The sequence below is a fragment of the Camelus dromedarius genome, chromosome 9, assembly GCF_036321535.1.
Source record: "Camelus dromedarius isolate mCamDro1 chromosome 9, mCamDro1.pat, whole genome shotgun sequence".
Lineage (NCBI taxonomy): Eukaryota > Metazoa > Chordata > Mammalia > Artiodactyla > Camelidae > Camelus > Camelus dromedarius.
Genome location: NC_087444.1, coordinates 3,081,653 through 3,191,063, shown reverse-complemented (window position 1 = coordinate 3,191,063; position 109,411 = coordinate 3,081,653). Strand labels below are relative to the sequence as shown.

Below are 109,411 nucleotides of genomic sequence, written 5' to 3'. Positions count from 1 at the left end.
TGAACTGACAAAAATTGAGAAGTCTTACTCTTAAGTTGTTGGCCGGGATATGAAGCATAAAATAACCTTTATACATAACTTGTAGGTGGGTAAAAATGGGACAATCACTTTTAAGGAGAAAATGTGGCATTACCTTTTTAAACTGAAGATAAATATAACCCACAACTTAGCAATTCCACTCTGAAATAGAGACCTTACAGAAACTCTTCTATCAGTAAATACGCACACGGATGTGCATAAGAGCACAGTTTATACTAGCAAAATTCAGGAAATAACCCAAATGTCCATCAACAGGAGAATGGATAAATTCTGTATATTTATATAATGGAATACTATACATAGTAAAATGAACTATGCATAAACATGAATAAATCTCAGAATACTGTTGAGTTAAAAAAGCAAGTCTCAGAAGATAGCATGCAATATTCAAAGTACTTAACAAGTGGGATGTTAATAATACAGTTGCACATGAACCAGTAAATTAATACACAAATCAATGCACAAACAAGTAAAAATAATCCATGTTATTCTTTAAATAAACTATGTAATAAAACTTTTAACAGGTAATTAAAGTAGATCATTCATGAGTCATTAAAATTTCCAAATAATTTGAACAGTTGGGTTGGTATAATGTTTTGTTTGACACGGCTGTCACCAGGTACTATATATACAAACTACTATACATAAAATAAACAAGAACCCACTGTATAGCACAAGGATTGCCCCTATGCTTTACAATAGGGCTGCAAACTCTTCCAATGACTCCCCCCCATTCAGTCGCTAGTCACTAATTTACTAATGTGCTGTCTGGCACCTAAAGAGAAAGGACATGCCACTGATCCCCGTCTCACCTCACGGAACAAAACAGTACCATCTGGAGGCAGGCTACATGCCAAGAGCCAGCGGTAAGAGCTCCCAGCTAGAGGAAAGAGAGTGGAGAAGGTGGGGAAGAGGAAGCAAGCTGGGCGGGGACTGGCGACTTGGCTGCCAGAACTGGGAGCTTGTGTTTTAAGTCTGTCTCATTCCACACCCGAGACTGCCCCCTACACTGGCCAGCCAGGAAACGAACAATGACTGGTTGGTGACAATTACGATCCAGGACAAAGACAGAAAGAGAAAGTGGGGAGAATAAAAAACTGAGCGAGTCTACCAGGGTTTGTGCGGGCCCTGGGCCAAGCAGCCTGGTCTGCCCAGGCAAGGGAGAGAGAAAGTGGGTCGGAAGAGGTGAGAGGGCGGAGGGAGCAATACTCCTGAAACCAGCCAAAGAAAGAGAGGGTAACAGAACAGGAGTTGTGCTGCCCTCGCCACACTCTCCCGGGTACTAGCCAGTTTGCCAGCGTCCCTCTCCTCACACCTCTTCAATACACAAGGCACGTTACCTTCCACCGCGGAGGAAGTGGCCAAATAAAACCAAACTGAAAAAGCCATCTAAAGGGCCATTACTGCACCACAGGGCTACGTCCTCCAACGCCTGTGTCTACTCACACTCCCCTCCAGTCTCCCCAGCTACTGCAGAGCTTCGATGCACCTCCTCCCCTTGAGCAGGATGAGGCAACGTCTTCAGAAGATGAACAGAGGGGGTCTTTCTCAGCTTAGCTGCCCCAGTCCCTCTCCAGTCAAGAAGGGGCTTACCAGACCAAGTAGGTTCCCCAACACCTGGAACAACAGTCTGTCGAGAGTAAGCCCGTCAGCTCTGTCCCCAGTGTTCAAGCCAGGAGTGGTTCCCAGAGCGCCACGTGCGGTTCCTGAGACAAACCACATGCACTGAGACTCTCATGACTAATGAGTTCTACCACTTTTCAGAATCATTCTTTACCAACCAGTACGGACACATACAGCAGTAACTGTGGCCGTACTGGTGCACACGGGCTGAAAGCCAGCCCTTCTCGGAGCGGAGAATGACACCATCTTTACAGAGCTCAAAAACACAGAAAGCTACTAAGATCTAGAAAAAAATACCCATGTGAGAAAATGAAGAAAAACAAAATAATAAACATAAAACTCAGGATAATGATTATCTTTGATGGACATGGCAATTTTCTATTTCTTAAAGAGAGTGACAGATTTACATTCATTTTATTACGGTTCATGACATACATATGTTTTCCATGAGAAATTCTCCTCGAGGTTGACATTCTGGGTTACCAAATCAGCTCGTTCCAAGCTCACATTCTCTACAACAACGCTATCACAATGCTATCTCACACAAAAATGAGCAAGAAATTTTATCAATTACTGAAATTGAGCTGAAACCAGCACAATTATGTCTGCAAAGTTCCCCATCTGTATCTAAAGGAAGGAATGACACTAATTTGAATTATTCTTTGGACCTGGGTCAGTTGCCCATTACATTTTCTCCTAAATGCTGACAAAATTATCTAGTACTTTTAAAAGCTGTCAAAGTTCCTAGAATTTACTCTTCAAAATTTGTATTTTCCCATCCCACAATCTTTTGGCATCTCTTATACCTTCTACTGTTTCTTAGGTTATAGGCAATGACTATGGTCAGGAATATACCTGATCCCAGCTATTGAGCTCCCTGAAGTAGGTTTGGTGTTTTTTTTAGTATTTTTTCGCCTAAATAATACTTTCTGCACAAAGAAAACCTACCCTTCCCAGCAAGTCTGAGGATCCTTTCTCCTTTTGTTAATGCTGTCACAAGGGAGCTACTGCTCCCCACCAACCAAGTCGGATCTGACTTCCCTGACAGTTCAGCTAGTAAGGCCTTTTCACTGTTGAGTTTTTGGTTGACACTGTTTTCTTGCTATTTTGCTTTGTATGTGCCCCTGCTTTCAAGCTTGGCACAGATTTCTAAACTTTCATCTCATCAACTGCAACCCCTCATTGTTGAGGATCAGCCCTGAGTTTCACTTCCTTTTAGGGTTTCTAGAAGTTACCAGTCAGAGTTTCATATCTGCCCTTTTAACAAGGTGAATATTCTGAAATTAAGACTTCCTAAAATCACAGATGTGACGCTAATTGCGGCAAACATTCTATTTCCATGTTTTGAAATACCAGGAAGACACGAGCACTCTCCCTGACTGACCAGGACCTCAAGCAGAAGCACAGGAAACGCTGACCAGCCTGCAGCAAGAGCAAGCCCAGCAGTGCAGGGACAGTTCTTACGGATGCAGAGAACAAGCTGGTATAAAAGGAAAGTCCCTGTAACACAACTACTGTATAACAAAGACAAAAAAATCCGAATTATTATCTCAACTTAAATTTAAAGAAACAGCTAAATTTTTTCCCTTTAGGAAAGCTTGAAAGAAACTAAAAACAGAATAAAATTTTCAAAACTGCTTTGCAAAGAAGGTTGCCCAACATAGATGCCTCCACTTACGGAACTTGGTCCTCTGCTTTGTATTACCTGGAATTGAGCACATTCAAGAACAAAATCATTACATCTCTTTTAGTTCACAAAGCAATAAGAGATAACACTATACAGCTTAACTGACCATGAAAAGATTGTTTTATTCCATGAAAATATTCTCAACAGAGAACACTATCTTAAACAAAGCATTTACCATTAAGAAATCAACATGTGCACAAAAAGAGTAAAAATCACTGAAAAATTAAAGATTTCTTTTGGACAATTCACATGTTCAAACTTTAAGAATGATTTAGATTGTGCAAGTACAAATGTCTTTCCTATTGTAGTAACCCACATACAGGCTGCACCATTCCACGTGAAGGAACTTGCCTCCCACGAAAACAAATCCTGCTTTTAGAAAAACAAACAGTAGCTTGAAAAGAACAGTTAGTCCTTATAAGAAAGCCTTAAACTTTGCCCTCTGTGGCTGTTGGCCAAAAAAACACAAGCACTTCAGGCTTTGTACAGAAGACAAACACAGCCAGATCACATTTCCTCTTCGTTGCTAACCTTTAAAACAAAAATAGCACTGGATTTTAAAACTACCTTATGTAATCTGTCAGTATTGAATAATGTCACATTATATAAATAACCCTGTAACGAGATTCAAAATCTAAACTTCATAGTTTACTAGCCTTAAAGGTAATACACTATATGTCAGCTGTGTAACGGGGGTACTTGGTCTTACGAAGGCGTTAACTTTCACACAACTGTCATTCAGCTTTAGTATAACCGGTAGTACGATTCAAATAACACTGGGAAAAATTATTAAAGCAGTCACACAGCTTCTAAAATATTGCTTAAAATCCAATAATACACAGACCATTTCACATTCTCTTTCTTCCCTCAAAACAGTAAAGAACCAAATTAATGAAGCTTCCATGTTACAAACATCCCCGCCCCACCCCTACCCCCTCCCTATTAACCACCACTAAGAAATTAGTCACGATCCAAGTCATTAACAGGATCACAAATGCGAGGCGGGACAACATGAGCATTAGGGGCGCTGATGACAATTATATTTACAAGTATAAACATACAGAAATTCCCATTTTACAAGTAAAAGTGCACACAGATCATTACAAAGGTTCACTAAATTTTATCCGGATCAAACAAAACCATCACTTGGAAGCAGTCACATAATAATTGAGAACATGGTAACTCAAACTAAAAGACAATGGAGAAAGGTCCACAGAACTTCTCATAAGAACACTAAGTAAAGTAAAATGGACTCGGATGTGTCTGTAGTTTGAGGCATAAATCTGAAGACGCACCATCGAACATGGCAGAGCTCTCAAAGCCGCCTACCAAGGTTGTGCTGGCAGCTGCGGCAGCTCCACCAAGTTAAAGGAGGTCACACTGAGCTGACACGAAGCCCTTTGTGGGACGCTGCAGCGGTAGTGTTGGCAATCAGCAGATTCAGGCACTCTAGTTTAAGGCAGCGTTTGAATGGAAGCAGCTGACTTCTGACAACAGTCCTTTGTCTTGAGGTGGTGAGCGTCTTCTGTGTTTGTTACGCCAGGATTTCAGTGCTGACCAGAGATTCTTCCCAGACTGAGGTGCTGAAGATGTATCACGTTTCAGGGTTCTTTCAACAGGGCCATAGGCTAGAGCAGAGATGTTTCCTTTTTCTGGTCATAAATTCTTCGGGTTCACAAACTACTTCTTCATAATGCCAAAACTGGAGTGTTTTGCAGGGGGAAGTTACAGCAGCACACACAAGTACTAGGATGAAACATTAGTGCTGGAGATGTCTGACAAAGTGATTTGCACTACAAACGTAAAACAAAACGAAGGCTTTGACAAGAACAAGGGATTATAAAGACATGCCTGAAAAATCTACACCCGGTCACTCTAGACATGCAACAGGATGTTAAGCAAGCACAGAGGTGGCGCAGGCAGACACTGACAAATGGCAAGGATTCTAACAGACAATGGGTCTAAAAGCCAATTAAAGCAGAGCTGGGAGAGAGGCAGTCCTGCTGGGACAGCCAAATGTAAGACAAATTTAATGACAGCTCTGCATTCTTTCTGATTTGGATATCAGTAAAATAAATGGAAAAAAGGCTGGCCACTGTTGGCTTGTTTCCCTTTATATGAATAACTGTGAACAACGAATTTAAGGGTTGGTATTACAATGATTTTTTAAAACAATGTACGGAAATGCTAATGAAGTTAGTAAAAAATAATCATGTCTGCATGCACTCATGCAACTTGCTTCTCTCACTCTCTCTTTGAGCCTGACAACTCTAATACCCTCCCCACAAAAGCAGCTGCATGTAACCTCCTTCAACATCTTGCCCATTTCCTCAGAAACCCTCTTCAGGAACCTGCAGTCCAGGAGGAAAAAGAAAAGAACAATTACTGAAGACCTTTGGTAAGACCAAAGTGGGTGTTCAGTTTAAAGTGTCCGTCTCAAATGTCTCTAAAAATCATTTTATAGTCAGCTATTAAAAACACCAGAAATTTTTGGAATATGAACAAAATTAAGGACCAGTCTCATCTCTTAACTGCTTCCTCACTTTATCTCCCCACACAACTAGCACTGTGCAAGTCTTGACTGTACAGTGTTTCCAACAAATGCCTATTTAAATTAATTGGAAAAAATATCCTAATAATTGATGATTTGGCTAAAATGAGGAAATACCCTCCATGATAGTACAGATATATTCCTAAAACCCAGTAAGTCAAAAAAAGCTGTTTTTCTTTCAAAGTAAAATTTGCCAGTCCTTCCCCTCCAGGCAAGGTTTCCTCTATCTCAGTTTTTGACGAATCTATTTTCCTATGTATAATTGCTAAATGCTAATGTCACTCAAGTGATACTTCCCAAGACGTTTCAAGATGAAAAGTACAAGCATAAATTTGGAAGTAAGGCTGTACATTACTGAAAATTACTAGAAAACCTGAAAACATCTTAGGGTCTCAAAAGAAAGTCATCTTATTTGCTTAAGTGGTTTATTCTGCAGGTCTCCAGATTACCCTACTACTAAAACAGGCTGTGTGCTACACGCCTGTTTTCTTCCTTTAGGAAACCAAAGTTAATAATAGGGAGAAAAATGAAAATCATTATTTTACTCAGATAGCCAACTATTTTCACTTTCTTCCTAGAAACTGTAGCTAAAAATTCAAACTCCTAGAGCAAACCACTCTTTTGGGTATCAGCTTACACAGCATTTCAGAGCAGTTGTACTTATTTGAATTCACTACAGTCACTGTTATTTCCTGAAGCAACGTGCAGGGGGCTGGGGAGCTTTCTATCTACGGATTCCTGCCCAATAGATCAAATTCTATGATTTATAAGGCAGAAAAACACAAATCCTCCACACAGACTTAAGCAGGACATAAAGCAAAAGGCATCAATTAAGCTTCACACCAACATCACGCAAATGGTAAAGCGTCACGCGAACAGTTTCTTGTGGTAATACTCACACCTCTAAGACTGAGCCTACACTCAGCTCACGTAGTGAACAGTAAATCTTGGATGCCTTAAAACGTCTGTTTTCCCACCCGTTGAACATGTTTTCATTTTATGTTATCATTCCTATGTCACACATGTTACAAAGCTGCCTGGTTAGTTTAGATGTAAGTTACTGCACCTTTACTGTTTTTCTCTAGAGTTACATCTATGTACGATGTGGGAACGTAGCCTTCTTCACCGTTCTGTCTCCGAGCTCTTGTCCATCCATCACCTTTGTCCTCCTCAATGATGTATAGAACTTCACCTTCCTTCATTGCCAGAGTACCTTCATTATGTCCTGAATGAGAGTTTTCACAGCACAAGCATAATTTAAGCATAGCAATAATTTCGAATAGAAGTTACAAATGCAACACAAACAACACGAAACCCTACTAGACTTCAGTGTATGTAGAACCATGAGCCCACCGACTCTCCTCAGCTGAACAGAAGTCTATGGCGCTCTGCAGTCTGCCAAACACCTTCGCACGCTGAAGCTGCACAGTACCGCCTCGTGGCGGCATGACTGGCAGCGCCACGTGGCAGATGAAGTGTCTGAGCCACAGCAACGCGGTATGATTTGACAGGGCACTCTCCTACCTCACTCCACCAACTCCTTCCCCGAATTTGAGAGGCACTGCTATACAGAAAATTTATGAGGTTTAGATCAGGAAAATAGTAACAAGACATCGAGAGGGTTGGAAGGAAGAAGGAAAGAAAATAATCTGAAGAGAGAGCAGAGAGAAAAATAAGATTCAACTCTGCTAATGGTAGAAGCAGAGAGCTTCTCACCACAAAGCACAAGCTTCCTTCAAAACGCCGTCAGCCTCAGGGCTCTCTTCCCCATCCCCAACAATTAGCAGTGACAATTATCACAAATGAATCTTCATTTAACGTATACTAAATTCCTTCCTCACTCTACATTACATTATAGCAAGACCTTATTTAATATTATTTTCTCTGAATGAGGAATAACTAAAAACTACTCAATTTAAAAAAACAACACAATGGACTAATGGGGAAAGACCTTACATCGTACACCATTTTAGAACAACTTCTTTGTGAAGATGTTACTCTGCTCCTCTGTAAAATGAAAGAAGGGATTTTTCAAAGTCTAAGCGAGGGAAGGGTAACTAAAAGCCTGCAGCGGAGGGCCACAACGCCTTCCTCCTCTCCAGCTATCCCTGGGGAAGGGACGGCAGAGTCAGAAGCTACCACGTTCTCTTCTTCCCTCACCTGGAAATACGGCCTCCACAGTCAGGATGTGGTGGTGGCACTCAGCTGTGCCATCTGCCTCGCGCCTGTCACTCAGTGTTAACAAGCTACAAGCAAGAGTATGAAGCGACTGCTATCTACCAGCCTTCCACTTTCTGGGTTGAGCTACATGCCCAAGAGGCTTCAACTCTGATGAGTACATCCGTAAGACTCTTGTGGGAAATTCTGTTATCAGCCAAAGTTCATAATTAAATAATTATCTTTATCAGGATGCTGATAACACAGGTAATTTTCTTTCAGTGCCACATATGTAAGAAAAATCTCTATATATGTTATACCAGTTAAAACAAACTCACACTAATGAACTGGGATTATAATTTTCTGGCAATTATATTTTTTATTTAGCTAAGAACACTAAAGTGCATGACTCAGTGTGTGGAGATTTTAAGGAACCAATTTTATCAAATATGGTGTAATAAGAAAATCATACCATCGAAAGGGTAGATAGCTTTGCAGTGTCCAATAGCAGGCAAGGGATCATCGTCTTCAAATTCATCATCAAACTCACTATGGTGACCATGCTGCTGGGGTGGCCCACGGACTTCTTGGTTTGCATCATCAGTGTAACTTCCCTCAGGACTGTAAAACAAAATTATCTCTGGTCAAGTATCACAAACATGAAAATTTTTTATATTATCCACAAGTTGATCTCCTCAGGATCAATTCAGAGAATCAGGTATCAATGACACAGTTCTAAATTAAGCCTTTATTTTCTTAGATGTTTAAATATGTGTGTGTGTGTGTGTGTGTGTGTGTGTGTGTGTGTGTGTGTGTTGCTTCTAATACAAAATGCTTCTTTATTGAATTTCCTGAAATTAAAAAATTAAAAGATTACAATGTTTTAGGTATATAACATCTATTCAGTATGTATGTCCATCACTGGGTCCAGAGGTAAAATGAAAAAATGTCATAGACACTTGTCTTTTATCATCCCAGATTCATCATCCCATCTTTTTCCAAGAGAACCCTAAAATTTCTTAGGGGACCCACCAAGTCCATGTTCAATTCACGGGCTCAGGTGGAGTTGCTCTCTCTTGGCTCCAGAGGGCCCATCCTAGCAAAGTGAACAGCTCACTAGTATGCCTACAATCCAGTAAGATGTGAGAGATGCCAAGTCTTTCACTTGGGATGGCTGAAAGAGAAGCTCCCTTCCTTTTCCACTGGATTTGAACCTGGAGAAATAGGAGCCTAGAGCTTTGGGACGATCACCACATAGAGCCTTAAAATGAAGCCAACACAGTGGAAGGTAGAACTGTGAGGCAGAGAGAGACTGAGTCCTGAGGGCATCATCTGAGTTCCTAGATCAAGCTCTCCCTGATCAGCCAATAAAATCCCTTTTTAGTTTAAGCCAATATGGGTAGAGCATTCATTCTGTCACTGAAAAGCAAAAGACTCCTAGTAAAATTATTTCCCAGTTCATCATGTTAACAGGGAAGTCAGTAACTAAGAAAATCCAAAAGAGCAGGTAAATCAAAGACATTTTCTTCTTAAAAAATGTGTAATTCAAAAAAGAGGGAAATGTTAATAATTTTGCTAAAGAATCAAATAACTGAGTAAGATTTTAGTGACGGGAAAACCTACACGGTGAGATTTAGCAGCACTTGCAGTCCGCCTGGAAGCCACCTTCCTAATAACACACCAGAGAGATTAGATTATTTTATCTAGGTTTTACCTAATAACAAAAACCAGGGTATGTGAGTATCTCTTGATATACTAAGGATATGTATTCTTTCAAAAAGTAGTAATGGAGAGGAAGAGGAGGAGGAACCAACGCCTGCCAAGCACATGACATTACCAGATATTTTACTACTAGGTGCTTTCTGTACATTATTTCATTTATTACTAATAAGCCTGTATGACGGGCATTTTAACCTATTTTATACTTTAGGAAACTGAGACTCAGAGAGCATTAAAAATGAATCTGTTCAGATTACAATGTAACTGGGTAGTAAACCAAGATATGATATTAGATCTCTCAAAATCTTCTGTAAGGTAAATAGTAATTTGTTGGATTTTATTATGAAGGGGAAAAACATACTAAGAAGAGGGAGAAAATGTCACAAATGGTATGAAAACATGGGAACTTAGCAAAATGCCTTTTGGAAGTTCCAGACCAATCTAACAATATGCACTTTTTTTCCCTTCACAAAACTTTGAGCAATTTGACAGTTAAATTCTTCTTTGGCATTAACTACCCAACTCCATCTAAACCTTAAGGAAATCTTCCCACGCCTGAGGAGCCTCTGTCTCCAGACTGTTGCTCCAAGAATTTTCCAAGTTCCTACCTCTGTTTTTGGATGCATGACAAACTAGAACTGAGCAGCAATATCTACTATAAAGAAACAAAAATTATTAAGGTTCAAATATTGAGTTATTAAAAAGCAAACCTGTTAAATTTCATATAATTCTTTTTTCCTAATTTAAGAAAAAAGAGTGATAAAAGTCTAGGGGAAAAGAAGAAATACAAATAAAATGCAAAAAATAACCTTTCTCGTCCCTGTGTTACAAGATGATTTATGTCACTGCTATGTCTTCTGTCTCCTCTCCCACCTGTTTTGCCTTCGACTTCAGAGAGCCAAGCCTTAGGGAAAAAATAAGTAAAACCGAGCTCAAAAAATATTTTTAAAATCTTTTAAGATAGTTTACGTTTAACATGTGCTTTTAGTTTCTGTGATTATGTAATACTTAAGAGAAGAAAAACTTTATTCCAATCTGATCAATGATCAACTTTACAGCTGATTAAAAAAATAGTATGTTTAGTTTTACATAAAGTTTTAAATAAGGAAAAGATTTCAATGAGGAACTAATTCTAAAGATTATATACCATAATGATACCTTACTTTTAGATTATAAACTCTAAAATTAAATAAATATTTGAAGATAATTCTAGTAGAAACCAATCTATCAACCAATCTATCATGATGATGTTTATAAAAATGAATGTATCTCAGACAACTGCTACATAACAACCCTACCTCATTCTTGTGGATTTCCATTCTCAGGCGGTCAATGTTATTCATGGTCTCTGCTAACTTGGGCTGCAAGCTTCCTGGATCCCCCATTTGTGGATTTTTCTCATATACATCTTTCATTTTGTTGAGTGCATCTCTGAAAATGAGAAGGAAGCCACAAAATTAAATGATCACTTCATATGTTCTAAGTGAGTTTCATTTGATTATGGGACACACATGCAGCCTAATCTTACAAGAGTCTTATCTTTTCACATTCAAACACTACGTAGTTGACGGTAATCTGCACAAAGCAGATAATGTGTATATAGTTAATATTTTATGGAGACAGTCTTTTAAAAAAACAATTAGAATTTAAAAAAAGATTTCATTTTTCACTTCTTGCTTCCTAAATGAGATTATACACACACACACAACTTAATCAAGGACTGCAGGAGAATATTCCTCAATTTTCTTAAACTCATCATGTCCCAAATCAAACTCATCATATTTCAAACCAGACAACGGTGTTCCTTCTGTCAGTTCACAGCATCATCGTCTGCCCACTCGTCCATGCCGCCTTTAACTTGCTCTTCTCCCTCTAAACTCATTCCCTCTTCACTTCTCTAATCATATCACTCTAGGCTATGCCTCAATAAGCTCTCCTTGTCTCTGGCATCACTAACACTTAATATTCTTTTCTTTCTTGATCGCCTAGTGTTTACATTTTCTTTTCCCTTCCCCTAAACTCTACTGTCTCCTTATCTCCCTTGCTGGTTCCTTCTCTTCTTCTGTTTATCATTTAAGCGTGTTACATAAAATGACAGAGGCTTCTTCTCATCTTATCCTATAGTCTTCCTTCCTAAGGATGATTTTTCATTGTTTCATTTGTTTTTTTCCAGTTTATTGAGATATAATTGTTATGTTTCAATATCAATCTATCTTTAGATGATCCTCAAATATGAATCTCCAGTCCTCTTTCTTTCCTAAGTTCTAGACACTCTGCACAAGTGCCCTGTTTATGGTCTACGTTCAATATCCCGTTTTTTGTATTTCTGTGCTTTCTTGGTGATTTTTCTGTTTAAAATAGTCCCTAAGCACAGTACTAAAGTGCTGTCTAGAGTTCTTAAGTTCAAGAGGTGCCTTTTGGAGAAAATATATGTGTTAGGTAATCTTTGTTCAGGCATAAATTATAGTGCTATTGACCCTGAGTTCAAATGAATCAACAACATATATTAAGTCACGTGTCTTTAAATAGAAACACATTTAAAACAAGGTTACGTATAGATCAGTTGATGAAAATGCATCCAGAGGCTAACCAGAGCCAAAACCTGTTTTCCCCATTTCAGTATTTGCCAGAATTAAGTGTTCAAAGTGACTTTATGGAACATAATTACTGCAAATAATGAGAATCAGCTGCACTCAATACCATCACACCTGAGGTACAATTCTTAACATCAAAACCCAACCATTCATGCTAGAGTTTAAGCTCTAATTTTATCTTCAGTGTAAAAGCAAACAGTAAGTCACCAACGCACTGTAATAACCCTTTATTCATCACATCTGGATCTCTATCTTCATTAAAGCAAAACTGAACCAGTGGAAACTTTTTATAAAATTGGAAAAAAATTAAAGCTATGAGAGAATGAATCCGAGGCTCTAGGTATTCAAACACTGTTTCCCAACATTTCTGCTATAAACAAAATAATTACAGCCTCAGGTTTCCATTGAGCCCAACTTATATACCAAAGAAAGTAAAAATTTATCAAAGTATAAGGTGGTTAGTGTTGGTGAAACTACTCTTGATAAATCAAACTATTTTGCAAATTTATGGAAGGCATAAATATGTATATAGCATCCCATAAGTAATCGGCAACCTAAGAAATTCTCTAACATTTCATTTTAAAAGTGTGTCAAAGCAAACACAATTTTCTAAAGTTTAGGAGTGTATTTTTTCCTCAAAAGATATTTCAATGAGGATGTATAATTTTTAAGTGTTTTATACATCACATTTAAACACATCATTCAAAGCAGACTCTGAAAGGAATAGCAATGGTGGAGAGGATTTAATGAGAAAATACTTTTGGTCCGATTCTTTCTGTAGTTCTCTGTTAAGCTCATCGATGCGCTGCTGTAGTTTTTTACGTCTCTGTTCTGGTGGCAGATGACTGAAATCTTCTAGTGCTGGGCCCTGAAAAGAGAATCTAAATCATTATAAAAGACATTTTCATGAGATTTTATTTCTGAAGTATACCCACTATAAAATAAGAATATGTATCAACTCTAACTTCAAATTAGCCCCAAACAACCCCTTTTAAGAAAAAAAAAATCTACATAGACATGTATATGTCTAATTAATTAAAACAATCATATTGAAGAAAGAACTCAGATTCCAGTCAGTTTATACAATTATGAAACAGGATAGGTAAAAATATCACCAGATACATATAACTGGTAACTACCAGTATCATATTATTTTCAGGTCTTGGTAAAGTTAAAATAAATACAAATGAACCTTCTTACAGCAACAACAACAAAATGGAAACACGTAACATTTCTCACCTATACAAATTATTGTTTTATATATAACATATTACACCACATTCCCAAATCAAACCTATTACCATGACAGTCAGGATATAACAAATGTTTAGACTAAAAATATGACACGTTTTTATGATTAAGTAAGCAACTTACCTCATGAAGACAATCTAATTAATGAAATATATTTTGATATTACACAGTTTTGAATGATTATATTTATTAAGCCATTTGTTAAAAGCAAAACATACCTGATCATTAAAAAACAAAACGTAGAAAACTATCCACTGAGTGAAATGTAAGTGGAACTTACATTCCAATAAGGAATTTTCAATTATCCTTTTGTACAACCAAATAACACACTTCAGTTGTTCCTGAAATAAAGATGTAATCCAAAGAAAGATACAATCCTTCGTTAGGAAGGATGGTTGAAGTTTGAAAACTTCTAGTGTTTTGATATTCAAGAAACTGTATCATTTAAGAACAAGTCCTTGTATTTAGATGTAAACTTCTGATTCAAATGTCTTTCTCCTCTTAAATGTTAATCATGTCACTGTGACCTTAGCTATCTTACTACAAATTACACAATCGAACTAATACTGACAACTACTGATTATTCCATTTAATACAAGCCCCATATTTTTACAAGATTTTAAATACTCAAAATTGAGGACAACTATCAATCTTCATTCTTTTTAAAAGGGAAATGTTAAGAACATGCAAGTTCAATTTTTCAAGTGTTGCTGAAATGAACTCCTAAAACAAAAGCATCCTCGCTCCTTGAATCACTTATGCCTACGATATACGCTAAACAGCTTTATTTCACCATCTTTAAGAATGCTTCCCTTATGTTTAAAAAAGATAAAACTCAAGATAAGCCATGATCAAACGTAACATTTAATTTATAACAAAATTTTTCACAAGTGGCCTTTACAGAATATAAGAACTAAACTCACTATTTCCTATGGATGTAAGAAGACTCTGAAGCACTTAACAAACTCTCCCACTAAGTGGGAGTTCATAAAAAGGCCAAACTGCAAGAGTCCTGAAGAAGACTGGTTTATCTTCCAAAAATGAGAAACCATGCAAGCACCCAATAAATTGGGGGTTAGGTCTTTACAATGTAGTTCTAGTAATTTGCTTGAAATATAAAGGAATATCACACACATACTCGCGCACGCACGCGCACACACACGGTATTTAGGTATTTGTGCTTTTATTCCCGTTCAGTAGTACAGAAGAAAGCACCAACTCTCTAATGAAATCAGTAGCAAATTCTTCTTACTTTTTGGAAAATCTAATGATTCTTGTGATAAACTACGAGTCAAATTTACACAATCTTTTCAAAGAATGTTAAGAAAAATCGTTTTTCTTCAATTTTCCTTTTGTAAAAACATGAACTTTTGTTCTACCATGTAACTTTTAAAATGTTTTACTACAATTTTATTCTCTGTAACATGACAAAGATTCCGCCTAATAACATTTAAGAATTTAATGAGCTAATTACAGATAACCACATTTTAAAAATTTATGACATCAAGAGGTACTGGCATATGTTGGACTATGGATTAAATTATAAAAAGACACACACAAGGTGAACATGTGGGGATGTACCTTACCACTTGTTTTGAATTAAACAAAACAATGTTTTGTGATTATTTAATGTTGGCACAGTATATAGATCAGCACATAAGGCTTACCATCTTCACCGACCACTGAATAGTTCAATGGAAAACAGAAAGAAATGGTATATTATTCACATGAAATCATAATACAGAAGATGCAATAACTTATACTGTTTTTATAGTATTAAAATAAATCGTGTACAGTTCACAATCCAAACAATTATGCCAGAAAAACAATTTAACCACACTTTTTGGAAAGTAAATTACTTGCAAAAAAAAATAATAAAATACACTGATGATAATGGGCAGATATTTTCTAAGTGCAACTAAAACTCAAAAGTAAACCGTAATCATTCTACCAGTAATCACGTATTCTCTTGCTTTTTAAAAGAGAATTTTTACATAAGTGGATTTCACTTATATAGCTCTTCATTCTCAAAATACTAATTATTTGAAAAGCTGAATATAAAAGATCTAATATTGGCCATTTTTAAAGAAATATTACATAAAATATTAAAGAATGGAACACTTCCCAATGCATTATGCAAAAACACCATTATCTGAATTTTTATAGTTCAAAATAGTGCTTTGAATTTAAATATGTCATGGGTAGGTAAGGGTAACATTTCTACTGTTGTTTTCAGGTGCTATTTTGAATGTATAGATACATTTAAAAAACACACTATTATCAAAATAATCAATGAGTCACCCAGATTCAAGTTTCCCATACATATTTCCTAACAGACAAATATATGAATTTTGCTTTGAAGATATAGCTTCTGTTTTTTAGTTTTCATTCAAAATCCATGAGCTCAAAAAGCAACACTAAAAATATGTAACTTCAATTTTTAGAAAAATTGGTTAAAATTTATTATTTCTGAAAACATGAAATACATAGCCACCAAGTGCTCTCATACAGTGTGTATATATGTATATGTACATATAACCGACGTTCTGTGGGTTAGCAGTGTTCTGCAACTGGCACTGCATCTATCCAGTATCCCAGCTAAACACACGTGCATACACACACACAACCTGTGACCCACGGTACACAGCAGAGCTTTACAAAGTTAATCTTCACGTTCATTTCATGTGTTTAGCAGCCTCTAAAATTTTTATTTGTCCCTGTTTTCTAAATCATGATGTCTTAGAGAAGGTGGGGGGACATCAGGTAGAATTTCACATAAAAATATGGATTTTAAAAAAGAGCTGACAAAAATATCTACCCCTTATCTCTGATGAACTGGCCATATACATTAATGGTTATGATGATAAGAAAAGATGACATTTGCTATCCATTATCTTTCCAAATTAAGCTTAACATTCTTTAGACTGTCAGTAGTTTCAGGGAATAAAAACCACAACTTATTTTTCTATGACAAAATTCTTGATAAGATGATGAGAAGGCTTAAATTTTAAAGATATTACAGTCTTCTGTAAACATTATTAAAACAAAATCATATAGGTGACAAGAAACAAAATAGGTGAAGTATCTGAATTCATCTATTTTGATAATTTTCACCAGCTAAATTTCTAAGTGATACAAATTATTTTTTCAGTTTATTAATACATGTTAGAGAAAACATTAAGATATTTATAACAGAAATATCGAATGTTTCAGCTTTTATCTAATCTAGTTTTACTATCAGTTAGGAATTTACAGTTTATTAACTTTAGATTTGGGGATATGAAAACTCAAGTTCTTTGTAAAATATCAGAAATATATTTTCTTTTTTAAAGTAATTCATGTTCAGTAGGGAAACTTTACTCTCACATGCAATTTGCATTTATCTATAACTAGAAGATTTCACATACCTACTAGATCTTAAGAAATATACAAGGGAGCTAAAAAAGGACATCAAGCAATTAAAATCACTAGGCATATTTAATTTAAAGGTAGGAAAATCCTGAGAACTGTATTCTGGATAAATAAAAGCTTACAAAAATGACTCTATAGAAGTTCGTAAGATCATGAATAATTTAGACAGAAAATATGGACTTGTTACTGCTAGATAAATATACCTCTTAAAAAAAAACAGAGAATACCCAGAGTAAGTGCTAATGAAATAGCTATAGAATAAAAATTAAGAAAAGAATAATTTTGAGGTGTGCACCAAATATCTATTAATGGTTTGATCTTGATGACACATGACGAAATTATAGATCCTCATCCCTCAGAAAAGGTCTACCAGCAGCACCATCAAATTCAAAAACATTGGTCCACGGTAACATTTCTCATATCCTTAAAGATACTGGGAACTGCATATGCTAGGTTTTCTTAAGAAAGAAAGAAAAAGAAATTTGAGTTGTTTACAAAAGCCAAATGCAAGTATTTAGGAAAACTGACATTAACAAATATAGCTCAAAAACAAGAGTTTCTGATTTGAATTTAAATGGTACAGCTTTAAAAAAAACCTTAAGTGTTTGTAAGTTTAATGGACTTACATGTAAATCCATGTAAAAACTATATATAAACTAGCTTTCTAAAGCTTCTCTTCTTTTTTAATTATTCTATACTGAGAAAATTCTTAAGTGGAAAGAAAACATCTCTGTGCATTAATTTGGAAATAGTATCTAGTAAACTACCAAACACCAATCCAAACAGAAAGAAACTTCTCAATGCCAAGATAAAAACTACTTCCTGCTCTGCCCTCCAATCCCTAGCTGGTTTGCTTGCTGTATTTTCTACCTTGCACACTGCTTTTTTACTTCGGCATGATGACTAATGATAAAAGTGGGACTGTTATGGCCCTCTGGAAATAGGACTCCCCCCTAAAAATTACTAATATTTAAAATTAAAGCAGTATGTAGAAATATGATAAATAATGACCAAACTACAGTTATAAAGTTCTACCTGTGGATTTATTTCAATAAAAACGAAGGTATCACATATTTATAAGCTTCTCTCTCCGGGGTTCACAGTTCTGTCTAATCTGTTTTTCACAGAATTACATTTACTTCACATCTCTAAGACTATGCTGTGTCCATACACTATAAATGGGTCTGGTAGCCTCAATATGTAGGATATATAAATGATTTCAAAAATATTGCAATTTCTCATGAAATGCAACAGAATATTAATGAAGTCCAAATCATCATAGAGAAGACAGACGGTAGTTAAATTCTACCCTCATAACTCAGACAACAGAAATCACAGATATGATTTCTTTAAGTCTTTCCAACAACTGTTAAGAACTTTTAAAAGTGATTACAGGTACCTGTAGTGCCTGTAGGTATAATGCAGATTTATTCACAGGGACTTTTCAAAAATGTCATGAATTAACCTATAATATTATCCATATACAGAATTAGGTGAGGGAGATACAAAGAAGTTCACGTCATCACTAGAAAAAAGGAAGTCCCAAAAGGAACATAATACTCTAGGACATTTCTGCTGCATTACAGACATCATTTAAGCTTGCCATATTGTTTTAATGGAAAAGTAAATAATAATATAATCTTGCCCTAAATTAATACATCTTGTTCTACACGTGGCCAAAAGAGAAATCCAAAACTAAAGCAATTTAAAGACAGAAAGGGCTACAAAAAATAAGAAAAACAGGCTAGACAGAGAAGAAAAAAAGAGACAAGAGAAAGAAGGAAGAAAGGTGGAGAGGAGAGATGAGGAGAGGAGAGGGGGAGAAGCAGGAAGAGGGCGGGGAGAGAGGGAGAGCAAGCAAGAGCACGCCCAGTCACAGTGAACCGGTGTTAGTGTCGGGCTTCTCACGACACTCAGTCTGAGTTCTCATCTGTGGGTTATCACACCTAGTTTTTCATGTGTCCAAACACATGCTCATACAAATCTCGTAAATGTATAAATGTATCTAAATTATGAGCTATGAATGTCACAAACACACCCTTAAAATCAGATGAAAAATTAGCCTAATATAGTAATACCAGTTTATCAGTAGTATAACAGTTGTTGCTAAGAAGAATTTAATATTTGCTCTTTACTATTCTAAAATTTTTCATTTACAGAGTATCTTTAGTTATAAGCAAATGCCAAAGGCTAGCCTATTGGAGAAAAAGGGAAAAATATGATAATACTTTACTTTTTTTAGTTCAAGAAAACAAATTCCATGTAAAAATGACTCAATATCTACTATTTTTATAGGCTTTATAGCTTACAAAATATTTTCTAGTACATTGTCTTAATTTGATCTATAGTCTTGACATTTAACATGCCTACCTTTAATTTTTTTATTTATCTATTGGAAATTGTGTTTTATGCTTTTAAAAGTAGGGCAATTAAAATTGAACTTCATTATTTTGTCAACAAAGTAATGTTATAAATTCACAGAAGTCATCATTAGTGACAAATTATTACATGAGTAACTCCAGTGGCAAATTACTGAAAGTCTTAAAAATGTAAATACATTACAAGACAATGGTGGACATATGACTTCACATAAACAAAAAAAATAGCTAGTATGATTGTACCCAGCACCCTCTTTATAATACCATTCTTTCATGGTTGAGCATTTCAAATGTTATACAGAGGAGTTGTCTTTAACTTGAGGGCAGCTATACTGAATTCTGTGGTGTTTTAAACTACATATTTATAGGAGAGAGCCTTATAATGAGGGTGGAGAGTATTAGAAGCCACACTACACACACAATAGGCCATCATGCATTTTAACCCATTATTAAACTTACCCCTCTTTTGAGACTTCTGAAAGAAGGAATTCTGGGCTTCCCTGTTTTTATTTCATTCATACAATAATGCACGGGCTCAATGGAGAATGTGAGAAACTGGGACCCGTTAGGAGTACTGGATGTGAATAAACTAGCAGGGGTTAAGGGTGGGGACTGTGGCTAACATGGAAATAAAGAGAGGAATCAATAAGCCAAATGTGCATAGTTTTTTTCCTAAATGAAAATTCTATTTTTGGCAACACACTTTTCACAAATTATCTCAAATAAAGTTTTCTATGAAATACAAGAAAGTTAACATAATTTTGCCCAAAACTATCATTTTAAAAAGTCAAATTTACTTTAAAAACTGTACCATTTCACTTGATCATTTTTTACAAGTTTACAGATTAAAAATACAGAGTATACAAATTATAACGTTAGAGCAATATGACCTAGATAAAAAGAATTCCCTTCTGACTTTAAGAATATCAGCACTCCTAGTTAGACACACTAAACCTCTACTTGTCAGAGGTGAAGGCAGCAGCTACAGGCAAAGTTATCGAAACAGGCAATGTCTATCAAGAAAAAGTATTCACAGATTATCATCGCAAGTAGGCAAAAAAATGTCATTACATTTGTGGCTTTCCTCTCAGACTATTTCTATTTCATCTTTATTGCATCTCTTTTCTTAAAAGAATTTTCAGCATTTCTTGTTTTTCTAAGCTTTCCTAGCTATTCTGATCTGACTTTAAAAAGTCTCACCTCTGAACTGGACAATATTATGAAAAGCATGAATAAAGCTTCAGTTAACTATAATTGTGCTTCTAAAGATATCTATAGATATACTATAATTTGAGTTAAACTTTATCTACATTCATATGTCCAGACCAGAAAAATGAATTAAGATAATCATGTATACTTTAATAAATACAGCACATCAGATTAAAAGTGCAAATTCTCCTACTGATATGACACTATTATAATCACTAAATTGGTAAGAACATTAAGCACCCATCTATATCATTTGCTTATCTGCCGAGCTAAATTTATCTAGCACATCAAAAGATGGGTTTCAAGAAGTTAAGAGATTCTCCTAGTGAACTAGAGATTTTTTTAAAACTTCAAATAATCACACACATTGAGCCCTTCCCACTATATGTTCACACAGATGATAAAAATAACTTTATTAGTAAGATCTATAAGATCTAATTTGGCATTTATTATTGCTGTGGTCAATCATTCCAGCTGAGAACTGCAATTTTGGTGGCCTTACTGTCAGTCAGATCATAATGTTTCCTTAAAAATTTGATTGAAACTTCATGCAAATGGAATTTCAAAAGCATGTAATTTAAGAGACATTAACAACTTACTTAACATTTTTACTCATTATTAAGTGGTGGTCAAATGTTAAATCCAGACATAGTTTTTACTATTAAGGTACAAAATTCTATGTGTCTGCTAAGTGAAAAGTTAACTGAATCATTCAAATAAAAATATTTATTTTCTATTTAATAGACGACCATTATCCATTTAATACCTAAATCAATTTAAGCGACAAACTAAAACAAAATTATTAGCATAGAGGAATTCTATGACTTTTACCTTTGGCTTCTTTCCAAAGAGCCACAGCTTGCCCTTGGCCTTTCCTACTGTGGTTTTGGCATCCACCTTCCCAATTTCCTGTTTGGATGCACTGATAGTCCCATCAGAAATGGTTCTATAAATATGCTGACTGTAATCTTCAAATGGAAAGTCTCCTGGAGGTTCAAATCCAGACTTGAAGGAGTCTACTACCATCTGAGAGTCCTATACACAAGAGATATGCTTTTAAAACCATTTCATTTGCTTATAATACCGTATTAGCTTTCAAAACATTAATCTATGTAAGAGAACAACAAATAAAGATTTAAATAATTCTACGATAATCATTAAAGGTTTAAAGTGAGTAATTTCTTCATGTAAATATGTAATAAACTCTAAATATTTTAATTCCTATAAAAATACTAATTTACAAATTACCATTTTATTAATTTGTAATATTCATGAATGTTTTCACTACATAGCTTTAGCCCACTGAAATTCATCTTAACATATCAGCTAGCTGATATGTGAGATCTACCTGACAGAAAGAACATACGAAGAGGTTATTCTCAAGTAGAAATTCTAAGTTTTAAAGGAAAAAGGAGTTCTGCTTTACAGCATGTCTACAAAGAAGATGACCTTTGGAACAGAGGAAAGGGCATCTAATTGTAAAAGAGGGTGAGGGATGAGCAGAAATTCATTTATTCACCCAACAGGGGAAAGAGTAAATAAAATACATTAAAGACATATTTGAGAATGTTAACAGAAAGATCTCACAAACAGTAGAGAGTACAGAAAGCAACTTTGAAATTACAAAGTTCAATGCCATTTACCCAAAACTTTAAAACTCACATAAGTACTATATATTGGTTTTGGACATACATACCTCTATCTGAATGTTCTACTAACACCTTGAACTCATTATTTTGAAGAAAATAATTTATCTCTACAAACTCCTCCCCCAAACTGTAACCACCTCTCTTACTCCTATTTCTGTTAATAGTACTTTTTATCTATCATTTAGCCAAGAGTTATCCTCAAGTCATACCTCCTCTTTTTTTTTTTTTGTCACTAATACCACCCCCACTAATCATTTGCTAACAAGTAAGAAGAGTGAGAGAGGAGAGACCTAACTATTTTGTAATGTTGGATCCAACCATACCAAATACAAATGTATCTTTGAATTCCCAATTAAAGAACCCCAAATCCTCTTTTTAAAATTTAAGTCCGAGTTGTATTTGTTACAGGGAAGCTGCTCGCTAACATAAAACCAATTTGCTGTAAAGACTAAAATGCGCAGTATGTACCTGGCACTCCCCAAACGCTAATTCTCTTTTCTTGCTCTTCCCTCATATCCTCAGTTTCTGTTAACCAACCTTCTTGGCCACTAAATCAACATTTACTGAGAAATGACCAAGTACAAGACTCTGCTAGACCTTAATCAAGATACAATGTGATTAGATTTATTTCCTCAAGAGGAGCACCGCTGTTCCAGTTCCCTCCTTTTCTCACGAGTCATCATTCCATACACTACCTATGCTTTGGAATCCAGTGCAAGTGCCAACTCTCGTGTTACGAGCAACAACTGTAGACTTGACTATTTCCTTCTCTAAACTTTCACTAGACTAATACAGTTTGTAACATACAGTTCAGAGGTTAGTTATACTCTTGGAATAGAACTAGAAAATTAGAGGGGAAAGGAAAGAAAAGGCTTCGAACTCTTTTCTTTTAAACAATTATAGCCTTAGTGTTTAGTAGAATGGTCCTTACAGCCAAAGGAGTCCAATCTATTGCCAGACTTACTTCTACAGAATATAACTTGATGAATCAACTAGCACAATTACTTCCTCATTTTCCCAATTCACTAACTTAAAGCAAATACATCATTCAAATGTAATTATAAAGCACTTACTCGTCTTTCATCAACTGATTTTGCTGCAAGAATCATTCCTTCCAAACACTTTGAAATGATAGGAATAACTTTGCGTTCCGAGTCTGCAAATCCTCTGTAACACTCACTGAGTTTAATAGTCCTTCGTTCATCCATTTCTTGTAGTTGCTAATAATTAGGAATTAAAAAAAAAAAAGGAAAACAGTTTTCTTTTCATTCTGAAGCAACCTCCTTCAAAATTAAAAACAAAAATTTTAACAGGTGGCTACCAAATTAAAGTACTTAAAATTTGAAGGCTGTTAAATGGCAAAAGAAAAAATAATTCAGGGCTTTTAGTGCGTCCTAAAACCACATGACACCAGTTTCCAAGCCTCCTAAGGGACCCTCTACAGGCTACCAGCTCCCAGCCTCACACAACCTCAGCGTGTCACACTTCAGTCAGGGCAGTTACCACTGTTTATGCTTCCAGGAAAAGTTTCATTTGAAAGCAGAACTTTGACACTTTTTTCCTTTTTAGCAGTTGGCCTACAACATATACAAATCTGAGACTTGTAAATCCTTAAGTTAGTTCACAACACTTTGGTAAGATCCGACTAGTCCAAGAATCCCTGGTTGACCGCACACCGACAGGTACCCAGACCTACCACAATCTACAGCCCAGTGTGACTATCAAAAGGTTGGGGACACAAGAGGAAAAACAGGAAGCCACAAGGTCAAAGTGGTACATGTATGGAATCTTCACAATTCAAAAATTCCCTGACACATGCCACTAAGAATTGTATCAGGTCACATGAAGCCAAATAATGTAAAGGCATTTTTTGACACTTCCTATTTGTCAACAATGACCTTTTTTATATATATCTCAATAAAACTGGAAGGTGAAAGAAAAAAAAAAACCCCAAAAAATGAACTTTTTTCTCCTAGGAAGCAGATATACTGCTCAAGTCCCCTTACTCTCATAGCTTTCATACTACTTTTTCCTCTTTAATTACATCCCAAAGCCTCAGAATTTATTTTGACACCTGCATTTTCACAAAAGAACTGCTCCCAACATCGCAAAGTGGCAAGACTGCTCCATAGCAAAGTCCAAACAAAAGCATCAAAACCCTAAACGCAAAAAGCAGTGGGGTCTGCAAGTTAAGGTCTCCCCAGAATATGAAGGCTTTAATAAGCCCAGAAAAGCACCAAAGAGTAAGAACTGGTGGACTGGATTAAATGACTGAAACCTGATACCCTCCCTAGTCCACCGCCGCTCACTGTGCTTCCTTCGCACTTCCGACTGGCCTTAGGGGGGGAGCAAAGTGTATTTGGGCAGACACTCCGTTCACGTAAACTCCACTCTGGCAGGTACTACCTCTTTCGTAGCATTTCACTAAATCCCTTTTCTGTAATTTCTCTTCTTTCTAGAAATAAGCAGTAACATAATTTAACTCTCACATAAATTCCAGGGTCTTTATCTGAAGGCTGTTTGGCAACTGCTATCATCAAATAATGATGGATGGCATTTATCAACCTGAATTACATTTATGATCTGGCAGCTAGGAAGACAAGCAGGCAAATGCATTTCGTAAGATTTATTCCTGCCATCTGGACTAATGCCAATGATTCTGTTACGGTGTCAAAAAGCTTTATCCCAATTCTAGGTGAGAAGACTACAACATACAATTCCAATGAATTCCCCCATCTCATAATAATTATCTAGAAATTGTCATTGTTTTAGTGGACTGTTTAATATACTAATAATAAATCTGTAGAAAAATTTGTGATTTCAAAGTTAGTAAAAATTTATTTTCAAATCTACAATCATAAAGAAATTTTTATAACATTTTTTAGAGTTATAGTCATTTTACAATGTTGTATCAAATTCCAGTGTAGAGCACAATTTTTCAAGTTATACATGAACATACATATATTCATTGTCACATTTTTTTTTCACTGTGAGCTACCATAAGATCTTGTATGTATTTCCCTGTGCTATACAGTATAATCTTGTTTATCTATTCTACATTTTGAAATCCCAGTCTGTCCCTTCCCACTCCCGCCCCCTTGGCAACCACAAGTTTGTATTCTATGTCTATGAGCCTGTTTCTATTTTGTACTTATGTTTTGTTTTGTTTAGTTTTGTTTTGTTTTGTTTAGATTCCACATATAAGCGATCTCATATGGGTATTTTTCTTTCTCTTTCTGGCTTACTTCACTTAGAATGACGTTCTCCAGGAACATCCATGATAAAGAAATTTCTTATCACTAATCTTGATGACTAGTGAATCTAGAAACATTCTGATCAATGGCTGAATTTTAAAGTTTTACATTTAAAGACTAGCTCTTCCGTATCTAAAATTAGATTAATTTTGTATCTCTAAGTTTTACCTTGTAGATTTGAGGAATCACTACGTAGAAATGTTTGTGCTGTTCTCCATTAAAGTTTTGTAACTGTGCAGCATATTCATTCTTATTTTCGTCAGCCATATGTGTACGCAGGTTCAACTGCTGTTTAGCCTAGAAGTAAATTGGTCCACACCATTACCAATGAGAACAAGAGTAACAACATCACAGCTAATCACTTTTCTAGAAGTTATATCAAAACTAGACTTATTCTAACTACTGATATTGTGTCAAATTAAAGGAGATGCTTACAGATCCCATGGCCAGAGCAGGCTCCCTACTGCAAAATTCCCTTGCTCTCACTGCAATAGTGAGTTCTACCCTTTGTAATAATCCATTCAAAGCAAGTTCCTCCTTAACAAATCCAGATTTTTTTAATTAAATAAATGATAATATTATGGTTTGAAACAGTAAAGCTTTTCATCAGAAGAGAAAAAAGCATCAGCGATAATTTACGTAGTTACAAAGTTAACAGCAAAACATTTCTCTAAACACGATCCAGCTATATTCAACTCAACCACAGTGAATGTGATTTGGGGATAATGCAATGTTTAACAATCATTTCCACCTCCAGACAAAACCACAGATACTTCAAGGAATGTTTGTTTAAAATATAGTTCTGTTCATCCCAAGTTCTTGTAGAAATGCTTTTCGAATGAGTCATTAGTACCATCTACAATGATGAAAACATTAGAATACAAACGACACAAATCATTAATTCCAGATTTATTGGAAGAGAATCTAAACAATGTTCTCTCAACTGTTCTAAAGTAATAGGAAAAAACAAAAAATTGAACTCAATTTTTCAGTGTTCCAAGCTATAAGTCATGTTATATGAGAGTGCTCTGAAAACTGTAAAGCACACTGTGAATACACATCATTATTCTAATTCTAGTTTTTACAACTATTGTCTCTGACCTTCTAACAGCAGGTCCACAAGGTAGTTCTTCTGAATTCAAAAACTAACAGGACTACAGAAACAGGTGCTAAACAAATATCCATTTAACCCACAGTGTACTTGAAGATTGTAAGTACTACGGAAACTAAACACTATGGCCCAAAGTATTTCTACAGAAAAATACACTTCAAGTTCCAACCTGGGACTGTCAGTACACATTCATCCACTCCTTCCCCTTTTTCTCTCTCCTCCCACAAGTCATGATGGAAGAAAGGATTCCAAAGTATTCTCTACCCAAAATGGTTCTGTAGGGGAAGCTCCTCCTGTTCCATGTCACTGGCTGTGATTCCCAAGGCCTGGGACAAAGGCTCCAGCACAGTAATGTAAGAGTATAAGGTTAGCAGCTGAAATAGTTGATGCCTTCTCTGGCATATTTTGGGCTTTACACCTATTGTCTTTCTTTCTCTTTTCATAGTCCATTAATTTTTTAAACTGTGGTAGAATACACATAACAAAATGTACCATCTTCATCATTTTTAAGTGTACAGTTCAGTAGAGTTATGTATATTCACAAAGTTGCGCAGCTGCATTCCTTTTCTTTAGGAAAATACAGTAATCAGCCTACTCCCTCTACTTTTTTTTTTTTTTTTAAACTTTTATCAGTAGTTGCTTGAAACTATGTTCCCTTTTCTCCCTGGTCCCTTCAAACAGAATTCCTCTATTCTCTAGCTCCTAAAGCAAACCTTAAAAAAATCTCTTCCTAATACTCTAGTAATTAGAAGGATTTCAAACAAATAAGAATAAAAAAGGAAGATGTAAACATTAAAATTCTGAACTAGTTAGGCCAAACTAAGTAGTAGGTATATTATATCTAGATTTCAAGATAACTGACCAGTCTGTAATATACCTTTGTAGACAAAATAAAGAAATACTTTAAAAATGAGAGTCCAGTTAAAGAGTTTCCTTAACTTGCCTAGTAGTTAAACTATGTATTCAACTGATATCTGGTAAGTCAAGGGAATTCCTGAGCACTCAGTGTCAACCAGCAAGGAAGTCTCCCATACAGCAAACAGTGCTGTTGGCAAGTGCTGTGGTCCACGTTTTCATCGAGTAATGATAACACATTATGTGTACGACATGATACCCGAAGGGAACTACATTAACACAGTGGATGATCAAAATCAGTAGCCAGAAATCTTAAAGCAGGATCAGATCTAATAATTGATAAAGATGTACCATATGCATTTAAAATACCAACAGTACCAATTCCGTTCTGTCTGAGACACACAGTCTCATACCACACTACATATGAAAAGACATGGGGATTTCAATTAACCATAAACTCAAAGAGAGTCAATCCAAACAATGCGGGGGCCCAAAAAAAATGTCGATATACATTTAGACTATAATTAACATAAATTTAGTGATCAAAACTAGGGCATTAATCAAACTCAGAACTGATCAGATCATACCTGGACTATACCCAATTTGAGGTAATACGCTTTTAGTGGAATACTGATGAATTAAAAGATATGCAAAAGAAAGCAGTCATCATGAAAGGTAACTTGAAGCTATTTCATATGTGGAATAATTGATGAAACACAGTAGTTCACAACAGTTCAATCTGCTACAAATATATAAAAAACCTATTTTGAGAAAAAAATAGATTTGATATTTTTCTGGTACCTCAAAGAAACTAAAGCTGAACAGGGAGACAAGTGGGGTCTATATAAGGAAATGTTAAAGTTTTTTAAAAAAATGAACAGACTGCTTTAAGATTGTATATTTCCAATGACAGGGAACCTACTATCATTAAAGGTATACAAGTTATTAAAATTAGGGTAGACAAGATAAAAGCATCACAAGTCACACCAGAAGAACTTTAAGGTAACTGTAACCTGAAATTTATCTGATTTTAGGGTTTTTAAAAAACTGGTACAGAACATGGAAGGTAGAACATAAATTATTCCTCCCTTCTTATTTTTTTCATGTTCTAATCCTATAGGGAATTATAAAATTCTAAGGAGAAAATACACGAATAGTAGGCATTTGTATATACAAAAACATGGGGTCACATCCATCTATATTTCAAAATCCCAACATTTCAGCACTACATTGTGTCAAATGTTCTCAAAATAAAGAGCATAGAGCAGGGGAGAAGGAGAAGCTAAGCAGCAGCAGTTATGGGGCTGATTCTCCCAATAGTTATGCTACGGAACAGCTGGTCCAGAATCAGCCAGTAAACGAGGAGAGAGAGTTCAGTTTTCCAAAATGAATGAATGCTTGACTTAATTAATAAACAAACAAATGGTAAGTATCACACCGCTGGCAGTTTTATCACGTTTTCCCTTCCACAAAGCTGGGAAGCACGCTACCCCACCTCTATCTGCATACCCCGTCAACATAACTTAGACTTTCTACCTGATTTTGGAATATGATAGAAGTTCATTCCTAATAGCAACTGTGTCTTTCCTACACACTTTGAATGCAGGTAAGACATGAATACGTTAACTTACTTTGTTGTAATTACTTTCTCAGACTAATATGTGTAATTTAAAGTATGCAAATATTTGTGTATTTTAGATTTAGATGTAGTATGTCTCTTGGGGAAACTCTAATATCAACACAAATATTGTAACTACTCTCCAAATGCAAGTAATAATATTTTGATATCAAAGTCAGTCTGGATTATTTCTTACCTTTTCAACATCTGCCTTGGTTGCATTAGTATCATTATCCAATCTTTCATAACTCTGTTGTGCTTTTTCTGCCTCTCTACATTCTCTTTCAAATTTCTTTTTACTCTGTTAAAAAAATTAAAATACAATACTGAGAAATAAAATTAGATTTATCTCATTAAAAAGTAACAAATAATACTAAAATTTATATGGAACCACAAAAGACCCAGAATTGTTGAAGCAATCCTGAGAGGAAAAAACAAAGCTGGAGGCATAACCCTCCCAGACTTGAGATAATAATACAAAGCTACAGTAATCAAAGCAGCATTGTACTGGCACAAAAACAAGACATATAGATCAATGCAACAGAACAGAGAGCCCAGAAATAACTCACACACCTATGGTCAATTAATCTTCAAAAATGGACGAAAGAATATACCATGGAGAAAAGACAGTCTCTTCAGCAAGTGGTGCTGGGAAAGCTGGACAGTCACATGCAAATCAATGAAGTTAGAACACTCCCTCACACCATACACAAAAGTAAGTTCAAAATGGATTAAAGACCTAAATATAAGACATGACGCCATTAAACTCCTAGAAGAGAACATAAGTAAAACATTCTTGGACATAAATCATAACAATATTTTCTTAGATCAGTCTCTCAAGGCAAAAGAAATAAAAGCAAAAATAAACAAATGGGACCTAATCAAACTTAAAAAAAAGCTTTTGCACAGCAAAGGAAACCATCAACAAAATGAAAAGACAACCTAAGGACTGGGAGAAAATATTTGCAAATGATGCGACTGACAAGGGGTTAATATCCAAAACATACAACCAGTTCATACAACTGAATATCAAAAAAGAAAACCCAATAAAAAAATGGGCAGAAGACCTAAATAGACATTTTTCCAAAGAAGACATACAGACAGCCAATAGGCATATGACAAGATGTTCAACATCACTAATTATCAAAGAAAAGCAAGTTAAAACCACAATGAATTATCACCTTATGCTGGTCAGAATGATTATCATCAAAAAGTCTACAGATAATGCTGGAGAGGGTGTAGAAGAAAAGGAACCCTCATACACTGTTGGTGGGAATGAGAATTGGTGCAGCCACTGTGGAAAACAGCAGGTTTCTCAAAAAACTAAAATCAGAACTGTCATATGATCCAGCAATCTCACTCCTGAGCATAAATCCAAAAAAGATGAAAACTCTAATACACACACACACACACAATGAAATATTACTCAGACATAAAAAATGAAATATTACCATCTGCAGCAACGTGGATGGACCTAGTTTAGTATGAATGGATCATACTAAGCAAAGTTAAGTCAGACAGAGAAAGAGAAATATATGGTATCACTTACATGTGAAATCTAAAAAATAATATAAATGAATCTATATACAAAACAGAAACAGACTCACAGACACAGAAAACAAACTTACGGTTACCAAAAGGGAAAAGGGATAGGGGAGGGATAAATTAGGAATATAGGATTAATAGATACAAACTAGTATACACAAAATAGATAAGCAACAAGGATTTACTATACAGCACAAGAGCTATATTCAATATCTTATAACAACCTATAATGGAAAATAATCTGAAAAATTTATTTATGAATTGCTTTGCTGTACACCTAAAATACAATATTGTAAACCAACTACATTTCAGTTTTTTAAAAAGTAACTTTAAATGTTGCCACTGTGTATTGTATAAAATTGCACACTAAAATTTTTCCAAATTAGAAAAGAAATTTTACTATTACAATCAAACTATGTGCCTTAAATATCAGATGTTATAAGACTATGAAGGAAAAAAATAAGGATGACTAATATTTATTATATATCTCATCTCTTCCAGATAAAAACAGCCATATGTATTTTGTAATTTTTTATTTTATGCTCATCTTCATCTGGAGTTTTTTGGTTTGTTAGGTGTTTTTGTTTGATTTTTGTATATTTGTTTGGTTGATTGGTTTCATTGTTTGGTTTTTATTTGGGGGGGGGGGATCCCAGTGTAGCTTGGAATGTTGGAAACATCCCTCCCAAGTAGTTCTGTGTTGTTTCTTCCCAGTGTACCAGGAATACCATCAGCCCAGAACAGGCCTTTAAAATTTTTTTAATTTAATTCAAATTACTATTACTTTGCAAAAGCTATTCACAACTGAGTGTGTGATACACTTACTTTCCTTCAAAAACTTTTTTTTATTCTGGAGTTAATGCCTTTTCCTAAAAAAAAAATTCTGCTTAGTTGTCAATGTTCTTTTTTCTAACTCAATTCTAGTTTCCCCAGTTTTTTAAACCTCTCCTCAGTTAACTCGAACACATTCAGAAATTCTATCAATTTTATTTCCTTAATGAAATCAAGAGCCCAGAGGCTTCTGACCTGTCGAGATTTAGACTGGTCACCGAGCTAGGCCTACTGCATAGCTGCCACCTTGGGGTTCACCTCACCATCATGATGGGGGTTCCTTTCACCTCTCCCTTGATTTGAATCTCCGATTTCCTAGTTCCACACCTTCCCCCTTCTTGGTTCATTTCTCTATTTCGCTGGAACACATTCAGCAGTAGCTTCCTTAAAAAAAGGTTTGTGGAAGACAATGTTTTAAGTCTCCATGACTGAAAACGCCTTTCCATCTATTCCAATTGAAACAATCTGGCTGGATGTGAAACTCTGAGTAGAAAACTCTTCCTTAGGAAATGTAAAAGTACCACTCCACTGTCTCCTGTATTCCTGCTTCCATTCTGAGTCCTAATCCTTTGCATAAAACATGTTTATTTTCTATTTTGTTTCTCCTCTCTGGAGGTTGGTAGGACCTTCTCTCTCTCCTAACTGTTCTGAAAGCTATGTCTTGTTGTGAATCCACCGTGCTGGGTACCTATCTGGAAAATCCTTTCCCATCTGGAAACTCATTTCTTTCTGTCCTAGGGAAATTTTCCTGAATTAATCTTACCCAACCATCTTCTTTGTTTTCTCTTTTTTAAGATGCTTATTACCTTGAAAATGAACCTACAGGATGAGTCCTCTTATTCTCTTGTATTTTCTCTCATATTTTCAACCCCTGTAATTTTGCTCTACTTTGAGAGATTTCTTCAACTTCATTCTTTCCAGGGAGCTTTTCATTTCTGCTATTATCATGTTATTTTTTGCTCTTGTATGTTCCTTTCTTAACAGCATTTTCTTCCTATTTCATGGATGTAATAGCTTCTCTATTCCCTATGAGAATATTAATAATAATTCTGTGTTTTGCTTGTTTTGCTTTTTAATTTCCATTTCCTATCATAGTCACTGTTTCTTCAAAGTTGCTTTTTTTTTTTCTGCATAGTAGTTTTGATCTCACTGTTTACATTAGATGCTTTCTTTAAATGTCTGGGGATCCTTGACTATTTGCTCTTATTTAAAAAACTAATTGGATTATGACCTTTCCTGTATAGTGATATGGCCAGGCAGTTTCCTCAAAGAGATCTTGGTATCTTTAAGTCTTTCCTCTCAAGCTAGTTAGATTCTACAAACAAGATTCTTTCAGGGGCATGGGGAGGATATAGCTCAGCGGTAGAGTGCATGCTTAGCAAGCATGAGGCCCTGTGTTCAATTCCCAGTACTTCCATTAAAAATAAATAAAATATATGCCTTGCTACCTGTATTCTGAGAATTACTCAGAAGAAAGCAGAGGGTGTCAACATTTTGTATTAACCTAACCAGTTACCATGTCAATTTCTTATCTTGGGGTTGACAAAAATATACCGTTAGTGAAAATCTCCTAACTACAAGGCCAAAGGATTTAAACTTCTCAGAGGATACTTTCCACTCCTTGACCTTCAGATAGAGACAAGTTTCTTTGCTGTCTCCCTTGGCCAGTGGGCAAAGTTCTGTCACCTTTCACTAAAGGTTTAGACCTTCAAAGGAACAAACTTTGTAAGGGATTTCAGTTTCAACTCTCCAAATACACAGAGCTAAAACCTAAACTCTGTCTCTGTGAGTACTAAAAGCCAAGCCCTTAGCAAGGCCCAGTAAACTGCCCCTTAACAACTCTAGAACCACTTTTCAAATGCCACTGTATCAGCTCATACATGTATTGCTCTAGCTTTTAGTTTACCCTTAAGTTTCCAGCAGTTAGAAACTTCTCTTTCTTTCAGGTAGCTCTGCAAAGAGCTTAAAATACAATAAAAAATATTTTAGCTGTTATATCGAGGTATTTATAGCCAAGAAGTCTGAGTTAGGTCAGTTTGCCTTAAAGCTAGAACCAGACATACCCGTAACTTACATCAAATAAATGTGCTCAGAAATTTCTTATAAAAATTTTTAAATGTACTATTTTGATTAGTATGAGACAGCAAATGAGATACTTACAACTTATTCAAAGCATATAAATATATCCAAATATGCACAATATACAGAATGTCACTTTCCTGTGAAGATTAAAATTAAATTTCCATGTTTAATTTTCTGAAACTCAGTTCAGAGCTGTGTTTTCAAACTGAATAGCCATAGCTACTAATTCTGGTGTAATCTGAGGCAACTCACATACAAAAGTATTTTTATATTGGGTGTCTTACTGTTTGTGAAAAAAACCTACCTAATAATTTCCTTGCAACAGCAAAAGAATCATGAATACAATAATACTTAAAAATACTCCTTCCCTGAGAGGAATTCTATCATTGTACAACACAGGGATATACTCCACAGAAGACTCTCCTTCCACTCATCCTCTGAGCGGCAGACTAGTCAACAGCCACTTCCACACCCCTGCTCCCTTTAGAGGAGCCCATCTCCCCACATGGAGGCTGCAAGTAGCCAACACCTGCTTTGTCAACCTGCCCACAGCCGAGGCGTGATCAAATCATCTCATGCTGTCAGAGGTACCCATGAGGAAGCTGCTGGGGGTTTTCTGGGGAAGTTTTCCTTCCTTGACAAAAGAGAAAAAGTTACAAGAGAAGTGCTTCCCTTTTCCTGCTTCTGCGTGCGTCTGAATCAGGATGTGGTGGCTGGCTGCTTAAGCCAACTATTGACTATAAAGGGACAAGCCTGAAGAAAAAACCAACATGGTCAAGACAGCAAAGTAGACAGAAAGGAGAGGCAGCGTTGGTGACATCACTGAGCTACAGACCAGCTCTGGAACTGATCTGTTTCTAATCCCTGTTCTTATAAACTCATATGCTGCTCCTTGGAGCCACCTAATTGACAGACCTGGCATCTCTGATGCTTCTCTTATCTTCTCAATCTCTGACCATTCCTTCAAAGAATCTTCTTTGCAAGCTACTGTCTTCTGCCTTCATCTTAAATGTCAGTGGGGCCTATTTTGTTTATCTTGGGGTTAATAACTTTTAATTTTTTTTCCTCAATGTTCAAAACTCTGTCACTAACTCAATCTGTCTCTCCTAGCTCTTTAAATCTTCTCTCAATTATTTCAAACACATTAGGAATTTTACAATTTCATTTGCTTGATTAAACATGAAGACATGGAATGAGAAAAGGATCCTGCACATATTCCTACGTATTATACAGAAATTATATTTGTCTGTCTCCCTCACTAGACTCTAGGCTCTACAAAAACAAGAACCATATCATATTTGCTTTTGTACCAGATTCAGTACATGTTATGGATGCCTTCAATAAACATGAGTTGAGCTGAACTCACCTTTACTTCACGGTATTCTTAATGCTTTACAGAAATCTCTCCTGTATTTTTCGATGCTTCTTTCTTATGACCCTTATGACTTTTGCTTAGTAACTACCAACTGTTCTAAAGGTAAATCAGCACATGTCAACAGGAATGATTTGTGCCAACTCTAGTTTTTAAAGGGTCCAATGACTCATGAGTGTAGGAGTCTGTTATTTTGTGCAAATGAAAGACAGATACTAAGGATGCTAGTTAAGGCAATTTAAAATTTAATATATGTAAACACTCCCTAAAAGTCTTGCTGAAACCAGTTAGAAAGAAAATCAAAACAAAAATGAAAACAGACTAATATACCTAAGAATTCTCCATCAGTACTGGTGATTAGACTCTTACCTCAATGACAGTTATACAGCAGAAATTTAATCTAAGCTTTGAATATATGTTTGAATCCTTAAAAAGTAAAGAAAATGACTGAAAACCATACACATATATATGCATGAGGGTTTTTTTTATCTCAAACTTAACATTCCTTTTTCCAACAACCACAAGCTAAACTGATTAATTTAACGTGAAAAACTCCCTTTAGCATAATTTTCAAGGAATAATGTCTATCATAAAAATATGCAGGTAAAGAGTTAATGGCTTGCTAACATGACAGTTCAAAAGAAATATCAATCTTATACCACAGCACATCATTTAAGTAAAGAAGATGACAACGTTCATGTAGACATCTTAGTTTACAAATGACTATATGCCAGGATATTTAAGAGAAACCACGTTAGCAAGTACCTTTGGAAAGTTTTTAAAGTAAATAATTATTATGCTTTTATATTCTACCCTATAAAGTATTTTATTTTTTACAGTGGGATAGTCTATGACCAGCAGCCCAGTACCAGAAACATTTACATTATTATAGAATCATTGAACAGGAAAAAACATTTCATATAATCTAGTCCATTGTCTTCATTTTTCATACGCTAGAAATGAAGTCAAGAAAAAAGTCCAGGGCTAAGGAAAAGGCAGGACTAGAATCTAGGTTCTCTTAGTCTCGGTCAAAGGGTCTTCTAAGATACACCGTCACTTCCTCATCACTCCTATCCACTATCAGTGTCGATGTTGCTGCTTATCTATTTTATGTGTGTTAGTGTCTGCAAATCCTGAACTCCCAATTTAATTCTCTACCCTCCCCATTCCCCCCTGGTAACTGTAAGTTTGTTCTCTTTGACTGTGAGTCTGTCTGTTTTGTAAATAAGTTCATTTGTGTCTTTTTTTTTTTTAGATTCCACGTATAAGTGATATCATATGGTATTTTTCTTTCTCTTTCTGGCTTACTTCACTTGGTATGACAATCTCCAGGTCCATCCAATGCTGCTCCAACTATCATCATCTTATTCTTTTTTATGGCTCAGTAGTACTGCTCTATCAATATTCTACAGTAACAACCACAAAGTCAAAAAGAACCTTTTTAAATGTTTACAATCATCTGACGATTATACAGTTGGTACAAGTATAGAACCATATAGAAAAAAAAGGACACAGACAAGATGATCTCACACTCTCTATTTCACCAATGTCAAATTACGAATACTACACTGAGGAATATTAAACTCAAATAGATGTGAAGCATAAGAGAATTTAGGGCTAAACTGGTCTGCAAAATTTTATGTTAAACATGAGAACACTGTAACTCACATTATCCATCTGTTTCCAGCACATGTCAAGGTACTGTTGAGCTTTTCGCCCCTCTTGAAGATGCTGAAGATCATAACCAAAAAAGACAAATTTTTAAATTACATTCAAATACTAATTAAAACCTAAAGTCCCCAAAAGGCTTTTTACTTAATTTTTCCCCCCAAGGTACTAATTATGTAACTTTACCCTGACTTAGAGATTATTAGTAAAGCAAAAACCCTAAAATGCATCTTATAGAATGTTATTTAAATGCTTTAAATATAACATTTAAGACAGATACACTCTCTTGAAAAATTCAGAATTAGCTTGAATAGGGACTGACAAAGTTTTTTACAAAGGGTCAGATAAGTATTTTAGGCTTTGCAAAGCACATGGTCTCTGTTACAAATATTCAGCTCTGTTGATGTAATGCTAAAGCAGCTGCACACAATACGTGAGTGAATGAGTGTGTGTCTGTTCCAATAAAACTTTTATTTACAGTCATTGAAATTTGAATTTCATATAATTTTCACATGTTGTGAAATTATTCTTTTTTCACTTTCTTTTCAACTATCCAAAAATGTAAAAACTTTCTTAGCTCGTAGGAACTAAGAAACAAAAACAGGCAGTAAGCTAGTTTGGTCCACTGGTTGGAGTTTACCAAACCTTAGTCTTAAATCTAAAAGGATCACAAATTAGCAAGAATGTCTTGAGATAATTTTGGCTAGAAGAAATTTAGTGAAAAAGAAAGCCAGTTTATGCTGAATGAAAATAATTTTAAAAAGCAAAGTAATTATTTCTGTGAAAATATTTCATGCACTATTGTATAAAAACGATAAGAATTACCATTTTTCTTTCAGTTTTCAGATCATGAGCATATCTCATTAATTCACCATAAACTCTGTGCGCCATTTCTTCTGCTACCACTTCGCGCTGTCCTGCATAGTCATTTAACTCGTTAAGGATGTTAAAAAAGGCTATACACGAAGTAAACCTGACAAAAACATATTGAAAATGGTGAAATTTATTTTTATTTTCATAACAAATGTTTTTTGTGAGGTACAGATTTAGCCTGACACTTGCAAATCATAGCATACTCAACCTAAATCTCAGCTAGTAGCTCTAAATTAACTTTGTATGAAAAGAATCCTGCATTAAGCTCAAGTTGTACACATCTGTGTATCTTTGAGTAGTCTTAATTTATCAATAAAGGGGTCAAAAATAATAAGAATACTACCTGCAGGCTCGTTTGGCAAACTGGAATCTCTTAAGTTGCCAACTGACTGGCCTGAGCTTGGGAATGAACTTGGCTGGATTCCTAGGCTTGCCAGCTGAACCTGTTGCAGAGATGGTGTACTTGCTCTCGAGGACAGAACCTGCCAATCATACCACTCAAATGCATCTCGATGGGTGATCTACAGAACAATTTTTCTATCAGCTTTGGACACAGCTGCCTGTATGCCTGCCCACATCCTGAATGGAAGTGAACTGCCACAATGGTTGGCATCAAAGAGGGGTAAGAAGGGGCAAAAATAAGGGTAAAAAAATGTGTGTGAAGGGAAGGAGAGAAACAAAGAGAATCACTGTATTAAAATATACAGACCTACTTGAATACTCTTCCGGAACACTCTCACATAAGCTGAAGGCAGACAACTCAGACAGGACTCCATTAACACTAAACCTGAGAATCCTAACAACTGGCAATTACACACAAAATTGTTTATTTGAAATCTAGTCTCTTTTTGTTTCTGCATTTTACAACCAACCACATATCCCCCTTGTTTTAAGAATGCCAAAAAGCTTACAGGTAATTCTCAACCTTTTATTCAGAGGTTTTGTTTTATTCCAAAATTACCCTGAAAACCTCATCATTTTCATTACCCCTTTAAACCAACCAGCCAAACTGTTTTACTACTTGTAAAAGTAAAAAGCAAGAATCTAACAAGCTCACAACTACAAAATAAAGTACAGGGAAAAATACCCTTTTCTTCCAGAGACTACATCATTCAGGTGGAGTCTCAGTCCACATATTACTTAAAACCCACATTTCGACTATTACCAAGCCCACTAAAGTATGCATCTTCATAAGAATAAATAGTAGTTTCCTCTTTCATAAACATTGTGATTTTTTTTACAATAAACTTTTAAAAATCTTTATAAAAAATTAACAGCATATTTTACTAAATAATAAAAACAGGTACTTTTAAATTTAAATATGCAGTAATAAACAGGTATATAATTTACCTTGGCTCTTCATCTTTGGAGGAACGTTTGGGACAGTACTTCTTAACCAGATTTCTATAAGAAGATATTTAAAGTTTATTAAAAATACTGCTGTTGAAATTCAGATATCCTAAAAGTTTCTAATATCATTAAATCAAGAATTTAATGATATAAAATAATTAAGACAGTAACATGATCATCTATTATCATTAACATTGTAATAGATGATCATTACTTACATTTTTTCTGAAAATATTGATACCTGTAGAAAAAAATGTTATTTCTGTGCTTATGAGTGTAATCATAATTTGGTTGATTATGCTATCAAAGAAGAAAAGAAGTAAGAAGAAGAATACAAGAACGAAAGTATTCAGTATATGAAACTGAGTTATAGCAGAAAGACACGTATTTCAAAGAAACACGGTCATTATTTTGTTTTGCAAATCAGGGAATTTAATACTAACTAAGGTAACATTTAAACAGATGCGGACTCACAAATAGGGTAAAAGAACAGTTGGTCGGTATCCTCCATAACTACTTGTATATGAAAATCATGTGACTCTTAACCTTCTCTTTTTTAGGCAAATGAATTGCATTCCAACTTGTAACTTTCTTTGCCTACATCTCTGTCCATTCTTGACAGTCTGGGACTAGAATGTCACCTCATTTCACCTTTGCAAAACCAGAGGCAGACAAGCACTTGGACTCCGGAGTCAAACTGGACTACCTGGGTTTTATGTGGCATCTGTGTGACCTTGGGCAATTTACTCACCATCTCTGTGCCCAGTTTTTTTAAAAATGGTGATAACAGTACTTCTACCTCTACCTCTTAGGGTTATGAGAATTAAAGTGGATAATATTTGCAAAAGCATTTACCACAGTGCTTTTATATCATGCTACTCAAAGTATGATCCATGGACCAGTAAAAGTCCACGGACTCTGTTACCTACCCACGACAAGCCAAGTACAGAAGCTGAGAGTAATTTTATGTCTGTTGAATCAAAGTAAAAATACATTTTATATGTCTCTTTTTATGTCATTTTTTCTAGTATTAAATTTTTATTGTATTTTATAAACTCATAGGTAGAAATTTTAAAAGAAACTAGTACATCATCATAAATAGTCTGAGGTGTACTGGTTTAAACTTAAGCATCTTAAAAGTTAATGACCCTATGGTCTTTCAAATAAATATTATAAAAGAATCACGGTCTTAGTTATTCTCAGATTATTATCAATCCATTCCACCTACTCAGTTTAATTTATTCATTCTAAGAACAACTGTCTCCTACGTGCTAAGCGCCGTGCAAGCTCCTGGGAACATCCAAGATGAAAGAGTACCTGTGCTCAAAAGACAGCCTCCACCGAAAAGAGACAAGTATACACGAACACCTACCACAGACAGCAGGGATGGGCGCTGTGGTAAACGAGTGCAGAGGGCGCAGTGACAGGAAAGAGAAGGAGGCCCTAACACCCGAGGAGCCAGGGAAAGAACAGGCAAGACACTGACGAAAGAGCCTGCAGCAAAGTTTACTGAGTTTCTGCCATCAAAAACCTCACAGTCCTCACTGGTTGTAAAGGTACAGGATGAAAGCCTTAGACCACTTATGTGTTTGTTCATCAAAAGCTTTATTAATACTTAGCACATTACTGTATAAATACATGTACCTAATTCATAAATTAACTCTACAGGCACAAGCTCCAACAGTGTTAGCAGAGAGCCTCGGCCAGAGTAATATCAAATGTATGAAACACTTCCACATAACACAATGATATGAACAACAGAGCGCTCTGCAGGGGGCTTCCTCAGAGAAGGAAGGCCGAAATTTCTGATTCACCTAAAGAGGTTAACAAGAATTGGGCAACGTGAAATCCGGAGCAGGGAGTGGGGTGGGGGTGCGTTCTAAACAGAGAGGATCTAAAAGCAAAGGCAAGGAAATAAGAGGAAAAAACATGGCGTTTACAAACTATGAATGAGTTATACGTTGCTGGAACATCAAGTGTGAGTCAGGATGGCAAGCAGTGAGGCTGAAAAGGCCGATGGGTGGGAATGGTAGCAGAGGCCCTTCTAAGCCATATTAAGAAACTCTAACTACTCTTAACCAGTGGCTCTTAATCCCAGTTACCTGAAACACTACCAGAACTCATTTTTGTGGATAAATTAATTTATTAACTAAAACATCAGCAAGCCTTCTATGTGCTACACATTTATCATTTCAGGTACGATACGGATAGAAAGGGATGAATCATAGCTAGCAAACTAGTAATTGTGCATGACCTACAGTCCTTTCTAAAAGAGAACTCAAAAGGGAAGATGGGGAAGAGATGATGAATGATTCAAAAGGTTGATTAGAATAGGCAAATCCACAGAGATAAAGCAGATTTATGGTTGTCAGGGCCTGAGAGAAGGGCAAGTGGGGAATGACTGCTGATACTATGGGGTTTCTTGCAGGGCTGATGAAATGTTCTAGAATTAGATAGTGGTGATGACTGCACAATTCTGTGAATATACTAAAAATCACTGACTTGTATACTTTAAAAGGGTGAATTTTGTGGTATATGACTTATACCTCAGTAAAGTTATTATAGGAGAAAGAATGGTTACTGGAGACACTGTCCATCTGCCAAGGTACATCAAATTCAACAAGTCTAAGTTAGAGTGTATTTTCTTTTCTTAACTTTATTCTTTTCTTATATTAATGATACCACTATCCACTTAAGACATTTAAGCCAATAATTTGGCAATCATCCTTACTTTATCAAGTTTCACTCACCTTAAGGTGTTCAAGTCCTATAGATTCTATTTCCTAATTAAGTCTCATTAAAACCTTTTTGTGATAATTTTTATAATAGACGGGGGAAAATTACAAAAGAAGTCCCTTCTTCACACTTTTTTATTGCTTTGGATACAGGTATGTGAAGACAGGATTATTGAAGCTACTGCAACAACTTTCAGACCAAGAAATTTATAAAAATGCCTTGACATCACTAAGCTCAAGAATCCCCTTTCTAAACTACTTGTTATATGAGAGGATTCCTATTGAAGCTGATTGCTTCTTAACTGACACTGCAAAATAGCTAAATTAAAATGTCCAATGGAGAAATGCAGTAAAAACTGGAACTCTGAAGAAGCTTTTGGGATCAAGATATAGAAGTGAGAGTCAACATGTGTGAGGACAACAAAACCACAGGAGCTACCATTTGTCAACCATGTATTACCTGTCAATCTCTAAACTAAGCACTTTCACACTTACAACAAACTTGCAAGCAGCCCTATTTTACAGGATTCAAGACATATTAAATAATTTGTCAATGGTCACATAGCTAATAAAGAACAAAGGAAAAACCCACCTCATATCTGGTTCCAACACCTGAGATACATAAAATAATGAATGAGAATGAGGCTACTCAGAAAGTGTGAAATGATAAGGCGGGCTTTGAGACCAGTATGAGAGCTGAATCTCTTGACACATAAAACTGGCACTGTTGGTGAGTGTGTTTCCTGCCATGTGGAGAAAAAAAGCCAATCTGCTCTAACAGAATGAAGCCAACACACACACACACACAAAAGCCAAAAAAGGAGGAGGGAGGGAAAAAGAAGTGGAGGGAGGGAGGGAGAACGACAATAAAGGGCTGGGCCTGTCTGGCCGTGTTTCAGATACGGACTTTTTATTTCCTGTGACGCAGGTACATTCCAGGTCTTCCCGCAGCTGAGCTGTTCAACCTCTTCTTGAACTCAATTTTAAAAAATCAAATCAGTAAAAGGTATCAATAAATAAATCAACAAATATCTCTTGTCAATAAATTTACCATTAAACTTCAGCTAGCTCAAACTGGGTTTTTCATCACTTACAGCCACAAATCTTTTCTTATACTGCAAAATTTAATATAAAAGATATCCACATACAAAAGAATGAAGTTGTTCACTGGTCTTACACCATATACAAAGATTAACTCAAAATGGGTCAAAGATCTAAACGTAACAGCTAAAAGTATAAAATTCTTAGAAGAAAACACAGGGAAAAGCTTCACAACACTGGATTTGGCAATGGTTTCTTGAATATGACACCAAAGCACAGACAACAAAAGAAATAAATAAATAAGCTGAACATTAAAATATTAAACTTTTGTGCATCAAAGGCCACAATCAAAAGAGTGAAAAGGCAACTATAGAATGGGAGAAAGGATCTGCAAATAATATATGAGGTTACAATCCAGAATATATACAGAACACCTAAAAATCAGTAACAAAAAAACCAAATAATCCAATTAAAACATAAGCAAAGTACTTGAATAGCATTTCTCAAAAGCTATACAAATAGCCAGCTAGCATTGGAAAAAATGTGTAATGTCACTGATCATTAGGGAAATGCAAATCAGAGCAACAATGAGATTTCTTACACCCATTAGGATGACTACTATCAAAAACAAAAACAACAAACAGAAAGTAAGGATGTGGATAAACTGGAATCCTTGTGCACGACTGGTAGGAATGCAAAATATATCAGCCACTACAGAAAACAGAATGGTAGTCCTGAAAAAATTATACATAGAATTACCATATGATTTGGCAATTCCTCTTCTAGGTTTACAGCCCAAAGAATTGAAAGCAGGGATTCAAACAGATACTTGGACACGATGCTCACAGCATCATTATTCACAATACTCAAAAGGTGGAAAAAACCCAAATGTCTATCCACCAATGAATGGATAAATAAAATGTGGTATTATCCATATAATGGAATAATATTCAGCCTTTAAAAGGAAGAAAATTCCGAGACACACCCCACCACAGATAAACCCCTATGACATTACGCTAAGTGAAATAAGCCAATCACACACACACACAATACTGTATGATTTCACTCATGTGATACCTAGAGAAGTCAAATTTATAGAAACAGAAAGTAGAATTGCCAGGGGCCAAAGAAAGGGAAAAATGGATAGTTGTTTAACAGGTATAGAGTTTGAATTTTTCAAGATGAGTAAGTTCTAGGGATTGGTTGTAGAGCAGTATGAATATACTTAATTAACATAGTTGAAATAAACACTTAAAAATTATTAAGATGGTAAATTTCATTTTAGGTACTTTTTATAATTTTTTTTAAAATGACCATAAAAAGGGGATTACTGGAAGTGATATTAGACAAATTCTGAATATTATATTTATTTTTTAAAGGGACATGCTTCATTCTCAATTTTTATACTTCTACTGGTGGCAGATGTTGAAACAGACTGATGACAAGACATAAGAAGACCTAAGTATTCATGCCTGAAAGACCTAGAAGAAAATCAAACAAGCTTCAATGAACGTGAACGTAAACAAAGTTAGCACCTATTCTCGTTTCTTTAAGATTCTACTTCCTTCTTTTACTTTACCTTTACCACGTCAAGGATACTCAGTACCTAAAATGTCAATAATATATGGGTTTATAGTATCAGCTTCATAGTCTATACCCACCCAGAGAATATATGCAACAATTCATTGCCATTTAGGATGTGATAGGCTTAACAACGTGGTTTCCAGGCAACTGTAAATCTTTCAGAATATTTTCAGGTATGTTCAAGACAGAAAAGAGAAAAATTATTTTATCTGCTCAATTTAGACTGAGGAAGAAGCAGATTGCCACCACAGATTTAAGTATTACACTTTTCAGATAAATTTTGTTCTGCAAGTTGTTAACTTCTGTTTTCCTTCTAAATATTAGATTCTTAAAGAGAACTATATAACACAGTCCCAGATTCAAATAAGCAGCTAAATCTGTCTGATTTGCCTATACTTTACACATAGAGGATGATGAAATAAACATTTTATCTCATTTTAGACACTGCTACACAATTCAAATGGCTACAAATAACTTGGAAATAAAACTATTAAAGGCATTATGAAAGAGCTAAGAGATTAACTAAGGGACATATACAGACAATATCATTAACAACATTCTTATTTCTTTATAGTTATTTAAACAAGGTTTCTAAATCTTTTTCATGAAAGCTCACTATCAAAATAACACAACTGGTTTCAACTTATTTTCTTTCATAAGAGCTTTATGTTTTACTTGTTAGATTCTGCTTCACCATTTAAGAATACATTTTAATATAAAAAATCAGGAATAGACTTTGCAATTCTTGTTAAGGTGATGACCCTGAGTTCCTTGACTAGTCAAGTGGTAGAGTTCACTGACTGAATCATTCCAGAAGTTCACTGTTGTATGCTTACTACTGGGCATACTCTTAGAAATACAATGACAAAGATCAACGAATTCTTGAGAAAATTAAATGAGATAGTAGCATATGTAAACTGAAAATGAAACTCAAATAACCCCATTGTTGCAAATGTAAGTTAGTAGTTTGCTGGATAATTAAGTTGGGGTGGAGGGCATCTTTTTAGACGTATGAGAATGAAATGAGATAAAAATAGAGCTTTGTGGCACACACAAAGTACAAGGATAGGAGCAGAAAAATGCTGATAATCAAAAAACAAACAGCTGAAATATTCTAATGATAACTGTATGAAGTCCAAATCAAACATATTAAAATATAGTTCTGTGACACTGAAGAAAGGCTCCCCAATTGTCCTGCTGTTTCCTCTCCTCTGATAAATCATCAGCAGAAAATAGCTAATACAATTAAGGAGACTATTAAAGGCAAAATCAAAGAGAACTAAAGTAACATTATGCTACCCCTAACTCCAGTTTATAATAGGTTATGGGAATAATAAAAGTAAAAAGTATTTATTGTAAATTCTCATATTTAAAAGAATGGGGGGGCAGGGTATAGCTCAGTGACAGAGTGCCTGCTTGGCATGCACAAGGTCCTGGGTTCAATCACCAGGGCCTCCATACAAACAAACTTAATCCCCCCCCAAAATAAATAAATACATTTAAATAAATAAACAAATAAATAAATAATAAAATAACAAATACTTTCTAAAAGAGGTTTTAAAAAACCCAGAAATATTCTTAATGCCTCTTAGGAAGGAAATGAAAGTAAACAGGGCTTCCCGAAAGGTTAGTTTTTAACCTTCCTTAATGACAAAAACATTTTCTTAAAAGGAAGGACTTCTAAAGTGTTAATTTTTTTTAACCTTTTCTTATCTTTATGGAAAAAGATAGAACTAGACCTAAATTGATGAATACATAATTTATATTTAACTGAATTTCTACAATTGTTACATTATAAACAGATGTGTTAGCTGGAAAGAGTGTATTATGCAGTTTTTAGATAATTTATTATTGTCTATAGTAAAATACCTTAGACACCCAGAGACATCTCAGTAATACTAGGTACTGTTGATAGAAAAAATCCTCTTCAATAGAGAATTAGTCTTTCTCCCTATGCTAAGAAGCAGCACAATGTGCTCAGACTCTGCAATCAGACTAACCCAGCTGGCTTGTTCTTCACCTCTCTTTAACGCAGTTTCCTAATGTATAAAATAATTCTTACATCTCAATGAGTTTTTATGAAAATGAAGTATCTTAATATGTGTAAAAGCACTCAGAATAGCGCTGGCACATTATTAAATGCTACATAAGTGTTAAGTAAATACCAAAAAAATTGCATGCTCTGTGCCAGGCCTTGTTCTCCAAGTTAGTAATATGCACTGCACAGAACTAACAAAAATCTCTTCCCTCTGTGGAGTTTACATTTTATGAGGGAGATTATATTCTAAAGTTAAGAGGCAAAAATTATTTAGCCAGCATATCATTTAGATATAGGCACCTAGATATGTACCAGGTAGGCTCGGAAACTACAAAGGACTGACAAGGATGAGAGTTTCCACAGGATTCAATTCTATGAAGAAAGTTCATCTAAACCCCAAAATACAGGGAACAGTTCTGTATCCAGATGCCCCTATTAGGGTTTACTACTTTAATCAGTTGATCAAAAATTCAGGCAAGGCCGAAGAGTCAAGAGTTAAATAATGGCCAAAGAATAAAAGTAATCCCCACTTTCCACAAGTCAGTACAAAGATGAGCTCTCTGGGCTCTTCAGAGATTAAACAGTGACAACAGAAACAGAAAATTCTGATAAAGAAGCATGAGAAAATAAAGACTAAATAGAAAGTAGAAACTGGTTTTATCTTCATTATTTTATATCTAACCCCCTCCTAAATGTGTAGAACAACCTCATCACAGGGACAGTATACGACATAAGCTCTAGTATGGACAGAAAGCAGTCCATGGTCAAAGGTTCAGCATATAGAGAGTCTTATTTCTAAACTAAACTGACACATGTATCATTCAATTATTTGTGTATTCAACTTGTATTCACTCAGCTTTAGAGGTACCAGCTATGTTGCCAGGGTTAGCAAGGGTACAGAAATAAACAAGATCAAAAAACTCTGGGGTGATTTCTGTTCTGGTTAGGCAAGAGCAGTTTTTAGGCTTCCTGTCATCCAATCTATTTCTCTTCTAGAACCACACTACCACATTTGAGTCAAAAAGGGATAATCTGGGGTGGAACTAGGGGAATATAATTTTATATAGCAATCTCTATGCCAGAACTTAATGCTCTAATTATTTTAACTAGAAAAAAATGATACACACTGGCATATATATAAAGAGATTCTTTTTTTTCACTTAGGAAAATTTAGTTAATCTCTACCACACAAATAAAATAGTATAAATTTATTAGAAGAATGATTTCAGTTCATGTTCACAAACAAAAAACGTTCTACCAAGTGATTCAAAGTCACCACTTACATAAATCAAAATAGACATGATTCAGTTGTTTATAACTATGTCTCCAAACATTATTAGATGTTTTATTTTCTATTTATTCGCATCCTCAAACCACTACCAAAAATGAATCAATACCAAAAATAAAACAAAAGTTACAACAAGGCCATCAAAGTAAAGAAAAGAAAATAAGCTGGGAGTCCCAAAATTACATAGCAAATTAAATGTATGCAAATTAAAAAATATATTTATAAAAAATATATTGCAAAATTTAATCTTCCAGTATTTTTGAAATGTAAATATTTCACATTCTGAATATAGTTATTATCTAGGAGAAAAAAAGAGCTACCCCACTATTACAAAAAAAAACCTGTCCTCTGCAGTAGCAAAAACAGGAGGGAGTTAACCAAAAGAATTTTTCCCATTAAAGGGGAGGAAATAAACAAGCCACACCTATTCCTTTGGGACAAAACAGATACTATAAAAAACAGCTGATAATTCAATCATTTACTAAGTATTCATCCAAAGTAGCAAATCTCAATTAGAGAAAGGGAAGGGAGTTAAATGGTTGCAAGTTACACATGCCTCCTACCAACCCCTCCTAATTGGAATTCCTCAGCACCTTCTGATAATCCTGCCCTTGATGAGAAGCATTTCAAGTGACAGCCACTGTTAGGAAGAACATGTGCTGAATTTCTTTAGCGTGCTGGGACAGAAAAAAGATGCAAATCACTGAAATTGAGCATCTGTACATAATAAAACCTACTTTCTCAGTACCAAATTATATTTTTCATATCATGTAATTGTGGGTTCTTACCATTTGTGCTTCAAAGAAGTAGTGTTCAAATCTCTTTGCAAGTAAGTGAAAATGTTAACAGTTATTATCAGTTAAAACAGAAAGGTAAACAAGTCTGCCATTTGATTAGAGTCCTGTTACTCTGGTAAAACCTTGGCCATCGTGAAACCCTTGAGGCCCAGGTTATTCTGGACAATTAAATATTGCAGATTGCTGAAGTTTTACCTTATAAATTGTCAATTTTTATTTTATAACTTATAATTTCTTTTGAAATATACCATCTTCATTGAAAAAGACTTCAATAATTTAAAAGTATAAGTAAAAAGTGTAAGTTCCTTCCCCTCCCACCCCAACTCTCATTCCCCATGGGTAACCACTAAAACAACGTGGAGTGTATTTCAGATCTCTTCAGAATACATACAAATTGTACACATAGCTGTACATGCAAACTCAAGTAAGCAGAACCTATATTCAGTTCTGCAACTTGGTTTTTACACTAATGAGGAGCCTTTTAAGTTTAAGTATGCTACTATACCTGATTTATTTAAACTGCTTATTCCACAGTATTTTTCATCCTTCATTTACTGACATGTACTTTTAGGCTGGAAACATTTTTTATATGTTCTCTACCATATTTTAATTTTTTTATTGTTTGTCACTTCACACTGCTGTAACATCACTGTATTGTCTACAGTATTCCTTCTTTTCACTTTATTGTAAAACTTAAAAACAAAAAAAAGTGCTAGAATTAAAAATTAAATGAGGGAAATTTCTCATTGTTCACCCATGAATACATGAGTTTTTAATTGCTATACTAACTTTTCAGAGGTCCTTGATGCTTCCAGATTCCTGAGCAGTAAAGTTCCCAGATTATAACTTTGGAAAGGTTGAGGGGGTTGGGGAGGACCGTATATAGCTCAGTGGTATAGCACATGCTTAGCATGCATGAGGTCCTGGGTTCAATCCCCAGTTCCTCCATTAACAGTAATAATAATAGTAACAACTTTGGACAGGTAAAATATCACAACTATTAATATACTAGTAGGTTCCCTTTTCATATTTTCATATAGAAAATATCTTGTTTTAAAAAAACACTGAGGAAGCAAATGGATCAGGAAATTAGCATACTTCTATTTCAATAAATGTCATAAAAGTAGTATGTATATCATTATAAAAATATTATAAGTATTCATTATACTAGTCTATTTCATTCCTACACCCAGTCAGCTGACTGCATAAACCACTACTAATGTAGTGGACACATGCTGTTTATCACTCAAATATCCCTCTTCCTTCTGTGACCTACCTACTATCCTAAATTTCTTTAGGGCAACTATCCCTCCCCATCATTAGCTACTAGTATGTAAACCTACTGTTCTCATGTTAGTGAACTGCTCAGCCTAAGCATATAACCAACCTAACCAGGGTCAGCAAGACAAAAGAAGACCTCTGCTGGGATTTCTGCAGAAAAGAAACAGGTACAAGCTTGTATTCTGCTCTCCTTTCATCCCATTCTTCTCCCTCCTTTCACCCCCTTCTTCTCCCTCCTTTCACTTCCTTCTTTCCCCCTTTCCCTTCTCTCCTCCCCCAAATGCACAACAAAGAAGACCACCATTCTTCACCCAGGATGTGGGTGTATAAGGATATGAAATCTAGAGCTGAAGGGGTAGAAAGGATAGTACTGACTAGAACCTGAGGATAAAGGCAGCAAGGGGAAGCAGAGCCAAGAAATGGAGCCTGAACACATTTGACCTGTAAGTCAGACTATGCCTAGATTTTTTACTCACGTGTGCCTTTTTAGGTTGGATTCTTCTGTCACTATGCAATGTGAAGCACGGTAATCTCTACAGCTAGAACCTTTACACTGCTGTCTAGTCTTCAGACTTCAAGCACCATTTTTGTTGAGTAAGTTGCAGTAAAACTACTTCTCAAGTTGTGGTCTAACAGTGATTTTCTGCTTGAACAAAATCTTAAGATAAACTTCGTTTGTTTTAAGATTAAAATTTTCCCTTTCAAACTTTCATCTTCTAACACATATTCTAAAATCACTTTCATCAGTAAATATCTGATTTTTGACAGAAAGAAACTCAGCTCATCACACGCAACTTCTGAATCTCAGTAACTGCGAAGAAACTAGAGAAATCTTCAATTCTCTGGAAAGATTACTAAAGCAAAAAAGTTACAGGGGAACAAAACAGTAACATATAGAATTAATATCCAAGTATTCTTTTTTCCTGGAATTTTGCTTCCTGATTTTATGATTTTAAGTATCTTTCTGGAATGAAAGCTACTCAAGATTTAGCTAGCCAATATTCCTTATGGTATACTCAGCAATGATTTAATTAAATCAGTCATTAAACCAGTTACCTAGTTTCATCTAATTCTGATGAAAAACATAGAATTTAACCTCTGGCATATCACATTTATCTAATATCCAAATATTTAAACATGTAATTTCATTTCTGAGAATGGAAGGAAAAAAAAAACTTACCTCAACTGTTTCGCATAGTTCTGTTCAATTTCTATCCTCTCTTTAACAAATTTGGCATATCTTTCCAAAAAATCAATTCCCCATTGTGTATGCTTGTCTAAGCTGTCGAACTGATCCTAGAAAAGGAAGGTAAAACCACATTGAAAAGTCTAAAGTTTAATCCACAAATATTTTAACCAGCTTCTGATATTTGTCCAGAGAGACAATGAGGTATAAAAAGAAAAACAGGCCCTTCTGCTGGTCCCCACCGATCTTACCCTTTAATACCTGTACAGAAATAGGTTCTTCAGTATAAATCATGCTATTTCTTGCCTGAATGCCTTTACACATGCGGTTCCCCCTGCTCGCAACACCCTCCTCAGGTCAGCTCTTTGCAATTAACTCTACTTCCTCCCTTGATATTCAGTTCAGGCCCTTTATGTCCTGCAGAAAATGGCCCTAAACTCTCAGACTGGGCTAAGTGGTCTTTCTCCGGCTCCCCAAGGCTCCCTATAAATACAAATTATTACTTTATTCACTTGCTATACTATATTAAGGGCAGGAGCCATGAATTATTCAACCCTGAACTCCTAAGGCATAAGCACTAAGCCCAGCACCACAGCGGGTTCTTAACGAAGAACTGTTTGAACAGAATCAAATAAACCTGGGGTCAAATTCTGGGCTTTGCATTTACCATATGTTTTGACCTTGGGCAAGTTACCAAGGTTCTTTACACTTTTTCCATCTTAACATGGCAGTCCTATCACCCACCTAAGTAGGATTATGGTGATGTCATGAAGTGTTCTACAACGCAGTGAACATGAGACTAACACACAACAAAGACCACTGTCCTGCAAGGCTCTTTAAATCTTCAAAAGATACTCCCTTCTACCCGTTGCCTGAGAAACCATCATTTCCTAGCCTTCAAGAATCATCTCCAAACTGGCGAGTAACTCGGTGCTCTCTCCCTCTCTCATATCAAAAATCCAGGATGCTGGCAAAATATTCAAGTATCACCCCTTTATAACCTCCAGTCGTTTTTATCTTTTCCAATCACCCATGATTTAATCACATGTGTTATTTACAAATGAATCATCTCAAAATCTCTGCCTTTTGTCTCTTTCCCTACCTTAAATCATTTAAAACTTCTATTCATAAAAGTAAAGTCTATCTAAATAGCAGAGATAGAATTCATCTGGCTATCATCGTTTAGTATTACTACTGTAATTCTAGTCTTTCCTGCAACTTTTTCATTATTATTTGGCTTCCAAAGTAGATTTGAAAACTGCAAGAGAATGCACTGCTCAGTAAACTTAATTGGATTATTACTAATACTTCCCATTATAAATTGGATATCTCTTTCAAATTGAAAAACTCTCAACAACAATAGCAAAACATTCCAGAAAAAATCTACAGCCATGCAGAAAAATCATCATGGAGGGGCTTCATATGGGATAGTTTTTAACAAAGGGCAAACAGTGTATGGTTAAGAGCTATCTGGTACACAATGGAAGTCAAGAAACATACAGAGCCTATTATGTCCAGAGACTAGGCTGGGTTTTGGACACCTAATATAAATAAATTAGGCATATTTTTAATCTTAAGCTCCTACTATAGAAAAAATATAAAGAACAAATAAAGAGAACATGGTAAGAAAAAAAAATTGCAGAAAAAGAATAGTGTGAAGCTAAAACAATCATTCTTCATTTTTCCAAAATGCTTCAAAGGCTTCTTCCCATCATCCTCTTCAACAAATTTTATATTAATCTTATCTTCTAAATGAAATCTCTAAAAATTTTTATTATATACCCTAGTCAGTAAAAATTCTAAATAAATACATCTATTATATGTATATTTTCATAAATTATATATACTATGCTATTAAATTACAAAATCTACAAAAATAGAAATTTTAAAAAGAAATGAAAATGAAATAAATATTATTTTAAATAGCTTTTTTAAACTCATTTAACAAACAAAAGACTTGGGGCTATAACTTTTTAAAACAACAATTTTAATGAAAGCAATGAATTGAATATGCTTTATTATTTCTAAAATCTTGGTTTAATACTTAATGGCAAAGTAATTTGAAGGCCTTGGTTCTAAACTAGAACAGTTAGATTAGTGGTTATCATAGCTTGGGAGACAAATGACACCTCACAAAGATATAAAGTTCTAAATGGAAAAAGTCTCCTGCTTCAATTTTTTTTAATGCAAAGGTTTACATTAAAATTTGACTAAATAAATGTCAGTGCTATTTTTACAAACCTATCAGAAAACACTGCATCTTTATATTTTTAACAAATAGGGTCAGACTCCACTGAAACTGACTGTGTTATGATTTTATATGTCAATTGGACTGGGCCACATTGCCCAGATATTTGGTCAAATATTACCTTAGATGTTTCTGTGAAGATATTTTCTGTATAAGATTAACATTTAAATTCCTGAATTTGGTGGAGTTAAACACATTATCCTCCAAAATGTGGATGGGTCTCATCCAATTAGTTGAAGGACTTACTAAAACAAAAACTGACCTTCCCCAGGAGACTGCTTTTGGGCTAGAACTGTAACTCTTCCCTGGGTAGAGTCTGGAATCCCCAAGCCTCCAAAATCGTGTGACTCAATTATAAATCAATATCTTATTAATCAGTATTATAAGTCAATATCTATCTATCTTTCTCTCCCCCAACCCTCTCTTTCTCTCACTATACACACACACACATCCTTGATTCCGTTTCTATGGAGAACCCTGACTAAAACAACCAATAAAATTCTGTTTCCAAGGGGTTCAAGTATGCAGATATATTTGTAGGTGACATAAACATTTTCAGCAAAAAAATTACATAGTAATGTTGGATGCATTCCCAAATGCTCATCCTCAAAATGCTTTTTCTATAGCTCAGGTTTCTTTGGAAAAGCAGCTATTCACTATTAAAATCTCTTTTTCATCTTGAAGAAACAGATTAAATTTTCTTTATTAAAAGAAAAAAAAACTCTGCTAGGAAAACATATTACTAACAGCCATTTATTAAAGAAAAAGTCAACAAATTAGAAACAATAGGAGATGAACAGCAAGTTTTTCAATGGTCCATCCCCATTTCATTTGGTAATACTGTAAAAAGTCTATTCACTGTATTTTAAAGGTATTATTTATATAAAGTTAACCATAAAATATGCTCTAATGTTCTTTAGACTTCTGGATTTAACTGTGTTTGCTCACTTCTATAAATGATGAAGTGATTAAATGCAACCATATTCCAAATTCCTTGTTAAAGGAAACTTAATGTACTGGTTTATCAGTGGTTGTTGTTTTTTCATAAAACACTGTTCAAGTCAATTCACATTGAGAATAAATCTTCAACACACTTTCCTCTAGTGGTTCACAAAAAAGTATTTCAAAATATAATTCATTACTGAAATAAAATCTAGCAAACACTCTTAAGCTATTAGAAATGTGTACTATAACAAACTGTATAATAGATTTTTAGCATATAATTTCTCCAAAAACATATTTCCTTAGAGGTATCTTCTATGAGCCTTCAAACAATATTTGTTGAGATCATTAGTTTGTCACCACATTGTTTTACATATATTACTACTTTTACCATAAAAGGCATAGCAAGTATTATTTCTAACACTATAGTTTACCATTAACTTTGAAATTTCAAGAAGATTCCAGTCACTCATGTTCAGAGCAGCATTATTCACAATAACCAAAAGTTGGAAGCAACCCTCATGTCCATCAACAGATGAATGGATAAATAAAATGTGGTGTATACATACAATGGACTATTACTCAGCCTTAAAAGGATATTCTGACACATGCTACAAAATGGATGAACCTTGAGGCATTATTCTAAGTGAAATAACTGAGACACAAAAGGACAAATACGGTAAGGTTTCATTTATATGAAGTACCTAAAGTAGTCAAATACAAAGAGACAGAAAGTAGAAGGTGGTTGATTCCGAGATACCAAGGGCAGGGAAGAAAGAGGAGTTACTGTTTAATGGGTAGTTTCCACTTGGGAAAATGAAAAAAGTTCTGGAGATGGATGATGGTGATGACTGCACAACACTATAAATATACTTCAAGTCAATGAACTGTACACTTAAAATGGTAAACATAATGTTATCTATATTTTACCACAATGAAAAATACTTGTCAATAAATTCAGTATAATCTTCATTGGTTATTATATTATTTTAAACATCACTAAAAAACAACACAGGTCAGGGTGGCCAAGGTACCAGAGTAGGAAGACGAGCTCACTTCCTCCAACAGGCACACCAAAATTACAACTATTTACAAAGCAACTACTGATGAGAGACCAAGAGACGAGCAAAAAAGATCTGCAACTAAAGATATAAAGGAACAACAATGAGCCAGGTAGGAGGAGAACAGATGCAGTATAGTCAAGACCGATACCCCCAAGTGGGCGACCCAAAAACAGGAGTCTAATTACAACTGCAGAAGTTCTGGCTAAGGAGGAAGGGATCTGAGCCCCACACTGGGATCCCCAGTCCAGGGGTCCTGCACTGGGAAGATGAGCATCAAGAATGTTTGGCTTTGAAGCCGACTGGGGCTTATTTTCAGAGAGCCAGATGGCTGAAGGAAATAAAGAAGCCACTCATAAAGGGTGAACACAAAATCCCACACATTCCAGGACCTAAGGCAGAAGCAGTGATTTGAAAGGATCCCAGATCAGAAGCTACTGCTAATCTTGGAGAGGTAGGAGGCAACTGGAGCTCACCCTAGGGACACAGAAAATGGGAGCAGCCACATTGGGGAGCTCGTTCTACTATGAGGACATTGGTGCTGGCAAGCGCCATTCTGAATTCTCCCTCTAGCTTACTAGCACTGGGACCCCTCCCTGTCCAACAATCTTCTAAGCACCAGCACTGGGATGTCTCAGGCCAAGCAGTCATCCAGGCAGGGTAAAGTCCCATCCACCAGCAGACTGTCACCAACCTGAGACACCTTGGACACCTTAGCCACCTGTCCCAGAACCTAGTTCCACATACCATTAGGCCAACACCAACTCTGGGACACTCCAGACCCTGCAGCCGCCATGTCAGGAACAGGCCCCACACACCAGCAGGCACATTAGATCCAGAAGGGCCCCACAACCCACCATGCTGGAACCTGGCTCCACCAGCGGGCCAGCACCGGCCCTGGGACCACCAAGGATTCTGCAGCCAGAAGCCTCATTACCGGGCCCCACTCACCAATGGACAGCAGCCTCTACACAAGGGCTCAGCAGCCAACCAGACCAGGGGCAAATCATGCCTGCCAGACTGCACCAAGCAGTCAGCTCACCACAACAGGGACCCACACAACCCACAGAGGAAGTACCCCTAGAGTATAAGCTCTGCTGATCAGAGAAAAGTATGCTGCTGGGATACAAAACATCTTCTACAAAAGGCCACTTCTCCAAAGTCAGGAGGCCTAACCAGCTTACCAAACACACAGAAACAAAAACAGTAAATGAGGCAAGAGAGCAGTATGTTCCCAATGAAGGAACAAGATAAAACCCTAGAAGACCTAAGTGAAGTGGAGATAAGCAACCTACCCAATACAGAGTTTAAGGTAATGATTGTAAAGATGTTCAAAGAACCTGGAATAATACTGGACAAAGTAAGAAGTTAGAGGTTCTAACAAAGAGTTAGAAAATATAAAGAAGAACCAAACAGAGATGAAGAATACAATAATAAAAAAAAAATACACTACAAGGAATCAATGGTAGATCAGGTGGTACTGAGGAACAAATCAGCAAGCTAGAGAACAGAACAGTGGAAATCCCTGAAGCTGAACAGAAAAAATAATAATAATAATAAAAAGAAACAAGGACAATTTAAGAGACCTCTGGAACATCAAATACACTAGCATTTGCATTAAAGGAAACCCAAAAGGAGAAAAGAGAGAGAGAAAGCAGCAGAGACCATATCTGAAGACATAATAGCTAAAAACATCCCTAACCTGGAAAAGGAAAGACATCCAGGTCCAGGAAGCAGAGTGTCCCAAACAGGATCAACCCAAAGAGGACCACTCCAAGACACACTGTGATTAAAATGGCAAAAAATGGAGATAAAGTGAGAATATTAAAAGCAGCAAGGGAAAAGCAAGTTATGTAAAAAGAACTTCCATAAGGCTATCAACTGACTTTTCGGGAAAAACTCTGCAGGCCAGAAGGGAGAGGCACAAAATATTTAAAATAACAAAAGAAAAAAACCTACAAATGAGAACAGTCTACCCAATAAGGCTTTCATTCAGATTTGATGGAGAAACCTAAAGCTTTACAGATAAGCAAAAGCTGAAAGAGTTCAACACCACTAAACCAGTTTTACAAGAAATGTCAAAGGGACTTTCTCTAATAGGTAAAAGAAAAAGCCACAACCAGAAATATAAAAATTATCAAAAGAAAAAAAAATCATTGGTAAAGGCAAATATACAGTAAAGGTAGTAAATCAACCACCTATAAAGCTAGTAATAAGGTTAGAAGGCAAAGGAGTAAAATCATCTATATCCACAGTAAGTAATTAAGGAATACACAAAACTAAAAGATGTACTATATGGTGTTGAAACAGTAAACAGTAGGGGAGAATAAAAATGCAAGGTTGTTAAAATGCATTCAAACTTAAGAGATGAGCAACTTAAAACAATCACGTATACATACAAATTTATATACATAAACCTTATGGTAATCACAAACCAAAAATCTATGATAGATACATAAACACAAGAAAAAAGAATCTAAATATAACACAGAAGACAGTTTTCAAATCACAAGGGAAGAGAGCAAAAGAAAGGAACAAAAAATCACTACAAAAACAATCAACACAATGGCAGTAAGTGCATATCTATCAATAATTATATTACATGTAAATGGACAAACTGCTCCAATCAAAAGCTACAGAGTGGATGAATGGATACAAAAACAAGATCTATATCCAAGCTGCCAACAAGAGACTCACTTCAGATCTAAACACACATACACAGACTGAAAGTGAGGGATGGAAAAAGGTATTTCATGTAAATGGAAATTAAAAGAAAGCCAGAGCAGCAATATTATATTAGACAAAATAGACTTTAAAACAAAGACTGTAACAAAAGACTAAAAAGGACATTACTTAATGACTAAGGGATCAATCCAAGAAGATATAACAATTGTAAATATATGTGCACCCAACACAGGATCATCTAAATACATAAAGAAAATATTAACAGATATAAAGGGAGAATTACATTAAAGGATGGATCATCCAGACACAAAATCAATAGGGAAACAAACACTGGACTTAAATGATACATTAAACCAGATGGACTTAATTGATATACAATAGAGCATTCCATTTGAAAGCAGCAGAATATATATTATTTTCAAGTGCACATGGAGCATTCTCCAGGATAGATCACACGCTAGACTTCAAAACAACTCTCAGCAAACTTAAGAAGATTAAAATAATATCAAGAATCTTTTCCAGCTACAACACTATGACACTACAAATAAACTACAAGAAAAAACTGCAAAAAAAAAAACCCCACTAACATGTGGAGGCTAAATAATATGCTACAAAACCACCAATAGATCACTAAAGAAATTTAAAAATAAAAATAAAAATAAAATACAAATGGAGACAAATGAAAACACAACAACCCCAAATCCATGAGATGCAGCAGAAACAGTTCTAAGAAAGTTTATAGCGATACAAGCCTACCTCAGGAAACAAGAAAAACTACAAATAAACAACCTAAATGCACACCCAAAATAACAAGAAAAACAAGAATAAACACAACCCAAAGTTAGTAAAAAGAAAGAAATTACAAACCAGAACAGAAATAAATGAAATAGAGCCTTAAGAACTAATAGAAAAGATCAAGGAAACTAAGAGCTGGTTCTCTGAAAAGCAAAAGGAAATCAATAAACCTTTAACCAAACTTATCAAGGAAAAAAAAGAGGGCCCAAATCAATAAAATCAGAAATGATGAACAAATTCCTAGAAATATTCAATCTCCCAAGACTGAATCAGGATAGAAATACCAACAGACCAATTACTAGTAATAAAATTGAATCAGAAATCACAGAACATCCAACAAACAAAAGTCCAGGACGAGATGGCTTCAGAGATGAATTCTTTCAAACATTTAGAGAAGAGTTAACACCTATCTTCAAACTGTTCCAAAAAATTGCAGAGATGGAACACTTTTGAACTCATTTTATGAAGTCACCATCATCTTGATACCAAACTCAGACAAAGATGTCACCAAAAAAAGCATATTTCAGGCCAAAAGAACAGATGAACATAGATGCAAAAAAAAAGTATCAAGCCAAATTCAACAACACATTAAAAGTATCATACACCATGATCAAGTGGGATTTATCCCAAGGATGCAAGGATGGTTCAATATACATAAATCAATCCATGTGACACACATAAACAAACTGAAGAATTAAAACATCACATGATCATCTCAATAGATGCAGAAAAAGCATTTGACAAAATTCAACATCCATTAATGACATAAAAACTCTCAACAAAATCGTTACAGAGGAAACATTATCTCAACATAATAAAGGCCATATATGACAAGCCCACAGTTAACATCACATCCAATGATGTTCCTCTAAGATTAAGAACAAGACAAGGATGCCCACTCTTGTCACTTTTATTCAACATAGTATTGAAAGTCCCAGCCACCACAATCAGACAAGGAAAATAAAAAAAAAAAAGGAATCCAAACTGGAAGAAATAAAACTGTCACTGTCTGCAAATGACATGATACTATATACAGAAAATCCTAAAGACACCAACAAAAAACTACTAGAATTCATCAATGAATTAGGTAAAGTTGCAGGACACAAAGTTAGTATACAGGAATCTGTTGCATTTCTATATACCAACAACAAACTATCAGAAAGAGTAATTAAGAAAACAGTCCATTTACAATCACATCAAAAAGAATAAAATACCTAGGAATAAATCCAACTAAGAAGGTAAAAGACCTTAACTCAGAAAACTATAAGAAACTGATGAAAGAAATTAAAGACAACACAAATGGAAAGATATACTGTTCTCACTGACAGGAATTAATACTGTTAAAATGACCATACAACACAAAGCAATCTACAGATTAAATGCCAGCCCTATCAAAATACCAGTGGCAATTTTCACAGAACTAGGACAATTCCAAAATGGGTATGGAAACACAAAAGATTCCATATAGCCAAAGCAATTTTGAGAAAGAAGAATAAAGCTAGAGATATCACACTCCCTGATTTCAAACTATACTACAAAGCTCAGTAATCAAAGCAGTATGGTACAGGCACAAAACACACACAAAATCAATGAAACAAAATAAACCCACATTTACATGGTCATTTAATCTACAACAAAGATGGCAAGAATACACAATGGAGAAAAGACACTCTCTTCAGTAAGTGGTGCAGGGAAAACTGGACAGCTACATGCAAAAAGTCTAACTGACTACTCTCTCATACCATGTGCAAAAATAAATTTGAAGATAACACAGACATTAAGCTCTTTCATATCAGTCTTAGTAATATTGTTTTTGGATATGTCTCCTCAGGAAAAAGAAACAAAAGCAAAAATAAAACAAGGACCACCTACTGAATGCGACAAGAAATTTGCAAATGATACACCCAATAAGGGGGTCAATATCCAAAATATAGGAAGAACCTATATAACTCAAGACCAAAAAAAAACCCCAAATTTTTTTTAAAAGGGCAGCAATCAGTTACATCCCCTTCCCTTTAAATGAAGCCTGAATTCCAACTCAGCTAAGATGGTTCTTTGGGACACTAGTCCACCATCTTCTTGGTCTGCTCTCCTTCCAAGCAAAGTCATATTCCTTGCCCCAACAATTCATCTCTATTGATTGGCCTGTCCTGTCACAGGGTGAGCAGTAGGAGCTTGGACTTGGTAACAATTGCATTTCTTTTCTTTTCTTTTCTAATAAACATTATTTACATTTTTCCCAAATATATTAACATGAGAAGCATCAGCCTCATCATTTCTTATTGCTTGCCTATAATCACATTATAATATTCTATTTAATCCATGATTTCTTTATAGAAAACATTAAGTCAAGAGAAGACCCAAGTGATAATTCATCTTTAAAATACTAGTAAAGTGCACTGTTTCTTATTTTTTAGATAACATAAACAAACAGAAGCTCTTTTCTCCTTATCTCAGTAGATCATTTTGTGTGCTCTACTTTGAAGACCCTTGCTTTAAATTATGCATTAACATCTGATCTATATCAAGTCCTCCCCAAACTACTGATATAGTCTGTTTTCTGTTATCTTTCCCTTCTCTTGTGTCCACAAAGAATTCCAGTCTTCTATTTAAGTTAATCACTCTCCAAATTAAATTTAGGATACATTGCTCCAAATATACATTCCCAAACCTCCCCAGGTCTATTTCAAGCTCTTTCAGGTTTTCCAAAGAAAAATTAAATCATCTAAAGAACTTGGTATCTGAGATCTATGTCACATTGTTTATAAAAATTTTACTGTCATATCTATTTTCTCCAATACTGAAAACAGACTATAAACAGAGAGAACCTCAGACTATCTCTATATATTAACCCTCTAAAAGGTATTTTTAGAATTGCCGCCATAACAAACGTATAGAAGTTCAACTAACCAGAATATTGAGAAAGAACGGTCAAATTTTATTTTTCAGTTACTAATGTTAAGTTACAAGCTATAAAATCTCTCTGGATACAATTCTTAATTTTTAATGTTGATTTTGAAAATATTCAAAAATATCACTGGACAACTGAACAAGAATACATTAGAGAAGCCCAATAATTTAATTATATTTGACTATGGTTTATATATTTTTAAGTAAATAGATTCCAAATAAAAGCCAACTAAAAACATATCAATCAGCATTAAAAGGCAGCATATGGTATATTTATACAATGGAATACTACTCAGCCATAAAAAGACTGAAATAATGCCATTTGCAGCAACATGCATAGAACCAGAGATCATCATTCTAAGTTAGCCAGAAAAAGAAAGAAAAATACTATATATTATTCATATGTGGAATCAAAAAGAAAAAAGAAAAAAATGGACACTATGAACTCTACAAAACAGAAACAGACTCACAGACACAGTAAACAATCTTACGGTTACCAGGAAAAGGGGGTGGGAAGGGATAAATTTGGGAGTTTGAGATTTACAAATGTTAGTCACTATACATAAAAACAGATTTTTTAAAAAGGTTTCTGCTGTATAGCACAGGGGACTATATTCAATATCTTGTAATAACCTTTAATGAAAAAGAATATGAAAACGAATACATGTATGTATATGCATGACTGGGACACTGTGCAGTGCACCAGAAATTGACACATGGTAACTGACAGTACTTCAATTAAAAAAAAAAAAAAAAAGGCAGCATAAAAGCAAGATACACAAATTTGAATACAAGTTAAACAAAGTTCTCTACTTTGTAAACACTTGGGGGTAGGGGAAATCTGATTTGGAAAAAAAAATGCCTCTAAAAGACAGAAGTCTTGAAATAGAAAATTTTGAGTATCATGCTATATAGCCATATTATAAGCTGGTTTTTGCCTCAAACTATAAATGCACAAATTGTAAATATGAATTTATGTCATAAATTTAATGTTACGACATTCAATACAGAAGAAACATTTTTCACTTTAAATTTTACTTAATCCATTGAACAACATATCTGGTTTTTCAACTGGACATTTTAATTACATTACATTAAGAAATAATATAAATGTCACAACCTCTAAACATTCAAAAGTGAGTGATTTAAATCTTAAAAAGTGAAGAGAGAAGCTAATTTAGCACTATTCATATAAATAATAAAGGTAAAGTAAGAGATCCAAACAAGATTCATGCTTGAAATGTTACAATATTCAGTGAACAAATGTTCACTTTAAATTCTGTAATTTTACTAGATACTTTACTTTTCTCTAAGGACTCAAAACAGATCAAATTTGAAACTAGGGGGAAAAACCTTCATTCTAAAGTTGGTCTCGTTCCTCTGAATCCAAGGTACAACATTAGATAACAGAATACAAGCTTACTTTTCATTTTGATATACCAGTTTCCAAACAATCATTCAAATAGCTTAATTTGTTCATAATTATTTTAGTATTTTTATGGGATTCAATGACTTAATAAATGTTAAAACCAGAAAAGATAACAAAGTGAACTTCATCACAGAGCAGCACATAAAAAACACTTAATAACTGAATAACCATTCTATCTACATATACTTTTGAATTTACAAAGTATCTTCACATATGTTACTAGATGTCACCTACAAAAGCCTATCGATAAGGCATTTTACAAATGCAAAAACCAAGTTTCTGAAATTAAGGACTTCAACCCTAGACTCCAATCTCATTTTCTTTCTACTATAACACACCACTATTTGATAGGTAAGTTTATAGTAACTTATGTTTATTAAATAATGGTCCCAGACCCTTCACTTTGTAAATGTGGAAGCTGATGCCCAGAACGCCTAACTGACTTGCCCATATATGACTGGCAACCAAAACGGAACGGAGCTAGATAATCTCTTAAAATCACTGCCAGTTATTATCCTTAGTATCCAAATGAAGAACTATTGTGCATAGTGTTATTTAAAATGATGCATTTCTTTCACAGAAAGAAATATAAGGCTAAAAATAACTGTGGTCACTAGGGAGCTTCAATGAAAGGAACAAATTAAAAATCTCAAAGTTAGAAACTGCCCAATACACACACACAAAGAATGCATAACTACTTTTCACAACATTCCTGGTAAGAAGTCATTCAGCCTTTCCTTAGTCCTCATACCATTAGTGAGCATGAGAGAAGATGCCTGGAAACGGGGGAATGATTTTTACTACCACAAAATAAAATAGAAAGCACTTAAGTAAAAAAAAAAGTAAGAATCAGAATCCTAAAGCTTTAGGCCTTCAAAGGTAATACCTTCCAATCCCTTTAGTTTCAAAGCCTGAGATTACACTTCTTCCTGCTCCATGCCAGCAAATACCTTGGACTACGGGAAATGTGGGGAAAGACAAACTAAAGAAGTGAAATTAAGCAGAATTCTGAAACCATCTATGGATTAGAAATAAGAATATTAAGTCATCAAAATAGGCACCTTATCCTCATTTCCCTATTTTTTCCACTTTTAGCAATGCTCTTATGTCTAGGATTTATTCTAGGTTACAAGCCAAGTCCAATTCCTTCTATTTCCTTGCCTGAATCATCCTCATAGTTCCTGTTCCAACACATTCATTCTTCTGTGAAATCTATCTCTCCATGAGTGCTGTGCCATGATTAAATTTTATCATCTCATATTTAAACTCAAGAAAACTCTTGTTTCCTTCAGGCACTGTTTAATCTTGAAAAATATTTAAAGTTATTTTACCTTTTTCATTTGGGAACACAAGGAAAACATTCTAAATTAAAGCTGGTACTGGCACCAACTTCAATGTCCACACCATCTAGCATGATCACATGAATTATATACTGGTCCAAGGTTCTATTATGTAATAAGCATTATAACAAATATTATATTTACTCAATCTTTTTATTTTTTGTCTATAAATGATGTATTTAATATAATTTAAATAAAAAGAACTATTTTATGTATCACAGAATATTACAATTTTTTGAAGGCACTACTTAATATTCAATCCTTGTTTTCCTAATTACTTTGACACATCCTTGCATCCAAATGAAGTCCCAGTGAAATGTTTTTGGTAAAGCCAAGGGTCACAACTGTTTTAAAAAAAAAGACTTTCTTCACTAAAAAGCAGAAGAATGACTTTGCTGTCCTAGTTTGGGCTTACTCTATGGCTCTAACTGTCTGCCAAAGTTTCTCCAGCACTTCTGAACACCAAAGTACTACCAAAAACGGTTTTAGGATCTAACACAACTGACTTCTTTCATTCTTTGATTCACATGGGACCCTGGAAACTTCACCTTTTTGTTTAAGTCTCATGGAGCTGAGAAATCAATTTACAATTTACAGTCAACAACATCTACCCCCAAAGTAAGCTGAGGAATTTAATTGTAAGTTTTTTTTAAAAATCAGCTTAATTATTTGGATTTATTTTCTCGAGGTTTTGTTTCAGTTTTTAAAAGACAGATGCAAACCTGCATATTTGGGAAATTCACTCACTTAGCTTTTAATTAAAATTTTAATCAAATTTTAAATTAAGCTCTTAGTGACTTCAAAATCTATCCAGGTGATCCTTCCAACATCCCTCTGCATTTTTTTTTACTTCTCATAGGACTCTCTCCTCTACAACCTCAGCAACTCACTCCAACGGTCATCTCCAGTGTCATTAGCAACACCCCTCTCTTTCCAATAAATTTCAAGAATCTCATTCTCAGATAGCTAGCCCTGTCTATCAAATCACTATCTCCAGTACCCCTAGGCCTATTATTTTTACACCCCCCCTCCAGAGACAATCCATTGATCCTGACACGTTATTACTATTCCTCACTCTCCTCATGCCTTCATTCCCATCTTTACAGTTTGAATTCCATAAGACATCTTTATAATCATTCCTTACAAAGATACTCACTGTCCTTTCCCCCTCTCACTTTGTCAAGTTTCAATCCTAGTTTTATATTCAACCCTTTCCCATGCTGCTGAAGAAAGGTGGAAAAAAGAAAAAGAAATAATCGTACTGACTGGTCATACTTTGAAATCTGTGCCTATTAACCTAACAGGCTTTAATGCTACTCAGCCTGAAGCCATTCACTATGCCATTATCCTAACCAACTACCTTAAACCTTGTTCCTTTAAACTTACACCATCTCCTATCCATCTCACTACAATCTTGCTTCCTACCTCACTAAAGAGAAGCAACCATAAGATACGTCCTCATTCTCCAACTCTATTTTTACCACAAACCCTTAGGTGTTTTTATTCTGCCTTGCTGCCTCTTACTCTGGAAAACAGTCCACAACCCTGCGCCTCTGCTTACCTCAAGAAGTAGTACAGTTTCAGGTTTAGCTGTCAAAATCTTTCAGACTCTGAGCCTGCATATGCTTGATGTATTCCAGGAAGAGCAAGAAGCCGAATAAGCCGGCTACGCTGACTGAGCAGAAGGAAGAGCAGTAAAAGTTGAAATGAAGGTGCAAAGGGTCAGAATGCAGACCACACGTGTCTAATCCTCCACCACAAAGAATCTGGCTTTAACCCTGAGTGAAATGAAACCCACTGCTGGGTCTTGAGCAAAAGCTTGACATGACCTGACTTGGGTTTTTAAACAGATGGTTCTGACGTCTATGTTGATAAAAATTGCTTCAAGGCAAGGGAGACTTCTGGGGAAGGCTACGGCAATAATCGAGACCAGAGACCAGGCTGGCTCGATCCAAGGCAGAAGCAGCAGAGTGGTGCAAAAGTGCTAAGATTTTGGATTTATTCTGAAGGCAGGGTCAACAAAATTTTCTCATGTTTTGAGTGTGGGCTGGGAAAGAGAGACATCAATTTTGAGCACCATGAACTAGAAAAACAAAGCTGTTTTGAACTAAACTGAGGTGATTTCTGTGAACAAGTTTGGTCAAAAGAAGACAAGAGTTTTGGTTCTAGACAGTTATGTCTGAGATGTCCCTAGACATCCAGGTGCATATGTTGAGTAGGCAGTTAAATACATACCTGGAATTCAACAGAAGTGGTCCCCCAAAGATATATCATAAAACATGATCCTGAATGCAATCTCAATTAAGTTCTGTTGGACACCAACACTCAGAAGTCAAGGAATTGAGGAGGGACTGGCAAAGCACGCTGATAAGAACTGACTAGTGAAGCAAGAGTAAAATCAGAAAAGTTTGGTATCTTGGAAGCCAAATGAATAACATATTATTTCAAGGAGGAGGAGGTGATCTACTTTGTCAAATGCTACTCAAAGTAAGATTTCAAGAAGACTGAAAGCTGACCATCAGATTTAGCAACATGCAAATCATTCACAAGAGCAGTTTTACTGAAGTAGTAAAGGCAAAAGCCTGACCAAAATGGGTTCAAAAAGAGATTAGAAAGAAATTACAGACAGTGAACACCAACACCACTTTCAAGGGATTCTGCTTAAAAAGAGGGAAGCAATATAAGGTGATAGCTAAAGAAAGAAACAGTCAAGTGTGAGTGGTGTTTAGATGGAAAAAACAATGATTATATGCTAATGGAAGTAATACAAAAAAAGGAAAACATTGATAATATAGAAGAGGAAAGATACTGGAACAACAGTAGGTAACAGGAGATGCATGCATTAAGTGGGGGGGTGGGGGGGGGCTAAGCTTTGCTAAGAACGTGGGCAGCTGGGTTACAGTAACAGGAGAGAAGGCAGAGTAAATCAGCACAGGTTTAGGCAGCTTGATGGTGGTGGTAGCTTGTGGAAAATTCTCTTGTGATCACTTCTTTTCAATAAATAGAAGGCAAGGTCATTAGTTGAGAATAAGGATATTATAGATGTTAAAGATCTGAACAGGGGAAAAAAGAGCACCTCTGCCTCTTCTGCATTCATAATTTAAATTGATAAGCATCAAATATACATAAATATAAACAAGTATACGCATACATATATATGACAACACAAAAATATTACAGTTCTTCAGCTTCTCCAAGTATGGTTTATAAATGAATACACAAAAGTCCTTAATTAAAAGAGCTACGTCAAAGGCAGTAATTTAGCAGGTCATAATAGAGTCCACATAAAAAATAAATTATAAAAAGATGTTGGCGAGGTTATGAGAACAGATTTCTAATCACAAGGAGCACAGCTGACCAGGGCCCCCGCTGCCAGGCGTCCCACCGGCTGCTCCCACACGGTGACTGAGGAAGGCAGCGATACGAAGACAGACCTGTCTGAAGGAAACCAAGGAGTCTTCCAACAGATGTGTTTGGCTCAAGAACTCCTCGAAAATCTTGTCAAAGTCTCCTTAGGATTTCACTGCAGCCTAAGATGCTTCTACTCCATCTTCCTTCCTTTCTTCCTCCGGGGTCAGACTTGCATGGTGGTCTCACGACTCTCTCAGCCTCCTCCGGCTCCTTCCCCATTTCCTCTCACAGGCATTTCTCGCAGGTTTAATCCCATTTGAGTGACTGCTTCTCAAAGAATCCCAATTAATACAGCTAACGTTTCTTTAAATGCAACAAATTTAACTTAAATCTTTGGGAACAAAACCTTTCTCTCTGGAAATCAAAAGGATATTTTTATATCATGTTTCTAATAATGCTAACAAACATAAAATCACTGGAAAAAGCAGAGCCTCCAGAGAGAGGTTATACAAATTTGAATACAGTGTAGTTGTTTCCCCTCCTCTGTTCTGCTCTGGTTCTCAAAAAGTAGCAAACTGAAGTCCTTCAGAGAGTAAGGAACAAAATGACTGAACACAAGATCATTTGGAACCTCCTCACTTCAGGGAAGTCAGTTCAGTACAACTTGTCACCAGTTCAGTACATTTTCACAAACCTTACACTGTATTTTATGTGACTAAAATTTTTGGATCTTAAAATTTTTGCATTTTGTCACACTACAGCAGGGTTTTATAGAATATGCTTTAAAAAATGAATTTGAAGTCAAGGCTAGAGTTCTATTTGCATGTGTGTAAAGTTATCTTTGAATTCACTAAAAAGAAGCTAAAACTCCTAAATCAAAAAATTAAACCTGCTATTCAAAGTTATCAGCTCTTTTACAAAGTAGAAACAGTTACAAAATGGATATATAATTCCAAATATGAAGCTACAAAGAAACAAAGATATTTCTAAATACTGTTATATAGCTTACTGCAGTGGATCAGTTGGTTGATTAGCTGGGTTGATTAGGTCAACAGATGCCCAAGACAATTTTCTTTTTTAAGGTTTTTAAGCTGTACATGTTTTACTGATTCTCTACAATATCATTTTATAAATTGTAATAAAATATACATAACAAAGTTTACCATCTTAACTATTTTCAAGTGTACAGTTCAGTGACATTCATTGTTGTACAACTATCACCACTATCAAATCAACAGAACCCTTCTCATCTTGCAAAACTGAAACTCTACAGAGTTTCATTAAAAACAATAGCTCCCCATTCTCCTCTCCACTCAGCCCCCGAAAACCACCACTCTACTTTGTCTCTATGATTCTAACTACTCTGGCCACCTTGTAACAGTGTAATCATACAGCTATTTGTTTTTGTGACTGGATTAGTTAATTTAGCACACTGTCCTCAAGGTTCTTCCAAATGGTAGCATGAATCATAATGTCCATCCTTTTTAAGGCTGAATAATATTCTATTATGTACATAGTACCATTTGCTTATCCATTCAATGTCAATGGACACTGTGTTGCTTCTACTTTCCAGCTATTGTGAATAATGCTGCAAAGAACAGAGACGTACAAGTATCTCTTCAAAACTCTGCTTTCAACTCTTTTTGGTCTATTCCAAATGAAACTGCTAAATCATACAGTAATTCTTTGGTTAATTTTTGAGGAATCACCATACTGGTTTTTCCCAAGTGGCTGGAACATTTACATACCCATCCATAGTGCCCAAGAATTCCAATTTCTCCGCATCCTTGTCAGCACTTATTGTTTTCTGTTTTCTTGATATAGCCATCCTAATGAATGTAAAGTGACATCCCACTGTAGTGTTGATTTTCATTTCTCTGATAATTAGTGATATTGAGCATTTTTTGATGTGCCTACTGGCCATCTGTATGTCTTCATTGGAGACATGTTTGTTTAGGTCTTCTGCCCATTTTGGGGCTGGGTCATTTTTCTGTTATTGAGTTGTATAAGCTGTTTGTATATTCTGGAAATTAAGCCCTTGTCAGTCACATCATTTGCAAGTATTTTCTCCCATTCTGTAAGCTGTCTTTGTTTTGTTTATAATTTCTTTTGTTGTGCAAAAGCTTTTAAGTTTAATTAAGTCTCATTTGCTGATTTTTGCTTTTACATCTAGTGCCTCGGTGGACTGCCCTAGGAGAACACTGCTATGATTTATGTCAGGGAATTAAGCAGTATCATTTCTATTGTGCGTATTCTTATGCATAATTTTCCAGCTGCTGATACATTTTCTATCTGAAGAGAGAAGTAAGGAGAGAGCTACAAGCAAATACTACATATTTTCCTCTGATAATTTATTCTTCAAATAATCTCTTGAACTTTTGAGAAAACTTTTGGAACAGGTGATTTCTTGAAAAGGGGCTAAAATCTTCTTTACTGAGAGAGAGCTATAGCTTTTACTTCAAAAAGCACTTTTGGTTTGGTCTTTGTCTCCTTTATTTTTATCATGTAGAGTTGGAGGTTCCAACAGTTACAATACTGATTTCAGTACTTTCATGTTTATATTCTACTTATTCATAAAGTCTTTGAATTAAATTACAATTATTCTTGACACAGAGCTATGCTTTATTGATTATTTTCTTCCTCTTTCTCTTGAAAATTGTGGAGTTATAGAAGAGTGACTCTTGCTTAATCTGAAATTCTAATGTAGAGTATGCAACTAGCTGGGCACATCTCAAGATGTGAATGATTCAGATATTCTAAATTCCAAAATAACTGCATTACACCAACAAAAACAGTGCTACATCAATGCATTAAAATAGCACATGGGATATCAGACTAAACATCAAAACTGCAGTAAGTATGCACAAATAGTAGGTTAATGTTTTCTATGTTCACTTAAAGCATTTATTCAGCTTTTAGTAGACTATAATCTCTAAGTGCAGGATCTATTTAAAATTCTTTGTATCTCAAACCTAGTCTAATATCATTTATTGGCTCTTTGTCTCTGAGCCACAGCTGTAAAACTGGAGAAATTAGATGACTCTAAAGTGAGAACATTAAATGAAATGTAAATAAAGCATTCAACAGAGTGCTTAGAACTGGTATCTGTTATTATTCATTCATTTAATTCAACAATTGAATGAGTGTTGAGCTTGGTACTAGGGATACAATGTGAGTAAAAATATACTTAGTGAGAAGAAGAGTTATTAATCAAATAATCAAAATTTCTCTTTGATTTTACTGGTTAGTACTCCCAGAATAATATTAAATACAATAGTGATGTTAACAATTGTGGTCAGATTTGTATATCTGAACCTGCATAACATAAAGTTTTTTGTCTTCCAGCAAACTCAACATCTGAATGCTTTATTTATAAGAATATTACAGTATAATTGTGCTCTGTAAGGAGTCCTTTAAAATAGTATGCATTCTTAGCACAATTAAACTGATTTTATTGATACAAAATAAGTTTACATACTAGCAAAACATATCTGTTATGTGACACCAAGGTCTGACACAAGCTTTACACTTGTATATTATCTAGCACCTTCCTTGATTAATTACACAATGTCTGACAACGCAACAGCACCCATACTGATGATCCATCTTCCTACCTGTCCCTCTCATTTCACAACTCTGTAACTTTGGGATCCTACAGACTTTCATTTCTGCTTCACATTAGCCTCTACTTTTCAGTACCACTGTTCAAATCTCAAGCTTGAGCCCAGGGTAAAGCAGGGACGACAGTTTGGGCTAAACTACTTTAAATCTAGTTTTCTTCATGTTATTATATACTCTTTTGCCCTGGCTCAGATTCTCTGGCCATCCACTTTCACTGCTGTCCTTGCTACCCACTATCCTGGACCACTTTCTGCTACTCTCCTTCTGCCCTTGCACCAATAATGCTGTATCATTCCCCTGATGTTGACATTTTATCCTTTGTCCTGAAATCAGACAATATGACTAGCAAAATGGGGGGTCAAGAGCAGAGACAGTCTTTCTGTACATGCATTGAAATTTTTAACATGAAAATTCCCTAGAATAGTGCTAAGCATCCTCTTGCACAGTCTCTTTGATTTCTTGGTTTTCTTCCCTCCAGGCTCATTTTTCCTTTTACTCTAGTCTCTTTCCCTTTCCTCTGTTTGAGACTTGATCTATTCCATGAATGCAATGTAGGTATGAAATCTGATCATAGGCCCTTAAGGCTAGAAGGGACTTCAAATATCAGCCTCTTTATTTACAGATAAGGAAACTGAAGCCTAGAGATTAAACTATTTGCCCAACGTAACAAAGCTGAGTAACAGAGCTAAATCAAGGATCCAAACTTCTTAATTACTTTTTCCTGTTTTGCTCCTTCAACTCAGTACACTTAGTTAAGGAAATGCTCTCAGATTATATTTCCTAATTAGAGAACAGACTTCCTGGCTTTAATCTGAAGAGATACTTAGTTGTTAGTGTATTCATGGGAATAACACCAGAGTGCCCTCATACTGCTCTTAGCATAACTTTGCTCTAAATAGTGACATAATTTAGTTATACCTCTATACGCTCTATTGTATTTTGGAAGAAGCAGAACTGGCCCAGAAAGAATTTTTATGGTTTATTTTCATAAGTAGCATTGGAAAGTTTTAATATTTAGAATTACAAAATTATATAATTAATGTTAATATTAAAGTAAATTTCTGTATGATAGATAAGAAAGTATTGTACATTAATCAGAGGAGTCTCTAAGATGCAAAAGCAGTAACATTCAGAAAACATGTACGTAACTTAGCTGTTCTTTATTCTCTCCTATGTAATTGTAACACTGGTGAGAGGCACTGAGTAAAGGAAAATGGTCAAGTAAATAATTCTCTTGCACATTAACATAAACTAGACACTATTAATACTGCTACTTTAAATTTACGTGGCCTCTTTGCCCTTTTCATATCACTTCTATGTGACTCTTACTTTAACCTCAAAGACTAGCCTGTGAGCACGTAGTGTAGCTGCTACTAGCCTTCATTTCCATATACCATTACTCTGCAAAGCACTTTTTGCATGAATACATAATTTCAGACTTTTTAAAAGAAACTCTTAAGACTGATTCTTTTTCACTCCTAAAACAGTATTGGCATAAACCTCACACTGCATAAAGATGTACTTATAAGTATTACATCTATGAAATAGGTTTTAAAATGAGACTACTAAAATTCATACTAGACCTTTCACGTCTACAGCAAAATGAGTGTCAACAGAAAAAGAATGACTTCTATTTGCTAATGTGAAATAAATCATATATAACAATTAAAAAATAAACTAGGAGAAAAGTACACACAAAGTTTAGCAACTAAGAAAAAATGGAAATAAGGCAAAAGAAATTTCAGGTTATTACTGTGTTTTTCTAGTAGATTTGTACTGAAAAAGAATAGACTAAAATTTTACATATAGACCAACACTTTTCCTTTTTCATCTTTCTTAAATTTATTTCCCCATCTACTTTAAGAATTGAGGAAAATGACCAACATTTATACAGAATTAGACTATTTATTCACAGGTGGCATAGAAGAAAGTACTAAAAAAGGTATTATAACTGGACAGCAGTTTGTTACTTTTTGTTCTATTCCCAGCTCAGAAGTAAACTGACACCAACAAATCAGACAATCTAGAAGAAATAGACTAATTCTTAGAATCATACAACCTTCCAAGACTGAAACAGGAAGAAACAGACAATCCAAATAGACCAAACACTAGTAGAGAGATTAAAACAGTAATCAAAAAGCTCTCCCACCAAAAAAGTCTAGGACCAGACAGGAGACTTCTACAAAAAATTCTGAGAAGGCTTAAAACCTACCCTTCTCAAACTATTACAAAAACCTTGAGAGAAAGGAACACTTCCAAACTCATTTAATTAGGCCAGCATTACCCTGATACCAAAATCAGAAAAGAATGCTGCAAGAAAAGATTACAAGCCAATATCCCTATGAGTATAGATGCAAAAGTCCTAAACAAAATATTAGCAAACTGAATTCAACATGCATTCAACAATGCATGGACCATACACCACGACCAAGTAGGAGTTACTCCAGGGATGCAAGGATGGTTCAACATCCACAAATCAATGTGATATACCGCATTACCTAAATGAGGGATAAAGCAATATCATCATCTCAATAGATGCAGAAAATGCATCGGACAAGATTCAACACCCATTTATGATTTTAAAAAAACCTTCTGATAAAGCGAGAAGGGACGTACCTCAACATAAGAAACACCACATGTGACAAACCTACAGCTAACATAATACTCAGTGGTAAAAAATCGAAAGTGATCCCTTTAAAATCAAGAAAGAGACAAGGATGCCCACCCACTCTCACTACCCTTATTTAACTGAGTATTGAAGTCCTAGCTAGAGCAATTAAGCAAGAAAAAGAAATAAAAAGTCTCTAAATTGGAAAGGAAGAAGTAAAACTATCACTATGTGCAAATAACATGATTGATTTTATATACAGAAAACCTTAAAACTCCACCAAAAAACTATTAGAAATAATTTTAAAATACAGTAAAGTATTTTACTTTACTGCAGGAGACAAAAAAATCAAGATACAAAAATCTGTTGCACTTCTATATGTTAAAAATGAGCTAGAAGAAAGAGAAATTAAGAAAACAACCCACTTACAATCCCCAACAAAAAGAATAAAATACCTAGGAATATATTTAACCAAGGAAGTGAAAGACCTGTACACTAAAAACTGTAAGATATTGTTAAAAGAAATTGAAGACACACACAAAAACAGTCTGTTCTCATGGGTTGGAAGAATTAACACGTCAAAATGTTATTACCTAATACAAGTTACAGATTCAATGCAATGCCTATGAAAATTCCAAAGTAATCTTTCACAGAAATAGAACAAAATATTTTATAATGTATGTGCGGGGAAGGGCATAGTTCAGTGGTAGAGCGTATGCTTAGTATGGACTAGGTCCTAGGTTTAATCCCCGGTAGCGCCTCTTTAAATGAATGAATGAATGAATCTAATTACCTTCCCTGTAAAAAGAAAATTTTATAAATAAAATAAATGAAAGGAAGAAAGGAAGAAAGAAATGTATGTGGGATCACAAAAGACCTCAAATAGCCAAAGCAATCCTGAGAAAAAAGAACAAAGATGGAGGTATCACACTCCCTGATTTCCAACTATACTACAAAGTCTTAGTAATAAAAACATCATGGTACTAGTAGAAGAACAGATACATAGATCAATGGAACAGAACTGAGAGCCCAGAAAGAAACCCACATACATGAGAAATAAATTTACAACAAAGGAGCAAAAAACATACAAGGGAGAAAGGATAGTCTCTTTAATAAATGGTGTTAGGAAAACCGGACAGCCACATGTAAAAAAATGAAACTAGAGCACTATCTCAAACCATACACAAAAATTAACTCAAAATGGAATAAAGACTCAAATGTAAAGCCTGAGACCATACAACTTATTATAAAGGAAAACATAAGCAATATGTTCTTTGACATCAGTCCTCGCAATATCTTTCTAGGAATGCCCCCTCAGGAAAGGGAAACAAAAGCAAAAATAAACAAATGGAATTATATCAAACTAAGAGGTTTCTGCACAGCAAAGGAAACCATCAATAAAACGAGAAGACAACCTACCAAATGGAAAAAAGGTATTTGTAAATGATGCATCCAATAAGGAGTTAATAACCAAAATATAGAAAGACCTCATACAACTCAACAACAACAAAAAACAACCAACCTGATGAAAAAATGGGCAGCGGAGCTAGATATTTTTCCAGAGACATACAGACACAACAGGCACATATAAAGATGTCCAACATCACTAATTATTACAGAATGTAAACGAAAACCACAATGAGATATCATCTCACACCTGTCAGAATGGTTATTATCAAAAAGACAAGAAATAACAAGTGTCAGTAAGGATATGGAGAAAAGAGAACCCTCAAACACAGTTGGTAAGAATGTCAACTGCTGCAGTCACTATGGAAGACAGCATGGAAAGTCTCAAAAAATTAAGAAAAGAGCTACCAATGGTTCAGCTATTCCACTTCTGGGTATTTACCCAAAGGTTATAAAAACACTAATCTGAAAAGATATCTGCACCCTCATGTTCACTGCAGCATTATTTACAATAGCCAAGATATGGAAACCTAACTGCCTATCAACAGATGAATGGATAAACAAGATGCGATATATGAATACAATAGAATACTACTCAGCCATAAAAAAGATGAAATCTTGCCATCTGCAATAATATGGATAGACTTTACAAAAGGTAAATGCTGGAGAGTGTTTGGAGAAAAGGGAACCCTCGTACACTGCTGGTGAAAATGTAGTTTGGTGCAGACATGGAAAACAGTATGGAGATCCCTTAAAAAACTGAAAATAGACTTACCCTAAGATCCAGCAATCCCAATTCTGGGCATATATCCCAGAGAAAACTCCAATTTGAAATGATATGTGCACCCTAGTAGTGTTCATAGCAGCACTATTAATAATAGCCAAGACATGGAAACAGTCTCAATGTCCTTCGACAGATGACTGGATAAAGATGTGGTGTGTACACACACACACACACACACACACACACACACAATGGAATACTACTCAGCTATAAAAAAAGAATGAAATAATGTCATCGGCAGCATGGATGGTCCTAGAGACTACCACAGTAAGTGTCAGAGAAAGGCAAATATCCTATCATTTATCTGTGGAATCTAAAAAAATGATACAAATGAACTTATTTACAAAACAGAAAGTGACTCACAAACACAGAAAACAAACTATGATTACCAAAGGGGAAGGTAGGGGAGGGATAAATTAGGAGTTTGGGATTAGCAGACACAAGCTACTGTATAGAAAATTGATAAACAAGGTCCTACTGCATAGCACAAAGAACTGTATTCAATATTTTATAATAACATATAATGGAAAAGAATATATGTATGTGTATAACTGAATCAGTATGCTGTACACTAGAAACTAACACAACATTGTAAATCAACTATACTTCAATCAAAATTTTTTTAATTAAAACAAAAAAAACCCCATGGATGGACCTTGATATTATGCTAAGTGAAACAGAGAAAGACAAATACCATATGACTTCACTCATATGTGAAATATAAAAAAATGAATAAACAGAAACAAAATAAATTCCCCAACTTGGGAGAGAAAACAGTTACCCAAATCCAGAAGTGCAGAGAGTTCCATACAGGATCAACCCAAAGAGGAATACACCAAGGCACATAGTAATCACACTGACAAAAATTAAGGATAAGGATAAAATATTAAAATCAGCAAGAGAAAAGCAACAAATAACAAAAAAGGGAACTCCCATAAGGTTAGCTGATTTTTCAGCAGAAACTCTACAGGCCAGAAGGGAGTGGCACAATGGATTTGAAGCGATGAAAGGGAAAAGCTAACTACCAAGAATACTCTATCTAGGAAAGCTCTCGTTCAGATTTGATGGAGAAATCAAAAACTTCACAGATAAACAAAAGCTAAAAGAATCCAGCACCACCAAACCAACTTTACAACAAATGTTAAAAGAACTTCTCTAGTCATCAAACCATAAGAAAAGAGAGCAAAAAGAAGAAAAAGAAAAGAAAAAGAGACCTACAAAAGATTACTTTGGCAGTTCGGGGTCTTTTATGGTCCCATATAAACTTTGGAATTGTTTGTTCTAGTTGTGTGAAGAATGTCATGAGTATTTTAACGGAGGTTGCATTGGATCTGTACGTTGTTTTGGGTAGTATAGCCATTTTGATAATGCTGATTCTTCCAATTCAACAGCACAAGATATCTTTCCATTTCTTCGTATCATCTTCAATTTCTTTCATCGATGTTTTACAGTTTTTAGAGTACAGGTAACCTCCTTGGTTAAGTTTATTTCTAGGTATTTTGTTGTTTTTGATGCAATGGGAATGTTTGTGCCAGTTATAAAATTCTGGTTTTTGAAGTGGAAAAAAAGAAAGTGAATGAAGGGCTGCAAATGGCAAAATACCCTTCTGTCTTATGGGTGAGTTGTATTTCATTACATAATACGCTACATCTTTATCCATTCATCTATTGATGTACACTTAGGATGCTTCCATATCTTGGCAATTATAAATAATGTTGCTGTTAATAGCAGGGTGTATGTATCTTTTTGAATTATTTCTTATTTTGTGGTTGGCTTTATTCACTTGATAACTATGTAAGTTTAAAAAGCTAAAGCTCTAAATGTTCTTAGAAACACCGAACAGTACAAATTTTTTTAAATATGTGCAATAAATTGTGTAGATGTATTTACATGCAATATATTGTTCATGTGCAAACAGTAACAATTCCACGTAATAAAACTGAAAAATGAAAGTAATTCACAAATATTATAAAATGTTAATAACTGATAATTAAAAAACTGAAATAAAAAATGCTAAAATTTGTGATATAGCTAAAGCAGTGCTTAGAAGTTATGAATAGTCTTAAATATATTTATTACAAATAAGTGAGCTAGCATTTAATCCAGAAACCAAATGAAGAAATCAAAAGAACAATGAGAAAGCTGAAGCAACAAAATCATAAAAACAACACACAAATTAATAATCTAGGAAAAAAATGGAGAAAAAATTTTTTATATTTTCCTTTGAAAGCTAGTACCCTAGGCAAGCCTCTAGAAAGTTTGATCAAGATAGATGCATACATACATAGATTACATAGATTAATGCATTATTCGTATAATGGAATATTATACAGAAACTAGACAGAGTGAATCAGGCCTACATGTATCAACGTACAGAAATTATAAAAATATATGTTAAGGACAAGAATAAAGTTGTTGAATGATAAAAAATTCCTATAATTTTATTCACTGAATGTTTTATATGTTTAAATATAAAAATATGTATGTGTGTGTATGCATGAGTATATTGTGGGTATTTATTAATTTACCTATTAACATTTTTTCTTAAAAAATTTGAAGAATGGTGGTAAAATGTTAGCATTTAAAAATCTTTCTTTTAAGAAATAAAATAGACATATGCAAAAAAAAAAAACCACACAAAAACAAATATGTAGATACAGAGAACAGAGTAGTGGTTAGCAGAGGGGAATGGGGGAGGGTGAAATGGGTAAAGGGGGTCAACTATATGATAACAATGGAAAATAAATGTATGGTGGTGAACACAATGCAGGGTATACATAAGCAGAAATATAACGTTATACACATGAAATATGAAATGTTATAAATCAATGTTACCTCAATGAAAAACAAAAATTAAAAAAAAAAAAAATGTTTTGAACCTCAGTTTCTCTTGAATTTTACTATCTTCATTTTAGCAAAGGAATTAATTACATTCTTACAAATGTGACTTCATAAATTGGACAAAATTTTTGACTATTGTTATTTTAACCCATGATTAGTGAGCCATTAGTTTCCTAATTTCATCTCTTAAACATTTTAAGTATCAACACTGTTTTCCTTTCTGATGGTATTAATACCAAATGACTACTGATAGGCTGGTAGTGGTAATGAAGATTGGGTCCGAAGTGTGCTTTCACTAAAATATTCAGGGAGTAGTATCCAACAACTGGCTCCCTGAGATTTTTAGCCAAAAGGAAAAAAAAAAAAAAAAAAAGAGTTAGCACACATGGACCCCTGAGGCGTATCTAAGTGCTTCTAAAAAAATTAAGGAGACTGTTTCACAATGTGGAGGGACATCTACAACAAATGGAGGGAAGTTTCACCTCCTTATTGACTTTGCATCTCTTCTTGCAGCATTTATCTGAAAGGTTTCCATGGTAACACAAGATTAATAATATCACGCACTGGAGGAAGTGATCGGGATTATGGATTCTTTTCATAATTCTTCAGTAAGTGTTATTTCGTCCTGTGCTAACTGGGAGATTTGGAAATACAGTCTGGAAACTGTCATGTGGAAACTTGAAGACATTTATGAAGCTTCCTTAAATTAGGGGGTTTTAGAATTAAAAGACCCTGAGATCCAATTTATAAAATGCCTCTAAGGACATCAGTAAGAAAGTATAAAGATACCTGAAGGGAAGTACGCTCCAGTGCCCAAAGTATGGAGAAAGTTTATATACATTATCTCATTTAATCTTCACCCACGACCCTATTAAATTGGTAGTATTATCTTTATTTTATAGAGAAATGGTTTCTCAGAGGTTAAGTGATTTATGAGGGGTACAGAGTTGGGAGTCTTTCCATTCGACACTTGAAGAAAAAGAAAAACATTAACAATTTGTCCAAAGTATTTAGACTAAAGATGGTATGTGCATCGAGCAAGTGGCTACGAGACATTTATTCATTTCTCTTTGATGAACTGTCCTGAGTTCAGTAAAATCATAAACTGTGAAGAACTGCAGTGCTCTGGAGGGAAAATAAAGAGATTCTGTAAAGTTACAAATTTTGATGTATTATTCAATGGCTGCCTTTTAGAAAGCAAACCTCAAGACTTGTCTGAATCACCAAGTATCTTTCCCATCATCGCAACTGCATGAATTAAAGAAAACTTGACTCAAAATAAAACTTCCCGTAAGAAGAAATACTGCTTTTGGTATTTTTGGAAATGGCTATATAAATCTCAGCATGCCCCAGAAACTTCTGAATGGCTAATTTCTGCATAATATTTATGTCCACCTAGCTTGGAAAGCACATTCTCTTTCATAAAATTGCTAAAATAAAAGCTGAAAGACACAGTATCTAAATCTTAGCATGGATTTGGGCCCTAAACATAATGTTGTTAACTTTTGATAATAGTTAAACCTGTGAAAAGTACTGAGTCTCTCACTTTCCTATGAATATAGTTAATTGCATTCTTACTGCTTTTTAAAATTACTAAAAATTCATTTATTTGATTATAGGCTAACATTCATCACTGTTATCAATAAAAAAATTAGTAACTTCTATACATTAATCTTTTAACATAAAGTTCCCACAGTTGGAAGATCTTGAATGTCCTGCAGTAGAGACACCAAACATTCAAGTTACAAAGTACATGGCATAGTTCTGAGGCTGTCTGGGTTGGAAAGCAGAAAGAGCTTTCTAGCCAAGTGAAACTGGGGAAACTAGCCCTTGGAAAAACTGCCTGGGTTTGTTGCTTGACCAGGTAGTTAAGCAGTCTAAGGCAAGGGGTTCCTGAACTTTTGAATTTCATGGACCAGTACAATCTCAAATTAGATTTTGGGGACTGGCAAAAGATTGCCAACTTTGTGTTTGTTTTAACATCTTCAAAAAATAAAATACATAAATCACCATTCTACACACCATCATTTAAAAAGAAAAAATGTAGTGCCCTCCCCAAGAGAATATATTATCTCAAAATAAGACAGTCCTTTAAATTAGTATGATTAACATCTTACCAAAAAAATTACCATGTAATACTTATTTTTCTCATTTTATGCAATATTAGTGAAGTATCTGTTGTGGGACCACATTTGAGAATCAACAGTCCAAAGCAAAGACTCCCAAACATTGACCCTCAGATAAGGAGCACCTAGGGTGCTTAAATAAAGGTAATAAATTCTGGGAATCATCCCAGGCCTACTGAATCAATCTCTGGGTTTAAGTGCCCACAAATTTTGATATACTACCAGTTTTGGAGACATTGTTCGATGGCATTCTCAGTAACAGAAAAGTCCAATCTGGTCCATCTGGACAACAAAAGTTCCAGATAGGAATCGAGTAGAGTGGTGGTTGGGGTTCAGATATTGGATTATTTGCCAGATTTACTAAAAACAGTACATCTCACTTCAGTGGGTGAGGTGTACTAATAAGAATAGAAGTATACCAGGAGCCGGAATGTTGGCAGGAACTAGGAAAGGGCAGTAGGGCTACAGTTCTCCAGGGGCATTAAAATACTAAACACAAGATACTGGGAAGAAACTAAAACAAAAACCTAGCTTTTTAACTGGAACCACCACAGTATATAGAGTGTTGTTACTTAGAGTTACTAACTATTGTAGTAAGCCCCATATTTGGAGAATGTGATTTGTTTTAAGCCCTGTGATTTTAAAGTTCTATAAGGATTAGCTAAGAACATGTTTGGCACAATGTTTGTGCCTAGTAAATGCTCAATAAGTATGTGTTGCATAAAGTCAATTTTTACTTTTAAATATTTTTTTAAAACTATTTTTCTTCCACACCTAGAAGAGATTGTGAGTTCTGAGACATGTACACAACTGAAAACAGGATAGGGTGACAAGACATATCACACTCATGGTTTCAGCATCAGAACCTTTTCCTTGTTGAAAGGAACACTCAGAACAAAAGCAAGTTAATACACAGCTCTTTCTCAGTTATCAAGAGTTGTAGACGGGAACAGTGTTATTCATGATTTTTTTCAAGTCCCTAACATTTGACTCTGGAACACAATTTATGTTTTTTTGGCAGATTTACTTTCCAAATACTTTGTTCAGCTGATACCTGTATGTGTATTCTTTCAGTTTATACCTATTTATTTTGGGAGACCTGGCTGACAGATGAAAGTTAATCCAGGAGTGAACACCTGCCACCGGCAATATCTGTAGGACACAGAACAGCAGAGTAGTCTAGCGTTCAGATCCTGAAGCCAGATCACCTGGGTTTGAATCCCAATCCCACCTCTTACTGATGCTTGGGAACTTGCCCAAACTATTTAATCTCTGTGTCTAACTTTCCTCATCTGTAAGCTAAGGAAAAATAATTAAACACCCATCCTGTAGGGTTTTTTATTAAAAGTAAATAAACATGTGTAAATGAACACGTGTAAAGCATATATGTAAGTGTTCAATGTTAGTTGCTTTTACTAATTTGGAACCATCAAGTACTGACTAGTTTTACAGAACATTTTGACTTCTTTTTTAACTGAATAGTTTTTTTTTTAATTCTCATGAACATATCACATATACAGTGATACAACAAGCTGTGTCAGACTTCCAATCATCAAAAATCCTCATCTTAAATACACTTTAAAAGATTTTTTTTTTTAAGGTGGCTTGTACCACCAACTCTAGGTCAACTTAAACATGTTACCAGACAAGATTAATAGTGGAAAAATACAAGCTGCCATGGCCCTGAACATCTGTACTGGTTCTTACCAGATATGCCAAAAGGCAAAGACTTGACTAATCTGAGAACTTTTTGACTTTTAACTTTTGAAAGGAGCTTTGTGTTGTTCCACAGTATAAATTTGTGAGGAGGAAGGCCCTTCCTTGACACTACAGATACATATTATAGATCAGAACATCCAGTGATTTTCATTTTTTGTGTGGCTAAATAATCAGATTTTCTAAAATTTTAATGTCTTTGCAAAAACAGAACAGGTTCTGTTTGCAGGCTAGTATTTGAATTCACAGTCATTTTTTTTTAAACTATAAGCAAATTGAGTTACATTTTTCTAACTCCTACTTTTGTTCCTGATAATGTCAAGGTATACTACAGAAGGTATAAAAATTAAGTATAGTGGGAAGGGATAAATTGGGAATTCGAAAATTGCACCTCTTGGGGAGTGATGGAAATGCTAGCTATCTCGATTGTGGTAGTGGTTTCATGGGTGTATACATCTATCAAAATTCATCAAATTGTACATCACTCATTTCAAACCAGTAAAAATCTATCAAGGGCCTGCTATCATACTAGACGTATATTCATCCAGCTCACTTAAAATGACTTAAATTAAGCTTGTATGCAAATTTTCATGAAGATTTAAAGATAAGACTTTATATACATGACAGACTTGAAGACATATACACAGCTTTTACTAGCTAAAAAACAATCAATCTACAATATGTTTCTCAACTGGGTTCAATTCTGATCCCTCTCCACCCAAGGGATATTTGACAATGTCTGGAGACATTTTTGGATGTCACAGCCGTGAGGGGAGGGAGGAGCGACTGCTACTGGTATCTAGTGGACAGAGGAAGGATGCTGCTAAATTTCTTACAATACAGAGCTCCATCTCTACCTCAACAAATATCCAAACCAAATGTCAACAGATTCAAGGTTAAGAAATCCTGGTCTACACTTCTTCTAGAAGATACACTGGAAATTCAAAGACCAGAAGCCCAGAAATTATTTTATAACTACTTAAAAGAACAGGACTGCTCTGAAGAACTGACCTGGGTGGGAAGAGGAGGTAGGAGAAGCAGAGTGTGCCTTCTATGAGCCCTCACAAATTTAAAAGACACATACATTAAGATGAAGCCAAGAGAGTTTTAAGTCAGACTTTTAAAGAATAAAAATGGGGGTGATGCGATTCTGGGTAAGACGCTAAAGAGGAGATGACAGCAGCCAAGATCTGGAATTGGAAACGAGCAGTGAATGTTCAGAACCATTATGAGGGAGACACGACCTCCATGATGATTATTTTTGGTACAAGGAAACAGAAACTGAGAATTAAACAATTTCAAAATTGTAACATATTCGGAGATACTATTTAATGCTTCTGCCTCAAGATAAAAGATACGGGGAGGATTTACAAAAGCAAGAAAAGCCCAAAATGGAGTTGCTTATACTAGGCCCCGAGTCACCAAACCAAGATTTAACATAGTTTTAACTATCCCAGAAATGGAATCTTAAACCAGTCAATCAGGAATTGCCTGATCAGCAGGAGTCAGATAATCTGCCTGAAAGACTCCTGAAATCCCTACAGGACAGTAACTTTACAATAACCAATTCATTTTTTTGCCTACTATAAGCTACTAATTCCTGCTCCCTTCTACTTAGTGAAATTTCATTTTGTAGAACTCCCTGGAGCTCCTTTCTGTCTGATAGACTGAATGCTGCCTGACTCATGAACCACTGAATAAAACCAGTAAGATCTTTAAATGTTACTGTTTTTTAACAAATGAAAGAATCCTTTGGATTCCCAGGCATTCTACAATGAATTGAATAAAAGTAGTCTTAATACAGTTAACACTTTGGAGGAAGTCTGATTAGTTAGTAACTGCTGGGAAAAGCCAAAAGAGTTACCTGTTTTCATGAGAGTCTTAAAATAGTTAAGTCCATGAGTGCCCATTTCTGACATAGCATCAAGGGAGAAACGTATTCAGTACTGAGCAGTCTCATTTAGTCTATGATAATCACTCCCTTGGCAAGCATCCTCAACTCTTTTTGTCCTTCTCTCACTTTGCTATACTTTTGATAAAATCCCAACCCTGAGAACTAGACAATATCCAGCTATCTAACTCCTCTGTATGCCCAAATCCAGTCAGCTGAATGTAGCTGGAGACAAACACTCACACTGCTTGGTCTCACTTTTAAATTTTTCATCACAAACCTCATGAGAGCCTTCAGGTTACCCTTTGATCCCATTTTCCTGGTCTGTTCACTCTCCTGCTCCTCACAATGACTATTTGCCACTTTCTCTTGAAACCTCCATACCCTATACTTCCTTTTCTCATTCTCAGTTATTAACTTAGATCCCATTTTTTTTCACTGAGAAAACTGAAGCAGTCTATGGATAATTTCCTCATCTTTGCATCATTAAACTATTAGCCTGTACTCTGCCTTTTCTGTTCCACTGGTCCCTGCTCCTAAGATCAGTTCCTTCATTTGTGCACTGATCCCATACCATTTCTTACTTAGGTACACTGCTTCCGAAATTATACACTCTCTTGCATTATCATTTTCCCTTTCCTCATTCATAAACGTACATCCTGTAACATCATCCATGCTAAAAAAAAAAAAAAAAAAAAGGACAAAAACTAAGAAAGTCCCTTACTCCATGCCCTCATCTAGCTCCAGTCCTTTCTTAGCAAATTCCTCCGAAGAGTTTTATGTACTTGCTGTTTCTACTTCTCAGCTTCCCACTTACTATTTCTCACAACCAAATGCTTTAGTGTGTATTTCCTACAAATGAGGACATTCTCCTACATAACAGAGATGTAACTATCAGAATCAGGAAATTAACACTGATACAATACTACCACCTAATTCTCAGACCCCATTCAAGTTTTGTCAACTGATCCAACTACATCTTTTACAACAATTGGATCTGGTCTAGAATGATGTTACAATTATTGTCATGTTTCTTTAGTTTCCTTCAACCTATAACAGTTCCTCTTTCTTTATCTTTCATGACTTTAACACTTTTAAAGGCTTAAGTCAGTTATTTTGTAGAATGATCATTGATTTGAGTTTGTCTAGTCTTTCCCCATGATTCAGATTATGCAACTTTCGCACAGGAAATGATGCAGTGTCCTTCTCATTTCATCCAAACAGGTGGAAAATAAATGACTTCAATTAGTCCCATTACTGGTGATGCTAACTGATCACTTGATTAAGGGGATAACTGCCAGGCCTTTCCAGTGTAACGTTACTTCTTCCCTTTGCAAGCAACCTTAAAACTATGAAGTATTTTTTCCTCATCGAACTTTCAATTTATTCATTTACTTATTTATATCGGTATGGACTCATGGGTTCCTATTTTATTCCATGGATTATCATTCATAGCCATCATTATCTATTTTGATGCTGAAACTGTCCCACAGTTGGCCAGTGGGAGCCCCTTTAAGCTGACATCTGTTTTACATGTCCTCATCATTCTTTGAACCCTTCCACACTTTCTGACACAAGATATTTCAGGCTCATCTTTTGCTTTCCCTGCCCCAGCCCTGGAAACAGTTATTTCTCCAAAGAACTCTAGTTCCTTTCAGTGGAGAAAGCCAAGATTTGGATACTGGGTGCTCTCATTGCTGTAAAGCATATCACTATATTCCAAGGCCCTCTCAATGAACAGATCTTGAGTACATACACATACATTTACTTCTTTTCTTTACCTATCTTTATAATATACTGAAAGTCTTGAGTCACACCAGCATCTCCAATTCCAATCTACCACCACCAATACCCTTTCAATATTTGTAATTTCATTCTATGAAGTGAAACACTTACCTACTTTTATTCTTAATATATTTACTCATGTCAATGATCCCTAGTATGTAACCAATCTCCTTTGCTACTTCTACTTCTCCCCACCTAGGTACCTTCCTGGCTATACTCGAGCCTTCACATCCTTGTTAGACTGCTGCTACCATCCCCTTCTCTGACCCTCTGAATTGGGCTGATGTCACAGTGCTCACCCATCCACATAGATTCCCCAATCTTGCTCAACATGGGCTCCACTACCCTGAGCCTGGCTGCCCTCTTGAATGGATGCCCTCATCATTCCACCTGGGTTACAATTACTGCAATGAGATATAGCTGCCACTCTCTCAGCTTTCCCACATGGTCATCCTCCTCATCCCACTCATGCTCTGACACCCCACACTGAGCACACCACCCCCTGATGTGAAGGCTAACCTCACCCCACTTAGGCTCTGCCTTAACATTACAGCTCACCCTCTAGCACACAAGCCCTCCTCAAGACTCAAGTTCCAATGCCCTGCTCCAGGCCATCACAGCTCCCAGCTCTGTGAGGAAACCAACCTTGCTCAGCCTCACCTGAGTTGCCCAGAAGGGAGAAGGGAAAGATCCTGCCATTCACCTCAGATTCTGTTTCATATTTCCCCAACTATCACTTCCCTAACTATCCCTAAATGACAGGATTCTTTTTTTGTATTTTATTTTGTATTGAAGTGTAGTTGACTTACAATGTTAGTTTCAGGTATACAGCAAAGCGTTTCAGCTATACAGCAAAGCAATTCAGTTATACATAAACATACATATTTTTTTTTCTTTTCAGATTCTTTTCCATTATATGTTATTATAAGAAATTGAATACACTTCCCTGTGCCATACAGTATGTCCCTGTTGTCTGTCTATTTTATATATAGTAATGTATATCTTTTAATCCTAAACTTCTTAATTCATATAGTTTGCTTATTCTGGAACCAAAGAAAATTGAATATGTTCCAGTCAGACATTTTTAAAAATAAAGTTTCTCATAATCGAATAATTAGGTAGTCTGTGTCCATACGGTACTTAAAGTTAAAGAAAGGATTAGAAAAAAAGAAACAAATGGTAGACTATTAAAAACATGTTAATGTCTTATTACACCTTCTAGTTTTCTAAGATAAAAATGTTTCAACCACAAGATGCATTAATGCAGGATATGGGTTTGGCTGGATATCTGAAATAGAAACACAGATTTTTCAAACCAGACCAAAGTATTTCTTTCCTGCCCGTCTGTCTCTATTGCACAGGAAGGTTGTGATTCTCAGTTTTACAATGAGTGATCTCTTCCTTTAAATTCACTTATATTTATATTTAGAGCATTTTTCCTTTACTCTCATATCTAAGAAGCAATAATGGCTCTGTACTGTAATAAATTTTTGTGTTAACAGTATCTAAAGGTCTAATAAGAACCAGAAGAGCTTTACAGCATCAAGTACACAGAGAAGTTTATAGAATGAATATATACAACCTGTTATTTTGTAAACAAACATCTTTTTCTATTATGTATTTAAGATAAAAAATCTTGGTTGTTAGTAACATATATAGATATAAATATAAATATAAATGGGTTTATATTTGCCTTAGTTTTTATTCCAACATATAATTCAGTAATTGTTGCTTCTAAAAATCATAGTGAAACAGCATATTGCCATTATTTATACATGTGTTTCATACTTATTTTTTCATTAATTTTTCACTTAATCTCACCTGATGGTAGGTATACTCCTAATTTACAAATGTGAAAAGTAAGGATTGGGGTTTAACAGCTCGTAAATGACACTGATGAGAGATACAAAGAATTAAAAGTAAATTCTGCACTTAGAACTTATAATCTACTGAGAGCTGAATAAATGCCTTAAGTGAACATAGAATAAGTTACATACTATTTGTGCATTAGTATTCCAATGTTGGTGTTCAGTGACATGTCATATGATATTTTAATATACTAATATACTAAAAATTAAACACGAGGAAAAAATTAGAGGTATAAACATTGCAAAAGGAAAAGGCAGAGTATCACTACTTGCAGATCTGATACCTACAATACCTGGAAAACTTTTAAAAATGACTGAAAAATTGCTACAAAAAAGTAAGAGAATTCAGTAGGATAGCAACGTGTAGAATTAATATGGAGAAATGAGTCATTTTAATATATAAAACTACCAGTTAGAGCTTGATTTACCAATTATATTTCTGACCCCATAAAGTAAAGTTAACAGCAGAAAGCATTACTTTGTTTCCTTTTAATGAATGGAATAATTCTAATACTTCACAGAACTAGAATAAACAATCCTTAAATTTATATGGAATCACAAAAGACCCAGAATTGCCAAAGCAATACTGAAGAAAAAGAACAAAGGCCAGACCCCAGGCTTCAGACCATACTACAAAGCTACAGTAATTTAAAAAGCATGGTACTGGCACAAAAATAGACATAATGGATCAATGGAACAGAATAGCCCAGAAATAAACCTACAGACTTACAGTCAATTAATCTTCAACAAAGGGGGCAAGAATACACAATGGAGAGAAGACAGTCTCTTCAACAAGTGGTGCTGGGAAAACTGGACAGCCACATGTAAATCAATGAAATTAGAACACTCCCTTCACACCATACACAATAATAAACTCAAAATGGCTTAAAGACTTAAACATAAGACTATAAACCTCCTAGAAGAAAATATAGGCAAAACATTTTCAGACATAAATCTTAGCAATGTTCTCCTAGGGCAGCCTACCCAAGCAATAGAAATAAAAGCTAAAATAAACAAATGAGATCTAATTAAACTGATAAGCTTTTACACAGCAAAGGACACCATAGATAAAATGAAAAAGACCACCTATGGAATGGGAGAAAATACTTGCAAATGATGCAACTGACAAGGGCTTAATTTCCAGAATATATAAACAGCTCATACAATTTAATAACAAATAAACAACCCAATCTAAAAATGGGCAGAAGACCTCAACAAGCAATTCTCCAGTGAAGATATACAAATGACCAACAGGCACATGAAAAAATGCTCAATATCACTAACCATCAGAGAAATGCAAATCAAAACTACAATGAGGTTATCACCTTACACCAGTCAGAATGGTCATCATTCAAAAGTCCACAAATAATAAATGCTGGAGAGGGTGTGAAGGAAAGGGAGCCCTCCTACACTGCTGGTGGGCATGTAGTTTGGTGCAGCCATTACAGGAAACAGTATGGAGATGCCTCAAAAAACTAAAAATAGACTTACCCTATGATCCAGCAATCTCACCCCTGGGTATATACCTGGAGGAAGCTCTAATTTGAAAAGATACATGCACCCCAATGTTCATAGCACTATTTACAATAGCCAAGACATGGAAACAACCTAAATGTCCACTGACAGACAACTGGATAAAGAAGTTTTAGTATATATGTACACAGTGGAATACTACTCAGCCATAAAAAAGAATAAAATAATGCTATTTGCAGCAGCATGGATGGCCCTGGAGATCATCATTCTAAGTGAAGTAAGCCAGAAAGAGAGAGAAAAATACCGTAAGATATCACTCATATATGGAATCTAAAAACAAAACAAAACAAAAAAACCAAGCACACACATACACACAAATGAATTTATTTACAAAACAGAAATAGACTCACAGAAAGAAAACAAATATATAGTTACTGGAGGGAAGGGGGCGAGAAGGGATAAATTGAGAGTTTGAGATTTGCAGATACTAACTACTATATATAAAATAGATAAGAGTTTCTTCTGTATAGCACTGGGAACTATATTCAATATACTGTAGTAAACTATAATGAAAAAATGAAAAGGAATATATGTATGTGTATGTATGACTGACACATGCTGTACACCAGAAACTAACACAACATTGTAAACTGACTATACTTCAATTAAAAACAAACAAAACCTCTCTGTACATACACTGATGGCTGGTCTCAACAAAGGCAACTCAATAAAGGTAGTGTAACATTCCTGATAAAGAATGAAGGTTCTGAACACAAATACCAGAATTTATATCCTAGTTCTACCACTCACTATGAAGTAGTTTTGGACAGGAAACTTAAACCCTGTGAGCCCCCAAAAGTAAGATACACTGCTCAAATATCCTACGTACTCAATAATCATTTGCTTATTCCTAGTAATATTACTAAAAGCAATTTAATGGGAGTAGTAAGAGAATATGATGCAGTCTAAGTAAAAGGAGTTTTCCAATGTCCTGGCTTAACGTAAGTATAGATTTTAGAGCATGTAAAGTAATGATCCTGAAATCTTGGTATTATGAGAATCATCTAGGGTGTTTTTCAAAAATACAAACGCTTGAGCCTAATTCCCAGAGATTCTGATACAGGAGGTTAGACTAGGGCTTGGGGAGTTTGTTTTGTTGTCACTGCCTTTAAATTCCCAAGGTGATTCAAATGATCATGCAGATTTGAGGACTGCTAATTAACAGCAATGTTTCTCAGCCAGGACTAAGAACCACCATCACCAACAGTCTTACAGAACTCCAGATGGCTGACCACACAACATCCCCAGAACTTAACAAAGCAGAATCTCCAAGCCAAAGTGGCCAAGTGACCAAAAGCTGCCTGAAATAAGAGTTGCTGCTGTTGTTGTTCAATTAATAAATAAATCAATAACCTCTGAACTATCAGAAGTTGAACATAGGAATGGATCAACATTTTACCTAACGTGGAAATAAGCAGGAGAGATAAGAAAGAACTAGGTTCTCAACCTAGAATAGAGTCAAAATACTGAGGAATAGAAAATAAAATAGTGGCTTTGACTAACACAACAGCTAATATTCTATCTACAATATAAATGAGTAAATAAAGACCACAGTTGCATTTATAATCATCAATTACTAAAAAAGAATGTTGCCATTATTCTTCTTTCACAGAAGTGAAGAAAAATCAAAATACCTTAGTTATGGGGATTAACTAAATTCTGTAATAAAATTCAGAATTCAAAGGTCACATATGAATTATGTAGGTTTTTCAGATATCTCCTAGACCCTGCCTCTCCTGGCCCTTCACAGCTGAAACTACTGAGACCTAACAACATAATAAAGCTTCCAACCTACACAAGGGCTGTCATCATAGTCAGAACTAAGGGAAGCAAGTCAAGTGGAGTGTCAGAGAGTTGGTAAGTTTCTTTAAGTAAAAGCTAACATTTACACGTAGATTTTAAGTTTCTCAAATTAAATGCCAAAATCAAACATCTCTTAGTTTGAAAGAGTGGCCAAAAAGTTTGAGAAGAAATATCAAATGTAAAAACAGTTATCTTCTCAGTATCACAATTAAATTTCTCTTTTTCTCAATATAGTACCACGGCCTTCAATATTCATATTCAATATTTTTATTCATATTTTACTAATACATACTACCACAGAAAATTAACGTGAACATTAATATTTAAAACTTGAGTGAGGTTAACAGACATTTCTCCAAAGATACACAAATGCACAGTAAGCATAAGAAAAGATGAACATCATCTGTCACACGGTAAATGCAAATCAAAACCACAATGAGATACCACTTTATACCCACTATGATGGCTATAATCACAAAGTCAGATGACAAGTTTTGGCAAGGATGTAAAGAAATCCAGAACCTTCATAGATTGCTAGTAGGAATATAAAATGCAAAACAGTTTGAGAGTGCCTCAAACAGTTAAACACAGTTATCATATAACCCAGCAATTCCACTCTTAAGTATATGCCCAAGAGAAGCAAAAACATATTTCCCCCAGCAACCACCATGCTACTTTCTGTCTCTATGAATACAACTCTAGGTACCTCATATACATGGAATCATACAGTATTTGTCTTTTCGTGACTGGCTTATTTCACTTAGCATAACATCCTCAAGGTTTATCCACATTCTGTAGCATAAGTCAGTATTTCCTTCCTTTTTATAGCTTAATAATGTCTTATTGTATCTATACACCATTTTGCTTATCCATTTATCTCTTGATGAATACCTGGGTTCCTTCCACCTTCTGGCTACTATAAATAATACTGTAAACATAGATATACGAATATCTCTCTTTCAAGACCCTGCTTTCAATTCTTTTGGATATATACCCAGCAATGGAACTGCTAGATCATGTGGTAATACTACACAGAATTTTTGAGGAACTGCCATGCTTTTTCACAGTAGCTGCACTAGTGCCCAAGAGTTCTGATTTCTTCACATCCTCACCAACACTTGTTAGTTTCTGTTGTTTTAACAGCAGCCATCCTAATGGGGGTGAGAGGGGCCAGAGGAGATTTTTAAGAGGTTAAACTATTCTACATGATTCTTGAAATGTTGAGTATGACATTATACATTTGCTAAAGCCTACCAAACTTCACAGCACAAAGAATGAACCTTAATGTATGCAACTTTTTTTCTTTAAATCACTGACAAAAGTCAGAGGTTCCTAGGAAAGAATGCAGACTGTGATAAGAGAATCTAACTATATTACAAAAGTATGAAACCACCTCACTGGGGATGGGGGAACAGTGCTCATCTAAGTAACTTTGAAAATGAGGAGTCTGTAAGACTGAAGGGAAGGAACTACACATATGTCCTGTACTCAAGTCGATCAAGCTGTTCCCCACGGGGCTACAGGTGTAACCCCTGATATTGCTATACATACAGACTAGAAGGAAACAATTAAGCAAATGGATGGCAGCCAAATAGAGCTGTTAGACTAAGAATTTACAGATAAGCAAGGGGCAGGGGCTAGAAAGATACATGTAATAGTGGATTAGAGCTGGAGACATCAGGAAGAACCCATATTTAATATACAGATGGTTAACATAAAGAAATATTTATAGACATGGCTTAGTATACACATATATTTATTTTATCAGCAGAGAGGGACTACAATAAATAAAATTCCAGTAACAACGAGCATACCCAGCCCCATATATTGCTTTCTAATATTCTCCAGTAAGAGGAACCAGCCCAAACCTAAACCTACAGGCAGGGCATATCAGAGTTTAGTATGCACTAATATTGGCAGACATCTTTCCAGGGTCCTGAGATCACAAAATATTTAAGGAAAGTCTCTAACACGAAAGACAGGAACCAAAACTAAGAGACAAAAGCAACATGGAGGCTTCAGATACTATGCAAGGATAAGAAAACTAAACATAAGAAAACAAAAAACCTATCTTTAGTATACACAAAGAACTAAGATATTGCCCCAATATGCAAGGAGAAGATGCTATTTTAAAAGTACATTCAGAAAACAAAAAAAACAGCTCTTAGAAATTAAAAATATAATGACAAAAAAAAAAAACACCTCAATGTAAGAATTTCCAGTTTCCAGTAGTGGCAGGCTAGGTTATTAGGATCAACTACTACTATTCCACTGGATAAAAACTTTAAAATATGGATAAAACATATTTCAAAACTTTTACAGGACCAAGGTAATAAGAAATTACAAAGTTACAGTGAGTAAAAATGAGAATCCAGAAAGGAAAACAAGCACACACAAGCTTTGCCCTGAGGATATTTGGCAATCCTGAAAATCAGAATTTTTGTTTTGATAACATTGCAAGAGATATGGGTACAAAAATCAAAATCCAACAAGGGAATTTCAAGCCCTGAACTTGATTTAAGGTGGTCCCAGACTAGGAGTGAACCCAGGCATATGGCAGAAGAAAATACAAATCCTACACGTACAATGGATGTATTAGGATGACTCTTACAGAGATCATATTAAATGGAAGAAGTCAGATGAAAAAGAGTACATATCGTATGGTACTATTTTTGTGAGGTTAAAAAAAAAACTTAACGAACCTAATCAATAGCAGTGCAGGTAAGAATAGTGGTTACCTTTGGGGGATATTTACTGGGGATGGCATAAGGGAGACTTTCGTATTTGCTCTTGGTGAGAGTTACATGAAGAGTGTATTCATTTTATTTTTTTAAATCTTAATGTTGTACATGTAAGAACTGTACACTTTATGAACGTTGTATTTTAATGAAGATTTATTTAAAATGAGTATGAAATAAGAAAATATTCAGATTTTTAAAAGTTAACAAATATTAATTACATTCAGCCTTGGAAATTGTAAAGGATGTTAATTTAGTTCATGGTCTAAGTCCAGAAGGTGATTCAAAAGTAATGATTTCTGTGTTTATTTAAAAGCTATATACCATAGTGATTCTAATGATTTTGATTTTTATAATTTATATTGGAAAAAATCTCAACTATTAACATTTTTCAAAAATCTCAGAATCATCCTAACTTTTACTCTCTGAAAAATCAATCTTTTGTTTTCCCAATTAAGTTTCAGACAATTTACATTTACATTATTCTTACATGACAACCCGTTAATAGTCAATGTATACAACAGAATGTTCAGTTTTCATTTTAGAATCCAAAAAGCCATAAAGTATGCTTTAAGATACTCATTTGTACTCAAATAATCAAGGAAATAAGAATTCTAGACCTAAGTAAATTGAGAAAAACTTCATATGAAAAGGCAGAAGTAGTTGTATTTCCGATTATAAAAAGAATCCCTAAGATTAGGGATATGAGAAATAGACATGTTGGGGGAAAAAAATAAGTGACATTAGTATTCAAAACATAATTTAATGACAGAGTTATAGCAATTCCCCCCAATCAACAAGTATTTCAGTGCTTATCATATGCCTATTCCTTTTCTACAAATTAGGTATACAGCAGGGATACAACAGGAATAAAACAGATGACTCTTACATTCTAGAAACAACAAATTTAAAGTGCACCGAAAATAGTAAAAGCTAATTTTAAATATTTGCTTTTCCAACATCTAACAGATATATACTAATATTTCATGAATCTAATGATTAGTTCTCTATCAAGAACTTAAGGAAAATTTTCTAATATATGGAGTTTTTGCTTCCTACAAAATAAAACCTTTATATAATATTTCCCTATTAGTTTTTAATATCCTGCAGATATGATTATTCAGTTGCACAGAGATGGTGTTCCATAATTACAAACAATTACTATTCTCTTGTCCTATTTTGTGCCTGCAAACAGGAGCTGATACATAGGGAAAAGTAGGAAGACCAGGTTTTTAAGTTTCCAGCCAAACGTACATTTTATAGACTGGGGGAAGGAAAGGAGAGTGAGTGTTTTAAGATAAAGGCAGGAAAGGGGAGTGGAAATGAGCGTTTTAAGGAAGTAGCAATGCAGAGTTGAGATAGTGGTTAGAGGCAGCTCCCCGACTTCTACCTTATTATTGTCAGGATAGAATGGTGGCATAAACAGGTGTCTTGATTAAACATCACTCTCCTTAACTAGTAACAACATCTGTAACACAATGTTGAACATGACAATTTCTCCCAACACAAAGGAATGTAAGATATGAATAACTGTACCATGACTATTTTCCAAAGATTAAATATAAATATAAGGTAGTACCCGATAAGAAAGATAACATCCAGAATGTGTATTCTGGAGGGAGAGGGTTGAAAGGAACTGGTGGACGGAGGACATTCTGAACAGTGATATCAATGTAGGGGAATATTCTAGAGTTAGGAAAGTAGTATCACCTCAAAATGACTCAGTTTTTTCACAGCAGGGCTTGTATTATAAGCCTTTATAAACCTTACCACACAGTATACAGTATTTGCCTGTCATACACTCAATAATTATTTTATTTTTTGAATTAAATTCCTACAGTAGTTTCATGGCCTTTGGAAAAAAAAAATACAGTTCACATTGATAGGGAGTTTTCTTTGTCAACCTCCTCTAGGTAAGTGCCTTCTGAAAAATCTGAAGTAAAACTAAGGTCAACTTACAGATACAGTCTAACCACTATAGACTACAATGGAACCAAATTCCTTTGTTCAGACAAATCTATTAATGTGGCCTAAGATTTCATAAGCTATTTTGGTTTTCTTCTTCTTCCAGTTTTGAGATATAATTGATATGCAGTGCTGTATGGTTTAAGGTGTACACCATAATTATGACTTACATGCACCATAAAATGATTACTACAATAAATGTTGTGAATATTTATCATCTCATATAGATTCAAAACTAAAGAAACGGAAAAGAATTTTTTTCTTTAGGATGAGAAATCAGGACTTCCTCTCCTAACAACCTTCATATATTATATACAGCAGTTTTCATTATATTTATCACGTTGTACATTACATCCCTAGTACTTATTTATCTTGCAACTGTAAGTTTATACCTTTGAACTGCCTTCATCTAATTCTCCCTTCCCCACCTCCCCATTTCCACCTTTGCTAACTACAAATCTGATCTCTCTTTCTATGCTTCTGTTTTTGAAGTATAACTGACATACAACACTATGTTTGTTTCTGTTACACAATATAGTGATTCAGTATTTCTATACATTTCAAAATGATTACCACGGTAAATCTAGTGACCATTTCATCAGCTATTTTGGCAGTCACACCATCAGGCTATCTGTCAGGTAAATTCACAGAAACTACCTTTAGAGGTCAATTCTTTCCCAATGTGAGAAACGTTCAACCCAAGTACTAAAACTTAAGTTCATCATGTTGGCTTCACATTGTTTCAACCTTCCTGAATTGTTATCTATACCACCTAATCTATCATCACCTACCAAGGACTTCAAAACCATAAAAACTTCCTCCAGGATGCAATTATTAATCATTAATCAATACTCTAGCTAATGCAATGAACTATTAATTGGGCAAAACATGTATGATCGATCATCAATGGACACTGTATTAGTGAAAACAAAAAGATTAACCCAATCCTACACGCAAGGACTCAAAAGTCTAGTGCATATACAATATAAGTATTAAAATATAAGTGCTATATAAAGAGAACAAAGATAACGAAGCATTATATTAAAGTGTTAAGACTAGGAGCGTAAAATAAAGAATCCACTGAATCTATCATCCAATGCACATTCTTCAGTTTCTTCCAAAAAGGTATCATGAGCTTTGTCAAATGCACTTAGCTAATAATATGCCGAAAAGTAACAATAGCTTTTAAATTAGACACGCTTAAAACTAAGGGCCAAAAATCATACGCCACGAAACTAAGGCATAACAAATGTTTATAAGTCCCTTTAAATAAATTCAGATATTTGAACTTACTTTCTAATTTCCAGACTAGTCCCCTCATTTTCCTAGGGGAGCTAATTTTTTAATAATCATGATATGAATGGGATGTGCTCACATTTTTTCCATCTTTCTACACATATTCACTGTCCACACACACACTGATTTTTTTCCATTGAACTTTAGCTCCTCAAAAAAAATGAAAAAGCTATCTCCTAATAAGTAAAACTTAGTGACTAAACACGGGGTTTCTGTAATCCCTAATTTCCTTTTTTGTAAAGAGGTAATAATTACAAAACCTGCGCTTTGTGAAATCATTAATTCATATTCAGACTTTTTGATCCAACCATTCTTCCCATGGTAATAAAGAAATCAACACAATAAACAATGCATACTGAAGAAATGAAGATGCCGTCATCTCTTTGCATATTACCCAGAACACAGAACCCAGAATTGAGTCTCTAGCATTTATTCACTACCTTACTTAAATGCTCATTTGGAACATTTGCAATCTCTTAAAGCACAGCTGAAATTTATTACCAGTTAATTCACATCCTCTCAACAACTACACAAGTCTGACAGGCCCACTTTGCCTATCACTGTTAGTTCTGTCCCCAAGAGTCAGTATTAGATGGTTTTAATTTACTTTATTCTCAAGTTTAAATAACGTGAGACTTAAGAGAGCAATAAACTCCAATGATTCTAAGAAATAAACCTAAGTTTGAGTGCATAACTGTATTACCATTTTTTTGTAACAACATGTTCTCAGTAAGGTTTAACTCTGGGACAGTAATGTGATCCTAAACATAAAAATAATTAGAACTGGTTTCTAAATTCAAATGTTCAAGAGAATTTTCCCAACCTCAAATTCCTCAATGGCAAGAGCATAGTTTAGGTGTTGGTTCCCATCTACTGGAAGCACAATATCCATACTCAAAACGGAGAACAGTTGATGGCGGGAGAAGCCTAGTCAAATTTTTCTAAAGTCTCTTCTGGTCCCAACAATAGTCCTCTACACCAACTTACACTTATTTAAGGCTTAAGCATCCAGTTGATATTAGTTCATTCTTCATTATTTAATTCCTAATAAATGCCTTCCTCATATCCTCAAACATGAATATATTAAATGTTAAGGGAAAAATTTGTTAACTTTTCATAATTTCCAAAGGGATACAAAATAAATTTTTTGTTAGAACAAAAATTTCCATCTCTTTATAGTTTACCTTTTTAAGTTGCTGAGAAACTACTCAAACGCTGAAAGTAAATAACCAAATTACAGGAGATGGGGGTAGGGGGAGGTAATTGCTTCTGAATGTATTATATGCTTAAATTAAAATTTTTTTAAACTTTAAAAATCGCATTTTAGTCTTCACTAAAATATTTTAGTTTTTCCTTAAAACTGCTTTTCTATACTGTGATACAAAACGATTTTTTCCCTCAATCTAAATTTAGAGTTAAATCTAATATTCCTCTACTGTTTTACTACCTGTAATTTTTAAAAGTATTCTGCTTACATTTTTGCGTCCTCTGAAACGCTGATCATTTGTGTAGGTAAAAATAAAAATATTTTCTAATTATAAAAAAAGAAAATGAAAATATATCTCCTTTCATTAATGACATACTAATCAATTATAGAATGTATTAAATCAAAAAGAAAAGAGCAATAATGCCTGAGAATCTAACCAACGTAAAAAGTTAAATTATACTGTATTATCCTCTCCAATACAAGAACAATTACTGCTATCTAAGAAAGAAATGGAGAGGTTCCTGAGGTATTTTCTCTGGAGTGGTGTGTTTACAGACTGGGCAAACACCTATCCAGAACTTCACAGATTCCTTGGCTGGCTAAGTAGGTATTCCATTAGATGAACTCTAAAGTCTCTTTCAGTTGTAAGGTTCCCAATCTGTGAGTGAAACGTGAAAAATAACATAAAACACTGTGCCCTTCAGTTAGCCGAATTGCCCTCATTTCCCATCCTAACCGTACGTATGGAGACAAAAAAGTTCCTTCTCTTTCTCTATAGTGATTTCACCAGATGCTGGTTAACAAAAGGCACGGAAAATACGCACAGGTGGGATAAAAGGGGAGTGGCTGCGCCAGGCGGCGCCCGGGACAGCGCCCCACGCCCGGCGCCCCGGCAACACCTGGGCAATCACTGCCAGCCACACCTGCACCCTCCGCCGCGGCGTCGCCGGCGGGCTCTCCCGCCGTTACAGGCCCCCGCACCTGGCCAGACCCTGGGCATTGTCCGGAGCCTTCGGCGCCCAAGAAAAGCAAGGAAGAAAGAAAAGCGGGAGGAGTGAGAATAAAGAACGCAAGGGGAAGTAAAGCACCCGGGAAGCGGCGCGCTCCTTCGGCAAAACTAGCTTCAGCATCGGTCACTCAATTTAATTCAGACCCCAAAAGCCAGCCCCCAGGCCCGAGGCAGCAGCGGCGGGGGGCCCAGCCGGAGTTCCCGGAGCTACCCTGGTCTGGAGCGCGGAGACAGGGAGAGGGAAATGGGCGTGTGGGCTGGGCCTGGCTGGCCGGAGGCCGGGCTCCGAACAAAGCCGCCCGGCTCCCCCTACCTGGGGCGAGGGCGGCGGGCGGCGCCTCGCGCTCCCCGCGCCGCCCTCGCCCCAGGGACCCTCCTCCGGGCTGGGGGCGCCGGCGAGGCCCCTCCCCGCCCCCGAACAGCGCCCCTTCGGGACAATGGGCCCCCTCCCCCGCCTCCGGGCGGGGAGATACAAAGGCAGAGAAGCGCGGCCCGGCACCGAGCCAGGCGCCGGGAAAGAGACGGCGGAGGGGGGAAAGGGGCCGGGAGAGGACGGCGGCGGCCGCTCCCAGGCCGTCCGGGCGCTGCCCTCGGGCCCGCCGCGGCGGCACAGGCGGGCGCGGACCGGCAGCCTCTCAGCCCCGGGCCAGGAGGGACGAGGGTTCTGCACACAAAGGGAAGAGGGACCCCCAGCCGCCGCCGCCGCCGCCAGAGGCGGGGACTGCCCGACGCGCTCCGGCCGCCGACGGCCAGCGGCGCCCGCCCAGCCCGAGCCCCGCCGGGCCGGGGTCCGCGCCCGCCCCGCTCCCCGACTCACCCACAGCTCCGTGCCCCAGCTCATGGCGTAACTTGAGGCGGCTCGAGCCGTCCGGCTGCCCCGCTGTTCGTCCGTCCGTCGGCTCCGCCGTCAGTCTGTCCGACCACTGGAGGGCTCTCGGCTCCTCTGCTCAGCCTGCGAAGGTGCCGCCACCGCCGGGCTCCCCTGTGAGTGAGAGAGACGCGCCTGGAGAAGCCGACGCCGACGCCGCGTCCCCGCCTCCCGGAGCCGGCAGGGCAGGGGCCCAGACTGAGGGGAGGCGGGCCGCCGGGAGGGGAGGGGAGGGGGCGGCCGCGTTGCACCCTGGGATTGGGGCGGACCCGCGCGCGCCCGGCGCAGGCCCGCGGGGTCTCCTCGCTCGAGGGCCGCCCCGCCCGGCTCGTCCTTCCACTCGGCTCTCTTGCTTCTCGTCCCTCCAGGCTCGAGCTACCCCACCGCCGCCGCTGCTCGGACCTCTGTCTCCGCGAAGGAAAGGGAAAGAAGACGCCCACCTCCCTTCTCTGCCCTGAGCCCCCTTAAGTGAGGAAGCTCCTTCCTGCCTCCGTGCCGCCTCCACTTCGAGAAGCCCAGACGAGGAACCCTCATCCAAATCCTTGGGTTTAGATGGTGGAGAGTTGTGTTTTATTTATAAAAAAGTCTTAATGGTTAAGGCGATCTTGGGAATCACTAAAATATGTAGAGCGTCAAATGTGAATGCAACGTGCCCCCGATTCTGTTTTTAATAAAGCGTTCTAATTTTATAAGTTGTCAGGAAATCATAAAAAGAGGCAGATGTTTCAGCATTCATTTTGGGATGTTGCCATGACAGGAGGTGGAAGACATGGGCAAGTGTGAGCCGAGTTGTCACCTGCAGGAAAGGAGAAGTGAGCTTGCCCCCTTTCCTGGAACGAGCACCTGGTGTGGGGGTGTTGGATTGGGGGCAGATTCCTACCAGGCGGTGCAAAGAGCCTGTTCGGAACTTGAGATCGCTCTCGCTCTCACTCAGAATACCGGGACCGTGGAGGCACGTCCACCATTTCCTTTGTTCTCTGTGGACTTACTTCCCGGCCTTTCTGTGTAATCATTAACTGCAGTCAGCAAGTTAGACCGGCTGCTAGCAGATACGAAGTACGCTTAGCAACTCCCAAACAGACGCTTTAGCATTAATTGCTTGTCTCCTAAACACACACACACACACACACCCACACACACACACACACCCACACACCCCTTCAATCCAGTCGCTAATAGAGTACTCCTCGGTGTGTCTTGACAGCAGTGTCTTTTAAGTTCTCCCGACCGGCTTGTCAGCATTTGAAACCCCTCCCCTATGGGGCCTGCCCAGGTGGCCCAATCTCTTCCGCTTTAACCCTTGTCCACCTGCGTGGCTGTGCTCCCTCTGGAGCTTGAGGCAAATTCCTAAACGTCCAGCCATTCCTCTTGCGAAATTGTTTGCCGCCCTTCTCTGAGTCCAGTTTGAGCATACACATACCCTCTTCCAAGCGGGTTGTGGCCAATATTTAAATACTTAACTATGCCATGAAGTGAAAAGGCTGTTAAGCATTGACTGAACACGTTCTCTTTCCAACATTTTTCTGTTTCCTTCAAGGTCATTTATATCACCTAACACTGCTATCCACCACACCCACCTTTTTTAAAAAAACACATGCTTTCCCTTTAAAAGTAAAATAATCTACTATTCACGGTAAAGATTATCCTCAACCACACTGTTTACACAATTCTCCAACTGAACATTGAGTCATCTCCTAGATGAGCATTTTTCTTCTTCCAAAATTTCTGAACAAATTTTGTTCTGTTCAGAACAAAAATTTAGAACACTTAGAACAATCAATTTCTCTTCAAAAAGTTATGTTTGGGGGCATCAAGTTAAAAAAAAATTGTTTCTTTTAACCTATAACATTTAAATATAATTCGTATAACCAACTTAAAGTGATAATCCCCAAGTAATTATCTAACTTACAAAACTCATGATATTAAAATTCACTATTTACTTCGACAATCACTTTAAGCAAAAATTATTAAAAAGAATAAATATATTTTGTGTTTTATTTTGTTACAAAAACAATAAAGATCAATCAGATTTCAGATTGAAAACAAATCTCTGAAATAGTAAGGGGCATTTTAGCTAACAAACATCCAGAGGTGTTTTATACACACATATATAGTCACATACCCTAATGTATATTATCAGCATGGCAGTTTACAAGACTGATGATTTTGACATAATCAAAATCCATTGGGTATTAAGTTATTTTTATTTACTCTTTATGGACCCATGACAAGGCATTTTTGTGAGCAGTTCAAACACATCATTTTTACTTCTAAAAAACATAAAACATAACTTTTAGCATCTTGAAAGCAAAATCCCTTTGGTATAACAGCAATCTATTTTTAATTTATTCCAGATGCTACCCCCAAATCATATTTTACATCATTCAGTGATTTAAAAAATTCTGTCAAACCAATTATCTTATTATACCTTTTTGCTGCTTGACCTATTTTGGCAGTCCATCACCACGCAGTTTCTGTTTCCTATCACATATTTTATAAGGTAATCAACACTAAGAAGGAATCAAGGAAATAATACAAACATTGAGCTAATGCTCTTTTCAGTTTCAAATTTTCCCAGCATGACAGGCATACAGATGGGCAACAGGCACATGAAAACATGCTCAACATTGTTAATTATCAGAGAAATGCAATTTAAAACCACAGAGATATCATCTCACACCTGTCAGAATGGCTATAATCAAAAAGAACATATTTAAATAACAAACATTAGTGAGGATGTGAAGAAAAGGGAACCCTCGTACACTATGGTTGGGAATGTAAATCAGTGCATCCATTGTAGAAAACAGTATGGAAGTTTCTAAAAAAACTAAAAATGGAACTACCATATAAGCCAGCAATTCCACTCATGAGTATATATCTGAAAAAGACAAAAACATGAATTCAAAAAGATATGTGCACCTCAATGTTCATAGCAGCATTATTTACAATTGCCAAGATATGGAAGCAACTTAAGTGTCCATCAACTGGTGACTGGATGAAGAAAATGTGGTATATGTATATAATGGAATACTATTCAGCCATTAAAAAGAATGAAAATTTTGCCATTTGCAACAACATGGATGGACTTGGAGGGTATTATGTTAAGTAAAATAAGTCAGAGACAAATTCTGTATATTACTTATATGTGAAATCTAAAAAAGAAACAAACTAGTTAATATAACAAAAAAGCAACAGACTCACAGATATAGAGAACGAACTAGTGATTACCAGCGGAGAGAGGGAAGGAGGGAGTGGCAAAATAGGGGTAAGGGATTAAGAGGTACAGGCTACTGTGCATGAAATAAATAGGCTACAAGGTTATATAGTACAACACAAGGAATACAGCCAATATTTTATAATAACTATAAATGGAATATAACCTTAAAAAATTGTGAGTCACTATGTTCTACACCTGAAACTTATATAATATTGTACATCAACTATACTTCAATTAAAGGAAAAAATTCCCAGCATGAATTTCCTTATTCAGTCAGATTGTGAAACACATAGTTGTTCACTGCAGCATTCTGAAATACAGAATAATTTACTAGCCCAAATACATCAACTTCCAACCATAAATCAATCTCGTCTTAAAATTAAATTTTTGCAAAGGTTTACTCCATATATAAGGTTAATAATGTCTCAAGCACTTTTTTGAAATGTATTTCCAAAGAAAAAATAAAGCTTTAGGCCAACTTAATATTTGGAGCATAGAGAACTTTTCTCTGCATGTGTGTATCAGTGTCCCATCCATAAATGGTTATCAATCATACAGAACTTCCACCATTGAAAGGAAACAACCTCTAGCATAAACAATAGCAATTCCTTTCCTGTCACTCAAATATCTTAAGGCTATGTCTTAAAATTAAAACTGTAGTGGCAGTGTCCACAAATAGAATTATTACTTACATAGGATGGCCGGAACAATCAAGCTGAAACTACTTTAGGAAGAAAATCAAGACAATGTGATTGGCATCTCTGTTTTAATGCTTCAAATGGAGCACTACACCAGAAACTGGATCATACTAAAATACTGGTCCGCGCCAGCCAAGTGAAGAATGGTCCTGGCTAGTTAACAGTCATCACTTCTTCCTGCACTGACAGGTTTCCTAACCAAGAATTGGAAGAAATTCAGAACGTCAAGAGCTTAGTATAAGGCGGCTCACTGAAAAGAAAGAAAGGGAACCAAAGAGAGAAAACCACCTACGATTCTGTCTTTGGGGATTCTGCTCTCCATTATTGAATCCGCTTAAAAACATTTTATATAACTGCTCGTGTGAAACTTGGCAAAAGTAAAAGTAAAAGAAAGTTCTACATGAATCAAATGGAATAGATTTGCTTAAAGAGGTAACTCATTTCCACTTTTCTACGATGATTGGTTCTTTCCCACTGGTTATTATAGCACCGTGCAACTTTAAAAGCATTTAGATATTTACCTAGGTTAAATTCTCCAGAGCCAGGAGACCGGGCAGAACAAAAGTAACCGATTTCTTCAGGTGTTTATTAAACTTTCCCAAGCCCATTCAAAATCTCCAGATTAAACTTTTAAAGCATTCCTTTTGTTGTTGTTGTTGTTGTAGGTTTTTTCTTTTGGCTTGTGTTGACAAAATTTCAAGATATGCACATCAATTAACAAACAGAACACCTAGTCCTCTATTTTTTTTTTTTTTTTTTTTTTAGTGAAATCCAGTTAGGTATACCATATGCACTTATAGAAATAAAACCAGCTAATACAGGCTCATAAGAGCCAGTTGTTAAATTTTCAGGAATTTTGCAAATAGGTTGTTTAAAATGCTGGATTGATATCAGTCATGGTGAGAGTATTTACACCATGGAAATTGGCAAATGCTACCAATCAGGGTTGTTTTTTCCCTTGGAGAACTAACTACTAAACATTAGCACACCACTGTCTAACTCCTATGCAGGTTAACAGTGAAGGGAATGAAAAGATACCATTAGCTACTAAGTGAGAACAATTCCAAAATGGAATAATAAATTTTAATTTTACTGTGTCCGTTCAGATGTATTTGGGATATTCAGGGTCTAACCAGACTACAATTTTTTCTTCCCATGTGGCAGAATCATACCCATTATGGTAATCTTTGTTTCTACTGTCTTCATATTAAGATTCAAACATTTGCAAGTCTTTGTCATTTAATATTTATTATAACATGTTATTTTTTATCATGTATTGTCAGTTACAATGTGTCCATTTCTGGTGTACAGCATAATGTCCCAGTCATATACACACACACACATATATATTCCTATTATAACACGTTATTGATTTACTTTAAAAGTTATAAATCATTATTTCGCATCCTCTATGCCAGAATTTTACACTACCGATAAGTCAATTCTTAATTTTATTTTTTCATAATAAAGATGATTTAAATAATCAATAATGAAAACTTACTTCTAACTAGACTTGTGGGAATCATTTTACAATGTATACAAATGTCAGATTATGTTGTATAACTGAAACTAATCTAATGTTGTATGCCAATTATACTTTAAAAACACGAAGAACTTACCTCTAGGCTGGTTCTCTTCATCTTTGTCCAAATCCATTTAGCTAAGATTTTAATGCTCATTTTAAGGACCAAAATAGCTCAGACTCTAGACATTTTCAGTTCTTTGAAAGTTAAATGACCTACTATATGTAAATTCAAGGTATGTTTTATTTTAGTGACCACTTTATTATACAATATAGTTTTATCTCACTAGATAAAACAACAAATTAAAGGTACTTATTTTGAAAAAAGCCAACTGATACCCAATTTCTGGTTAAACACTGAGTATGTGGCTTTAGCCTAAAGAGCCTGGTCCTATAATTATAATCTAGGTTATCTCTAATACAGAAAATTCTACAGAATTAGTTTGAATAGCTTCCAATGAATCAAAATTTTATAGAGTTGCCATATTTAGCAAATAAAAATAGAAAGCTCCCAGTTAAATTTGAATTTCCAATATTGCAAATATTAGATGGGACATACTTATACTAAAAAATTTTGTTTTCTCTCTGAAATTGACATTTTACTGGGCATCCTGTATTTTATCTGGCAACACTAAGCACTTGGGCTGATCTTAGATTAAACACCCTAGCTCAGGGATCCTTAACCAGATGAATTTAGGTCATGGATTTGAGGGAACTGGTGAACACGTGAAATTGAATGTAAAAGATTTTTAATAAATGTATCTATAGCTTTTTCTCAGAAACAAAAGCATACATTTTATCGGTGACTCTTAAAAACTATATGCCTGACCAGGTTAAGAAGAGTGGGTAGAGAAGGTTGTCATTTTTGTTTGAAGGGAGGAACTTTTAAGTGTGCATTTATATGCACAGAATTCCTTTCGAAGGACATGCAAAAAACTGGAGAGGGGAGCTAGGAGACTGGGGTGAGAAGTTTTACTTTTCACCATTACTCTCTTGTACCACTTAATTTTATTATATTGTCTGCATGTTGTCTATTTAAAACTACAAAAGTAACAACAGTGCCTAGATCTCCCTCTAGGCCTATTAAGTCAGAATTTCCAAATTTCCAGTGGTTGGGCCATAATGTTTGTGGTTCTTTTTTTTTTTTTTAACTTCACAATGTATTATGATTATACATCAAAATCACACACACACTGTTCTATGGCATTTATCAAAAAAAAAACAACAAATGCAAATATATATACTCCACACTCAAACATACACCATCCCCAGTATTTCCAAGAAAAGATTCAGACCCACTTTAGCTATGTTGGAGAAGATCTGTGTAGAACTGACAGGAGGTGAGTCAAACCAGTCCGCACTCAGGGGTGGTGAGACATGAAACAGCTCAGTGTTTCAGCTGAAGGCTCCAGAGAGCAGACTACAAAAGAACGTTTTCGGCGGTGAGAGTACACCATGGAGTAACTGAGTAGCTGCTTATCCCTCTGTTAAGAAGCTTGCCTTTTCTGCACTTCTAGTAGTAGGTGGGGCCGGGATTAGCAAGGATCTGCCACTCCTGAAACACCTCCTAGTGTTCTGGAATCACAGGAATTCTCCCAGCCTGGTTCAGGAGACAGCCCCACCTGTTCACAATTCACCTTGTTAAAAACAAAGGGAGACCAGCCTTGAAAAAGCCCTGAGCAGATGAAACCAGCTTAGTCATAAAAATAAAGTTTAATACAGCTTATTTTGGGAGGCTAACCTGACCTGAGTCATTGCTTGCTTATGCTTCTAGAAATCTTAAGCAAAGCCTGGACTGTTTCCCAAGGTTGGTATGGGGTAACCTGCTACTGTGAAGAATAACAGTCACAGTTTTCTCACTACATAAGCTACTTTATAACAATATACCCCTGAGCCTGGTTCCATGTTACGGTTTGAGTGCCTCTAATTTGCAAGCTGGCTTTTTGGTGTGTACACAATAAACTTTAATAACTACTTCAGTGATTCATTGATTTTACTTTGGCTATTTCCTAACCCTTGACAACCTCATCCTACCCACTACCCAGCAGATGTCATTCAATGTTCAAGAAATGACCACAGTTTTCAGGGTTAAATCTGCAGAGAGAAAACAGTCGCCAGCACAGTGCGCTGGAACAAGACTGGGGCCGCTGTCCTGAAATCAGCCTTCCACCCGCTTCTCTTTGCTTTACCTGTGCTTCTCTCCATTTCAGCAAAATTGGAAAACATAACATCTGAGAAAAAAATCCATTTTTATTCCTTTTCCTTAGTGCTCTATTTCTGGTCCATTGTGTTCAGAGAAAAGGAATGCCACAAATTACATAACTGCACGACGATTTATGCAATGCATTTGATTTCATGTACAAAAACAAGTCTGGACATTACTATGAACCTGTGTCCTAGAAAATAGTGTCTGGAATTCTTCTATTAACAGTAGTCCTGGGCTTTCTTGGAAATCCTCTTCAGCCTCCAGATTTAATTTCTGAGGTCATCATGGGTAGTATTTCATTTATTCTTTGGAAGACAGTGGTCCAATTTTTCCCTTGATAATCCCAAATATTTGTTGATAAAAAGGATCCAGAACGGTCACCCTAAAATCCTTAAGTTGGCATCGTTAAGAAAAAGAAACATAGAACCGTGAATTTTGCACTTTCTGTGGAACGTTAACAATCAAGAACTTTCGCTATATGGCCTCTCACTACCCCTCAGATCAGCTCCTGCCGTTCCCTGCTGTTCCCCGCCGTTGTTCCTACACTCCAGCCGAACCCGAACCCGAATCCGACTGCAGCTAGTTCCATGACTGCCTGAGGACTGTCTCATGCCTCTGCGCGGGTGTCCCCCTCCATCCGGTTAACTCGTACCAGTTCTCGAGGGCACACCTTGCATGTGGTGACTCTGAGAAACCTTCTGTGAACCTCCCTTTTCCTCGTCTGTCCTCTCCTGACTTTGAACTTGATGTGCCTCTGTATGTCCTCCAACCAGATAATAATTCAGTCTTTTTACTTGTCTTTCTCCTCCGATGAAAGATCTATTCTTGGCACAAAATAAGTACTCAGTTACCATTTAATAAATGAATATCAAAAGTTCTCAAATAGTAAATAAAAATTCATGTTCTACATAGCTTTAAAGTTGACCATTCATATAGGTAAGTCATATTTCTGGCACTGATTTTCATTTTCTTTGATGTCAAATACCTTTTGTCTCATTCTTAACTTATTTGCTTTCAAATTATCAATAAACTAGAATTAAAATATGATTTAAAAAAATCTTAAAGTGAAAACTTTTTATGAAATAATGTCATTAATTGTACTCTTTTTTTTTCTTTTGTCCAGGAAAAGAATAGGCAAGAGCTAATTATTTTAGATTTGTAAAG

At 35.7% G+C, this 109,411-nt stretch overlaps 1 protein-coding gene and 1 long non-coding RNA gene across 4 annotated transcripts; one reads left to right on the top strand and one right to left on the bottom strand.

Moving 5' to 3' along the window:
• Nucleotides 1-3,451: 3,451 nt before the first annotated feature.
• Nucleotides 3,452-100,637, bottom strand: FNBP1L (formin binding protein 1 like). Of its 3 annotated transcripts, XM_064488729.1 has the most exons (17): nt 100,554-100,637; nt 50,772-50,887; nt 38,828-38,881; nt 37,430-37,577; nt 36,605-36,667; nt 29,303-29,407; nt 25,691-25,819; nt 23,342-23,488; nt 21,451-21,654; nt 19,870-20,028; nt 15,289-15,303; nt 13,129-13,238; nt 11,075-11,207; nt 10,586-10,680; nt 8,530-8,678; nt 6,967-7,125; nt 3,452-5,700 (listed from the first exon to the last, which is right to left on the bottom strand). In XM_064488729.1, exons 1-17 carry the CDS (start codon nt 100,575-100,577, stop codon nt 5,693-5,695), a joined length of 1,818 nt encoding a protein of 605 aa, XP_064344799.1. In that variant the 5' UTR covers nt 100,578-100,637; the 3' UTR covers nt 3,452-5,692. The 3 variants fall into 3 exon arrangements, with proteins under 3 accessions (XP_064344799.1, XP_031313484.1, XP_031313481.1); XM_031457624.2 differs by having other exon boundaries at nt 3,452-7,125; XM_031457621.2 differs by lacking the exons at nt 15,289-15,303; nt 19,870-20,028 and having other exon boundaries at nt 3,452-7,125.
• LOC135321991 (uncharacterized) lies at nt 100,638-101,296 on the top strand. The gene is made up of 2 exons (XR_010382170.1): nt 100,638-100,720; nt 100,973-101,296. It is a non-coding gene; the product is annotated as an uncharacterized LOC135321991 (long non-coding RNA).
• Nucleotides 101,297-109,411: the final 8,115 nt, after the last annotated feature.

Bases quoted from the DNA above. Each gene is read 5' to 3' on its own strand.
- FNBP1L (XM_031457624.2), bottom strand. From the start codon at position 100,577: ATGAGCTGGGGCACGGAGCTGTGG. The intron at 25,820-29,302 runs GTAAGAAATAAT...ATTTACTTCTAG, and splicing joins CCAAGGCAGATGTTGAAAAG to GCTAAACAGCAGTTGAACCT. The intron at 8,679-10,585 runs GTTATTTTTTGC...TTTGTTTTACAG, and splicing joins GTAACACAGGGACGAGAAAG to TCCTGAGGGAAGTTACACTG.